This window comes from Pelodiscus sinensis, chromosome 17 (assembly GCF_052426305.1).
Source record: "Pelodiscus sinensis isolate ZL-2025 chromosome 17, ASM5242630v1, whole genome shotgun sequence".
Taxonomy (NCBI): Eukaryota; Metazoa; Chordata; order Testudines; family Trionychidae; genus Pelodiscus; species Pelodiscus sinensis.
The window spans coordinates 14,967,758-15,111,936 of NC_143068.1; the positions used below are offsets into that span (position 1 = coordinate 14,967,758).

At 44.5% G+C, this 144,179-nt stretch overlaps 3 protein-coding genes across 5 annotated transcripts in view; 1 reads left to right on the forward strand and 2 right to left on the reverse strand.

Annotated features, from left to right (window-relative positions):
* The first annotated feature begins 5,418 nt into the window (after window positions 1-5,418).
* On the forward strand, window positions 5,419-91,378 carry LOC102443503 (piezo-type mechanosensitive ion channel component 2-like). Its single transcript, XM_089769811.1, has 51 exons — window positions 5,419-5,644; window positions 6,847-6,889; window positions 8,726-8,918; window positions 10,107-10,308; window positions 11,106-11,319; window positions 12,380-12,542; window positions 13,992-14,084; window positions 17,006-17,170; window positions 19,004-19,267; window positions 20,297-20,402; window positions 20,895-21,076; window positions 23,046-23,194; window positions 26,531-26,704; window positions 31,018-31,037; window positions 32,470-32,502; window positions 34,521-34,684; window positions 36,356-36,538; window positions 37,901-38,038; window positions 39,232-39,432; window positions 40,581-40,785; window positions 44,080-44,181; window positions 44,332-44,497; window positions 45,931-46,174; window positions 47,604-47,704; window positions 48,311-48,320; window positions 48,370-48,515; window positions 51,680-51,769; window positions 57,244-57,364; window positions 57,886-57,949; window positions 58,772-58,884; window positions 59,906-60,017; window positions 60,443-60,514; window positions 61,412-61,578; window positions 62,563-62,740; window positions 69,436-69,679; window positions 71,316-71,574; window positions 71,978-72,166; window positions 72,745-72,943; window positions 73,627-73,771; window positions 73,954-74,101; window positions 75,696-75,910; window positions 76,652-76,810; window positions 78,491-78,638; window positions 81,188-81,376; window positions 81,684-81,776; window positions 82,838-83,007; window positions 83,738-84,014; window positions 84,422-84,471; window positions 85,793-85,872; window positions 87,780-88,008; window positions 91,126-91,378. Exons 1-51 carry the CDS (start codon window positions 5,419-5,421, stop codon window positions 91,376-91,378), a joined length of 7,851 nt encoding a protein of 2,616 aa, XP_089625937.1.
* Window positions 91,379-93,998: 2,620 nt separating this feature from the next.
* NPEPL1 (aminopeptidase like 1) lies at window positions 93,999-120,844 on the reverse strand. The gene is made up of 12 exons (XM_075901134.2): window positions 120,625-120,844; window positions 115,523-115,708; window positions 113,659-113,829; window positions 108,473-108,562; window positions 107,558-107,639; window positions 107,185-107,327; window positions 105,818-105,895; window positions 101,353-101,453; window positions 100,603-100,726; window positions 97,163-97,339; window positions 95,920-96,030; window positions 93,999-94,802 (listed from the first exon to the last, which is right to left on the reverse strand). The coding sequence occupies exons 1-12, from the start codon at window positions 120,772-120,774 to the stop codon at window positions 94,644-94,646; spliced, it is 1,572 nt and encodes a 523-aa protein (XP_075757249.2). The 5' UTR covers window positions 120,775-120,844; the 3' UTR covers window positions 93,999-94,643.
* A 10,556-nt stretch (window positions 120,845-131,400) lies between these two features.
* Window positions 131,401-144,179, reverse strand: part of STX16 (syntaxin 16) — a 26,723-nt gene continuing 13,944 nt past the window's right edge. For all 3 annotated transcript variants that reach the window (XM_006125330.5, XM_006125331.5, XM_089769661.1), the window contains exons 4-8: window positions 143,889-144,051; window positions 140,754-140,845; window positions 138,926-139,069; window positions 138,233-138,313; window positions 131,401-134,391 (exon numbers count right to left, since the gene is read on the reverse strand). In XM_006125330.5, the coding sequence (XP_006125392.2) occupies window positions 134,287-134,391; window positions 138,233-138,313; window positions 138,926-139,069; window positions 140,754-140,845; window positions 143,889-144,051 (585 nt within the window). In that variant the 3' untranslated portion in view covers window positions 131,401-134,286. The remainder of the gene's footprint in view (window positions 134,392-138,232; window positions 138,314-138,925; window positions 139,070-140,753; window positions 140,846-143,888; window positions 144,052-144,179) is intronic.

The following is a 144,179-nucleotide window of genomic DNA, read 5'->3' on the forward strand; positions in this document are numbered from 1 at the left end:
CCGCTGGGGCCCCCAAACATGAGGTGGTGGGACTTCACAGGCAGCCAAAGCCTCCTGAGCTACCCAAGGCAGGTGCCAGTCCCAACCCCATTCCTGAGCTCCCTTCTCCCTGCCTCCTCTCTCCCCCTTTCCAGATTCTTTCCCCAATCCCTTCCCTGTTATATATCCCCCAAATAAAAAACAACAACCCAGAGTAGTATTTTCTAAACTCTGCACAGGAGGGGAGAGGGGGAAGAGGGGCCAGGGGAAGGGAGGGCTGAGGGAGGAAAGGCACACAAGGGCAATGCAGGAACCCCTTCTGGAGATGCTTGGGGAAGAGTCTCACAGGTGCCTTGGCTGAAACTCTCCCTCACGACCTCCCGGATGAACACAGTGACAAATAAATTCTGCATGTGAAACTGCAGTGGATTTTAAGCCTCCTGAACAATGGTTTGTGAGATAATTAACCCTTTATTTACTGCACATATGCCCATGACCGAAGTTAGGATCCAGGGACCAAATACAGGTTGGACCTCGCTGGTCCGGCACCCTCTGGACCTGACTGGTCCCTAACAAGGGGATTTGCTGGCCCTGGGGAGGTCCCCCCTGTCCTGGCCTGTGCTACCATTGGGTTAGGGCTTCAGCCTGCCCCCGCTGCTGCCTCAGCCCCCCAGGGGGCTCTCTAGATGTCGCCAGCCCCACAGCTGGAGCTCTGCAAACAAGGCAGAGCTCAGTAGGTGCCTGGCTCCACGGTCGGGTCTGGAGCTGGGGCTCTACAGCTGGGGACAGAGCTTCACGGCCGCTCCTGGGGACAGAGCTCCCCGCTGTGCCGCCTGTCCCCTCCCTCCACTGGATTGCTGGTGGCCCCTACTGCTCACCTGCTCTGCTGCCAGACCTCCCTGTTCCTGGACTCTGTGGTCCAGGAACAGCCGTGGTCCATTGCTGGACCACAAATGTTGCCCGACCAGAGGGCCCCAGTTAAGGGAGGTACAACCTGTACTATCTTGCTGAAAGCACTAGGGCTTAATTTCTGCCCAAAGATCTGATCCAATGGTCATTGAAATCAGTGGCAAGACTCGCACTGATTTTAATGGGCATTGGATCAGGTTCCAAGTGAGTTGCTTATGTTCCCAATGTCTAGAAATGTCCAGGCTCAAAGAAAAGTGTTACAGTGTTGCAACAACTAATATTGCCATTTACACGTCTTTTTAAACAAACTGGTGATTGCTTTACGGAAAAAGCTATGTGCTGGACTTTAAGACATTTGGGATGTGTCTCTACACAACACCCTTACCTCGAAATATTCAATACATAATTGGTTGTAGTTGGCTTGTAATCCAGGGTGAAACTTTCAATGGCTACTGGGAACTCATCAGGAAAAAGAAATAAACACATAAACCTTCTACTCTATTTGGGGGGGGAGGGGTTGGGAAAAAAATAATGCTTACAGTTTAGAGGATAGTTCTATTCTGACAACTTATTAGGACCAGAACACAACAAGCAAGGAGACTTTGGAAAGAAAGATCAATGTAGATCTGACATCCAAGTGTAAAATTACTTGTTCAGCACTAAAGAGAAAAAGGCTGGATTAAAGTGGGAAAGAAAGAAAGAAGGAATCAATAGTTCCCATCTCAAAGAAAATGAGGATTACTGGACAAGTACCTGATGTTAGTCTTCTGGTTGCTGTAACAATTTCTTACTCGGAAATCGATTGCCTTGCTGATCACATTTTTAATGCTTTTTGTAATGTTTGGGGTTTACATTTAAAAAGGACCAACAGAAAAGGGATGGAAATCAGTAAAGGCTCACTGTAAGGTCATCCTCTTTCTCAGGCAACATAAGCCACCAGAGCTGAACCAGGGTTATGAATGCCTCCCAGTTCCCTACAACACCCTGAAGAGAAAAGATCATGGTGAATAATTTAGCCTGTGGGCTGCTTTTCAGATTAGTTTTGCCATTTTCCTTGATAGCAGGTAAGAACATTTCTATTTCCATTTAAAAAGTAAAGTATCAAGATTGTACAAAATGTAGTAAAATTTACCTTTGATGTAAGACCGGGGAGGAAACTGGTAAATTAATTTAAAATTCAACCAAAAAATAGGACTAAAAGAAAGCAGTTTTAACAAGTTGGTTTTAGAAAACAGTATTTGGCTCCAATTTGAACAAGAGATATTTTATAAAATACAATTGTAATGCATTAGATTAGAATACTAGTCAGACATTTATGTATAATGTTGGATTATTAATTTATAGGAGATGGAAAACACAATATTTTCCTGTACCTTCTATTCAAGTGCTATGATGCTAAGTAATACACAAGTATATGTGTTAGGAGGACGTGTTGTAAGATGGTCTCTCCTCCAAAACAACTTCCTGATGGATAATACTTTTAGAGAAATTTCTTTTGCAATGTGAAATAACTATCAAAAATATTATAGTCCCTATTTCAGGGGCAACTGTTTTGCTCAATTGATAGGTCTGCTTATTTAGTGAAGCTCTGCTTAGTGTATTCTTCTAATGAAGGCCCTGATTATAAAATGTGAATTGATAAAATTGGGTATATTATTATAATTTAATGTATCCCATTTATAATGTAATTTATCCTGCTGAGACCTTATTGTTTTTGTACAGCTTCTCTAGCTCTTAAATTTTAATCTTATAACATGGAGAAATATTTTCTTTCATTGTTCTACTCTATTACCTGTAGTCAGTTTCATATAAAGGTTCTCAATTTGGGTAGCTTTCACTTTATGGCATGAGGCAAATCTGCTATCCTAAGTTCATATTTTTTTCTTGTGGTTTGATTTATTACAGCTGTACATTTTTATTTTGAAGAACACTTTGTATTTCATATACTCAGTAAAACTTTACAGTTACAAAGAGAGAGACTACATTTAGGAAATTTAGCCTACAGCAGTGCAAGTTTATATTAGGGTTAACTGATTATAAAAATACATTAGCTAAAGATTATTTGCAGCTTTGTCCTATATCCTCTCTAAGCAAACAATCCTTGAAACTACAGGTCTGCAACTACATTACAGTTTTTACATTTACTGCATATAACATTTGGCTTGATTGAGTGTTTCTTTGTATAGTTTATAATCTAAGTTCCTTTTCCAAATACAATGCTTTTTTGCATTGCAAAGCTGGCCAATTTTTTGTTGTCTTTTAAATTGGTAATATTAGTTTTATAGCTGATTAAATGAGGTGTATATTTTTAATGGTTTGCATGTGTAATTGAAAGTTTACTTGAAATAAAGGGTTGGGGTCAATATAGATTTTGAAGTGTAGTGGTCCATTCCCAAACACTTTAATAAAACAAGGGTCCTTTGGATTTCAGTGCAAGCTCTTATAAGTAGTAAATGATTTTACCTGTCAGAGGGGGTATGTGGGAATAGTTTAAGCAAATATCGAAGTCAAGCATGTTTCAAGTGCATTTCTCCTCAATGCAATAATGAAAAATCTTAGAAATTGCTAGCCAAAGAAAAAATTTCATCCAAACTACACCCAACTCTATATTCACAACCACTTACTCATCCATATTCCCTTCCTACATGCCACTACAGCATATTCCCTGCCCATACAAACCTATTCCCACCCACACTTTATACATCCAATTACCTTATGATTAATTCTTTATCCTAATAAATATATATATTTATCCTAATAATATATATATGATCCTACAGACAGGTTGAACCTCTATGGCAGGAGTGGGGAACCTAAGGCTTGCAGGCTGGATGCAGCCCCTGGCATGTCTGGATCTGGCCCCTGAGGCTCGGGGTTCCCCCCCACCTACAGCATTAGGGAACCTATGCTGATGCTCCAGCCCCACACTGTCTCCCCATGGGCCTGGAGCAAAATCTACTAGGCTGGGCCCCCCTGGTGTATGCCAGGGGAATGTGGGGAGTGTCTTTCTCCTCAGTTGGGGGCTGCTTCCACGAGGGTTTTATTTTTGGTGAGGGTTTTTTCTCTTTTTGGTTCTCACTTGTGTGCGGCCCCCCACTGATTTTTCTGTGGGTCAGTGGCTCCCAACCCAAAAAATGTTCCCCACCCCTACTCTGTGGTGTAGGACTAGACCACGGATATTGCAGGACAGAGGGCCCCAGCCACAGAGGCTGTTCATGGCTGGCAGCCTGTGGGGCCAGTGGCGAGGAAGCAGTGAGCCCCACGAGCCAGGGCATGGAGCCATGCCGCAGACAGAGTGAGACTGGCCCAAGAAAAGCCATGCCAGGTGGGGGCAGGGAGCCCTGCTGGACAGGGGCATGGAGCTCTGCTGTGGCTGGAGTGAGGCAGGCTGAGGCACAGAGCCTCACCAGCCAGAGCTGGGTGGTGGCCCAGAGGGGAGCCTGTCTGGGGGCAGGGAGCCCCGCTGGCCAAAGTGGGGGCGACAGCTCATAGAGGAGCTCCACCAGAGGGCCGCAGTTAGGAGGAGAGCACTCTGGGTATGTCTACACTACCACCCTAGTTCGAACTAGCGGGGTAATGTAGGCATACCGCACTTGCAAATGAAGCCCGGGATTTGAATTTCCCGGGCTTCATTTGCATACGCCGGCCGGCGCCATTTTTAAATGCCGGCTTGTTCGAACCCTGTGCCGCGCGGCTACACGCGGCACGGGCTAGATAGTTCGAACTAGCAAGCCATTCCACACTATCTGTACGCCTCATTTATTTTAGAAAAAAAATAAAAAAAAATCGGCAGTCTAGATGCAGATCTGTTGAAAATAAACCCTTTTTTGACAAACCCTGTATTTCTCAAAAAATGAGGTTTACAGGATCTGTCAAAAAAGAGTTTATTTTCGATAAATCTGCGTCTAGAATGCCATTTTTTTCGGAAAAAGCTCCGTTTTGAAAAAAAGCGGCGGTCATGTTTATGCTAATGAAGTGTGCGATATTTAAATCCCTGCTTCATTAGCAATTTTGATGTGCCTAATCTACATCTCTGTTGACAGAGAGGTGTAGTCTAGACACACCCTGAGTCTTTAATGTATTCATCTTCATATTACTCCTGCTAGGTAAGGCAATGTTATTATCCCCATTGTACAAATGAGGAATTAAAGTAGATACTAAGTGACTTGCTCAGGGTCACACAGGAAGTCTGTGGCAGAGAAGGGAGCTACTGACTCCAAGGCTAGTATGCTAGCCACTTGAACAGCTTCTCCAAGGCTAGTATGCTAGCCACTTGAACAGTGTTTGTCTCTTTACGCTGTAAGCATGTTAGGAATGGGAGCATAGCTTGCTATATGGGCAGAGCACCTAGGATACTGTGGAACCATTACAATAGTAATAAAGAAGAAAAATGAATCTGAAAATGATTAACTGAAGAAATAACAAGGGGTAAACAATAAAATCAAAGCAGCAAGAGCCAGAGCAAAGTAGCAGAAAACCAAGTCCTGGCCCCTACACCAAAGAGTGGAGTTATTTTAAAAGTTAGAGCGAATGAGTGAGATCTTTGAAATAAAATATCCAAATTCCTCTACTGATCCAGTGTTAATGACATCAACGTATATCATCTGGAACAAAAAGGAAGCCTATGTCTCAGCTAAAGTCACATTTGATTATTTCACAGCAATATCATTCAGATACAATGGGTTGTCTGTGGCTTATCTCATCTTTCTACTGCTTATTCCACTATTTCCCAAGCCTACAGCTGACACAATGAAAGGTAGGTGGCCGCCTTCAAGTTCTAGACTATCAACATTGTGTTAAACCAAATTAAGTTAACTGAATAAATAGACTCTACCTTGTTGAATTCCATAGAGGACTTCTACAATTTATATTGTGCTACGCTCTTATTTACTTCCTTTATCTGATGTTTAAAGAATGTAGCTACTGTTACACATCTTTGCTATTTGTTAGTCTGGGGGCTGGCCCTGCTCACTTGTCCTGGGCTGGCAGATGTTTGGACTTTCTGTGGGTGGAATTTCTTTTGTCCACAGTGCAATTGGGAAGAGTAGGGAGCTGTTGCTCCATGCAATATACCCCTCTGATTTTGTCTGTTGGCTCTCAGGGGAGGGACCTTGGCTTGTCACCTGTTTTGTAGGACACTTGGTGCGCTATCATAACAAAGCCAACACTTTATTTTTCAGGAGGCACACAGCAGTTGTTTAGAGTGATCAATTACACCAGCTTCACTTTTCTTGCGACCCAAGTGGCATTTCAGATTGTTTTCTACTATCTGCCATCTAATGGTAAATTCGATTTTCATCGCAATAATTTATCCTGTGGTAGGAATTCATCTTTGGGAGCAGAATGCCATCATTAGAGATGGTTCTGTGTCCAATTACCCCTGAGCTATAAACATTTTGATTGAACCCAACTTCTCATTTAATTGCATTTCTACTCTAGGCAGAAACAAACCCTGGGTCCAAACATTGTAGCCCATTGCTCCTGAAGCTGCCCCTCTATAAAGCCTTTATTCAGAATGCATTTATACATGTATGTTCAGTACTGAAATCCCACCATTGCTAGTCCCCTTAGGAATCTTAGCCCGTATGCTTTGCATGTGCAAATGAAACATTTTGCTTATGCAGATAATGCAGGCATACTCTATGGAAGTCTTTTGAAACTCTTTAAACCCAAAATAGATTATATCCTGTCACCCCACTTCTGTTGCAGTATAGTGACCCACGTCAATGAATCTTGTTTTGGGGCATTATGTTGCCCTCAGTTAAAACAATAGCAAGAGCGCTCCCTATATTATTGGTCTGCATGTTATATAGTACTTCCACAGTTGTTTAAAGTTTACCTTCCAGAAGGATGCAGGCAGGAAAATGAGAAAAGCCTATAGATGAAAATGAAGGTTTGAGTTTGAGAACATTAGGGAATCTCAGTTTATAAACAGGCCTCTTTGTTCTTTTCAACCAGACTACAGATGGGAGGACTTGCTTGGTCATTTTGGAATTCTCAGGTAGGATACTAGTTGCATGTCTTGTCTTTAAATATAGACACTGAAAATTTAATGCTGAATAAAAACATCAGAGATTTGTTTAGCTCTGTAAGAAAGTGCCACATACATGATCACACCAGATATTTCAGGGAGTTACATTAATTTCATAAGCTACCTGAGCACATCTTGAAGGGAAGACAAATCTTTCGGTCACAGACAATCTCTATCACGTTTGTGGAGTACCTAGCACTCAGAGGACCTGACTGGAGCCTCTAGGCCCTATTGTATTGTAATTGAAAATAAGAGCAATACAAGTTGCACTTCTATACACTGGGACTCTGGTGTGGAAACATCATGGTCCAGCAGGACCATGGATGTTCCAGGATCAGAGAGCTCTGGCATCTTGCTAGGAGTGTGGGGGTCCGGGAGTCTGGTGTGATGCAGGGGACAGGGGGCTGAGAGCCCAGCACAATACCGGGGGGGAAAGGGAGCCTGACACATGACCCAGCTGGGCTGTCCAGGGGAGCCTGGGAGCCTAGCACCCAGCATGGGGGAGGGGTACTAGGAAGGCCAGCATGTGGCCTGGCTGGGCTGCTGGAGGAACTAGGAAGCCCAGTGGGGTGGCAGGGCAGGGGTGGGGCCAGCAGTGTGGGGGGGGAGGGGCGAGAGGGGCAAGAAATGACCTCCCTCGTCCGGCAAAATCCCTCATCCAAGACCAGTGAGGTCCTGAGGATACCGGACCAAGGAGATCCAATATGTATCTATTTTCATGGTTGATTTAGTAAGTATGGACAATTAAATATATATTTTGCTGTTACAGATGGGATTGTCTGTTAGCACACAGCAACACTATTTCGAAAAAATTTAGTCCGCATCTACACAGCAGGCAGTTATTTCGAAATAGTGTCAAAATACTGTCAAGCTGGAGGACTTCTTACTCCGACTCCTGTAACCCTCTTGGTACAAGGAATAAGGGAAGTTGGAGAGGAAGAGTACTCTGTTTTGAAAAAAGTGCTCTGTAGATGCTCCCTGTTTCGAAATAAGTTATTCAACGGATGTAGCTCAATTCACCTAGGTTATTTTGAGTTAAGCCCTGCAGTGTAGACACACCCTTAATATTGGAGCTCTCTCTCCCCTCTTTTTTTTCTTATGTGAAAGATCTGTAAAAAACTTATCCTGTTGGGATAAAGGAAAAAAATCCATTTAAATTTTTTGTACTGACGTCTCCACTCTACCAGGCTTGCCAGTTCTTTCAGTTTGCTCTGAAAAAAAATAAGACTACAAATTCATAGCCATTTGAACCAGAGATGCTGACTAAATGCACTTGAAACACATCACTAGAGCTGGTAATTCTGACAAAGTGTACAAAAGCTGATTGTTCAGTGACCTGTTGCCTTTGTATTTAAAAGTAACCATTTATTGATTTTTGTTGAGTATCATCAATTATTAATGTTGCAACTGTTATAAACTATGTTAGTTTGCTCATAAAGGGTTTTATTATATTCTGCTAATAAAGGATTAAGAGATTTAAAGATTATATTTCTTCATTTCAGCAGATGTTCAAAGTCACTTGTGGAGAAAAAAAAAAAAGACAGCTTAAAAATTTTGCTCAGTATCTGAGTGCAATGTTGCCTGCTATTTAATACTGTGTTCTCTGCCGCTAAATACCAAAACTATAAATAAGCAAATTGCAATAGGAAAACCAAGCGCACTGCATTCTTATGTCCTTTTACTAATGCATAGATACATTTCTGGGATTCGTTTTCTGGTTAATTATTAAAACAAAACTGGGAAAAGTCAGGCTGCCATCTTTAAGCACTAGCTTTATGCTTCACGTGTCCGCTTTTCACTCTGCAGGCTCAGCAAAATTGATGCTGGAAATATCATCCGCCTACTGGCTCCTGATATTGGAATGTTTTTCACTGGATTCATGGTTAGAAGGCTTTGTAAAAAACAGTTGAAACCTCCCATTTCCAAAATGCAGCTTCCTTCTGAAGATCAGGAGCAGGCGGAGGAAGAGGATGGTGAGGAGGACGAGGAGGAGGAGGTGGTATGTTCAGCATCCTCTTATGTGAATTAAGACTTTAATAGGCCAACTCATTGGACATTTTCAGATGGGGCAAAAAAGAATTGGGCTGTGTATGGGGAAGCCACGTGGGCACTGGGTTACATTCACACTAGATGTGCTCATGCTCACAGAAACAACGTGAGATGACTGCCTTGTAATGGGACCGCTATGCAGAGAACTAAAGAAACAATTCCACTCTCTCAGCCAGCGGAGTGAGCCCTGTCTTATGTACACAGACATGAGATTTGTTTTCTCCCTATTCATAACTGTCTGCTTAGCTTGATACGATCACAGGAACAAGGGTTCACACCTCGGACGGTAGGTTTTCAGTGAAGTATTTGAGGACTCAAATGTGCCATAGCTATTATTTTTCCAGTAGGATTTTGTGACTAATTCTGCACTACAGCATATCCATGCTGTTGACCCATATCATCTACAACTGAGATGATATAGGTCAACAGTGCGCCCTTGTAGCCAAGAAGGCTAATGGCATATTGGGGTGCATTAGGAGGAGCATTGCCAGCAGATCTAGAGAGGTGATTATTCCCCTTTATTCAGCACTGGTGAAGCCACATCTGGAGTACTGCATCCAGTTCTGGGCCTCCCATTACAGAAAGGATGTGGACGCGTTGGAGAGAGTCTAGCAGAATGCAACAAAAATTATTAGGGGTCTGGGACTTCCGAGGAGAAGCTGAGGGATTTGGGTTTATTTAGTCTACAGAAGAGAAAGTGAGGGAGGATTTGACAGCAGCCTTTAACTATCTGAAGGGAGGGTCCAAAGAAGATGGAGAAAAGCTGTTCTCAATGGTGACAGATGACAGACTGAGGAACAATGGTCTCAAGTTGCAGTGGGGACAGTCCAGGTTGGATATTAGGAAAATGTATTTCACTAGGAGGGTGGTGAAGCACTGGGATGGGTTACGTAGGGAGGTGGTGGAATCTCCATCCCTAGGGGTTTTTAAGTCCTGGCTTGACAAAGCCTTGGCTGGGATGATTTATTTGGGATTGGTCCTGCTTTTAGCAGGGGGCTAGACTTGATGACCTCCTGGGATCTCTTCCAACCCTAACCTTATGATTCTATGATGGCGCGTTCAAGGAGTTTCGGCTCTGTCTGGTAGCAACTTGGTTTTCATGCTCCCTTCCTGCTTAGAGTCTTTCTTGTTTCTACAGGACAATGAAACAGAAGCAGGAGACAGTGAGGAAGAAGAGACCGACTATTTTTCTGAAGAGGATTTGGGAAAAGAGGCAGGTGACCAAAACCCAGGGTTCATTCAGAAAATCACTGCATTCCTAGCAGGCTTGAAAATCATATTTGAAGCCATCCTGACCAGCGCTGGAAAGGTGGTAGCCACTCTTCTATTAGGCTTAGCAGGTAAGAATGTTAAAGCAGGAGGTTAAAAGGAGCAGGAGGGCTAACAGACTAACAGGGCAAGGTTGGGGGGAGAGGGCAGCTCTGCACTCCCTGAAGGGGTGAGATCCTCAGGAAAAAGGGGCAGGAATGGGGGTGGTTAGCCCTCAGTGCCACTCGGACTGCACTCCCTACCCCTGCCCTCAGTGCTGCCTGAGTCACAGGGGCCTAGCGCAGTTGCTCTCTTTCAGGCCTGCTGGGTGTGTGTGTGTGTGTATGGAGGGTAGGTGTGTGAAGAAGGAAGAGTCTACATCCCATACACAATGAATGAAAAACTTGGCATCCAGATAGATGCAATTTTCTTCATTGCCCAACTGTTCTTGTTTGTTATTTGCTGTTGCCCAATGACTTTTTTCTTTGTCTTGTGCACTGTTGTGTTGTTGTCAGCCTTTATCCTCACAGGTTATTGCTGCAAAATTGCAATCACATATGGGGCAGCATTTCCCTTTCAGAGTTGCAAGGAGACCTTTTCACACCTACTCTGATCTCCTACCATGAGAGATTAGAGAAGGGAATTTCTCTGCAATGGGCTCACTAAAACCTGGGAAGGCCTCTCTTTCTTTTCTAGCTCATTAAAATGATTGAAGGGGTTACTGGAGACTCTGTTCTTCTTGCTTCATTTTTCATCAATGATGCTTCCACAGTGGCTTCTCGTACTCATTGTGGTCACTGTCCTTCAATTGAGGAGCCACTTTGGTCTCACCTGTGTATCCTGCTTGCTGTGAAATAAAAGCCCTTTCATGGACTATTTTCCCCCCTAGGTATAATTTTGCCTTCTGTGACTTCTGCTGTCTACTTTTTCACCTTCCTGGGCTTGTGCTCCTGGTGGGCTTGTCATCGTCCCATTACCTTGGCCACCTTCAGCAGCTTGTGCGTGATGATGGCTATATTCAGTGCAGGTCACCTTGTGGCCCTATACCTGTACCAGCTGCCGTACTTTCAGGACTTGGTTCCTCCTGATGACATTTATGCCAGGTAAAGACGTCAAGTTTCGTACAGGAAAGGATAGGGTTAATACTTAAATACACCAGTCTAAAGGCAGGATTGAAATATATACAAATGATCCTAAGTAGACTCATCTGCTCCATCATTAAGTGATTTTTAAGACCAGGTTAGAAAAACATCTGTCAGGGATGATCTAGATGATGCTTGGTCCTGCTGTGAGGGCAGGGGACTGGACTTGATGACCTCTCAAGGTCCTTTCCAGTTCCAGTATTGTATGATTCTATGACCCATTGAAGCAGTATGAAAACAATTAACATATCAGAGAGGTAGCCGTGTTAGTCTGGATCTGCAAAAGCAACAAGGAGTCCTGTGGCACCTTAGGATCCCTGTGGCAAAAGCGACAAGGAGTCCTGTAGCACATGCGTCTGATGAAGTGGGTCTTTGCCCACGAAAGCTTATGCTCCAATACATCTGTTAGTCTATAAGGCACCACAGGACTCGAAATAACATATCAGTATTTCCTAAGAAGAAAGTTCTAGAGGGAACATTTTTGCTTTTAAGCTTTTAGGACTGCCATTACTTTGCTGTTGCCTTGTATCTTTTATATGAGAAGTTCATGGAAATTCATGGAAACATTATTTAAGCCACAAGTCTTCTATGTTTTATCATAATCTCCATTTCATAAATGGAGACAATGAGGCTAAATAATTCCCTCACAATCACACAGGAAAATCGAGGCAGGAGAATAGAATGAAATCCAGAGATATTCTGGCCCACATAAAATCAATAGGATTTTTGCTATTGTTTTCAATGGGCCAGGAGTTTACCCGAGGAATCATGCCCACTCGCCTTCTCTAAGTACCAGGCCACATTCAGGAATTTGTCCTGGTTTCTTTATTAAGTACTCTGAGTTGCAAATAAATAACATTTGCCAGAACAAGAAAAATGAGGTTGATCATTGAGCTCTGATTTTTAGGAGTAGTTAGTGGTATTTGACACTATTCTTAAAATGCTCAATATAAAAAGAGAAATAGTAAAAATTATAGAAGACAAGCAGTGCTAACACGGTCTCTAATTTTTCTTTCTCCAGGCTCCTGGGGATGGTGGCACTCATCAAGCCAAACGCCACAGAAATCTGGAAGCTACAGATTCATTCTGGATTAAGCTGGCCTGTGTTTTTAAATCCTCTTTTGCTGCTTGTATTATATTATTCACTGGTCATGTTGCTACAAGAGTGGGCTCTAATTCATAAGGTAATGCCTGGGTCAAAATGCAGAGTGGACAAGCCTGATCACAAACGTTGCCATAGTTAAATATAGCCACTTTCAGGAGAGAAATGAAGAAACCAAAAATCTGTATCCCTACACATGGTTTCTCCATTTTCCTCTTGGAATTTATGAGGGAGGCCTGGAAGAAAGTTATTTAAATATTCATCCCTCTTGTCCTGTGCACTACACAAATGTGAAAATGGGCTGTGTCTGTTGTTCCTGTTCCACCCTGGATCATGTACAGTAGACTTCCGATAATCTGGCACTCTTGGGACCCAGGTGGTGCCGGATTATCAGAAATGCCGGACTATCAGGAGGTACTCTGGCAGGGGCGGGTCTCGAAGGAGAAGCGGAGGAGGGGGTGGGGGTGTGCCAAACCCTCCCTCCTGCTGCAGGGAGGCAGAGCCTGTGAGCCGAAGAGGAGAGGCGGTGACAGGCAGGCAGCCGCATTTAGGACGTTCTGGTCAGTTACAGTCACTCCGGCTGGATCCACAGCCGACACGCAGTTAATGTAATTTTCCTCTCTACTGCCGGGAGGAGGGGGGGCAGGGGAAGGTAGGGGTCGGTGGGAGAGGGGGAGAGAGAGGAGGAGGGGGCGAGGGTGTGCCAAAGCAGCCGCATTCAGGACGTTCTGGTCAGTTACAGTCACTCCGGCTGGATCCACAGCCGACACGCAGTTAATGTAATTTTCCTCTCTACTGCCGGGAGGAGGGGGGGCAGGGGAAGGTAGGGGTCGGTGGGAGAGGGGGAGAGAGAGGAGGAGGGGGCGAGGGTGTGCCAAAGCAGCCGCATTCAGGACGTTCTGGTCAGTTACAGTCACTCCGGCTGGATCCACAGCCGACACGCAGTTAATGTAATTTTCCTCTTTACTGCCGGGAGGAGGGGGGCAGGGGAAGGTAGGGGTTGGTGGGAGAGGGGGAGGGAGAGGGAGAGGACTCTCCCACCGACCCCTACCTTCCCCTGCCTCCCCCCCTCCCGGCAGTGGAGAGGAAAATTACATTAACTGTGTGTCGGCTGTGGATCCAGCCGGAGTGACTGTAACTGACCAGAACGTCCTGAATGCGGCTGCTTTGGCACACCCTCACCCCCTCCTGCTGCCCCTCTCCCTCTCCCACCGACCCCTACCTTCCCCTGGTCCCCCCCCCCCGGCAGTAGAGAGGAAAGTTACATTAACTGCGTGTTGGCTGTGGATCCAGCCGCAGTTAATCAATTACTCTAACAACTTGAAGCAGCTGCTGGAGCACTTCTGGGTTGCAGTTGGTGCTGGACCATCAGGCGTACCGGACCACTGGATGCCGGACCACCGGAGTTTTACTGTACATGGAATAATTATACGGGTGATGGCCAGTAAAAGTGCAGTAACTATTGCACTGGATGGTATATAGTTGGGTCCAGTTGTGCAACATCTGTGTATTGCAATTCTTTAATTCCCAGGAATGCAAAGAGGACATCCACTCACCACCAGAAGAGCAGAGTGAATTGGAGATGGACTCCGTGCTCTGGATGGCAAAGAATGAGAAGAAAATGGTAATGGCTCTCTTAAGAAGGTTCCTGCAACTCTTACAGGGGATAGTAGCGGTTCAGAATAGGACCATCATTTGGGTTTTGTGTGAAAGGCCAACATTTTCAGAAGTGAATGTCTTAAGGTAGGCCCTTAAATCTAGAATTAGGCACCTAAAAATGTGGCTGGATTTATAAAGACTACCGAGTACCTAAGAGCTCCCAAAGATTCCACATTCCTTGGAATCACTCCACTTTGTTGTTTTCTTGGTGCATTCTGGAAACCAGCAGTGACACTGACAAGGCTAGCTGCATCTCTGTCCCCTTTCTGGTCTCTGAGTATGCTCCCTCAGGTAACAGGCTTCGTGCCTTTACCCACCTCTGCATCATCATCAACCACCATGGGCTCAATGCCGATTGGTGTCTGATGCCTCCCTCCCTCACTATTTCCTTCCATCTTCCCTGTCCAGTGCGGAGTGGCTTCATTTCTGTAGACGAGCTCCGCACCAATCTACTATATCATCTACCCATTCTCTGTGGAGTCTGACTCTCTTATTCAGACCATCCATTATGCTGAATACCAGAGTCTTAACTTTTTGCTCATCATTCGTTCTGCAGATATGCCCGAGTAGCTGTAACTTCCATTGCATAACCTTCTGCAGTAGGCTCTTTTTTGGCTGTATCTTCCTATATAATTCCTCGTTGGTGACCTTCTGCATCCATCCTATTCTCAGGATCTTTCTATAGCAACTCCTCTCAAACGCCAATATCCTTCTCTTCGAATCTTTCATTATCACCCATGTCTCACATCCTTACAACATGCTGCTAAATGCACACGTTTTCAAGACGTTCAGCTTCGTTCCTAAGCTAATCGCTTTACTTTTCCAGATCTTATCCATCACCTTCAAACTCACTCTTGCTTTCACCATTCTAGTCACTATTTCCTTCTTACAGTCTAGATCATACGTCATGTTGCTCCTCAAATGTGAGCTTCTCTATGTGCTCTAGTTCAATCCCATCTACACTGATCTTCCTTCCTATTTCCTTACCAGTCTTTGTTTTATCAATATTCATAATCAGTCCATTCCACTTCCCCTCCTCATTTAGCACCTGCACTGTTCTCGCTAGCTTCTCTTCATCTTCCTCGATAATAAGTATATCATCCACGAACCTCAAGTTTTTAATTCTAATCCCGTGTGCCAATATCCCTTCTACCTCTTCCTTGATCTTGTCTATCACTCTCTCTAGGTGCATGATGAAGATACTCAGAGATATTGGATCTCCTTGTCTCATACTTCTACTTGTTCTAAACCAACTTCCCAACTCTCCGCACATTCTCACCGCTGCCTCCGCATGATAATTCTTCCACTCTTAGACTGGACCCTGGAATACAGAACCCTATGTATCAACTGAGCATAAACCATTATATGAATTCTGACTGAGTTTGGGTCCCTAGAGTTCTTCCCTTTGGGAGTCTAGATGGTGGTGAGCACTGCTAAGACAGTTTTCAGAAAACCCTGTATTATTTAACAGTAGGAACAAAGGATGCTATCCAGTCCGCATGTATCACTTACCTAAAAGCTTACCATCCCCCGATGTAATCTATGCAGGTGTTTTTTCTTCATATACCCCCCCATGCCTTCATCTTAGTTTGTTTCTTCCAAACGGCCTCCCACTTTCAACCTCCTATGTTTGCAGGTTTTCCCCATCCTCAGATGTTTGCTATGAAGTGGCTTATCTTGAGCTTTGCTTTCCCTTCCTGCATGCTCTCCTCCTGCCAGTCCCCAGTTAGTACCAAAACAATACAATAAAAATCCCAATAGGTAGGCCAATGTACAGTAATCATCAGTTACTGCGCAGCTCCGGATCTGTTACACCAGTATCCTAGACTAAGGCACGGCACAATGTCTGTCAAAAAGTGAGGCAGGGGACAAGATTCTATTTCCCTTTCTAGGTGACTTATTTTCCAAATGGAACCTGTCAGGACATGCCCCTTTTACAGTGTGAACATAGCACTAGCTGTGAAGCGTCTGCAGATACCAGTGAAGGACACCATGCTCCTGCATCAGGTACTGTGTATTTGAGAGGGATGTTTGCATGACTAAGCATGACACTCAAACCACAATGTGTAGTAGGCATCTAACATCTTGGAAAGCAGGCAACAGAAACAAAAAATTGGTTTTGCATTTGTCATACACATGCAGGTCTGCCAACCAGGTGGGGGCGGGATATAGAGGACAACTATTCTGGGACCCAGTGATTCAAAAGGGCCCAAGGCTCCTGGCTTCTTGCTACTGTGGTAGTGGCTAGAGACCCAGGCCCTTTAAATTTATGTTGGAGTCCCGAGTCATAATGGATGCAGTTTGGGTGGTACTTGATGCAGTTTGGGTGGTATTGAGGGCTGGCTGCTCTGGCCCCACCCCTTCTGCCTGGGGCCCCGCCCTTCTGGGAGCTCAGAGCCAGGGCTCCCCAGATATTGCCCAGGGGCCCGGGATTCTGTTGTACACATGGGTCCCTCTGTACATTTTTCCGATAGACATTACACAGGCTCTTTCTATGGCTGGTTCTGTCGGTGACATCTTGGAAAACAAGCTAATTTTTGAATGTGGAATGCTGCATTCTTGGCAGGTGAGGCCAAGACGTCTTGTGCATTATATGGTACCTGCAGCAAGGCAAAAGCTGCAGGTAAATGAGCCTGAATTACAGGGAGTTATATTTGCACATGTAAAGCAAGAATTTCTCTCCAGCTATTTAACATTGATTATTTAGGGGATATATTTTCTATATGGGATCTATGAGGTATGGTCAACTCCTTCCAAAGCTCAAGGGGGTATGCACACAATTCCCTTAAGTGCAGTCACAAAACAACCTCCCCCTCCAAGACAAGACTTCTGAAGGATACAGAATTCCATCAATTCTCAATGTAAGGGTTTAGCTGTGTACTACAGACTCTTCAATCATCTTCACCTGTATTTGTACACTTTACATTTCTTCCAGAAGAGAACACCTCCCCTGAAAACACAGACGGTGATGAGACTGGGACCAGCAGTATGGCAGTACTGGGGCAGTTCATTATGAATCAAAGTTATGTCAGTGCACTGATTGCCATGATGGTAAGATATGGAGTTAATGGGAGTCTGTATATTTGTGTCATTTTCTGGTTTCCATGAGCCTTCCTAAAGAGTTTGTTGTTACATGGAATATGTTAATTGGTGTGGGGAGGAAAACATCGTATGGTGACATAGTGTGCCCTTGTAGCCAAGAAGGCTAATGGCATATTAGGCTGCATAAGTTCTGGGCCCCCCACTACAAAAAGGATGTGGACGCATTGGAGAGGGTCCAGTGGAGGGCAACCAAAATGATTAGGGGGCTGGAGCATATGACTTATGAGGAGAGGCTGAGGGAGTTGGGTCTGTTTAGTCTGTAGAAGCGAAGAGTGGGGGGGATTTGATAGCAGCCTTCAACTTCCTGAAGGGAGGTTCCAAAGAGAATGGAGAGAGGCTGTTCACAGTAGTGACAGATGGCAGAACAAGGAGCAATGGTCTCAAGTTGTGGTGGGAGAGGTCCAGGTTGGATATTAGGAAAAACTATTTCACTAGGAGGGTAGTGAAGTACTGGAATGGGTTACCTAGGGAAGTAGTGGAGTCTCCATCCCTAGAGGTGTTTAAGTCTTGGCTTGACAAAGCCCTGGCCAGGTTGATTTAGTTGGGATTGGTCCTGCCTAGAGCAGGGGGCTGGACTTGATGACCTTCTGAGGTCTCTTCCAGCTCTATGGTTCTATGATTCTATGACTCAAAGCCTTGTAAGAATCAGGTATTCACTGCTTTCTTCTAGGGCAAGAACAATGAGGAGTCTTGTGGTTTGTTAAAATCTAACACATTTATTTGGGCATAAGCTTTCATGGGCAGGAGCCCACTTTGTCAGATGCTCCAGTCGCAAACGCTTATGCCCAAATATATGTTAGTCTTTAAGGTGATACAGGACTCCTCGTTTTTGCCGAAACAGACTAACACAGCTACCCCTCTGAAACTTCTACGGCCATGCTTCATATTCTGCACAACAGCCATGAAGTCAAACTAAATTCTGCACATATTGTATATAGGGAATGTGTCGTAGAATCAGGACTGGTGAATAGATCAGCAGTGCCCATTGCAGAGTAAAATGTTAGTAAGGACTAATACAGCAATGACTGGATTTTGATCTCTTTCATCAATGTAAAGCAGGAGCGAGTTCACTTTTAGAGCAACCTTTGAGAATATTCTCCCCTTGACATTGCAATGAAGAACACTAACAGAAAAAGCATATCTAGTGATAAGAAATCCTATCCAGATTTTGCAATGGGTAGTGCACTTGGTTCTAAATTATCAGCTAATCTCACACTGGCCTATAGTTTTGTGACCACTTTTGCACAGATGGGAGCATGTACCTGTGTTATGCACAGAGAGCCTAGATGGTGTAAATCAGGCTGTTGGTTGGTCAGCTGCTTGATAGATGGAAATGAAACAAAAATCTATTCACTTGGCCATAGTCAGGTACCTGTGCTGAAGTGGAGTGTAAAGGTAAAAACTGAGGCCAGGTCTGCACTAGGGGAGAAAGTTGACCTAAGATACACATCTCTAGCTATGTGAATAGTGTAGCTGTAGTTGATGTATTTTAGATTGAATTTCCACGGTGTCCCCGCTGCGAGAGGTCATTAGAAAAAACTTTCCCATTAATTCCTCACAACTTGACGTAATACTGAAGTTGATGGGTGTGTGATCAGCAGTTAATTTAGCGGGTCCTTACTAGGCCTGCTAAATCAAACCTGGGGAGATTGATTTCCATGGCATCACTCTCCTGGTAATTAGAGCTCTGAAGCTGATAATATGACTCTTTCTTTTCAGCTGATTTTGGCTTCATTAAGATTTAAACAGCAGCATTTTTCACTTAGACGTATCTGTTTTCAGGTTTGGAGCATCACCCATAACAGCTGGCTGACTTTTGTTCTGCTGATTTGGTCTTGTATCATTTGGATGGTTCGTGACCGGCGTCGTTATGCCATGTGTAGCTCTCCATTCCTTGCCATCTATGGGACTATCCTGGTGATCCTCAATTTCTTCGTAGGGTTCAATATTTCACAAGAAGAGCTGTTTCCTGAAATTCCAACATCCGTGCTCACTGACTTTGATTTAGCACCATACTCTTTGCCTTGCGTGCATCTTGGTGCTAAGGTACAGATTTAGTGTTTTCTCATTTAATTGCAAAAATAAAGGAAAGAATCAAGAAAATATAGATTTGTAAATTATACCTCCTATTTTGGGAAAAAAATTAGAGGGCATGATCAGAGACCAAATGAGAGAGACTCTCAGCCTGGGTAGAAAGAGACACAACAGATTTATGTAGTTTGGTCATCATGTACTTATCACACCCAATTCATTTCTTTGAAAGAATGGCAACAAGAGCAGAGAGGCATGATGAAGGAGGCTTAATTTGCTTAGACTTCCAGGAACCTTTTGATTCAGCTCAGGTTACCAAGAGATGGGCCTGAGTCACAAAATTTAGAACCAGATGTATATCTGAAGTTGCTGAAAGGTTCAGGATGTTCAGATTCAGGGTTTGGGCTCAGTGCACTATATGGATTGAGGCCAGCTGCAAAATTCAGATCCGGGTCTAGAATCTCCCAGGCTACATCTTCACAAAATGGAAGATTGATGTTTCTGTGATTGATCTTCTGGAGTTTGATTTAGCAAGTCTTAACTAGACTCGCTAAATTGAACTGAGAGGGCACCTCCGCTAGTGGCCGGTATTCCTGCTTGCGCTAGGAATAAGGGAATCCAAAGGGACTATTTGCAGTCACACTAGACACATTTTGCCTTCTGCCTAAGCCAAAATTATTAAGTTGACAATAAATAAACCAGCACTTTCACTAAAATGGTTTGTTTGCAAATGATTATTCTCAGTTTGTACTGAAGTAGTGCCTGGGGTCAGCCCCTCTGTGCTAGGTGCTATACAAACATCTAATAAAAGTTGTGGTTCCTAAAACCTTGCAACCTAAACTCTGCACCTTATGTATAATTTAAATTTTAAACATATATAAAATCTAAGCCCTTGACCAGTTTTTTTTATATAATATGCTATTATTTTTCCACCTCATTTGGACAGAGAATTACAAATCTATATTCCCAGGGAGAGGAGTTATTTGCCTTTTTATGTGGGTTCTTTCCATAAAAAAGTAAACCACATTTGTGGCTTAATTGCAGATCTTTTATGCATTCACATTCTGGCTATTGCTAAGGCAGCATATGATCAAAAGACATATGGAGGAGAAGCAAGAAACTCTCACTGAAGTGACAGTGGATGAGAATGGTAAGAAAAAGTAACACTGATACATCAGACTACCTAATACTCCATCTATCTCTTGTGATTCCAATTCTCCATCACCATGGCACCTATAAATTGCCATTATACAGGATACCCAATCCCACAATGTATTAGGCCATTTAACAGGAAAGCTTACGGCCAGTAAGCTATTGCTATCTCATTACTATATTAGCAATTTATTCCTATATTATTTATTTGTCTTACTTTTGCATTTAAGAGTCCGTGTCATGGGCCAGGATCCCATTGTACAGCCCCTAGCGCAAACACAGAACAAAAAGACTGTCCCTGCCCCTAAAATCTAAGTATATGACATAGTTGCAATCTATGTCTGTGACATAGTTTAACATGGGACATTAAACACATTAGGATAGATTTTTGAAAGCCTAGGAATTTTGAATAATAATAAAATTAGAGTGTTACAATTACCGTGCACATCCTAGTATCACACCTGACCAATCTGCATTGTTTTTATTACAGAAAAGGAAGTTGCACACAGTCCTCTGGTGGAAATCTTTGGCTCTCTGATAAAAGGAATGCTGGTGAAATATTGGATCTATTTCTGCGCTGCCATGTTTTTCATTGTCAGTTTCAATGGCAAAGTAGTGGTCTACAAAATTCTGTACATTGTGCTTTTTCTGTTCTGTGTCACTTTATATCAGGTAAGCAATTTAGACTGTTCACACTCTTCATGTTGTTTCCTACTGGGCAGATTCACAGCTGGGGCAAATTGCCAAAACGTCACTGATTTCACTGCAGCAATGACAATTTGCACCAGCTACAGATTTTTTTTTAAGGGAACATTTTTCGAACAACATGATCCGTATCTGCAATAACACGATTTCCCCTACCAGCTAGGGGTCACTGGCAGCTGTGTGGGGCTTCCCCTGCCTCCCTGCAAAGTGGCAGAGGTTCGCCGCTCACCGTGCCGTTCCCCAGTGACCCCTTCTGGCTGGATGCCTCACGTCCAGCAAGGAGGGGTCGCTGGGGAATGGCACTGCAAATGGCGAACTTCTGCTCTTTGCAGGGGGCAGGGGAAGCCCCGCGCAGCTGCAGGCGACTGGCCAGCTGGGGAAACCCAGCCGTCGGCTGTAAACAGGGGGCGGAGGAGAGGGAATGAAGCATCCCCAGAGGGGGTTGCCGGGGAATGGCGCGGTGAGCAACGAACCTCCAGAGGGGGAAGCCCCACGCAGCTGCCGGCTACCAGCCAGCTGGGGAAACCCAGTCGGGGAAACCCAGCCGCTGGCTGCAAGTGGGGGGCGGAGGCGAGGGAGCGAGGCATCCAGCCAGAGGGGGTCACCGGGGAATGGCGCAGCGAGTGGCAAACCTCTGCTGCTTTGCAAGGAGGCAGGGGAAGTCCCACGCAGCTGCCAGTGACTGGCCACCTGGAGAAACCCAGCCGTTGCCTGCAAGCCCCCTCCCCTGTCTTCCCTTCCCTTCTCCAAAGCCACACACCTTCCCTCCCTGCTATAACCCAGTTCCCTTTCTCCCCCAACCTTATGTCCCGGTCCCAGCTGCTAACAAGTGCAGGGTGGAGCTACGAGCGCACGTGCACTTGAAACACAACCCCCACCTTTTCCATTCTTTTCAATGGGAAAATTGACCTCGCATAACACGTTTTCACTTAGCACGATCATTTTCTGAAATGTACCTACCGTGTTAAATGAGGAATTACTGTATTGTGTCCAGTTCTGGGCACCACATTTGAAGAAAGATGTGGAGAAATTGGAGAGGGTCCAGAGAAGAGCAACAAAAGTGATTAAAGGTCTAGAAAACATGAGCTATGGGACAAGGCTGAAGGAATTGGGCTTGTTTAGTTTGGAAAAGAGAAGACAGAGAGGACATGATAGTGGTTTTCAAGTATCTAAAAGGGTGTCACAGGAAAGACGGGGGAAAATTGTTCTATTTGGCTCCTGATGATAGGACAAGAAACAATGGGCTTGAGCTGCAGCAAGGGAGGTTTAAGTTGGACATTAGGAAAAACTTCCTAATTGTCAGGGTGGTTAAACACTGGAATAAATTGCTTAGGGAGGTTGTGGACTCTCCATCTCTGGGGCTATTTCAGAGCAAGTTAGACATATATCTATCAGGGATGAGCTAGCTCATGTGGTGGGATAGATAGAGGCCATTTAAGGCAAAAATTTGTCAGGGATGGTACTTAGTCTTGCTGTGAAGGCAGGGAACTGGTCTCAATGACCTTCAAGGTTCCTTCCAGTTCTAGAAGATAGGCAATCTCCATTAATTTAATTTAGATGCTTCATCCTGCCACAAGGGGAGGGGACTGGACTTGACTTATCAAGGTTCCTTCCAGTTCTAATATTGTATACTTTATGCTTAGTCTAGGAAACTTCTCATGTGATATAGCTACCATTCAATTTGAATGGAAGTGGCTGTCTCAAGTAGAATGAAGTATCTAAGGTGCTCATTTTGTTGGGAAACCATTCAGGTGAGAACAGCAATTAGAATGAATTTAGAGAAAGAAAGATTTGTGCTCTCTCTCTCTCTTTCTCTCACACACACACACACAAGTTCCAAACTCATCAATAGCGCTGTGTTTGGCATTGTGTACAGTAGGGGGTATTTGACGTACATGCTGTCAGTGGATCTAACCTGAGATGCATTTGGTTTCAGGTTCACTATGAATGGTGGAGACTAATTCTGAAGTATTTTTGGCACACTGTTGTCTCCTATTCAATGGTGGTCCTCATTGCTGTGTATGCCTACCAGTTTAAAACCATTTCTGGGTTCTTGATCCGGAACTTGGGACTCTCAGAGGAAGGGTAAGGTCTCTAATTATATATTTTTTTAAATGAAAAAAAAAATCCTCCTGGAAATACTATTTCATTTGTTTTATCTAAGAATTGATTATTTATGTGCATTATGGCAGCACTTTGAGGCATCAAACCTAGGTTAGGATTTACTGTGCTAGGTAGTGTACACACATAGCAAGCACAGTCCCTGTCTCAGGCTATGTCTACACTGCCCCTCCCTTGCGGAAAAACATACGCAAATGAGGCTAAGCGTGGAATATTGCCATGCCTCATTTGCATATTTAATGAGGCTCTGTTTTTGTGCAAGAGGCTTTTGCCTACACAGCTCCTTTTTGCGTGAAAGCCCCCTCTTGCTTAAAAGCCGTTCTTCCTAATTTTTTTCCAGAAGAACGACTCTTGCACAAGAGGGGGGTTTTGTGCAAAAAGGAGCTGTGTAGCTGGCTCCTTTTTGCGCAAAAGCCTTTTGTGCAAAAATGGAGCCTCATTAATTATGCAAATGAGGCGCGGCAATATTGCACACTTCACCTCACTTGCATATGTTTTTCCACAAGGGAGAGGCAGTGTAGACATAACCTCAATGACCTTACAATTTAATAGACAGGACAAAGATTACAGACCAGCCTGTGAGATGCTCACTCACCCTGAATAGTGCAGTATCCTAACTAATGCTTTGACATCCATGGAACTTTGCCATTGAGAATCTGGCACTGAGGATCTGAAAAAGGTGTGGACATTTTAGCCCTTTAGCCAAACTTAAAAGGCCAATCCTTGCAGGATATCCAATGTCCCAAGAAAACAATTGGTCAGCCGGGCTGCAAGAGTTCATTATATATACTGCCTCCTCATTGGGTTCCTCCACCCAGGCACTTCCTTTCTAGAGGCTGATGTACAAGGGAAGAGGGTTCAAAATACATAGCCCCCGAGTGAATCCCTCATTGCTTGATCACAGGCTCCCTCAGCTGAAATGAGGAATGGGGGGGATTCCTTCTTTTCCTTTCTCCCTTCCTCCCCTACAGTAGGAAGACACAACCCTGGTCACTTCACCCAGGAAAAGGAAACTCTAAATAAAGACCCAGATAATCTTGGGCAAAGGAGATTTTTTTCTTTACCCAGCCCCTATCCCTGTTTCTCAGATACCTTTGCTCATTTCCTAGGCCTGTCCTGAAGAAATCCACCAGGAGCTACCACTCTTCTCAAAACCTCTCTGGGATGAGGGACAAAAAGGTTTATAAACCAGGTTCTCTTTCCCATCATGCTCTGCTGCCCAGCAGGCCTGTTTTTAAAGGGCTCATTCGCACTGTTATAATAATCACCCATTTAATCATAATTCTCACCCCATCACTCCTTTATAGCATAATTCAATTACAACCTCCCTCTCTCACATCCCATTCCATCCCCCCTCCCAACAGCCTGATTCCAAAGCCTTTGGTAAGACACTCTGAGTTCAGCAGGCTTTGGATCAGGGCCTAAATTACGGGTGGGCAAGAGGTGGCTAGCGGGCTGAATCCAGCCCACCACACCGCTGGATCCAGCGTTCGGCCACTTCACTAGGTTCCTTACTACACAGCAGCTGCAGCCGCTTTAGACAGCTGGCTGCTAATTGCTCTGGACACTGGTGAGGGAAGGAGAGACTTCGCACACTGTCCCTGCCCCTTAACAAAATCCCTCACCTTCCATTGGCCAGTTTCCGGCTAGTAGGAGCTGAGCAATTTTGCTGAAGGCTGGGGCAGTGAAGGAAGCTTCCTCCTTCCCCTCTTCCATGTGCTGGAGCAGAGCCACATGGAGCAGTCATGCTCCCTGCCTGTATGTAGGCCTATCTCAGGTTCCTGCAGGACTGCTGGCTGGGAGCCACCTACTTAAGCGCCTCCCAGCCACAGAATGCCTCTGGCACCCCACTAGCTCTCTCTTTGTAACTTCCTACCCCAGGCTACCACCCTCTCCTGCCCCAGGTCACCACCCAAACCCTCTGTACTTCCTCTCCCCACCTCCTCCAAGTCACAACTCCCTTCCAGACCCTGTTCTCCCTCCTACATCCCTCCCCCAGACCAGACTCTTCTCCTGAACCCATACCCTGTACCCCAAGCCCCTATCCCAGATCATAATTCCCTCCTTCACCCAAACTCCCTCTTAGACCCCACACCCTCTCCTGCACCCTAGTCCTCTATCCCAAGCTTCCTTCTACACCCCACCTGGTGTCCCAGACCCCACTTGCCTTCCATAGAAGCGTGGCCCTTGACCACCTACCCAAATCTTGGAGTGGCCCCCTATTAAAAGTTATTGCCCACCCCTGGCCTAAATGCTTGTGAAGGTTACTAAGCATGTACCTGGAAGGTTAGTAAGTCTGGGCTCGGGACTATTACTTAAGGATTGTGGGCACACTGAGGGGCTTGGATAAAAGGCCTAGTATGAGTGCAGTCCTACAAGGTGCTGAGTGCCTTCCCTGACGTCAGTGTGAACTATGATACCTCAGCATTTCTTTTGATAAAGCCCAATCATTTCACAGCATTATTATGAGATTAATAGTGCAGCGAGGATGCACTATCCTATTCACCTTGTGGGCATGTACACAAGCTCTCAGTGGTTTCTGTATTTTCAATGCTGTGGCTAAGGCAACAGGGATGTAGTATATAACCCAAACAAACTACAACAGGTGAATTGCTGTAACACAAACCCAAGGATTGCTTGCATGTCTTTTGGGAACTGTCACTGATGTTCGATTGAAAATATTGTAGCCAGCCTTTCTGGAAAGACTCTGTACTTTGTTGAGTTAGACAGTTTGAGGGTTTTTATAGTAATTGTAGCCATGTAGTGGTGGCTTTTCAAAGGATCGGTGAAGTTTATTCCCCCCATAAAAGTAGGTCTTGGATCATTCCTGAATCCAGAGGTTAGAGAGACAGAGAGAGTAGGAAGGAAATTTAGGGAATTACATTCTGTGCTTGAAAAAGACAACAGGGTTCTTTATGTGAACTTAAGGTAACACTGAAAATAAAGGGGTGAATCTCTGGAGATGAAGTGTAGACAGTAGCCCTTGCGATGTCTTCAGAGTCCAGGACACAACTTAGGGAGACCATGACTGATAGCACAAGGCTCCATGAGTCATCTTGAATCTTGAGATCTAGAGAGAACGATACGGTCTCTCTGCATGCAAAAAGCCTCAATGAAGAATCCCCGTGATGCTCATTAAAACTGAACTCATCTATTCTCTACAGTAAAGAACACCACATTAGCTCCATATGACTACCTACCTCACTATATTCTAAAGTAACCCTTTTCAGTGTCCCTTATTAGAAATGCGTCCCTTAGTTTATAAGACCTGTGAAAGACTCTTTCCTTTTTACCTGACAGGTTAAACGATCTGGGTCTTGAACAGTATGAAACAGTAGACCTGTTTGCTAAGATTTTGCTTCCTTCCACATTTCTCCTGGCCTGCATCCTTCAGCTTCATTACTTTAGTGAGGATTTTCTGAAGATCACTGACTTGAGTAATATTCCCATCAAGCCTGAATGTCATTCTGGCAGGTATGTGAACAGACCTGAAGACTGGTAAACCACACAGCATGTGAGCATGTCCCTACCAAAGAGTTATCATCTGGAAAATTAGAGTTGAAAGTGCTTTACATACATTTTATATATTTACAAGAATTTCTATTGCCTTTTAAGGAACATGGAGGAACAAAGGCAATTTTGCAGATAACTTGGGCCTGTATTTACAACTTGTCTTATTGGTGCAGGCTTTTATTGTAGATGCCCAAACAAAATGGTACCCACAAAAACAAATACTTAATTGTGATAATTTGTCCGGCACTTATTCACCTGGGGCAATTTCACATACACACTAGTCACATATATATATTCCTATGCCTAACTTATTTGAAAACTGATCTTTTACACATAAGAGGCCAAATTTTCAAAGCCAAACAATGGTTGTGCCTGTAAAGAGATGTGCACATATTGCACCAAGAATCCCATTTTTGCATTAAAAAAATCCTCTTTACATGCAAAATTGAGAGACTTTATGGGTGCTTTGGTATGGAAATGTCTTGGTATAAGCATTTACCTCAAAATAAGAGTTCAACAAGAGCAGAATAGCATATCCTTTCCTTAATTTCCTAAACATTAGCAGCAAATGCTTTTAATTATTTAACTGTTACAAGAAATTTTCATGGAAATCTTATTACTTGTGGAAATCCATGAATGTGTTACTTTCCTTTAATGAATTCTAATGAGCCCCTTACCTAAAATATTCCATTTTGATTTTCCTGATGTTTTGGGGGACTTCAGACAATATATATTGTATTTTTTCCTGATGGGAGATTATAGAAATAGGTCAATATATATAATACATATAAATATCTTGATTGTGTTCCCACCAAAATTCCTGGTAGTTTTATCGATTTCAATGGGAGCAATGCTGAGCACATAAACTCATCTTCAGTAAAGTACACACTGAACCAATGCCATGTAGCATGCAACATAGTAACATGTTCTTAATAGGAAAAAGGCCCAATTTTCAAATTTGGGCGCATAAAACCCTAATCCTGCATTAGGATATGCTAGCATGGGCCTCCATGACCATGAAGATTCCTAATCATGGAAAAAAAATCCTTAAAACATAAGTGTTAGGTGCCAAAGTGTTAGCTTGAGCACCCAGAAGCACAAACACATTCCCTGAGTTAGTCCAGTTTTCAAAGCTGGATTACTTTGTATAATGCCGGAAATATTGGCCTCCTCTTATTTTTGGAGGGGTTTTTGGAAAGGAAGGTACTAGCACCAAATCTCATGGCAATGCAGAAGATAACGTGGGAGGATCAGTCTCATCCTACGAGCCACATGCTAAAGAGAACACTAGAACTGGAAAGGACCTCAAGAATTCATCGAGTCTAGTTCCCTGCCCTCACAGCAGGACCAAACACTGTTCTAGATCATCCCTGACAGGTGTCTGTCTAACCTGCTCTTAAATATTTCCAGTGATAGGGATTCCACAACCCCCTAGGCAATTTATTCCAGTGTTTAGCCACCCTGACAGGCAGGAAGTTTTTCCTGATGTCCAACTTAAACCACCCTACATGCCTACTTAAACATGCTGAGTTTGCTATATTTTCTCCCTAGTAAAAAGAAAACTGAAACCCAGGTGTATCTTCTGGCTGACATGTGAGTTCATTTGATCTCTATCTTTTTCCAAACTTTTTTTTTAAACTGTATCCAACACTGTTATTTTGACTATACTTTGATTTTCCACAGGGCAACACTTAATGGAGCTCAGCAAGCATAGCAAAGTATGTCACTGAGGGCAATGGGAAGAAGAAATAGGGATTAGGCCACCAATAACCTCCCCGTTCACGTTCTGGCCAATTGTAGGGCAGTATTTTGTATGAAAATTAGTAGCCTTCCTCACTTCAGGTGGATGCACTACAGTTGGTGCAACATAGTTGCAAAACGTTTGGTTAATGTGTTGCAATCTCTTGCTCTAATTGCTTGCTCTAATGGGCTTTCGTGGGCACAGCCCACTTCTTCAGATGACTGGAGTTATGAGTTTAGGATGGGCAGACCCAAAATAAGTAAGATAGGAGAGGGGGAGGGGAGAGGGAAAAAAGGAAAGGTGGCTGGGAGCTAGAGGGAATCAGTAGGTATCTGAATAGTGATAGAAATGTAGCCGTGTTAGTCTGGTGTAGCTGAAACAAAATACAGGACTATGTAGCACTTTAAAGACTAACAAGATGGTTTATTAGATTATGAGCTTTCGTGGGCCAGACCCACTTCCTCAGATCAAATAGATCAGATCAACTATTTGATCTGAGGAAGTGGGTCTGGCCCACGAAAGCTCATCATCTAATAAACCATCTTGTTAGTCTTTAAAGTGCTACGTAGTCCTGTTTTTTGTTTTAGGTATCTGAAGACTGGGTAGTTAAAATGAAGCAGATAAGAATCAAAGTCAATTGATAGTATCCTTCCTGACTTAGGAGTCTACATAAAGAGCTTTTTGCACCTTCAACAGCTGTTAAGTTGGTAGTGTCCCCAACCAACTTACATCAGGATTGAGTCCATTAGCATCTGAATTGAATTTGCGGATGAACTCTAATTCCAATGCTTCTCTATGGATCTGCCTAGTACAACTGGTTTGTGACAAGACAGCTACTTGAAGATCTTTTAAACAGTGATTCGGAAGATTGAAGAGTTCCCCAATAGATTTCTGTATGTTTCCTTTATGTATATCTGATTTGTGTCCATTGATTCTCTCTCGCAGAGACTGTCCAGTTTGTCCAATATATCAATTGACTTTGATTCTTATCTGCTTCATTTTAACTACACAATCTTCAGATACTTACTGATTCCCTCTAGCTCCCTGTCTCCCACCCTCCTTCCCTTTTCCCACCTCCCCCTCCCTTTCCCCTCTCCTATTAATTTTGGGTCTGCACATCCTAAATTCATAACTCTGGTCATCTGAAGAAGTGGACTGTGCCCACAAAAGCTCATGATACCATCTACATGTTTTGTTAGTCTATAAACTGCTACCAGACTATTTTTTTTTTTTTTCTGTAACAGACTAACTCAGCTACCCCCTGAAGCTTCTGATCATAACAGTTATACTGGGACAGACCAAAGGCCCACCTAGCCCAGTATCTTGTCTTCTGACAGTGGCCAGTGCCAGGTGTCTCAAAGGGAATGAACAGAACAAGTAATCATCATTCATTACAAGCTTCTGGCAAACAGAGGCTAGGGACACTGTCCCTGCCCATCCTGGGTACTTCATGAATGTAGCTAGTTCTTTTTTTAACCCTGTCATAGTCTTGGTCTTCACAACATCCTCTGACAAGGAGTTCCACAGGTTGACTGTGCATTTTGTGAAGGAATACTTCCTTTTATTTATTTTAAACCTGCTGCCTATTAATTTAATTTGATGTAGTTTTGTAATAGAAAAATCTGTGAGTTCATCTGAATCAGAAAGCCTGCTAAAATACCAGTGGGCCCACTGGACAATCAAGAGCACTCAAACCATTGCAGAGAAACTAAATGAATTCTTTGCATCAGTCTCCACCCTAGTTCTTATGTTATGAGAAGGAATAAATAGCACTTTATTATCTACTTTCTCCACACCAGTCATGATTTTATAAGCCCACTTTAGTGTTTTATTTTCCTAGAAGAAAAGTCCTAGTCTTTATTAAGCTCTCCTCATACAGAAGCCATTCCATATCCCTAATAATTTTTGTTGCCCTTTTCTGAACCTTTTCCAATGCCAAGAAATCTTTTTTGAAATGGGGCAACCCCATCTGCATGCACGTCACAGAACAGGACTCACCGCTGTGATGCCTTCTGCTGATAGCTCCAGGGAATTCATTTTTTCATCAGTGGGCACTGCCTTCTGGCTGGTGTCTCTTCCATTCTCACTCCACACTCCTACTCCAGACCCATGGCACTCCCTGACCACAGAGTCCTCTTCAGGACACTGCTCTCTGGCAGTGCCCACTCCAATGTTCTCTCACCTCCCTTCTGGGGGTTTGTTTGCAGTCCTGTGTTTCTTCTGCCACTGTGGCCTCCAAGCCTAGCTCAGGGGCATGCCAGTCTATATGGGCCATGCCCACAGCTCAGGAGAATATCAACAGTTCTCCATTTCACCTGCCACTGTGGTCAACCTGTCCCTTACCTCAGGGGCAAACCACACCCTGTACTGGCCACACCTTGGTGGCAAAGTGTTGTGCAAGGGAAGAAGGAGGGCCCCAGGCCCACCCACTACTTTGGGTCCCAACCTAGGAAGCCTTTTCCTGCCCTTCTTCATTCTCTCTTCACTGTCTCCTGTTTCACATGACCCTTTAGCACCTTCTTGGCCCTTGCAGCAAGGCCAGCAGCCTGGAAGGTATCCGGCTGGAGCCTCCCTCTCTAACCTCTCCCACCCGAGACTGCCCAGCACTGCTCTCCTAAAGGTGTTTCTCTGGGAACCAGGTCCTGCACCTTCCCTGGTCAGGGCCTAACTACCTCTCTCTGCTGGGCAGCTCTTTATATACAGGACTGCCCTAGCAAACTAACCCCTGATTGGCTCCTCTAAGCCCTTTCCTGAGTAGCTGAGGCTGTGCACAGGCTCCCTCCAGCCTGCTTTAACTCTTCCCTACCCATGTGAGACAGTTGCCTCACCACAATACAGTTTTCAAGATGTGGGCATATCATGGACTTAAATAGAGGCAATATGATATTTTCTGTCTTCTTATCTATCCCTTTCTTAATGATTCCTAACATTCTGTTTGTTGTGTTTTTTGTTTTTGATTGCCACTGCACGTTGGGTGGATATTTCTCTGAAATTATCCGCCCAACGTGCAGTGGCAATCAAAAACAAAAAATGACAGGCTATTCAGAGAAATATCCACAAAGACTCCAAAATCTCTTTTTTTGAGTAGTAGCAGCTAAATTAGACCTACCATTTTATATGTATTGTTGTGTTTATGTTGTCTAATGTGCATTACTTTGCATTTAACAACATTACATTTCATCTCCTATTTTGTTCTAGTCACCTAGTTTTGAGAGATTATTTTGCACTCTGCTTGGGACTTAACTGTTTTGAGTAGTCTTGTATGATACGCAAACGTTGCCACCTCGCTTCTTATCCATTTTTCCAGATCATCTATGAATATGTTGAATACGACTGGTCCCAGACCAGACCATTAGGTGACACCACCATTTACCTCTCTCCGTTCTGAAAGCTGACCATTTATACCCACCCTTTATTTTTTATCTTTTAACCAGTTACCAATCCATAAGAGGACCTTCTGTCTCATCACATGGCAACTTACTTTGGTGAAGGACCCTGTCATTTGCTACAGAAGCTGAATTAAATGATAGTTTACAGACAATAAGTCAGTAATTCTGCAATTTCACATATAATTTCCTTCTGAACTCTTGGGTGAATACCATCTAGTCCTGGTGATTTATTACTGTTTAATTTCCTAATTTGTTCCAAAACGCCCTCTAATGACACCTAAGTCTGGGACAATTCTTCACATTTGTCACTTAAATAGAATGACTCAGATTTGGGAATCTCCCTCACATCCTCAGCTGGGAAGACCAGTGCAAAGAATTCATTTAGTTTCTCCATGATGGCTTGAGTGTTCTCAATTGTCCAATGGCTCCTTTGGTTGTTTAGCAGGCTTCCTGTTTCTGATGTACCTACACATTTTGCCATTACAAAATTACATGTTGGATGAAAGGCTTCATAAGTGTTTAAGGGATTCATATTAAAGGCTGCAGAAAATTAGATAAATATTTGATGTTATATTTTTCCTGCTCTTAATTTTCAGGCTTAAAGAAAGCATTTGGAAAGTACAAAACAGGTAAGAATGAAATAACATAGAGGAATCAATTTTGCTGTATTCTTCACTGGGTTTATTCTGCTATTGCTGCCTGGATGACACGTAGGTGTAACTCAGATTGGAAGTAAATGGATTTGCTCCCGGAATCTATAGTACAATTAACTGGTATATTTTGTACTTAGTAATTTGACACTGGGAACACTGGTTCTAGATATGCAGCACTGTCATAGCATGTCTAAGAAAACATTGGAGGCAGATTTTTTTTAAATGGTTTAACATGAAATTTGTTTGCTTTAGTTTAGTCCCCATTCTTACAACATGTCAGTATTATTTATAAATATGAGGGGAGATGGGGTTCAAACTCCCTTGGCTTTGATCCAATTCTGCTCCTATTAAAGTTAGTGGGAATTCTACCATTGACTTTAATTGGACCAGAGCTAGGCAAACCATGAACTCATTTGAAAATCCCACACGTAAATTATACATAAATCACAGGTATTTATTTCCACTTTGTATTCTGTTCCCTTTGGGTTTAGTTGTAGGCAATTACAAAGGGATCACAAATTGCATAATATTGGAATCTCAGAATATGTCTAATTCTCTTTATCACTGAAGGGTAAAGGGATCAATATGTAAGTTGTCTGGCATTAGCAACTTTCTAGTGTTCTCAACAGGCTGGCAACCAATGAACAGCATGGTGAAAATCAAACCACCTTGGACGCAACAGAGATTACAATGGTGGATGAAACCATGGGGCAGGCTCAGCAGGAGAAATCAGGTGATGACATGTAGCTCCTTGCAGCTTTACGACATAGTTTATCAGCAAGTGCTTGAGTATTTTTGTTCTAGGGGTTGATTTCAGGTCTTAGGTGTATAGCAGTGGGACTCCTGTCCAAGGGACGACCATACTTGCAGACCTTGTCCTCCCTAAAACACAAAGGCTGTAGTGAGCAAGAACAATTTGGCCAACTCTACACTCGACCCAGCAGTTCGGCTTAAGTTACACAACTCCAGCTACGTAAAATATGTAGCTGGAGTTTGCTTACCTTAAGCTGAACTTGGTGGCATCCCCACAGTGGAAGGCTGATGGAAGCATATGCTCCCATTGGCTTCCCTTACTCCTGGCAAGAGGAGGAGCATCAGATGACAGCAGGGACACCCTCTGAATTTGATTTAGTAAGTCTTAACTAGACTCATTAAATCAAACTCTGGAAGATTGATCACAGCAGTGATGATCTTCCACAGAGTGATATATATCATATTTAGTTTTTCCACGTCTAGAATTCTGTGTTGTTCTTTAGTCCCAACCTGACTTTGCTCTAGCAGGAACTATGAGATCAAGGAATTCACAGCTGTTTTCTTAAAGCTGAACACAAAAGAGTCACCAAAGCCAGAGGAAGGAACAGCTCTCAATGTGGGTATGTCTACACTGCAGAGTTTTTTTGGAAAAACACCAGTTTTTCAGAAAAAACTTCACCTACGTCCACACTGCAATCGCGTTCTTTCGAAAAAAAATCGAAAGAACAGAGGGGTTTTTGCGACACTAGTAAACCTCTTTCTATGAGGAATAAGCCTTTTTCCGAAAGAGCTCTTTCGGAAAAAGGTGTGTGTGGATGGGGAAGAGGGAGTTCTTTCAAAAGAAGAGGAAAGAGAAAAAAGCACAGGTGCCCTGGTGGCCATTCCATCCATAGCAATCACAGCTTAAATGCGAGATAGCGTCCATTCAGTGTGGATGCTATCTTTCAGAAGAATTTTTTTTAGAAGATCTCTTCCAGAAAAGCTTCTTCCTCAAGAAGCTTGCAGTCTAGACATAGCCTGCGTGAGCTACTGTTGACCTCTTCAATCCCATAGTTCCCCACCACAATACTAATGCCTCTGTACTCTTCCTTCCTTCTTCTTATGTGAAGGATGAAGATATAGCCAATAAGTCATCTGGCAAGGCAGTAATAATAATAAGAAAACCCCCTCTATTTCTCTGTGTCCAAAGTCATCTCCAAAGGTTATTTTAAACCACTAACCAAGCACTTTTCTTTTCTTAGTGGAAAAGCCTAATAAATGGAGGCTGGTGATCGACAAGTTGGCTTCTCTTCTCCTGCAGCTTTTGGAAATGGTTCATAAAACTCAGGTCTTAACATGGAGAGTCCTAGAGCTGCACATCCTTAAAATCGTCTCCACTTGGGTCATCTGGATCACACTCCAGGAGGTCGGTGAATAGGATGAAGAACATTAAAATATCAATTGTTTTCTGCAAACTCCATTCCTGGTGATACAAGAGACTCAGATCTCCAAATCAACAGCCCTGGCCAGGAATGTTATTTGTATTGTCCGCCAGTAGCTGTACTCCTCTAAGCACACAGACATGTATAAAACTTAGTAGGGGTTTGTTCCCACTTCAAATGAGGTCTCCATACTGCATGGCATTCAAACTGAGCAGCGTCGTGGCATTTGGCTTTATTGTTAACTCAAGCAATCCAACACAAACCTCAATCTAAACAATCTCTGCAAGGCGGCTGTTTTTAGAATTTTCTATCCAACATTCTTCTCCCACTCCCTAGTTTCCTCTGCTTTTTGAAAGGCCCTCAATTCTTTTATATATTTTGGATGGATCTGACTGAATCCACCTGCTGACACTTCTCTGCTATGATTCCAGTGCACCTTCAGAAAGGGTTTGTTTATAGGTAGAGCCCTAGAGTCTGCCAACCTGTTACAAGGCTTCACTATACCTTTAATTTAGCAGCCTGCACACTGTCTCCCAGATTTCCTGGGGCCTGCTGGCTGCATGCCCCCCCTTCAAGAAGATGCAGCATCAATTCAAATCTGAAGATGAACAGCTCCGCTAATGGCTATGGTGGAAGATGCCAAACCAGAGCTTCACTTCTTCCTTGCTCCTTTAGTGAAGTTGTGTAGTCCTTGAATTCAGAAGAGCACAGTGACTGCTATTGTGCCTGATGTGAGACACCATCTGATTGTTTTGGAAAGTTTAGGATTGATGTGACCTAAATGTCACTAAACCCTGGTCTACACTATACCTTTTGAAAACTCCCCTTATTTCGAAACAAGCGGAGCGTCCACACTACCAACCCCATTATTTCAAAATAATAACTCCTGCTCTCCACGAGGAATAACATTTGTTTCAAAATAGTTGTTTTGAAATAGCCATAGTGTGGATTCTCCACTGCTACTTCGATATAACGACTACCCATAGTCATTCAAAGAAATTACTCCTTAGTGCTTCCTGGGGCTCTAAGTCGAAGGAGCACGTCCACATTAAGGACTAATTAAGACTAATTACATTAGTTAAACCTCCTTGCAGGAGGAATAATGGTAGTTCAAATTAGGAGCTTTAATTTGAACTACCTAGTCCATGCCGCGTGTAGTCGCAGGCAGGGAGTTCGAATTACGGGGCATTTAAAAATGGCGGCGACCGGGAACATGCAAATAAAGCCTGGGATATTTAAATCCCGGGCTTCATTTGCAAGTTTGAATGCCTACATTAGCCACCCTAGTTCGAACTAGGATGGTGGTGTAGACATACCCTAAGTTATTCAGAAATAATTTCCTAATGTAGACATGCCCGCCCCTAGTTCCTTGCAAAGTAAAAGCTCACTTTAAATATTAGTAAGAGAGAAATGTAAATAAAATCGCAGTTACTAGAAAAGCTCATCCTTTCTGCCCAGCAGCATTAGCTGCCCTCACAAACCATCAGGGCATATTTTTCCCCTTCAAATAGTGTTTTGCTTTATCTAATAGTTCAGCTATTAGTCTGTATTATGTTGTTGCAAATTCCACAAGCTGAATTCCTGAACACAGATACACACCAGCAAAGAGGTAAGTTACAGTGAAATGACTCCGATTTTTTTTTCAATTCCTTTAGGTATCGTTGATGAATTACCTTTTCTTTGTCCTTTGGGTGTTTGCACTGCCCTATCCCAAGCTCCGGCCTTATGCATCAAAGATCTGCACAGTGTGGTCTTGTGTGATGGTTATCTGTAAAATGATGTACCAGCTGAAATTTGTCAGGCCACGTGACTACTCCTCGGACTGTAAGCAGGTGAGCATTCTAGAGCACTGAGGTCCTGATTTTGTAAACACCTGGGATAGATCTAGTACAGCATTCTGGAGTGAACAGAAGAAAACCTCCCAGCCTGGGTGGATAGACACAGGCCAGAGAGGTCTACTCTGGCACTCTAAAGATAGTTGCATAGATGGTGCTTTGATATTGTCTCAGACGGGGTTCAGGCTCTAAAACCCAACGTGGGGATTGGGATATTTTGTGTATCACACTAAGCAAGTATCTATGAAGAGCCAGCAAATAGTGTTCCTCTTCAAGTTCAAGAATATTTTTGAATAATATGCACCTTTTATGCCTCATCGAGACAAGATTTAACATAGTCCTGGGAATGAAATTCTCTCAGCCAAAGCTTTCCTGAGGCGCTTTTGTAGGTTGCAGTTGATACACACCAGTGCAATGTGAAAGGAAGTGGAACACTTTGAAACGATAATTTTCATGTCGGCAAAATTTGTGGTTAATTTTTTGTGCTGGTAAAAGAATTAGGGCCTCACATATTACAACAGGATGAATAGCTACTATATTTGTACTTGAGCTTCAAATTGTTGGAAAATTGAGGCAAAAAGAAGCTAATTGGCAAAAGGCAAAAAGCAGCTAACACAGCATGACCCAAGATTCATGAGTCCTGACTGAGGGAATGTCTACATGTAGGGCTGCCAATGGAGGTGAGTGGGTGAAGGGCCCAGTTGCCCCAGGGTCTGGCATTTTAAAAGGGCCGGTGCTCTGGGCTGCCACTACTGTTGTGGCATTTACCTCTAGCCCCGCCCCTTCCAGAGGTCTGGAACTGAGCCCCCCCTTTCCCTCCCTACACTGCCGAGGGCTCTGCAAAGTCTTTTGCCAGCCCTGTCTACATGAATACTTCAAGCGTGTCAAGCTGGATGTAAATCTACTGTACTCCAAAATGCTTTGCCCAGACAGTGCATATGGAACCTGCACAATAAATAAAACTTTTTTCCGCAGTAATTCAACGTGCACTAGGGAACTTAATTTCCTTTACTCAGTCACTTATCTCTCATGTTACTCCTTGGGCACAAAGAAATGAATGTCAGTAGGCTTATAAAATTAAAAAACTTTGTATGTAGTAGCTATGCCTACAGGAATGATGCCAAGCAAGCAATAAGTCAAGGACTCTTAGGTGAAATTTCTGTCTTAGAAAATTATCAGTGCTTGCCACAAAAGCTAAATTAGAAGGCCACATTTCCATGTATGTGTGTATTGCATTCTGGACATATATTGGTAGAAATAAAAAAAAAAACTTTAATAGGGCCCAGTGCTTCCCTCTAGTATTCAAGGAATTAGTTTCTGAGTGTGTATTTCAGACAAATATATTTCTTTCCATAGGGGCTGTACCAGAACAGAACCTACTATCATGACAACAGCCTGGACGAGCTGTTGAAGAAATCAGTGTTGTATGTTGCTCCCGTTGATCCTGCTGATTGGTGTGGAGGGTTACAGAAGTGCCATGACAATGTTTTACCCTGCCTGAAGGTAGGACTCCTATGGTGTTGTCTTCTGACTACTACTACTAAATGGAGTAACTGGGGTAGTTAGCAGCTTCACTCCGGAGAAACGCTCTGTGTATGTGTCAGACTTTGATATGCGCAAGCAGAAAGAGAAGTTTGAAATAGGAAGTGGGCTCAACATGGGGATTTGAATTTTTTTAAAATAAATCCTGTTTAGAGTTTATTGAGAAGATGTAATATAGAAAGGGTGCATCTACACGGCACCATTATTTCAAAATAACAATGCAAGCGTCTACACAGCAATTTCAAAATCTGTAAAGTCATTCTATGGCTTGATCCAAAATCTGTAAACCTCATTCTACGAGGAATAACGCCTATTCTGAAATAGCTATTTTGAAATAAGGCGTGTGTAGATGCTCCACTGCTGCTATTTTGAAATAGCCCCTCACCAGAGCCATTCTAAGTTATACTTTCCCAGTGTTTCCTAGGGCTCTAAATCAAGATAGCACATCTACATTAGTGAAGCCTACCTCGGACTAATTTTGAGGCTTCCCTGCAATGTAGATGTGCTATTTTGAAATAAGCTATTCTGGAATAGCTTATTTCGAAATAAGCGTGCAGTGTAGACATACATACTCAAAGTGACAAGGTAAAGGGAAGAGAGAGATCTACCCAAGAAAATTAGGTTTTCTCAGCTATTCTGTACTTAGTTTTCTTCTCATTCTGCTTCAGCAACTGACAACACCAGTAAACGTTCTCCACACCTTCCCAAGTTATTATTGTTTGTCTCAAGGAACATCTTATCCCTTAAAATTGCCAATTGCCCGAATCCAGTAAACTATTCCAGTAATCATAGAGTCCTAGAACTGGGAGAGACTTCAAGGGGTCAATAAGTCCATTCCGCTGCACTCCCGGGAGAGAAGTCTATAGGGAGACTCTTCCCCAGTCACCATGTTGTAATGTTCCAGGAGAGAAAAGCAGAATTTTTTGTTAATTTTCCATGCTACTCATTATTCCCACGAGACATTTTTATAGTGCTGTAAAGGTACCTTGTACTTTATAGATCGTAGCAAAAGTAAAGCCCCTGGCATCCAGTGTCAGAGTCTAGTTGTGGTAAGTTTCATTTGTCTTGCTGTTCGTCTTTCTCAGTGCAGGTCGCTCAGAGACTGCATTTGGGATGCCAATAACATCTGGTGACATTTCATTCTGTCCTTGCAGAACCATCTCACCATCTTGGCCTTAATGGTGATAGAAGTGACTGTGCATCACCACCAGCTCTTCTACCGTACTCAAAACCAGCTGACGCCACCAGTTACAGGGACCATTTTTGATACCATCACCCGAGAGCACCTGGATGATGGGTTACTCAGCTGCATCAAGTACTTTGTGAACTACAGTTTCTACAAGTTTGGCTTAGAGGTGAGCAAACCTCAGTGGAGAACAATCCTCTTGGGACTTGGTCCCAGCAACAGCTCAGTAAGGCCATAAGAAGCCCATAGGAGAACACATAAGCAGAGAATTTAAATTCCTTTCTGGTATAAACAAGCACAACTCCATTGACTCCCCTTATACAACGTTTTCCTATGCAGATATGGGCAGCAATTGTCAGTGAGATCAAATTTGCACAGAGGCAGAGCTCTTAAGGATTGATTCAACTCCCTGATTGGAGATGGCTGCAGTTTGAAGCATCCCCTGCCCAGCTCACCAGACTAGCCAGCAGATTACAGTATCAGGGATTCATTCTGGAGTGGGCAGCTTTAAAATCCAGGCTGCCTGAAACTACTCTAGCTTGGTCTTCTTGGGCTTGCCATGCTCCCTTTCGAGGTGACAGCTGCTGGCTCCTGTGCCCTGATGGAGTGCAGTACTGCCTCTCCCAATGGATAAGGAGGGGGAAGTTCAGCAGAAAACTTTTACTTATGCTACAAACAATTGTACATGTCAACAGACCCCCCCCCCTTTTTTGGTCTTCTGGTGATGGTTTTCACTGTATCATGAGGTGAATGCCTTGTTTTTTGGGTACGTCCCATTCCCCAGCCTTTTGAAAATCTGTAGTCAGAGTCATTCTCTTCACTACATGAGCTTCTCCCAATATTTCCCTTCATGACATTGCTTTAGGGGAAGTTCCACTCTTGTGGAAGAAAAGGCAGAATTTGCCTCTTTGTATCTTATTCCCTAGTGATCAACATTCCTTTGTTTTATCTGTCAACTTTGACTTTGGCCTTGCCTACACGGGAAAGTTTTACCAATACAGTTAAACCCTAAGGTATAACTCTCATGTGGACACTCTTGTTCTGGCATGAGTATTTTTTATTCAGATTAGGTTAAACTCCATCTCAAGCACTGTGAGGTAAACTGAACAAAAAAAAGCACCTGTTATCCCAGAGTAAGAGTGCCCACATGGAAAAATGATAGGTTTATATTCACATCTTAGCTGATACCAGTCCGACTTTTCCACACTGTGCAGTGGTGACCTTTGAAAAACGAAACAGTCAAGAGGGCTTTCTGAGTGACTGTAGAAGTTAACTGCCGAAGCCGCCGCCTGACTCATTCCATTTCCATTCTTTCAGATGTGTCTCATCGCGGCCGTGAATGTCATTAAGCAGCGTATGGACTTCTACGCCCTTCTCCATGGCTGCTGGCTGATCTACCTGCTGCACCGCCACCGAAGGAAAACAGTGGCTGAGGTCTGGCCAAGATACTGCTGTTTTCTTGCCAGTATTATGACCTTTCAGTATTTGCTGTGCATTGGCCTCCCTCCTGCTTTATGCAAAGGTAAATGCAGCACAGTGCAATGTGGGAGTAGGGTGTGAGTGAACACATAGAAGAGCCTCCAGCAATAAGGGTATGTCTACACTACCCCCCTAGTTCGACCTAGGGGGGGTAATGTAGTCATACGGAGTTGCAAATGAAGCCCGGGATTTGAATTTCCCGGGCTTCATTTGCATGCGGCGCCATTTTTAAATGCCGGCTAGTTCGTTTCACAAGGCGTACAGCTAGTTCAGATAGGAAGCCTAATCCGAACTAGCTAGTCCATGCCGCGTGTAGCTGCGCGGCACGGAGTCCGAACTAGCTGGCATTTAAAAATGGCGCCGGCCGGCTTCATGCAAATGAAGCCCGGGAAATTCAAATCCCGGGCTTCATTTGCAACTCCATATGACTACATTACCACCCCCTAGTTCGAACTAGGGGGGTAGTGTAGACATACCCATACTGATAACCTGAACAAGGACTAGACAAAACATGACTTGTGAGGGCTGCTGGACCACATCCCATCCAGCTCTGCAAGGAGAAGGGGACACATAGGGACACCAACTGGGGAAAATTCCTGGTGATGGTGTACAAGCTAATGGAGGGAGAGGGGGGATGGTTTTACCAAACAGGGAATGAAAACACGTCATACCTCAGTTCTTTAAAGTTCTTTTGTTGGGCTTGTTTATTATCTGCCCCCCCCCCCAAAAAAAACCAACAACAGGAAATCAATAATCCCTGGAGGCTGCTGCCCACTTGAAGGGGAGACCCATCCATTCTGTTAGCTCACTTTTGATCCATCTTACCTTTCTTTTCAGACTCAAACGCAAGCATCCAGGCACTAGACTTATTAAACCTGAGTAAGCTGAAGCATCATCACATAGGTCGTGTGTCCCCAAAACTTACCCAAACATAGTATCAGTATCAGGATGATTATTAATACACTACAAAGATTTCAGGGCCTGGTCCAGCTCCCATTAAAATCAGTTGATTCTCCCCTGGGGTGTAATACTCACTGCCATGCTGATGCCTCCTCTGGTCACTCTGGAGATTAGCTTGAGGCTGAAGCATCCTGTCCATGGCTCACATTAGGGATGTTAGCGAGTAGTCGTCTACTCGACTGCTTGCTTCCCCCCCTTGCTGCCTGTGTATGAGAGGCAGAAAGGTGTGTGTGTGTGGGGGGGGGGACAGGAGCCAGTGCTGGGAGCAGCCGGCTTAAAAGCCGGTTTCTGCCAGCACCGTTTCCGCAGTGCAGCCTTCCCCCCCTCCCAGTGCTTCTATCACAGGCAGCAGGGATGGATTAGGGGAGGCTGCTCTGGCAGCAGCTCCTCTCCACTGGGGTCCCCAGTGGGGAGCCCCTGCCACAGACAGGGCTCCGGCCACCAAGCGGCTCTTACTACATTTAAGCCGCAGAGCCGTAGCACGAGTGGCTCTTGGAGCCGATGTGAGCCAAGACTGCTCAGTCCCGGCTCCAGCTGGCTCTGGGACCTACCCTCACTGCGGCTCTGCTGGGCAGCCCCTTATCGACTAATCGTGTAGTTGGTACAAATTGTATTGACTACACAATAAGCCAGATAAGTGCAATTTAACATCCTGAGCTTGCACATCATCTCTCCATCCCAGCTTCCACCTACAGCCCTTCCCTCACCTGCTGTGTTCTCTTCACGGCTCGGCTCTTTGGGCACGTCACTATCCACGTTCCCCCTTCTGGGACTCAGTGTCTCAGTCCAATAACCATGCCCTTTTCGTAGTGGTGATGAGAGGTGTGTGTGTCCCGGGCACACCCACTACTCTTGATCCCAGCTGAGGGACCCAGTGTATAGCAGCCTCCTTCTGTGTCGTTAGTTCGTCTCTTTGCTGCTGGACCAATTCTCCATGGCCGCAGCTCCTTCTTTGCCCTTACTGCCGGGCACTCAACTGTTCAGTCCCTACAGCTAGCTAGGAGGCTGCTCTTCCACCCTCAGTCCCCACCTGGCAACTCTTTCAGCCTGCTAGGGACATATCTGTTGGGTTCTCGGCATCAATGGACCTTTATTCTGCAGCTCTTTTTATGTGAGCCTGCTGTGTCCTGATTGGCTGTTCCTTGCAGCCTCGCTCCCACTGACAGCGTCCCATACTTCCTCTCTAGCCTTCTTTTAACTCTTTACATGTCAGAGTGGGAAGGATGCCCTCACACAGACCCCTGTTGAATTCTTCAAAGGCTTGATCCAACTCTCACTGGAGAACTCATAGTATCAATACTTTTGGTTTCAGCATTGATGAGAATGGTAGTGATAGCGGTAGTAAGGATGTTAAAGACTAGTCGACTAGTTGACTGTCCGATAAGCATTTGCTTATGGGATAGTAATGTCAACTAGTCGACTAGTCAATTCCCTGTGCCTTGCTGCCTCTATGAAATAGAGGCAGCAAAGGAGGGGGCGGGAGGAGTACTTCAAAGTGGCAGTGATGCACAGCGGCGCTGCCACTTTGAAACCCCAAGGCTGCATCTGCCTCCGCATGGTTCAAAGGGGCAGCTGGCACTGAGCCCAGGCTCAGCTGGGGACTCCTCAGCTGACCCCGGGCTCCCCACGGCAGTTCCCCAGGACCCGAGATCAGCTGGGGAATCCTCAGCTGATCCTGAGTCCAGGGAAGTGCTGCGTGGAACCCGGGGTCAGCGGGGGACTCCCCAGCTGAGCCCAGGTTCCCCTGCCTCCCCTCTGAATTGCATGGAGGCGGCAGTCTCAAAGGGGCAGCCACCACATAGCTAATTAGCTGTGTGGTGGCTGCCCCTTTGCGACTGCTGTCTCCGCGCAATTCAAAGGGGCAGGGGAGCCCATAGCATGGAGCTTGGTGTCAGCGGGGGTCTGTGAGTCCTTCACTGACCCCAGCCTCCAAGGCTTTGAAATGCACAAGAGCCCCCGCTGGGGACTCTCGTACATTTCAAAGCAGGTACCTGCCTGCAGCCCAGAGTCAGCAGGACTTCCCGCTGGCCCCAAACTGTATGTGGAGTTCATCATTCCTCCTTTGAAGTGTACAAGAGCCCCTGCTGGGGAGCCCCCCCAGCAGGGGCTCTTGTACATTTCAAAGGAGGAATGCGGAAGTGCCTGTCGACTAGTTGATGGAAATTCCATCGACTACTCAACTAGTCAATTAACCACATTTTAACATCCTTAAGTGGTAGTGCCAAATCTGTACTATCCAGAGGCCGTGCTCTTCTCCAAGCATGTGCCATTTTCCTTGAGAAATGCCGACACGCCTGAACATAAACAATTCTAGGCTGTAAGCTCAGAAATTATTTTAAATTGTTTTGTGTGACAAAAAGAACCCCTTTGCCAACAGATTATCCATGGAGAACCTCTCGCTGGACACTCCATTCCAATCTGATTAAGTGGCTCTATCTGCCTGATTTTGCCAAGAGACCTGATGCCAGTTTCCTCCTGTGTAAGTATCAATCATCTAATGCAGCATTCTACTGCCTGAAATTCCTACAGCTAACTACTAATCATTGTCACCATCCTATCACACAACATCAGAATAGGTTTGTCTGAAGCTGCTAAGAAGCTGTTTTTGCTGTGGCTTCTCTTCTTCCAGATGACTTCCTGCTTCTGCTTTTTGCCTCCCTGCAATGGCAGGTTTTCGAAGATGAGAACAAGGCTTGTGTGCGCAGAGAGGCAGGAGATAATGTGGAGATCAGCAGCGAATTAGACCCAGCAGATCTCAGCCAGTACTGCCCTGTGCCAAACTTTATCCACTGCAGGTAGGACCCAGCAAGATTTGCGTTGCCCAAGTAGAACAGGTGGAAACATGGAATCTGAGTTTTGAAGGTGTTTGGGTGTAAACTTTTATTCAGACCTTTAAGAGAAGTAGAGGGTGCAGTTTGAGTGCAAACTTGGCTTCAGATCCAGAGTCCCCATCAAATCCAAAGTTTGTGGGTGTTTGTAGGCAGGGCTCATCTTTAGTTACAAACCTTTTAATAAGTAATCAGTTTCAAAGCCCAGGACCAGTAGATCAATCAGTGTGACTTGCCGTGCCACACAGGAGAGGGAATTTCATCCACTTACCCTTCTTAAGACCAGTAACTTGTGTTTGACTAAATCATAGCTTCAAGATGGGCATCCATTCTTTCTCTGAAGACATCAAGGGTGCATCTACACAGCAGGGCTTAACTCGAAATAAGCTATGCAAATTGAGCTATGTCAATTGCGTAGCTTGTTTCAAAACTGGGAGCGTCTACACGGCCCTTTTTTCCCGAAATAGAGCTCTCTTCCTCCGACTATGCTTACTCCTCGTACAATGAGGGTTACAGGAGTCGGAGTAAGAAGTCCTCCAGCTTGACAGAATTTTGACATTATTTTGAAATAATGGTCTGCTGTGTAGACATGGACTGTTATTTCGAAATAACACTAGTTATTTCGAAATAATGCTACTGTGTAGACATGTCCCGAGAGATGGGGAATCCACCACTTCTTTAGGTAGTCTGTTCCAGCAGTTCCTCACCCTTAAAAATCATAACCTGACTTAATATATTCAAATAAAAAAGTAATTTGATTATAAAGAGGCATAATATCAGAGAATGCACTGCTAAATAAAGATCAAAATAGGTTTATGGTTAACTTCATCATCTTATCAGCAAAAGTGCTATAATAGGTCTATGCCAGGGATGGGGAACCCTGGATCCAGCCCCTGAGGCTCAGGGTTCTCCTCCACAGCCCCCCATCATCTTCCCACGGGGCAGGAGCACAGAAAATCTACTAGGCTGAGGCAAGGGGAATGTGGGGAATGTCTTTCTCCTTCTCAGTTGGGGGCCACCTCAGTGATGAAGTCAGGGTTTTGTTTTTGGTGGGGTTTTTTTTTTTTTTTTTGCTTTTCACGTGTGGTCAGTGGCTCCCCAAAAATGGTTCCCCACCCCTGGTCTATGCAAAGTTCATACCGTATGGAAAATTTTTGCAAGTAGCATTTTTTCTCTTCTTTGTTTGAGCCAGCAACATATTTATGAATCACCTGGTGGAACTTCTACCTAGGAAACACAAAGTTCGCTAATCTAGTCTGGACTGAGCTGGTGTGTAATGTTTAGACACAATGTTGTGCTGCCATAAATCAAGGGGCACTGTTGAGTTCAATATTTAAGTGCATGGCCACCAGCTGGCTGACATAAAGAGTCACCCTGATACTTCATTTTTCCTCCCACAGGTCCTATCTGGATATGGCTAAAGTGGTTGTATTCAGCTATCACTTCTGGTTTGTGCTCTGCCTGATTTTTATCACTGGGACAACTCGAATCAACATCTTCTGTCTGGGCTATCTGATGGCCTGTTTCTACTTTATGCTCTTTGGAAGCAGCCTCCTTCTAAAGCCGGTCAAGAATATTCTCAGATTGTGGGACTATTTGATCGCGTACACTGCCTTAGTTATAGTGATGAAGAATCTTCTGGCTGTACGTATTGTCTTGCACAAAATTAGGGAAATGTCCATCCTCTGATTATTTGTATATTACAGTAGGACTTAGAGTCACCCACTGAGATCTGGGACCCTGTAGGCTAGGGATTTTACATATGCATGGTGAAAAATGTCCCTGCTCCAAGAGCTTAGAGTCTAAGGCCTTGATCATACGGTCATACGGTGACTTCCTCATGGGCAGAGCCTTGAAGTCAATGAAGTTCTTGACAGACAGAAGGTGGGAGAAAGGGAAGTATTCGTATCTCCACTTTTTAGATGAGGGGACAGAGGGACACAAAGTTCATGTGACATTCCCAAGGTCATATAGATAGCATGTGGCAGAGGGGGAACATCACCCAGAACTCATGAATCCTGGTTCAGTGCTTGAACCTCAAGACCACTGATCCTCTCCACTTCTGCAGCCAAGTAATAGTCAGCTGGCAGTGGCATTGGAAGGTTTCTGCTGTGTGGGAGAAAGCAGGATTTGGAGAGCATGGGAAAGGGGGCCCACACTTTCTGTATCTGCAGATCTGTGTGTGGGGTTGGTTTCAGGAGCTGTTGTGTGCAGAGGATGGTGAGTTTCAGAGTGTGACAGAGGCATGACCAGAACCTCTGCAATGACGTGGCTTCATTGGCTAAAGCCTTTCTCTGCATGCAAGAAGGGGTCACTTTGCCACTGCAAAGGCTAATGAATCCTGAAGTCACATAGTGGCTTTGGTTACTGCCCTATGACCTCTGGGGCAGGATTTTGTCATTCTTTTGTGGAACTCCCTTGTCACAACCCACTTACTTTTCTCTGGGACAGCGACTGGAGAATTTATTTATTTATTTTTCCAGTTCAGTCAATGTAGTGGTAAGTGTTACACAAAAAAACTATGCACATTTCAAAAAAAAAAAAAATCTGACCCTGTATCTGGGTAACTCTTTCCCCCCGAGGGTGGTGGAGCATTCACAGCTGTGATCTGTGCTAGATCTCTTCTGTGGAAGAAAGGAAAATGTCTTTCCCCAGGGTATTCATGCAGCACCATTAATGAGAACTAAGTTCACTGAAAAAGGTAAAACAAGAGCTTTCCACAATCACTTCCAGCTCATGAAGGTCATATCAGTCCATCCATTAGAGATATATGGTGCATGGCGCGGTGCCAGCCCTCCTAGCACCAAACAGAGAGCAAAGCATTTCTCTGCAGTCATAGGCCATTCCTCCACGCTGCCTGTCCTCTTTGTTCCATTGGCAGGAAAAGGTTGGGATACACGAGAAGCCTCTTTCCTAGCTGACTCAGGAACAGCGGCTAGAAAGGTTCATCAGAGTGATCCATCATACTGATTTGGATAAAACCAGCAAGTGCAATTAAACTAGAGCTTAGATGAATTAATACAAAGGAACAGAATGCAGCTGATCCTTTTAACTGTCTCCTTTTTGATTGTAGATTGGAGCATGTGCTTATCTTGATAAGTTACTGAGAAACCATTGTTGGCTAATACAGACCTTTGGCATGTTCTGTACTATCCCGGGCTATGACTTGGGTAAGTAGCAAATAATGAACAGGTACCATGTGACAGAGGTTTCAGGAAAACATTTTCTTACTGAGGGATAAGCAAAAGTCTAGTCCACTTTTTCTACAAAGCCAATAAAACGCTGTATCTCTAGCAGTGCTTTACTGAAGCAGAGGTTGCAAATGTGTCTGGTACGATATGCAACAATTCTGCCTGGAAACATACCAATAACCCAGCTAGTCTGGGAAGCAGGGCTAAATGCTCCAGAGACATGTAGAAAGCCACCATAATGCACCCATGTCATTCCCATGTGTTATTCCATGTATGTGAGAGAGACGGTGACCACAAAAAGAGCCCAGGAGCCTCTGATCCATAGCCCATTGAAGCCTATGAGTTTTTTCATTGACTTCACTGCGGCTTGGATCAGACCCATAAAGAATTAAAACAGAAGCTGAACTTGCAGTCCTGGCTTGCTGCCTTCCTAGTCATGGTCGCACTGGGTCATGTTGTCCATAGCAGAACCTGAGGGTTCTTTATGGGCTGCAAATTGCTGGTTGTTAAGCGTGTGGGTCTGTCAGTTTTCCTGTTCTGTTGCAGCATGAGGGCTGGACAAGGCCTGTCTTGGCGGAACAGCCCGCAGTGAAACATTTGTACCATGGGTGTGATGCTTTCTCCTGTCTAGCTCTTCCTGAAGATGAGAAATGCGAGCTGCCTGAAAACGAAGCAGGGATTGTTTGGGATGCAATAAGCTTCATTTTCTTGCTAGTCCAGCGAAGAGTCTTTACGAGCTATTACTTCCTCTACGTTGTTGCAGATCTGAAGGCTGCCAAAACTTTAGCTTCCAGGTACAGGCACAGAATATAACAAATTTAAACCAATAGTCCTAGTGGTGCAGAGAGAAGTTGGAGGGCCCCCTCCAGGGCTTAGGAAAAATGGCACCTTTGGCAAACTTGTATTTTGGCGCCCCTGACTCCTGTGGGCATATCATCATCCATTTCCCCTGGCACCCATGGGCTCCCCAACCTCTGCACCCCCATCCTGTGCTCTTTACCACTGGCCACCTTTGCATTATGACCCCTTTGTCCCCAACCTCTGCACAATGCCCCATTCATCCCAACGCCTGCACTTTCCTCCTACCTGTGCCCTGAACTCCAGCCCTGTGCTTCCAGCATGTCTTGTCACACTGCCCCCAGCCCAGTACTCTCCACCCACTTTGCAAAGCAACACCCATGCCCAATTGCCCCTCGCCCTCTGGCTATGGTGCCCTGGGCATGGGCCCAGTTTGCCCAGCCCTACGGCTGGCTCTGCCCCCCTCTTCTGCATAAAGAAATCTGGTCTCTGAGATTTGCATTTCTGGGGAGAGTGGCAGGGAGCCTCCCAAGAGCTGTGTTCAAAACAAGGGATCCATGTTTTGATCATGGATTGTTCATGGAAGCATAGACGAAGGGTTGGAAGAGACCTCAGGAGGACCAACGTCAACTAAATCATTCCAGCCCAGGCTTTGTCAAACCTCACCTTAAAAACCTCAAAGGATGGAGAGTCCACTACCTCTCTAGGCCAGCGGTTCCCAACCGCTGCTTTGCGGACCGGCGGTGGGCTGTGAACCACTGGCTGCCAGGCTGTTGTGGCGCTGGGGGCCAAGGCTCAGGTACACCGCCCAGCGCCTCTCCTCCTGCCGCAGCTGTTGGGAGAGGCGGGGTCGCCTCCCAGCTGCGGAAGAGTGGTTCGCTGCGCAACAGGAGGGCGGAACGGAGCCCAGCCAGGCAACCTTAGAGCTGCTGTGATCCTGGCAGTAGCACTGAGATGGCGGCTGGGAGGCAGTGCAGGGCTAGGTGAGGAGGGGTGGGACAGGTGCTGGGCGCTTGGCTAGTACTGGGGGGGCTCTAAGACATGGGGGGTTGGCATTGAAGGATTCTGGGGGGGAAGCTAATACTGGGGGCTCTGGGGAGCTCTAAGTCGTGAGGCCGCTAAGAGATGGGGGCTGACACTGGGAGCGCTGGGGGCAACTGGGGAGGGGAGCTGGCACTGGGGGGATTTGGGGGCGGGGCTAGTAGTGATGGGCATATGGGGCAGGGCTAGCACTGTGGGGCACTGTGGATGGTGCTAATATTAGGGTCTGGGGGCTGGCACAGGGAGGTGCTGGGTGCAGTGGGGCTCTGAAAACAGGAAGCTGGTACTGGTGGGTCTGGTGGTGGTAGTCTCTAAGGGTGAGGGACTGGCACTGAGGAATTTGGGATAGGGGGCTGGCTCTGGGGACTGGGACTTTTTATACCACAGACTGGCTAACCCATTCACAAACTTGGCAGACTGGTAACATTTTATTTGTTCATTTGAATATTCATTATTTGCATAATGAATATGCAAATGTGCAAATAAAGTGGTACCAGTCTGCCAAGTTTTTGAAAGGGTTTGCTGGTCTGTGGTATAAAAAAAATTGGGAATCACTACTCTAGGCAACCCATTCCAGTGCTTCGCCACCTTCCTAGTAAAATAGTTTTTTCCTAATAGCCAACCTAGACCTCAGCCACTGTAACTTGAGACCACTGCTCCTTGTTCTGTCATCAGTCACTACTGAGAATAGCCTGGCTCCAACCTCTTTGGAGCTCCCCTTCACAGAATTGAAGGCTGCTATTAAATCTTCCCGTCATTCTTCTCTTCTGAAGACTAAAGAAACCCAATTCACTCAGTGTCCCCCCATAATCCATGTGCCTCATCCCACTCATCATTTTTGTTGCCCTTCAGACTCAATGCAATACGGCCACACCCTTTCTATAGTGGGAGGCCCAAAACTGGATGCAGTACTCCAGATGTGGCCTCACCAGTGCCAAATAAAGGGGAATAATCACTTCCTTCGATCTGCTGGCAGCGCTCCTACTAATGCAGCTCAATATGCCATTAGTCTTCTTGGTAACAAGGGCACACAGCTGACTCATTACCTATTGACTGGTAATGTGCCCAGTGCTGTAAAAATAATGACACCTGCCCCTAGAAGTTTACAACCTGCCTCAGACTTGTGTGGTATCGTGGGTAATGATGCAAGATGGGGCAGAAATCTTGCAAAGGTCATTGGTGGATGGTTTCATGGAAGGAATGTGTCTTAAGGATAGGTGCTAGAGGCTCCATTGCCACGACCATGCCTTAGCAAACTGATCAGTGAGGCCAGAAATGAGGCGGCTGGGCCTATGGTGAGCCTGGCTTTAGATCCTAACTGTCATGACCACTTAATTCACACAATGGCCCAGGTGGGGAACTGAGACCCTTTTGTTTTGGAAGTCAGAACATTCTGCTATTGCTCTGAGGATTTCTGTGGAAATCCTGAAGGGCTTGACAAGCAGATTCCCTTGCATTCAGGAGCTGTGTTTGTGCAGTGTGGCAGAGAGAGAAAATATGGCATGTGCCATAAAAAAGTCACCTAGAATAACTAATGTGCAACTCTGAATGGTGGGGTTATAATTCCATTGGACAGACCCTGGGACACTGGACAATGAAAGAGAAACTTTGTGGCACAGAGAAGATTCCCTTTATCTACATTCCTTCCCACTCCAAGCTTCTCTCGCTCATGTTCCCTTACCCATTATCTATATCTGCTTGTATGTTTCTGCATTTATAATGCATCCTTACTATCATATTTTTTCTCTATCAAGCCCTCTCTCTAGCCAAACTGCTGTGGAGTAATTTTCCCTGAATCACCCATGTCACTGCCTGAGTGACTCTTCCTTGAAATTTTCTGAAACTGATATTTTTATTGGTGGAATCAGAGAGGTCTGATGTCAGTCTCCTTTTTGACCAGGATCCACCAGTCAGAGCCTGGAGAATGGTGTAATTGCTGTCAATCACTTTAAATCACCAATGAGAACTGAGTCAGAAGTGTCACTCTAGTGATTGCCCAGAGATGGAGAATAATCTAGCTAGCTCTACATACGTAATGTGTTCTGCCCTTTGTGGTATGAAGTTGCATGCTGCACAGTGAAGTGTCTAACAAATGATCTGGTTTGTTTCACACATGCAGAGGAGCTGAACTGTTTGAAGCAAAGCTGAAAAAAGCTGTGGCGCTCAGATTGGAGGAAGAGAAAAAATCATTACAAGCCATGAGAAGACAGTATGTTTACAGTTCATTTAAAATCACTTGCTACTAATACACCATGCATCTAACTCAGGGTTGGGCAATAATTTTTGACAGGGGGGGGCCACTCCAAGATTTTGGAACTGGTCGAGGACCGCACTCTTCCATGATATTAATGGAGATGCAGGCTCTGGAATGGATGTTGGGTTCAGAAGGGAGCTTGAGATAAGGGACTGGGGTGCAGGAGGGAGACTGGAGTTTGGGAGGGAGTTGGGATGAAGCAGGCGGTTGTGACCTAGGGCAGGGGACTGGAGTGCAGGGGTTTGGGATGTGACATAGGGTAGGAGGGGATTGTGATCTGGGGCAGGAGTTTGGTGTGCCAGATCTGGAAGGGGGTATGAGCGTAAGAGGGGGACAGAAGGTTTGGGTATGTTGAGTGTGTGTGGGGGGGGGGCAGAGAGTTGGGGCAGGAAAGGGCTGGGGTGCCAGAAGCAGTCTGTGACCACGAGACTTACTTGTCAGCTACCAAACTAGCCTGCCTGCCTGTAGAGCTTAAACTGTTTCCCAGCCAGCCTGCTTGCTTGCCTAGCCATGTGCTTCATGAATAAAGGTACGTCTAGACTACATGCCTCTGTCGCCAGAGGCATGTAGATTAGGCTACCAGGCATAGGAAAATGAAGCGGCAATTTAAATAATCGCCACTTCATTTAAATTTACATGGCTGCCGCGCTGAGCCGACAAACAGCTGATCAGCTGTTTGTCTGCTCAGCACGGTAGTCTGGATGCGCGGGGGTTGACATCAAAAGCATTTGTCGACCATCCAGGTATGCCTCCTGGGATGAGGTTTACCTGGGTGGTCGACAAATGCTTTTGATGTCGACCCCCGCGTGTCCAGACTTCCGCGCTGAGCCGACAAACAGCTGATCAGCTGTTTGTCGGCTCAGCGTGGCAGCCATGTAAATTTAAATGAAGCGGAGATTATTTAAATCGCCGCTTCATTTTCCTATGCCTGGTAGCCTAATCTACATGCCTCTGGCGACAGAGGCATGTAGTCTAGACGTACCCTAACTGAGCCCAGGAGAAGGGAGTGTGGTTCTTCTAACTAACAAGCCGCTTGCATTGGCTGGTTTCTGCCAGAACCTGGCCAATGGGAGTGTGCTGGGATGAGGTGGCTCCTAAAACTCCCCCCCCCCCCGTTTCAAAACAGAAACGGAGCCCTGCAGCTGCTTTTCTGCATGGGGAGGAGGGGTGGGGGCAAGCAGAGGAGCTTGCCTGGGGCTCCCCATTGCCTCTGTAGGCTGGATCCAGGGGCTTGGCAGGCTGGATCTGGCCCGTGGGCTGTATTTTGCCCAGGCCTGATCTAACTAGTGAATTTACAGATGTGTAATCTTTTTACTTCTCTCTCTTGTTCTCACCCTTTCTCCTAATTGTCTTAGTGACTCATAACTCAGATCCTTTCCTGCCATGACAAGGAAAAGTTAGAGAAAATGACACAAACAACAACAGTGGCAATCTAATGAAAAGCCATACTAGAGATTCATATGGAGGGTCTCAAATTATGGATTCATTGCCCAACCTACAGAATTAAGTCCATGCCCTTATTCCTCTGTAGAACTTTAGGTTCCTGAGATAGTCCTAGGAGAGTTTTGGTCTCTAGACTGCAAGACCTGAAAACTGTTGACTGCTCCATGGTTGATACTATGGAAGAATTGTACACAGGACAGCTACTACAAGACCCTTGCACTGGACGATAATCAGCTGTTCTATCCCATGGAATTTTAGCCTTTTAATTGTTTGAGAACGAATTGCTAATAGAATCAATAATGGCATCCAATCAGAATGATTGTCTACGTTTGGGCATTATCTGGTAGTGTAACTATTCTAGTACAAATACTACTATGTTGCATTGGGATAATCTGGGGTTGCCACTGGTACAATTTATCCCCATTTGAAACCAGGGTATGTGGCATTGGGGCAAGTCTCCATTAACACATCACATCTACAAAAGGGATTGGCACCGGTACAACTACATCAATGCAGCTATACCAGTGGCTATAGCCTTACTGTACACACACCTTTATTAAAAACAATGAGGAGTCCTATGGCACCTTAAAGACTAACAGAATTATGTGGACATAAGTTTTGTGGGCAAAACCCCATTCTTGTCTGACAAAGTGGCGTTTTGCCCATGAAAGCTTATGCCCAAATAAATGTGTTAGTCTTTTAAGTACCTCCTAGTTGTTTTTGTAGATATAGACTAACATGGCTACCCCTCTGATACTTGACACCTTTATTAAAGAGTCCCTCACTAGAGATACTCTCATAAACTCATAGACTAATAGACTTTAAGGTCAGAAGGGACCATTTTGATCATCTAGTCTGACCCCCCTGCACAATGCAGGCCACAGAATCTCACCTACCCACTGCTAGAATAATCCTCTCACCTATATCTCAGATACTGAAGTCCTTGAAACGATGGTTCAAAGACCCCAAGATGCAGAGAATCCTCTCGCTAGTGACCCATGCCCCATGCTACAGAGGAAGGCGAAAAACCTCCAGGGCCTCTGCCAATCTACCCTGGAGGAAAATTCCTTCCCGACCACAAATATGGTGATCAGCTGAACCCTGAGCATGTGGGCAAGACTCACCAACCAGACACCCAGAAAAAAGTTCTCTATAGCAACTCCTCTCTTCCTACCATTGGCCTATTTACCACTGATAGTGAAAGGTCAACTAATTGCCAAGATCATGTTACCTCATCAAACCAACCCCTTCATAAACCCATCTAGCTTTATCTTGAAGCCAGATAAGTCTTTTGCCCCCACTACTTCCCTTGGAAGGCTGTTCCAGAACTTCACTCCTCTAATGGTTAGAAATCTTCATCTAATTTCGAGTCTAAACTTCCTGGCAGCCAGCTTATATCCATTTGTTCTTGTGTCCACATTGGTATTGAGCTTAAATAATTCCTCTCCATCCCTGGCATTTATCCCTCTAATATGTTTAAAGAGAGCAATCATATCTCCCCTCAGCCTTCTTTTGGTTAAGGTAAACAAGCCAAGTTCCTTGAGTCTCCTTTCATAAAACAGGTTTTCCATTCCTTGGATCATCCTAGTGGCCCTTCTTTGTACCTGTTCCAGTTTGAATTCATCCTTCTTAAACATGGGAGACCAGAACTGCACACAGTATTCCAAATGGGGTCTCACCAATGCCTTGTATAACGACACTAACACCTCCTTATCCCTACTGGAAATACCTCGCCTGATGCATCCCAAGACTATATTAGCCTTTTTCACAGCCATGTCACAATGGCGGCTCACAGTCATCCTGTGATCAACCAGGACTCCTCTAGGTCAGACAAATTAAAATCAACATAGAGACGTATTAAAGCTTCCCTTGAAGACTGTAAGGATTCATAATAATGGCAACCCACATCATGATGACCCCACAAGAGCAATAAATCTGATTGTACTGGGCTGTGTCAAGTCTGGGTTCTATAAAATTTCTGACGTAGTGTAGGTGACAGCTTTCTAAGAAACAATATTATTTGCCGGGTACTGTCAGAACTGGAATAATGAGACCCACTCCTCATCTTACAGTGGGGCCTGAAGGAAACCTCAGGCACTTGCTAGATAAGCAAAGCTTGATCAAACACTTCATGTTGTCTGCTGCAAAATTTCACAGATGAACTCTCAAGCAAAATGCCAAACATTTCCTTACCACACGCAGAGTTGGCTAAAAGCCAAACACTGGCTGAGTTTATTTTGGGTTTGCCTATAGTATTGCAAGAGTATGTGAAACTGCTTCCTGTTTTGAATATCAGATCTTGGAATGGATAGCTTCCAAATCTTAGCCAGCTCCAAAATAAGCTGTTCTCAGTTAAAAAAAAGAAGAAGTAATAATTCCAACAACAGTACACATAGTCAGATGAATAATTATGCTTTTATTATTTCCTGGCTGGCTAGCTTGCATGTGTTCTTATGGAGGTGGCCAGCCGTCTCAGAGACATATGTTGAGCCCTAGTGACCCGGGTAGGGAAGTTTATGTTATTATCACAATGCTCATATCTTAGCTGTCGAAGGATTGCTCCTCAACATCTGTCTTCAGACCTGAAGCCAATTCCCACTGAAGTCCATGCAAAGATTCCCTTTGATGTCAGTGGGCTTTGGATTAACCCTGCAGAATGTTAATATTCTTGAGTTAATTTATGACCAATGAAGACATATAGGCATCCTGTTTTAGTATCAGTTATAATATTTTAGTTAGATATGCGGTGGGGCTAGTATTTGTGGTTGTAATAAAAGCTTCAGAGTGGAGTGTGCTGGTGATACTTCAGGTGTTAGGTGGAGGAGGAGATTGAGAGACAGACTGAGGCTGTGTCCAGACTCAGGGGTTTTTTCGGGAAAAGTAGCCTTTTTCCGAAAAAACACCTGCGTCTAGACTGCAGCCGCGTTCTTTCGAAATTAAATCGAAAGAACGTGGCTTTTCTTTCGACGGCGGTAAACCTCATTTCACGAGGAAGAACGCCTTCTTTCGAAAGAAGGCGTTCTTGAATGTAAATAGGGCTTCTTCGAAAGAGAGCATCCAGACTGGGTGCTTTCTTTCGAAAAAGCGGCTTGCTCTTTCGAAAGTTCCGCGTGCAGTCTAGACGCTCTCTTTCGAAAGAGGCTCTTTCGAAAGTATCTTTCGAAAGAGCTTCTTTCGAAAGAGGCTTGCAGTCTAGACATAGCCTGAGAGACAGAAAAGAAGTGTCAAGTAGTTTATGTACAGGATAGGTTGCCAAAAACTCCTGAGATTCAGTCCCAGCTGTGACAAGATCTCCGCTTCATCTATATCTTTGTTTCTACACTTATCAGCTGTTGCTTGTAACTAGGGCTGTTCCCAGTTTTTCTATCTAAACTTTATTTTTTAATGAAAAATGGGGTTTTCAACAGAACACAGCATATAGAATGCATGTATTTCCTGGGAAATGTTTATCTTTCTTCAAACATACCAAACCCCAAACATTTTTAGCTGGAAACAATATTTTTGGATTTGGGCAGTTTTTGGCCAACAATGTTCGTTTGGGGTTTTGTCAAAATTTTACAGAAGGGAAAAAACCTAATTTTCTGATCACCTCTACTATGGGGATAACAATGATGAAGTTGGGGCTCATTTGTCATGGGGATGTTTTTGAGGATAACTATGTAATGTTTAAAAGCGTCAGAGGGGTAGCCGTGTTAGTCTGTACGGGATAAACTTAAAAAAACCCAAATAGTCTGGTATCACTTTAAAGACTAACAAAACATGATATCATGAGCTATGACCAGTCATCTGAAGAAGTGGGCTGTGCCCACAAAAGCTCATGATACCATCTACATGTTTTGTTAGTCTTTAAAGTGATACTAGACTATTTGTTGTTTTTTATGTAATGTTTATAAGACACTTTGAAGTGAAGACAGAAAGCATTTATTTACTTATTTAAAGGTGAATGATTTTTATTCTCCTGTCTGTAATCTATCATACATCTATAGAATGGAACTAATCAAATCAAAGCAGAAAAAGTTTGACAGTTTGAAGCAGAAGACACCAAGCCCAGAAGAAACCACTGTGGAACAATCCGCCAAAGAGCAGCAGTCTCTAGATCCAGGTGAAGTGATCTGGTCACAATAAATTCCTTGTAGTCACAACATGGAGAGCGATCACTGTGCCTTCCCATCCTCTGCTTTCTAGTTTTGCACTGTTGTGTTTCACAGAAAATTGCCGTTTTACAAAAGCCACTGAGGGTGAAATTCACACTCATCCTTCACATCCAAAGCCAAAGACATTTGGCTCTGACCAGAGCTTGTGGGATGAATTTAATCCCTGAAACCCAGTTAGGCCACTGAACTCCCTCTGCTGCTCCTCATGATGGGGTTTCTAAGCAATGGGATTCTGGCTAACAGATCCAGGGAATGGATCCTACCTGAAGTTCAGAGCTGGTGGTAGAGAATCCCTCCAGGGCTCAAAAAGAATGAAGAAATCTATCCATATAATCAATCCATGGGCTCTAATGCAGTCCCATAGTGAGTCCTGCACAAACTTGTGCATTAAGAAATGTAATTATTTTAAGTTATGGAGAGGGAAAAAATCTGTCTGTTTCACTAAGTACATTTACAACCAACTTTGCAGAGGAGGCTGGCAAGAAAGAAAATGAAGACAAGAAGATATGGTGGCAACCCTGGGTGACCCACACCTCCAGTAAGTTTTCTGTGTGTTCAAGGTCCAAGAGCCACAACTCACTATAAGTTAGGGCAATGTAGCCTGCTAGAAACATTATCTATGCACACAGTTGCTGATAGTACACAACAAGAACCTATACACGGTTTATACACAACAAGATGGGAATTTTGCCATTAACTCCAGTGGGAGCAGGTTTGTGATTCTGCTGTAAGCCTCTGACCAGATTTTGTTCTCGGCACCAGCAACTCCCCTGCTGCCCACACGGCAAACAGGCTGACAGAAAAAAGGAAACATGGGGGGAGGGGAGATAGTGAACAATTGTCATTATTTAATGAAAGGATAGCTCATAATTACATGATTTAAAACACACAGTTATAATGCAACCAAACTGTCCTTCAATAGCTATCCTAAGCAATCATCCCTATTTAGGAAGCATGGTGTATGTAACTGATCACAAAAAAAAAAAAAAAAAGTACAATTTGCTGTCTCCCTCCCAATCCCTCTCCAAGCCCTACATGCTGTTGAACGGAGATTTCCTCTCCAAATGTCCCTATTTATAGACTAAGGTATATTCGTTTAAGGTATAATAAGCATAAAGATATTAATAAATAGAATAAAATCTAGTAATAGTAAAAAAACTCTGTGTTTCACTATGCTACTTAATATTTACTAAAACATGTGTCCTGTTAAAACGGCTAGGCTAGGATTTTCAAAGCCACATAGCTATGCAGCTGCTATTTAGATGTGCAACTCCTATTGTTTTCAATGGGAATTGTGCATCTAAAACCCCTAGATAGCTCTGAAAAATCTCACCACATCTCGTTCTGGAACTGGTTTTAGTGATCCGGGCTGGGAGCTACTATCTCTTTGAGACAGACAGTGAAGAAGAGGAGGAACAAGGGCATACAGAAAAGAGGGAGGAAGAACCACCAAAGAAGAAAACAGCATTCCAGGTGCAGGACTTATTCTTGATAATATCCAGCAGTGTTGCCCAGTAGATAGAGCACTGGACTGAGATTCAGGAGATTTAGGTGCTATTTCTAAGGCCTAGTCTATACTATCCCCTCCCCATAGATCTAACCCACTGTTTCTTAAACTTTTTAAGACAGAGGAACACCAAGGATTTTTTAAGCAAAAAAAAAAAAAAAAAAAAAGGCCAGGGGGAAAACGGGTCGGGGGAGATGGACACAGTTACATAGTTTAAGAAACACTGATCTAACCTATGCAACTTCAGCTATGCAAATAGTGTAGCTGAAGTCAACGTATTTACTGCAGTGTCTTCCACATGGTCAGGTCATGGGGGCTGCTCTCCTGTTGACTCTGGCTACTTTTCTTGTCCTGGTGGTATACCAGAGTCGACAGGAGAGCACTTGGAGGTCAATTTATCATTGCGGTGTCAATCCGCCCTTTAGTGTTGGTTGACCAGCTCTTACTCTGACACTAGTTTGCTGTGTGACCTTGAGCAAGTCATCTGATTTCCCTGTGTCTCAGTTGCACCTTCTGTAAAATGGGAATGATGATGATTATGCCTTTTGCAACGTGCTTTGAGCGTTGTGTAAAAAAGTGTGAAGCATTAATAGTTATTCTTAATTACAATTATTATTATTGTATACAGTTATCCTTTTTCAAAATAATCCCAAGAGATTTACTGCAAACTGTGAACATATTTTCCTAATGTTGCTGTCCCATGGAAGCAATTGCTGTAGGAAGGGGTAGTTAAGTGACAGTAAAGGGAAGCGGAGGGTATCTGTGAAGTGCCAGTGTAAGGGAAAGAGAGCTGAATGGCAGGAGAGTAGGGGGGATCATGTGAATGGACGTGGGAGTGAGGGATTCACCACATATTTAATCCACTCTGTTAAAAAGCTGGGAATCCCTGGGATACCAGAGTAAATCAAACAAAACACAGGTTAGGCTTGATCAGCAGGATGGAAGTTCAGGCTTCTCAGCAAAGATTAACAATGTGTCTTCATGCAGCTTGCCTATGAAGCCTGGATGTCCAGCTCTAAAGCAGCTCTAAGAACAAGAAAAGAAGATGAAACCAGAGAGCAGAGGAAGAAAGAGGAGGAGGGGCAACTGCGACTGGCAGGTAATGGGCAGAGTCTACAAACATACGAACACAAGGGCTGCTAGGCCCAGTTAGACCAAAAAAAGACTCGTTTGAATGAGAGAGGCTGTAATTCCTACAGCAAGAATCAGATAACACAATGTTAAAGGAAGTCATTTACATGAGGCCAGGTCAGGGAATAATGATAACACCTATCTCTAGCACATCCTACATGCTAGTTAAGGACTTCCCTTTTCCATAGCCACAATATCCTTAATTCTGCCCCGCATACATGTGCATTCAAATACAGTGCATTGTTATGTGATTACGTAGCCCTCAGCTGGAGTAATAATCTCATTGTTTCACCGGGCATTTGGACTGGGCTCATAACCTCTGAATAGCAGGAAAGGATGTGCAGATATCTTATCTCTTCTATGTCTTTATGCTTATGTCCCTGTATGTTACAGGAGAGGTGAAGTTGGAATTCCATGAAGAGAAAGAGGAGATATCAGTCACTGAAGAGAAACTAGATAAGCCAGGTGGGTAGACAGATATTATACCCAGAGCCCTGGCTCACAGGACTTCATAGACTTTAAAGCCATAAGGAACCATCATGATCTAGTTTGACCTCCTGCACATTCCAGGCCACAGAAGCTCACCGACACACTTCTGTGATAGGCCCAAAGCTTCTGGCCAAGTTACTGAAGTCTTCAAATATTGAGACTTCAAGTTACAGAGAATCCACCACTTACTTTAGTTCAAACCAGTAAGTGACTTGGACCTGCACTGTAGAGGAAGGCAACCAACCAGCCAGCTAGCAATCCCACCAACCAACACATCCCAAGGTCTCTGTTAGTCTTGCCTGTGGGAAAAATCCTTTCTCACTTCCTAAAATGGTGATCTGCTGGATCCTGACCATGTGGGTGAGCCCCACCAGCCTGATACCTATGAAGAAATTGTCTGTAGTGATTCAGATCCCTCCCTTCTTAGGGTATGTCTACACAGCAGTGTTATTTCGGAATAACATATTGCGTGTCACTACACTACAAGCCTTTATTTCAAAATAATGTCAAGCTGGAGGACTTCTTACTCTGACACATGGCAACACTCATTTCATGAGGAGTAAGGGAAGTCAAAGGAAGAGTGTTCTCCCTTTGACTTCCTGTAGCGCTGGGTCGGCAGAGGGGTGCTTGACTTACCTATTCATGCCTCAAGCCTTGTGGAGTGAAGACGAAGCCATTTCAGGACAAGGGTTCCCCCTGGTGGTGGGGGGAGCGATGCAAGTAGAGTAGTCGAGTACATCCCTAGAATAAAGATGACCTTTCAAATCCTTTATCATTGTGTCTCAGTCAATACTGACGATCAGGTTGAAACAGAATAGTACATAGAACCATTTTCTGTTTATAACCATACATGATTTTCTTTTCTTTTAACAGAAAATATAGTTGAAAGAATAATCAATACAATCAAGTTTACTTGGGTCTTTTTTCAAGCATTGCTAGATGATACTACAGAGGCACTGAACTCACTCTGTAAAAATAACCTGGACGTAGCAAATGTATTGAGAATTGAAAGGTGTATGCTATGGCGAGAAATTAATAAGGTAAGATCACTGTCATTTTCCACAATGTCCTGGTTTTTTTATTTATATAACATCACATCTGACTAGATTAAACTGTAACAAGATGGAATTCTGTCCTGATATCCTTATATAAACACCACTGACACTGAGCAGCACCAGATTCTTCAGAACGAGATGTAAGAAATTGTGTAGTAGGGAGAGAGGGGTCTCCTCTTGGCTCCAAGAGAGATTAGCTTAAGTCACAAAACACGAGGTTTAATAGTCCTTCAAAAATTTTTGTTACTATTCATTATAATAAATCTGGATATTCTAGAGATCCATATGAGAACTTAAGTACATCTATAATGTGTCATCTAGCATCTAGCCCAGTATCATGTCTACTGACAGCAGCCAATCCCAGGAGCCCCAGAGAAAATGAACAGAACAGGTAATCCCTTCCTGGCCATTTCCAGATGGTTCTACTAACTACGTTTAGTGATGACTAAGGCCAGATCTATAATAGATCTGGGAGGTTGGCTAAAGGAATGCAACTCCAGCTACATAAACAATGTAGCTGGAGTCGACATACCTTAAGCTGAGCTTTACACCGTCTTCACATTGGGAGGTCAATAGGAGCAAATGCTCCCATTGGCTTCTCTTACTCCTCACGAATTGAGGAGTAACGGTATCAACTGGGGTGCCTTCAGCATTTGATTTAGCAGGTCCTTACGAGACCCGCTAAATCGAACACCAGAAGATCAAACTCCATTGCAGTAAGCATAGACTTGGTTTGAGAGATGTCATGCTTATATTCTGAAGGGTATTAACAGCAAGGAAAATAAAAGTCTTGTTTAGTGTGTCACACACTAATGATATAAAATGGGCACTAGCCATCTTTTTTAAAGGTGGGAATTCCCCATGGGACTGTAGGGATCTTAAAGAGTTGGATGGGATTATAATCATTTCCATTTTCTGAAACAATGACAGCATTTTTCCAGTTGACTGATTTTGTATTAACCTTTTAAGGGAAAAGAAGCCTCACCAGCCACGATTCTCCAATATTACAACCTGAAGAAGAGTCAGCAAGTACAAGAAAGTCCTTCTGGAGGAAATAAAATGAAAGGCATACAGGAAGGTCAGAGTGAAGACACATCAGAGTGCCAGCAGATATCCCAGTGGGAAATTCTACTGCCTCACGAGAGCAGTGAGTGCAGGTGAATAGACACATTATCATTATCAGTTTCTCATAAGGGTGTGCAAACCTATAGTAGGGTAATGAGCAGATAGGCAGTATTTGCAGTTTTATTACAAGTTTAAGGTGTTTATATGGCCTCCACTGCCATAGAATCTGAGCAGCTAACAATTTTTTAATGTATACATCCTCACAACTCCCTGAAAGGTGCTGTTTTCCCCATTCTAAAGCTAGGGAACTGAGGCATAGGGAAGCTAAATGACTTGTCCAAGGTCACACAGAAAATCTGTGGTAAAGTAGGGACTTGAACCCAGCTTTCCTAAACTGTAGGCTAAGTGCTCTAACCATTGAACAATCCTTGCTCTCAAGTGGCCACCGCTAGGTTGTGGAGTGAACCTGGTCCCAGTTCAGCATGATGGATAGTTTAAATGGAAACTGGGTGAAGCATGGCATCTTTCTTTCAATTCACATTCCGATTTTAAAATTCATTTGAGCTCAAAGCAAAAATTGCAGCATGCAGGTGTAATCCCAAGAGAGGGATATCAGTGTCATCAATTAGCAACAGCAGCACCTAGAGTCAACCAATGAATGGTTGCAGTGAAATGCGGTGCAGCACAACTCAGAACTGGTAGGTAAAGTTCCAGGACGAGCAGCTAAGGGAAAAAATGAAGTCAGGAGAGCTGGCAGTTTCCCAAGGAAACAATATGAAAGGCACTTCTGCAAGCCATCCTGATGTAAAGGAGAGACAGGAAAAATAGTAAGAGACCAATATAGCTCCATCTCCATCAAGAGCTCTTTAACTACTTGAAAAATCAAGAAGGAACCCTAAAAAAGTGGAATCATGTGCAAATTTCTAAAGAGGAGTATAAAAGAATAGCAATGTAGGGGCAAAATCAGAAAGGATGAGTCACAAAATGAGCTACCCCTAGAAAGGGGCATAATAGGCAGTAAGAAGAAATTCTTTAAATGTATTAAGAGCAAGAGAAAGATGAAGGAAAGTCTATTTAGCAAGGAAGGGGGACTAATAATTGATAACATCAAGAAAGCTGAGGTGTTTAATACCTATTTTGTTTCATTCGTCTCTAAAAAGATTAATAAGGGACCAAATACAGGCTGTCCCCGGGTTACGTACAAGATAGGACTATAGGTTTGTTCTTAAGTTGAATTTGTACGTAACTCGGAACTGGCTCCAGATTCAGCTGCTGCTGCTGAAACTGACCAGGGGCTGACTACAGGAAGCCCGAGGCAGAGTTGCTCTGCCCCCAGCTTCCTGGAATCAGCCACTGATCAGTTTCAACAGAGGCTGAATCTGGAGCCTGGGACAGAACAGCTGGGGCGCTGCTGGGTAGGTCCCCCCAGGACCAACCCGGCAGTACCCCAGCTGCTCTACCCCAGGCGTCCACAACAAAAGCCTGGTCTGCTGGGGGGGGGGGCGCACTAGCTGCGCCCCCCCCCCCCCAGCAGACCAGGGAGACCCGGAGCAAAGCCTCTGCGGCTTTGCTCGTGGTGTCTCTGGTCTGCTGGGGACCCCTCCCAGCAGACCAGGGATACCCCGAGCAAAGCCTTGGAGGCGCGGGACCCTGCCGCCTCTGCGGTTTTGCTCGGGGTGTCCCTGGTCTGCTGGGGACCTCCCCAGCAGACCAGGGACACCCGGAGCAGCTTTTCTCGCCCCGGAGGACGCGGTGGCGGGACCACTGCGCGTCTGGGTGGTCCCGCCGCCCGCGACTTCCGGGGCGAGAAAAGCCCCGTTCATAAGTGCGGATCCGACATAAGTCGGGTCCGCGTAACTCGGGGACTGCCTGTACTCAACATATTTCATGTTAACCGGAAAGGGGAAGGAATACAAGACAAACTAACAAGTTACAGAATATTTAGGTAAGATAGATGTATTCAAGTCAGCAGGGCCTTGTGATTTCATAATAATGTACTTAAGGAACTAACTGAAGCAACTTCAGAACTGCTAGCAATTATTTCTGAGAACTCTTAGAGGACGGCTGAAGTCCCAGAAGATCAGAGAAGGACACGGTACCTATCTTTTACAAATGGGAACAAAGAGGACTTCTGGAATTAGACTAGAAAGCCTAACTTCCTTCCTTTCGTTATCTATCCAGCCTACCTGGATAGAAAATGAAACACATTTTTAAACAATCTGTTAAGCACCTAGAGCAGGGGTGGGCAAACTCAGGACCAGGGGCTGCATCTGGCCTGCCGAGCATTTCGCTCTGGCCCGTCCATCCTTCGGCAGCTGCCCCTCTCCCCCACTTTGCTCCATCCTGCAGCCCAGCTGCTTCCAGGAGTCTCCTGCTAGCTGTGGGGAGAAGGGAGGGCTGAAGTCAGGGTGTTCCCCTGCCCCGTACCCCATCTCTGCAAAGCAGGGGTCACAGACTGAGATACACAGTCAGCAGAACGGCTCCAATCTGAAGCATATGACTCAGAGAAGTGCAGAAGGGGAGTGGGAGACAACAGAGCAAGACACATTTCCTTTAAAGAAATAGAGCTTGGCTTCTCCCAGAAACTTAGTTGGCAGCTGCCAGCACCACACACTCTTTCTGTGTCACTGTCATACACACCCAGTCTGTGCCACATACACAATCACTGCCACAAACACACTCAGTGTCACAAAGTCTGTCTCTCACACACGTGTCTCTCTTTCACAAATACACGTGCGCGCACACGCACACACACACACTCTCTCTCTCTCTCTCTCTCTCTCTCTCTTTGTAGCCTCTGCCCCACCCTTTCTGCCTGTGGCCCTGCCCCTTTCCAGGGGCCTAACACCGGCCCACAACCATGTATCAAAATTTGTGAAGTGGCCCCCTGCAAAAATTATTGCCCACCCCTGACCTAGAGGAAAAGTTTATAAGGAATAACCAGTATAAATTTGTCAAGAACAAATCATGCCAGACCAACCTAATTTGCTTCTTTGACAAGGTTACTGGCCTAGTGGATGGAAAGAAGCAGTAGATGTGTAGAGCCCTAAGGGGATACAAAATTTTGTATCTGCATCCGCAAAAATGAGATGTGGATATCCACATCCACATCCTCAGATGCAGATATAAAGCAGATATCAACAAATTTGCAGGTTTCTAGATACAAAATTTGTATCTGCATCCGTATCTGAAAAAATGAGCCACAGATATCCGTAGCTTTGCAGGGCTCTATAGACGTGAATTTAATAAAGCTTTTGAAAAAGGCCCACATGACATTCTCTTAAGCAAACAAGGGAAATGTGGTCTGGATGAAATCAATATAAAGTAAATGTACCAACTGGTTGAAAGACCATACTAAAAGTAGTTATTAATGGATCACTGTCAAATTGGGAGTGCATATCTAGTGGGATCCTACAAGGGTCAGTCTCAGGTCTGGCACTATTCAATATAATGGGATAATGGAGTGAAGAGTATGCTAATTAATTTTGCAGATGACATGAAGTAGGGAAGGGTACTTTGACAGACAGGATTAGAATGCAAATGACTTTGACAAATTGGAGAGTTGGTCTGAATTCATCAAGCTGAAATTCAATAAAGGACTTCAGTGGGAAGGAAAAAATCAAATGCTGAAAAGGATCTGGAGTCATAGTAGACCAAAATTGAATGCTTTAAAAGGGTAGCCGAGTTAGTCTGTAACTGGAAAAACTTTTTTAAAAATGAATAGTCTAGCAGCACCTTAAAGAATAACAAAACATGACAGCATCTACATGCTGTTAGCATCTACATGGTGTTAGTCTTTAAGGTGCTACTAGACTATTTGTTGTTTTTAAAGTTTTTTACAAATTGAATATGAGTTAACAACATTGTGCAGCTGCAAAAAAGGCTAATGTCATTGAGTCTAGGAATGTTTTCTCAACAGTGTCATAGGTAAGACATGGGAGGTATTTGTCTTGCTCTACTTGGCACTGGTGAGGCCACAGCTGAGTGCCACACTTTAGGAAAGATGGGACAAACTGGAGAGAATACAGGGGAGAGCAACAAAAAAGATAAAAGATTTAGAAAACCTACCCTATGATTAATGGTTAAAAATACTCTCATGTTTAATCTTGAGAAAAGAAGACCAAGGCAGGCTCTGATAACAGTCTTCAAATGTGTAATGGGACGTTATAATGACTAAGGTGATCAATTGTTCTCTGGGACCACTGATGATGGATCAATAAGTACTGGGCTCAATCTGCAACAAGGGGGATTTAGGTAGGATATTAGGAAAAAATTCGAACTCTGAAGTCGTTAAGCTCTGGAACAGGCTTCCGAGGGAGGCTATGGAACTCCTATCCCTGGAGGGCTTTCAGAACAGGTTGGTCTGAACCAAACAGGTTGGGCTTTCAGAACAGGTTGGCTCTCAGGGATGGTCTAGATTACTTAGTCCTTCCACAGAGCCACGGGCTGGAATTGGTGACTTCCCAAAATCCTTCCCGCCTAATATTTGTGGTTCTATGATTTTATAAAATTAGCTCCCTGAGGGTACGTCTACACTACAGCGCTAGTTCGAACTAACTTAGTTCGAATTAGTTAATTCGAACTAAGCTAGTTCGAACTAACGCATCTAGAACTAAAAACTAGTTCGAACTAGCATTTTGCTAGTTCGAACTAGTAAGTCCACATTGAGTGGACTCTGAACAGGGCTTAAGGATGGCCGGAAGCAGTGCCGGCAGGGCATAAAAGGAGGACTTAGAGCGTGGAGATGCTGTCTCAGGCTAGCCGAGGGCTGCGCTTAAAGGGTCCCAACCCCCACCCCGGACACACAGTTCTAAGGGGTGCCCCGCTTGCAAAGAAGTTCTGGCTTGGAGTGCCCGGAGTACCCACACTGGGCACATCACACCACTCGGCCATCAGCCCGGCTGCACTTGCCGCAGGCTGCCATCTGGGGAGAGGGAGTAATTGGGGGGCTGCAGGAGAGCTTCCACCCCCAGAAGCCCGCAGAGCCAGCCCAGTCCTCCCCATCGGGGGCTCGTACCCCATTCCTCCCTCACCTCCTTCCACTTACCCTTCCCTAGCACCCCTTCTTATTGATGTACAAAATAAAGATAACGTTTCTTCCAACATTGACTCTGTCTTTATTGAAAAAAACTGGGGGAGACTGGGAAAAGGAGGTGGGAGAGGGGAAGAGAAAGGCTGGGAGAGGGGAGGGCAACTAACATGATCAGGGGTTGGGAACAGGTCCCAGATGAAGAAAGGCTACAGAGACTGGGACTGTTCAGCTTAGAAAAGAGGAGACGGAGGGGGGGCAGGATAGAGGTCTCTAAAAGCAGGAGTTGGGTGGAGAGGGTGCATTCAGAAAAGTTCTTCCTGAGTTCCCATAAAGAAGGACTAGAGGACACCAAAGGAAAGGAATGGGTAGCAGGCTTGAAACTAGTAAGAGAAAGTTGTTGTTCTTGACAAAGCAAATAGTTAACTTGCGGAACTCCTTGCTGCAGGAGGCTGTGAAGGCTACAACTAGAATAGAGTTTAAAGGGAAGTGAGATCAAGTCATGGAGGTTGGGTCCATGGAGTGGTCTTAGCCAGGGGGTAGGAGTGGTGTCCCTGCCCAAAGTTTGTGGAAGGCTGGAGAGGGATGGCACGAGACAAATGGCTTGGTCATTGTCTTCGGTCCATCCCCTCCAGGGTCCCTAGGGTTGGCCGCTGTTGGCAGACAGGCTACTGGGCTAGATGGACCTTTGGTCTGACCCAAGACGGCCATTGTAAGCTCAGGGCTCAGTGTCGGGGGTCTCAGTGGACCCCCTTGATTTTCATGCACACCTGGTCCTGGGTGGCCAGGCTGGCAGCTCTCCTGCCCTAGACAGCCACTTTCCTGTGCCTAGTGCGGAGATCGTGGACGAGGTCCACGATGTCCGCACTAGCCCAGGAAGGTGCCCGCCTCTTGCGGTCCAGGGCAAGCTCCCGGGAGCCGCCAGCCTGGTCCCGGCAAGAGGGGGTGGGCTGGGGGGCATCGGGTGGGTGGCTCTGTGCCGTGCCAGGTGCAGGGTCTGCAAGCTGGGTGCTGGCAGGCTTGCACCTGGCACGGGCACCGTAGCCAGCCCGTGCCCCTTTAAGGGGTCCGGGGCCGGGAGGGGGGCATAGAGTTTCCCTGGTGTTGGCCAGAGTGGCCACCAGGGAAACCTGGGGAGGGCTAGCCTCCCACTAGTTCGAACTAAAGGGCTACACAGCCCTTAGTTCGAACTAGCTAGTTCGAACTAGGCGTTAGTCCTCGTAAAATGAGGTTTACCTAGTTCGAACTAAGCGCTCCGCTAGTTCGATTCAAATTCGAACTAGCGAAGCGCTAGTGTAGCGCATAGGAAAGTTAGTTCGAACTAACGTCCGTTAGTTCGAACTAACTTTCTAGTGTAGACATACCCAGAGAGTGGCTACAATGAGGTCAATTAGAAGGAGTGAGAGTGAACTCAAGAGACTTGTTAGAGTGGAATTTGCTGGCATGCAGTTGGAGTTACCCATGTGTAGGACTCCAGAGTGCACAATTAGCATACAGTCCATGCAATGGCTGCTGTGAGGCAAGTTAGCCCGCATCTAGTAAGGATCCAACGTGAAATATGTTCAGTCCTTTAAAAAATTAAAAGAACAAGTTGTATGGAAGTACCATCACATTCTGAGTGACTCTTTTTTAATCACTGTCACTGCAACCTTAGATGTTGGAATTCTTAGCTGGATTCTGAATATGGGGTGAGTGAGCCCTTGCTATTAAGACACTTGTGGTTTCTGGGATTTTCTTTTTTAAAAAAGAAACTTACTCTGGATCTAGGACACCTGATGAAGTTGCTGTGGAAAGTGATAGAGATAAGGCAGGAGAGAAGGTGGAAGATCAAGATGGCATCAAAGGAGCTGCCTCGGAAATAACCACTCCATTCCCAACCTGTGAAACCAAGGGTAATGCTGTTTCTCCATCAGCTGAGAGGAGCAAGGAAACAGACAGGCCATTAAATGAAGTTCCTGTTATCATGACTGCCAGCGAGCTGCTTCTGAACAGGCAAGAAAGACCAATAGCCAAACCAGCAATTCCCATAATCAATACTCCCGCTAATCTTCTCCATCCATGTGCATTTTTTCCCATCAATATGCAGAATAATTTTAATGTGCCCCCCCAGCAGAAACAAAAAACCTCGCTGTGGGCGCTCTGCTAATCATCTGGGTGGCATTTGAATCTCTCCTAAGAGGCCATACAAGCGCACAGCTTACAGGAAACACTGCCCACGTGCTCATGGAATGATGAGGTGTCTCAAACAACATGGCATCACTTAACTGTTTCTGGTTTTTTCACTTGCATGTGCTGACACTGCTCGTTGTGGTTAATGTCTGACTAAAACGAGACTTTTGGTGGCAGATGCTCAGCTGGTGTAAGGCAGTGTAGCTCCACTCATACTAAAGCTATGCCAGTTTTCAACAGCTGGGGGATATGGAACTATGGGTTATTTTCTCCATCCATGAGATTAATGCTACTATTACAAGGTCAAACTGGTAAAAAATGTTCACACTAAAAGTTTCCCCACAACGGCTTTCTTTTTCTTTTCAAAAATGACACCTTTCACAAAAAGTTATTGAAAGTCTCATTTTTTCCACAATTTTTTCCATATGATTTTAACTGATTTTTTTTTTTACCAAAATAGCTTTCAAATAGTTTTGCTTACCACAAACTGTTATTAGTTGAAATTAGTGGTTGTCATAAATGAAAAATATGTTTAAAACTTATAAATGAAAATTTCAAGGACACCCCCACCATCTGAATCCAATAGAACATTTCAGGTCCAGTTTGAACCCTGTGAAATGGAAACAAGTCAGAAGTTTAAAAAATGTGAGTAAGGTGATTTTATGTTGTTGTTTTGTCATTCCCCTTTCTCCACCGACAACACATACCCCCTGGTCTCCCAGACCAGCTCTACTATTAAGGCTAGATTTAAAGAACTGTGCCCAAGCACTTGCATTTGTGTTTATCCGAGCACTGTCATCAGCATTAGTTCATGACACTGTCTAGTGAAGTAAGGGTGGAAGTCAACAACAGTGGAAGGTGCTCAGCACCTCCTGGGGTTGCTTTGTACCTGGAGGTATAAATGTGCAAAGACACCTACATTTTGGGGGGCTATTGAGCAGGTTCTGTTCAGAATGAGGGGTGGGGTCAGTGCTGGATTTATGCACAAAGTAAATAAGATACAGTTTAGGGCCTCAAATTATGAGGGTCCTCTAAATTCAAATAAATTACTAGTGTTTAGTTGCATCCACGCCTATATACCAGTAAATATGCAAATATAAAACTTTATTATTTCTATTTTCATTGTTCTTTCTGTTTGAACAATAGACATTTTTGGTAATGCTATAGAACCTCTTAAATGTGACATATCTTTGGACCTCAGCATACAGTAATCTGACTTTGTGGGGGTGGGTGGGATGATGATTGGATGCAATTTAGATGAGCGATCACTTTCACAGATGACTTGGTTGACAAACTATCAGAATTTTAGGCACGTAGTTCTGAAGAGATTATTTTATGCCATACATCTGGTCTATTTATATAATCTTCTGTATTAAATATATTTGCTGATAGCCTTGCACCAATTTTGTGAAGAAATATAACTCATCTATTTTTATATATTTTTTTCCTGTTGGTTCAGGATGTTTCATGACAATGAACTGGAGCAGTCCGACAAGTTTTACCAGAATCTACCTCGATCCCTGAAGTTGGGCTTTGCTTTGTACAATGCAATGGTGTCCAAGTCAGAAATGCTTTGTTATTTTGTCATAATTCTCAACCACATGGTCTCTGCTTCAATCCTCACTTTGGTTCTGCCTATCCTTATATTTCTATGGGCCATGTTATCCATTCCAAGGCCTACTAAATTCTTCTGGATGCTGGCCATTGTTTATACAGAGGTATGAAACAGCCAGAAAATTGCCTTACTGCAGACATAAGTGTCTCTCTTCAAACAAGTATTATTCCATTTGTTTACATGAAAGTGCAATACATTTCTGTTAGAATTGATGTTAATTGGATAGACTAGATGGAGGATGTGACTAAAGGACATTGGTAGGTCTGAGGGTAGTTGATGAATTGCAGATAATTTATTGAACATAAAACCAGAAATAAACAATAAAATTAGAGAGCATCTATAAATGATAAAATACCATTGGATCCCAAACCAGAACCTGAAGTCAGCAAGAATGCTGGTAGGAGTCTTTTGCTATATTTGGAAAATCTATAAACTCTTCTGAAAATGTTTAAGGCTAGCCGTTGTCCTATCATGTCTTCCAACTAATGTATTTTTTTCCTCTCTAGATAACAGTAGTTGTCAAATACTTTGCTCAGTTTGGTTTCTTTCCCTGGACCACTAAGTTATATTGTGGCATCAATGCAGAAGAGCCATTTGTTCTGCCAAACATTGTTGGGATTGAGAAGAAGAATGGCTATGTTCATTTTGATCTTGTGCAGCTGCTGGCTTTGTTCTTTCATCGGTCTATCCTCAAGGTATGTTGTTCTCAATGAGAAGGAGAAGAAATGGCTAGTTTCTTAGAGCTCTTCTGAATGTTTCCAGAGAAAAACTGAAACTCTGCTAAATTTGCCGTGACTTCATTTCTGCTGTAAATTCAAATCTCATTCAATCAATTGGGGGCAAGGACTCAGATGCTAAACCCAGGTTTGGATTTAAATGTAACATTTGCCCCCATACCTAAAGGCTGAACAAAATCCCAGATTTGAACACTTATGGGCCTAATTCTTCTGCCATAGAATATAAATAAATGCCATTTGCTTTGAGATATTCATATGGTAAAGAGGTGCCTCAGAGTACTTGGGGGGAAATCCTAGCCCTGTTGAAGTGAATAATATTTTAGAGTGTTTGAAGTGAATCCAAATTTGGGGACTTGTGCCCATTCCCTACCCATCCTTTCCTCTCACGTGTAAACTCATCCTCTTTCCCTCTCCCCCATTCTGTCTTCCTCTGTCTCCATCTGCATAATGTGTCATGGTTCCTGTGAATTAAAAATGCCATGTCAAGGACTCAGTGTATCAAACGATATTCATCATTCTTTCAATGTTCCCATTAGTGCCATGGACTATGGGATTCCAAAGATGTCAATGGGTCTGATTCTAAGAGCAGGAAATTTTCTAGGAGGCAAAAGAAAAAGGAGTTTGGAGGTAGCCTGCAGGAAGATGAGCCTGGATCAGGGGCATGGCACCTTTTCAGACATCACAATCCCTCAGCAAGTGTCTTCAGAAGAAAGAAGACAGCTCCCATTAACAGAGGTAGTGGGGGCCACACTGAGAGGCTTTTGGACACAAAGGGGTCTTTGATTTGAAAACTAAGATGAAGAAAATATTATAAGGGCCCAATTTTCAGTTGTTCAGCTTCCTTTTTCTGAAAATGGAAAGTTGGGCCTTAGATGGTTGTAGTCTCTATGCCTACCTGTGCTAGAGTATTACTGATTTTCCCCAGTGTGACCATTAGCAAGGTATATAGATGCAAATTATTTGTATGAGTAACTTCGTGTATTTGCTGCCTAAGAAACTATATACAATGATTTCTTGTAAGCAGGACTACTGATGGGAAGTGGGTTGGTGATGGTGGCAGTGGCCAGAGTCTCAGGCCCTTTAAAATCACCGCTGGAGCACCAGGTGTTGCGCTCCAGAATCTCACACCATGAGTTCTGGCTGGCTCTGAGGGTTGGCAGAGGCGGCTGCGCATTCTCGGCAGTGCTGAGGACTGGCTGCCTCAGCCCTGCCCCTTCCACCAGGGCATCTCCCATTCTGGGAGCTCGGAGCTGCCCTCTCTCCACATTGTTCAGACAATCGGCCTGCTTGTAGGATAACCCTTTTGGCTGAATTAGTGCCTTATTGGAACACCTAAAGTTAAACAGAATTGTAAGCCCTTGTGACATCATTAGGACATGGCTGTTGAGAAAAGAATGGCTCTAAAGAACTGTGATTTGTCTTCTCTTTGGTAGGCAAAATGCAGAAGAAGGAAGCCAGGAAGAAATGGCCACTTTTCAGAAAGAGTCCCATCAGCAAGAGGAAACTTCTTCAGCGGAAGATGAAACAACAGATATTGAAAGCAAAGAAGCTGGTGATTAAAATGTAATTGGGGTATTATCTGTACATATCTTAAGAAAATGAGACATTGTTGCACATCAGTGCAGTGGAGTTATGATATTTCCAGTTTTTATGGATCTTCTATGGAAGCTGTGCACTGGACATCATTCTGAGGTTGCATTGTTACAGTTTCTCTTGAACTAGTTTATATTTGTTTTTACCCCTAGTGCCCTTCAAATCTATCGACCTATCAGGCAGTTCTTCTACGACATAATTCATCCGGAGTACAGCCCCGTCTGCGATGTCTATGCGCTGATGTTCCTGGTAGATGTGATCAATTTTATAATTGTCATCTTTGGATACTGGGCTTTTGGTGTAAGCACAAATATACTTTCTTGATACAGACAGCAAAGCAAATAGCTTGATTATTAACGTGGGGACTGTGGAATGTCGTCAGCAGTTGTTCCATGGCTGCACACTCCAGATTTAGGGAGATGCGAGGAGGCAGAAACTATGTTAATGGCTAGGAGCCAGGAAGAACCGTAGGGTCCTGTGTGTGTGAATAAAGAACACACTTTGGATTTGCTACAGTTGATTCCTCTCTCTTCTCTACCACCAGGGATATGATGGAAATTTCCCCTGAATTGGAGACTCGCTTTTTGTTTGTTTTTGAGTCAACCTTAAATTCTCTTGAGCATGCTGTCCCAAAGACTAGAGAAGAGGCTATCTACAAAATACAGGCTAACAAATACAGATAACATAGTAACTAATGATAACAGTGGAGAAGGGAGAGGGCCAACTACAGACAGTAGGGAGCCCTATTGTTTCCAAAAGAAAGCAAATATGTCACTTTTTTTTTCATTAACTCTGTATTTGTTCCATCCCTGGCTCCCTTTCTCTAGACAGTAGGGCTGTGTCTAGACTGGCAAGTTTTTCCACAAAAGCAGCTGCTTTTGTGGAAAAACTTGCCAGCTGTCTACACTGGCTCCTTGAATTTCCGCAAGAACACTGACGATCTCATGAAAGAAATCGGTGCTTCTTGTGGAAATATTATTCTGCTCCCGTTCGGGCAAAAGTCCCTTTGTGCAAAGCTTTTGCGCAAAAGGGCCAGCGTAGACAGCTCAGATTTGTTTTGTGCAAAAAAGCCCCGATCGCGAAAATGGCGATCAGGGCTTTTTTGCGGAAAAGCTCATCTAGATTGGCACGGACACTTTTCCGCAAAAAGTGCTTTTGAGGAAAAGCGTCCGTGCCAATCTAGACGCTCTTTTCCGCAAATGCTTTTAACGGAAAAACTTTTCCATTAAAAGCATTTGCGGAAAATCATGCCAGTCTAGACGTAGCCCAGGGATGTTAAATAATGGTTAACTGAATAGTTGATTATCTTCATGAATTCCTATTGGTTAGTCGACTATTCTATAGTCCCTGGGGGTGGGGCCAGCAGCCAGTGCGCTCTGGCCCCTCTCCCAAGAAGCCCCCTGCCACTCCGTGCTCCTGACTCTGTATCAGAGGCAGCAGCTTGGGGTGCCAGGCGGGAGCTGCTCCGCGAGGGGAGACAGTTTTTAAACTGTCTCCCCTCACAGACCAGCTGCCTGTCATCTCACGCAGCTGCCTCTGATACAGAGGCAGCAGCATGGGGTGGCAGCAGCCTCTGTCTGGGGAGGGAGGAGGGCCTGAGCTCCTGGACCCAGCACGAGCTGGCACTGAGATAGGCTGGCTGCCCGCCAGGCTCCTAATACACTTTAAATGCAGTCAAAATGCGGGTAGATCTCGGTCCCAGCACAAGCCAGGACTGAGCCAGCCTGCTAAAAAATGTACTGGGGGGGGTGGGGGGGGGGGGGGGGAGAGAGACTGCGTGTAATTTATAGCATTAACCTATAAGCTTTTGCTTATCAGTTAATCGTTTAATCGACTACACTATTACATACCTTTGCAACTAGATTTTCCCCTTGTTTGCTATGATTGATTTCAGAAACACTCAGCAGTTGCTGACATAACTGAGTCCCTGTCAGAAGACCAGGTCCCGGAAGCGTTCCTGGTGATGCTCCTGATTCAATTTGGCACCATGATAGTAGACCGAGCCATTTACCTGAGGAAGACCATGTTTGGGAAGTGTGTATTCCAGGTTGTCCTTGTCTTTGGCATTCACTTCTGGATGTTCTTCATATTACCAGGCGTTACCGAAAGGTACAATTATTGATAGTGTCATACGAAAATCTTTCTCTTTCGTGAACAGGGTTTGCTTTCAATGGGAAAACAGACAGATGAAATGGTGGCTTTGAAGCCTGACATTTCTGCAGGCTTTCAGCAGTGATTTAATTTGTGCTCTTGGCACATGTACTGGGATAGATGGGTCTGGAAATGGATAAACAGAGAACTTAATTTCCTACCGCAGTCTCCACATGGAAAGCGTGTGGCATGCTTTGGGCAAAGAGAACAGTTATGTGTGCAAAATGCATACTGCATTGCACACCTAGTTTATTTGAGCAAATAACCAGGTATGTGGTTCATATGCAAACTCAGTTATGGAAACTCTGTGCCTGACTCTCTGAAAATGAGATCTCAGGGAAAGGAGACATCTACAGGCTTATGAAGTATGGCAAGAGGAAAAAAACCTGGCAGAAATATTTCCCCAACTTTAGACTTACTCCCTACTTTGAAGCTGCTCATTATTGGTCAATGCCCTCCATTCATGGATGAACATTTATTATTCAAGTTGCAAGGAAAAGAAGCTCCATTTAACAGGACCCCTGGTGACATATGGCCACTCTCTTTGCATCTCTTTTTCATTAGGTTCCAATCCAGTCTGAGGAGGTGATATTAACATGAAGGTCAAACTAGTGATTGAGGAACTGTTGCATTAAAAAAAATTAAAAGACTTTGGTGATAAAAAAGGTGTAATGAAATCTTTGTTTTGTTCCCTTACAGGAGATTTAACAGAAACCATGTGGCTCAGCTTTGGTACTTGGTCAAATGTGTTTACTTTGGCTTGTCAGCCTATCAGATCAAATGTGGTTATCCAAATCGGGTCCTAGGCAACTTTCTGACAAAGAGTTACAATTTCGTAAATCTATTTCTATTCCAAGGGTAAGCAGAGAGTTGTTCAGCTTTTATAATAGAGGCTAAAAAAATGTGGGCCAAGTCCTAGTCTCATTAAAGCCAATAGTACAATCCTCACTCAATTCAGTGGGACCAGTATTTAGCTATATAAATGTTGACTGTTCTTTTTTGGGGGGGCGAGGGTAGGTTGTGTGATTTCTGGCAAGTATACCAGAGATTAGGTTCAAGCCCTAAATTTGCACTTTAGAGGAAAGGAGAGCAGGGTTTAAATGCCATAATTTTACTCTTGAAGATAACCCACATTTCTTGTTGTTGTAGGGTACTTTCCCCCTAACCAGACTGCTACTTTTCCACATAACTGCTCAATAAGCTTTTCAGACAAATCATCTCACTTCCTGGCAGTCTCCCCATAGCTAGATCCTCTCTGATTGCTACTTATTCCTTCAGCACAGGTCTCTGGAATGTATATACTGTAATCCAGTATCAAGAGGCAAGGAAATATTAGCAGAATTCAATGTAAATATTGTATAAATCATCCTGAAATAGCATGGTTGTGAGATGAGCCAAAGACACTAACTGAAAGCTAAGTAGACTAAGTAAATATAGACTAAATATATTCCATGCCTGGAATTGCCATTGGAATGGATCCAGACAGGAAATACACAGTCTTGTGGCAGAGATATTAAAAAGCCATTGGCCAGTTTGGTGGTATTTTGGATGAATTTTATGTACTCGATGCATTTTTAAATAGATGCTGAGTTTCATATTATTAACCTAAAACACTATGGAAAAAATATCCTTTTCCCATATGGGCTTCCATTACACAGAGCAATCTGTGGGTTTGTATAAAGGAAGAGGCTCTGAAAGGAACTTTAAAGGAGAAATCTCTTGGGGCCTAGTTTTCTGGCACTGGCCTGTAGTGGGCCATGCACAAACACGTCATTGCAGTTTTGAGTGCTATTACCCATCAAATCAGGGAATAAAAACATAATTTATGCACAAGAGGATAGCTTTGTAGACACCTCCCCCATCAGGACCGGTGGATGTTCCATGAACAAACTCCATCTCTTACATCTGCAGGTGAGAGAATCTATCAATTTGGGGCAAAGACTTATGCTGGATAGCATCTAGCACAAGGAGACCCCACTCTTGAATGGTCTTTTGTACACAGGTGCTGATACCCAAAAAGGGTGCACACAGGTGTCTGTGCAGGGATAATAGGAGGCCAAGTCCAGGCCCCTTTGTAAATGTGGCCCTTAAAAAAGATCTTCCAAATTTCAATCATTCTCTAGTGGGTGAATAGGGCCTGCTGGATGGTGAATGATCCATCCAGTCCAGTACCCTCTTCTGACAGTGGCTAATACCAGATGCTCAGACTTCCCATAATGGACAACTGTGGGATAATTTGCCCATAGAAGAAGTTTCTTTGTACCCCCCAGTAGTTAGCATTTGGCTTCTGAAGCACGAAGGTTTCTGTGATTTCTGAAATCCCTTGGCACCGTCTCAGTTCTCTACAACTACACACTGGAAACTGTTTCTCAGAGGAGCTGATAAAGGAAAAATCTCCCCTAATCTAGGAGAATTATGCCAGGAAAAAAGATTCAGGGAATGCCTGAAAATTATCTATCTGCTAGGACTCCAGGGTGGTATTTAACAAAGAGGGCCAATCTAAAAGGTTAATCACATTCTTTCTTCTTCAACTGGTAGGTTTCGCATGGTGCCTTTCCTTACAGAGATGAGAGCTGTCATGGACTGGATTTGGACAGACACCACACTGAGTCTCTCCAGCTGGATTTGTGTGGAGGATTTATATGCAAATGTTTTCATTATGAAATGCCTGAGAGAGTCTGAGAAGGTGAGTGATTCCAGGTATACAATCCCTTTTGGTGAAATTCTCTAACACAAACGTTTCTGAGGCCAGATTAGGCAGGGGGAGGGGGGGGAAATAATGCACCCTTCAGAAAAAATTGGACTTGGGAAGATGGAGTGATTCACATTTGAGCAGAACCTTCCCTTGTTCACTGTGCACTACAATGCTGCAGATTAAAGATGTCTGTAGTGTTCTGACTGTATAATTTAAAAATGAAGCAGTAATTATGCACCCAGCAATGTGTTGGGCCTAGACCTATTTTACTGAGTGAGGATTCTGCTGGGGACTTCAAGATTATCTGACTAAAGGGAAATGAACCCATAGACCAGCGGTGGGGAACCTAAGGTCTGGAGGATGGATGTGGCCCCTGGGTTGCCTGGGTCTGGCCCCTGAGGCTTAGGGTCTCCCTCAGCATTGCGGAGCCAACGCTGGCACTCCAGCTCCTCCCCCAGCTGCCTCCCCACAAACCCCGGCCCCTGACTGATTTTTCTGTGGGTCAGTAGCCCCTGACCCAAAAAAGGTTTCTCACCCGTCATAGACACTATATAGGGGAGTCTGATTTCACTTAGCATTACATCACCATTCAGTACTGCCTCAGTGTCAACTTTGGTCTCACACAACAGTGACTATGGGTGGCATCCTGGCCCCACTGACATCAGTATCAAAAAATCCTGTGGAGATCAATGGAGCCAGGATTTCACCCTCTCTTTGTTACGTATGGGGAAGAAATCCTGGCCCACAGCTAAAAAAGACTCTCCCTTAAAGGGGTTTCCAGCTACAAACTGTTCTTCCTTATTTATATGTTCAGCTCATGTCTCCTGCTGGGGGTGAGAGTACATTAAAGTCAGACAAGTTAGGTTGGAAAAGATCTATTAGGTGGTCTGGTCCATCCCTCTGGCTCATGCAGGACTGTTTCCTACAGTATGTTCTGTAGAGTTTTTTTTTCCAGGCTAATTTTAGTTCCTGCGAGCAATGAGGCTTCCACTAATTCACTAATTATTTTGCAAACAAAGCTCCTATCCAACTCCTCAACATCTGAATGCTGTGCAGGTTGCACCTCCCTGGTCCAGCCCCCTTGGGACCTGACTGGTCCGGGATGAGGGATTTTGCCAGACCAGGGGAGGTCATTTCTGGCCCTCTTGCTGCGTCCCCCCACCCTGGCTTCCTGGATCCCCCTGCAGCCCAGCTGAGCTGCCCCCCAGCAGAGTCCAGCTGGGCTGTGTGATGGCTCCCACTTCCCTACCCCACCAGCCCAGCTGTGCCACATGCCAGCTCCTGGGCCCCCCACCCACAGCCCAGCTGAACCATGTGCTGGGTTTCCCTGCTCCTGCCCCGCCAGCACAGCTGGGCACACATCACCTCCTCCCTCCCCCACATCACCCCGGGCTCCCGGCCTTCCACCCCACACAGGGCGCTGGGACTCTGATCCTGGAACATCCTTGGTCCTTCCAAACCACAGATGTTGCCAGGCCAGAGAGTTCCAGTTTAAAGAGATGCAACTTGTACTCTGCCTCTAGCTGCTGCTGCTTTCTGTGGAGAGCAGCACTCATTCGATGGAAGGAGCTGGGGAACATCTAGTTTCTATCAAGACTTTAGGCTCCTGGTCCTTCCCCCTTTAGGTCAGGGATGGGAAACCTTTTTTGGGCTGGGGCCTACTGACCTACAGAAAATCAGTCGGGGGCTGCATACAAGTGAGAAGCAAAAAAAAAAAAAACCCAAATCCAAGGAACCTCCCCCCTCAAACGCTCACTGACATGGCCCCCACCTGAGGAGGAAGACACTCCCCACATTCCCCTATAGATTGGGAACTCCCCACAGCCTAGTAGATTTTGTGTGCTCCAGTCCTGCAGTAGGGCAGCAAGAGGGCTGCACAGCCAATGTGGGCTCCCCAATGCTGGGGGGAACCCTGAGCCTTGGGGGCTGGATCCAGGCAAGCCAGGGGGCAGGGTGCCTGATTCCCCACCCCTGCTTTAGGTGCTTTTCCCTAACCCTGTCAGCCTTTATACAGCCTTGCCCCAGTCTGTTTCACTGCTGCTGTTTCATATCCACAGAGCTGTTCCATTGCACTCTTGAGAAGCAACAGTGGGCTACTCGAAGAACATCATGCTGATTACGCATTACATTACATGCATTACTTTATGCTGATAATTTCTACTGATTTGTATGTGTATACAGTGCATTACAACCTCAGGCCTCACAAACAAAATAATAGGCACTTACAACTAACTCATGTCTTAAAAACTGGATAATGTTTCATATAGTCCATTAAAAGTGAATAGATAAGATATAAGCGGAATAATTCACTTGAGGTGGTGAGGTTGCCAGTCAGTCTACGCATGCCCTTTGCTTTGTATATGCTTAGTGCATTGATTGAGCAATCTGTCACTCAATGTGCATGCAAAACAGCAAGGTTATTTTCCAAATGTACTGACTACCTCAGCCTCTAAATGCTCACCAAGTTACTTCCAGCCCTACCTGATTTCCCCTGCCATGATGCTACGATTGCATCATACTCCGTTTTTTTTTCTTTGCAGAAATATCCTCAACCCTCTGGCCAAAAGAAGAAATTGATTGTGAAATATGGAGTAGGGGGCTGCATTGTCTTTATTTTAGTCTGCATTGTGTGGTTCCCACTGCTCCTTATGTCACTGGTTAAATCTGTGGCAGGAGTCACCAATCAGCCCCTGGATGTCTCAGTCAGAATTACCATTAGCGGTTATGAGGTAAGGGTATTTTTCTTACATGAATGTCACACACACACACACACACACACACACATATGCACATGCACACAGACTGTGGATTTACACCAGAGTAGGAATCTTTTCACCTTATTGTTCACTGTGTGGAAATGGCAGGGGAAGTAAAAGAAAAGGGAAGAGTAATAAGAAAGAAAAGGGAAGGTGACAAATTCATGCTTCATACCAATGGTATAATTTTCTCTGCCTGGAGACAGTCTGCCCTGGAGACAGGGGCCCCAGACTGCACTGACAATCCCGGATCTGTGATTTGCCCTCTCTTTCTCACTAGCCATTATTCACCATGAGTGCTCAGCACCGGAATCTGATTCCTTTCTCTTCGGCAGCCTATGATGACCTGGCTAGTCAATATGCCCTTCACCCGGTAAGTGTCACCTCATTCAATACAGAGCCAAGATTCCCTCCTATTATCCTTCCGTGTTAGTGCTGCTCAGTCAGAGCTCTCTGGCCAGGTACATGGGGGTTGTTTCTTCCCTTTCCTGGGATGAACCCTTCATAAAACTGCAGTGAATTTTTTTCAGCCCAGGTCTTGTCTACAGGGGGATTTCAGCAGTGCTTAGAAGTCATGGCACATGCTGGTGGGGTGACTCAGCAGAAAAAAAATCGTTGGTACAGTCATCAAGGGTCAATGTTTGCAATTTAAAGTCAAAGCACAAAATAAAATGATCAAATATTTACCCTGTCTAGAATCCAGTCCCCAAGCTAACTTTTCTCCTAATCACTGCCTTAAGCAGACCATTTATAGCCCTTCCCCTGAGCACCTGTGCAAAGGGGGAGAAAATACTGAGCTGGTATTAACCACCTTTGTTCACTCCTTATTGCTACTGCACCCTGTCACACCTGGTTTAAATCTGGCTGTGGGTTAAACTGGTTTCTAAGACTACTCTAGTGTGTACATCCGTGTTTCTATTAAGGTTAACAAGCCAGGTCCTCAGCCTAGTGATGGCCCAGTGTGCAACTCAGGAAGAGCAAAAGAGCCATAATTCAGTGACAAATGCCCAGCAGAGAATTCCCCTGTTGGAGGAGAGCTCCCTATCAGCATGTCTGAGCTGCTGCCAAGTCCTGGCCTCCCATGCAAGGGCAGAAAGGGGACATGAAGGTGGGGTTGAGGTGAGGAGAGATGGCCAAGCTCTTTTCCACTGGGCCAATCTTTCCTGGCAGCAGCTGTTCCCTGGTGACCCCTGTTCCTGTCCCCCCTGGAGCTCTGGGACCTGGCTGTGAGGCAGGATTGGGCCCAGCACTAGGTATTTCAGCCACATCTCATGCAGCCTGACCCTGCTCTCAGAGCTGAGTTAAACTCCCCTGTTGAGTTCAAGCCATTTCAAATGCCTTGGTCCCCTGTTGTGAAGCCTGTGTCGAGGAGGCCCTACTGAGATGCCAACAGGTTCCTGTCTTGATGTTTTACCCCTTCCATCCCTTCCCAAGTCTGCCATGCAGTTCATAGTGAACTACAGCCCAGAGGACATCGTCGTTGCTAAAATAAAGAGCAATGCCAGTTTGCTGTGGAGCATCAGTCCTGCCAGCCGGGAGGCCATGATAGAGGAGCTCTCTGGCTCAACTGCAGTCTCAGTCACCTTTCACTGGACAGTTCTCAGGTACGTGGAGCCTCCAAGGTAACACCACCATTGATTTACAAGAACTTTGCAGAGGAGCTCCAAGCCAGCTTTAACTACGGCAATTAATTAATTACATAGCTCTTATACTCATTAATTCAAACTTCACTATGGTTAGCCTGCTGCAGGGGTGCTGGAGGTCATGGCCGGTCATGCTGACCACAGCCACCATATTTATTTCCTGTGCTTCCCCTGCCTGTTTGATAAAGTGTGAGCTCTCTGGGGCAGGGACTGTCTGGGTCTTGTGTGTTTGTACAGCACCTAGCACAAAGGGATGCTGGTCCATGACTGACTCCTAGGAGCTCCCAAAATACAAATATATAATAATAATAATTGGTTAACTAATGTCTTCCATTCAGGGGTCGCAAACATTCATTACAAGCACCCAAGACTTGCAACACCTACCTCCATTGAGACACTGGTGTAATAAGCCTCTGCAGTGGCTACAGATCTGTGTTGCAACTTCATCTCCAACATGTCCCCCTCCATAGGCCTTGCAAGGGGCCTCATAAAAAAGCCCACAGCTGTCTTAGGCAGTGCCTGAACCAAGGGAATTATTTTCCCACCAGTGACGTGACTTCTACAGTCCCTATACACCTCCACAGCAGCGTACATGGCCCACAGCAGGAAGAAGAATGTCTCCCAGTAACTCTTATCTTGCACGGTATTTGTACCACACTTGAATATACCCCACTTGATTTCCTTCGGGCAGGAATGCTTCTCTGGTGAAGAATGTAGAAGCATCTGGCAAGCACACCATGCGGTACGAAGAGAAGGAGATAAGAGAGCAAATTGTGCAAATGCTAACTGGGACCAGAAAAGAGCCAATGTCAGTATTTTTCTTCTGTGACCAGCATTTTCAAAATGCACCCTGGCAAAGAATTGCGGTTGGTGAACACAATACATGGGATTGTTTGCATGTTAAATGGCAAGGTTGTTCCTTTTACCAACCATATGACCACACTATGTTAAGACTTCTGACGGGCAGGGTGTTACAGTCACTCCTAGAAGTTCCTATGTACAGTCATCTTTTTCTAAAATCTGTTGCATATGAACAGGGTGTCTGTATAGCCCTAGAGCAGTGATTCCCAACCTTTTTCCCATGGAGGAGCCCCTAAAATAATTTTTCATATCCCGAGGAACCCCTACCTATGAAAATGTTTGCTTGGCCAGAAAAAGTTGACAGCTGGGAGTGCAATTCAATTACTGCTAAATTATTGTTAAGAAAATTTATTTGTAAAGAGCTGTTACATATATATATGTCAGTTTACATTGTAAGAATTTTTTTTTATTTATTTATTCCACGATTTCTCGCGGAACCCCTGACGATTGTTTCCTGAGGCTGCCAAAAATGGGCAACTAACAAGGAAGCCTGGAAGAATGATGTGGTTGTTAGGGTTCTGGCCATGAACCAGACTTTGCCACAGACTTCCTACTGGACCTTGGGTGGGCCTCTCAGATGTAGATCTACCAAGTTATGTAGACACCTGACTCCTATTGATGTGACTGGGGGTTAGGTATCTGGATACTTTTGAGTATTATTTTCCCATATGGATAATCATAGAATCATAGAATACTAGAGGTAGAAGGGATCTTGAGAGGTCATCAAGTCCTGTCCCTGCCCTAACAGCAGGATCAAGCACCATCTAGATCCAGGGCTGGCCCAAGCCATTTTGGCGCCCCCGGCCCAGGCACGCGGCGCTGACCCCAGGGCGCACAGCTCGTGCGGGCTGGCCACGGCCACTGGCGCGCAGCCCAGGACCTGTCCCCGGAGTGCACGGTGCATGCGTTGCCCAGCCCGGCCTGGCCATCGCTGCTGGCACTCGCACTGGGCTGTGCAGGGCCCCGCGGCCATCAGGGGAAGGGCTCTGCTGGCCGGTGCCACGGGGCCGGTGCTGCGGGAGGCGGGTGCGCGGTGCCTGATGGCAGCTATAAGAGATGTCGCATGCCTCTTACAGCTGCCATCAGGCGCCCCCCATCGGTTGGTGCCCCGGGCAGCTGCCTAGCTCGTCCACCCCTCAGTCCGGCCCTGTCTAGATCATCCCTGCTCAAAGGCTATCTAGCCTGCTCTTAAATATCTCCAGTGATGGAGATTCCACAACCTCCCTAGGCAATTTATTCCAGTGTTTAAATATCCTGATTGTTAGAATGTTTTTCCAATGTCCAACCTAAACCTCCCATAATAGCATTGTACTACCTCACAGGGGGCTTGTGAGGTAGAATATGTTAATAATTTGAGGTACTTCCATACCATAGCAAGGGGGCGGGGAGGTGGATGCATGTACCTTAGCTAGTTTCACTATGATTTATGGCTAGGTCTAGACTACAAGGTTTTGTTGGAAAAAGGCTGCGCAGCGCAGCTTGCGTAGCTTTTTCTGTTTCTTTTGTCGGAAGAGGTTTTTCTGACATTTGGCCTGTCTAGACTGGGCTAAATGTTGGAAAAAACCCCTCTTTGGAAGCCTCCTTCTTCCTCGTGGAAGGAGGAACACAGGGGCTTCCAAAAGAGCGCGTTTGCACTTCCGCAAAAAAAAGCAGAAGTGCAAACGTATTCCCTGGATATGGTGGAGTTTTTTCGGGATACCTAGTCTAGACGTAGCCTGTGAGAGCTAGACAGAGGCATTCTGTTAACAGATATGGGTCAAAGTTGTAAAGTTCAGATTCACTCTAGGGGTTGGTTCAAGCACATTTCTAATGATTCGGAAGATTAATGTATAGCACTGAAATATTTGATAACACCATGGCACTTTTGGCTTCCACTTGTGTCTAGAATGCTTCCCGGTGTGTTACCAAGATACCTCAGGGCTAATGCTGGAGCAGAAGCTAAAACAGCACATCGCTTGCAAGTTGGTAAGCAGTTGCAATAAATTAGTTAGTGTTTAGTCTCAGGGCTCTGTGGTGGAAAATGAAGTGGCACCCACTGTGGGCTAAGAGGGAAAATATTAAAAACAACAGATGGTCTGGTAGCACTTTATAAACTAACAAAACACATAGATGGTATCATGAGCTTTCATGGGCACAGCCCACTTCTTCAGATGACAAGAGTTTGTGAGCCTTACACCCTCACACACGTTTCCAAGTATCACACAGATTCTGCAACAAACAACTGGCCAAATGGAATCATTTAGTGACTCCTAGTTCTTGTATTAGAGGAAGTAGTAAATAACTCTTCCTTATTCACTTTTTCCACATCAATCATGATTTTATAGATAAGAACCTAAGAATGGCCATACTGAGTCAGACCAAAGGTCCATCTAGCCCAGTATCCTATCTTCTGACAGTGGCCAGCGCCAGGTGCTCCAGAGGGAATGAACAGAACATGTAATCATCAAGTGATCTATCCCCTGTCGCCCATTCCCAGCTTCTGACAAACAGAGGGTAGGGACACTATTCCTACACATCCTGGCTAATAGCTATTGATAGACCTATCCTCCATGAATTCATATAGCTCTTTTTTGAATCCTGTTATAGTCTTGGACTTCACAACATCCTCTGGCCAGGAGTTCCACAGGTTGACTTTTCATTGTTTGAAGAAGCATTTCCTTGTGTTTGTTTTAAACCTGCTACCTATTAATTTCATTTGGGGATCCCTAGTTCTTGTGCTATAGGAAGCAGTAAATAATTCTTCTTTATTCACTTTTTCCATAACAATCATGATTGTATAGATCTGTATCCTAATCATCTCTTTTCCAAGTTGAAAAGTCCCAGTTTTATTTATCTGTCCTCAAATGGTAGCCATTTCATATCCCTAATCATTTTTATGCCCTTTTTGGAACTTTTTTCAATGCCAATTTTTTTTTTTAAGTTGAGGAGACCCCATCTGTATGCAGTATTCATGATGTGGGTGTACCATGGATTTATATAGAGGCAATCAAATATTTTATCTTATTCTCTATCTCTTTCTTAATGATTCTGAAACAGTCTGGTTGCTTTTTTGACTGCTGCTGCACATTGAGTGGGTTTTTTCTAAGAATTACCCATAATGACTCCCAAGATCTCAATCATGAGTGGTAACAGCTAATTTAGTCCCAATCATTCTACATAGATAGTTGGGATTATGTTTTCCAGTATAAATTACTTTACATTTATCAACATTAAAATGTATCTGCCATTTTGTTGCCCAGTTACCTAGTTTTGTGACATCCTCTTGAAGCTCTTCACAATCTGCTTTGAACTTAATTATCTTAAACAGTTTTGTATCATCTGACAGTTTTGCCACCTTGCTGTTTACCCCTTTCTTCAGATCATTTATGAATAAGATGGGTCCCAGTTAGGGATATGAACAGGTATTCGTGTACACAATTACATGTAGCCCCCTGCTGCCTCTGTATCAAAAAGCTGGCCCTCCAAAAGCATCATCCCTTGCAGTGTTACTTGCTCCCCTCCCCAGGCTACTGCCTCTAATACAAAAATAGCCACATTTTAACATCCCTAGTTCCAGTACACACTCCTGGAGGACGCCACTCTCTCCATTTTGAAAACTGACCCTTTTATTCCTTCCCTTTGTTTCCTGTCTTTTAACCAGTTATCAGTCCATGAGAGGACCTGCCCTCTTCTCCCATGACACATTTGTGAGCACATCTGTCTTTACATTTGCAAGAAAGTAAATCCACTGCACTACTTTAGAGCAGATTCTCACCTCTGAAGAGAAGTACTGGGAGAAGGAAATAGCATACAGGGAATGGAAGCATAATACTGAAAGCTAACAGGCATATAGGGGAAAAGCTCCTAATTTTATCTTTGCATTTGGGAAACAGCTTATCCTCATAAACCACACGATGTAGACAAAATGGCTTTCTTCCGAAACATCACCATAAAACTACAGCAGCTGGCCACCAACTCCTCTTCCAGCCAAGTCACTGAGTGGTGGGTTATTCAAGAGTGGATGCCCGTCTGCTCTGGTAATGCTTGCAGCAAGAATATGGAGCTTATCATCTACAATGACAAAGTCAGCCCTTCCAGCCTGGGATTCCTGGCAGGCTACGGGTAAGGACGATATGTGACACGGGGGAAAGGGGGGGGGGGGGAAGCAGCCCCATTGCTTTTTGTAAGTGGTAGAATACTTTTTTGGGGTTTCTTGGGTAGTTATTTAGTTCTGGCATCTTCCCACACAGCCAGGCAGAATATCTGTATTTTAGGGATTTGTACATCTATCTGTCTGTGAGTCTGTTCAAGAACTCCTCCTAAATGGAGATAGAAGGCCCCTAGCAGCTGGGGCAGGACTTTGGGGAGACGGAAGGCCCGTGTTGGTTGCGGTGAGGGAGGGAGAAAAGGCCACGCAGGCTGGGGAGGGAGAGAAAGCCCCACCAGATGGAGCCCCCATTCTGACCCTCTCGTCACCCTCCCCTCAGTCTGACCTCCATTCCCCATGCTTCCAGCTCAATGCCAGGTAATTCTTCTAGTTTGTGCACTCTCTGTCTCGCTCTCTCTGACAGGTTGGTTTTTTATAATTTTTCAATTATTTTGTAATTGGTTTCTCTCCTTCCTTGGTCAGATATCTCAAAAGCAGAAGCTGTCAAACCTGAGTCAGGTACTGCCCTGAAAGATACGTCCCCAGCTGGGTTATTAGCAACTGAAGTGGAGGAATAGGGTTATTGCAGACCAGATTCGGTCTCCGATTACTATAAGGCAGTGTTTCTCAAACTGTGGGTCGTGACCCACAGGGGGGTCGCAAGCAACTTAGGGGGGGTGGTCACAGCTGGATTCAGTTTTTCACTTGTGACCCCTCTCCCCCGGGCCGGGAAGAGCAGCAGGGGGGGTGGAAGGCAGCCGCCAGCAAGCCGCACAGTGTGGCCGGGGCCGCGGGACTCCAGGAACGCGGCTCAGTTGCAGGAGGAGGCAAGGCGGCGGGAGAGTGAGGCCAGCGCCAGTGCAGGAGCAGACATATAAGGGGCTGGCAGGGGCATGGTTGCTGGGCGACCGAATGCTTCCCCAGATGGGAAAGGGAAGGGTCTCTCAGGCAGCAGGCTGGGGGATTGGGTCGAGGCAGAGGACCTGGAGGTAAATAAGGACATGTGGGGGTCAGAGGAGAGGAGAGGAGAGAGGGGGAAAAAACTCATGAAAGGGACACGGAGCAGAAAAGAGGCACAGAGGAGAAAAAGATAGGGGGAGGGAGCCTGCAGGGGGGAAGGGCGTTGAGAACCGCAAATGCCTTGAAGGAACCCCACAAGGGCAAGGAGTCTGGTGAGAAGGGGGGAGGAAGTGACCCAGGGCAGGGAGGATGGGGGGGGGTCACATTCATTTAGCATTTTAGGGGGTCGTGGTCTCACAAAATTTGAGAACCCCTGCTATAAGGTTGAAGAGGAGTAGTCAAGGAAGTTGCACAAGTGTAACAGAGCAGAATTTAGCCCCCTATGTGCAAAACTGCATGCAAGGTAACATTTGATAAGTCAGTCTAATGGTTGCAAAGTGCTACAGCTTACAAGCTTACCAGTGATTCGGTGGGAAAATAGTCACATAAAGCAATTCCATTTGTGTGTGCCCCATGGTTGGTTTTATGACCACCTCGCACTTTAGCAAGCTCCTAGGTCTTTATTCCAAATGGGTTTCAAGATGCAGGCACTTTATTCTCCTTCAAAAGCATGAACAAATTCATTGGGTTTTGCCAGGGAGTAGCCCTTCTATCTCTTTTTAGTTGTATCTAAAAGTCACACACTGCCGCTCACTAAAAGCAAATGTGAAAACAAAGTGGGGTGGGGTGAAATCCTTCCCAGAGCACTAGGACTGTTTCCAATCCTTGGGGTAGGAGATTTCAGACTAGAAATGAAGCACGTATTGAGTAGTGAAGGTAATTAGCCATTGGCACACCTTAGCTAACGAGGTGGGGATTATAGGAATTCAAGTGATGGAAAATCTAAGATTGGATTTCCCTCTAAAAAGATGCTGTAGCTCAACCATAATGCTAGGTTTAATGCAGGAAGCACAGGGGGAGGTATTTCTATGGCTTGTGTTATGCTGGATGTCAGAATCGATCAGGGTTTGGGCACAATGCAGCCCGTGGGCCCAATCTGGTCTGTCAAGCCACCAGATCTGGTCCATGGCCCACCTGGAGCCTCACCCAGACTCCCTGCCTGCCCCACCTCTGCCTGGCCCTCAGAGCAGATGGCTGCACATGCCATGTGTGCTGATCTGCATGGTGTGAGATCAGGGAGCGGACATGTTTTTCATGCTGCCTCTGTCCACAGCACTATCTCGTAGCTCCCATTGGCTGGTTTCATCTTCTATTGGCTCAGTGTTCAGAGCAGCACACGTGGCCCCTGCAACCAGCTGCTCTAAGTATGTGCGGGGGCAGGACAGGTAGGGAGCCTGGCTAATGAATCTGCAGGGCTGTTAGGTGGAAGCTGCCCAGCCATAGCCTGACACACCAGCCCCCCCCCCCCTTACACCCATACTTCCTCCCAGACTCTGCACACCCTCATACACCTCCTCCAGGTCACAACCCCCTCTCAGACTTTGCATCCCAATTCCCTACCCCATCACAACTCAAATCCCCGCACTCCCCCTCCCCCCTGCACTCCTTCCCCAGGTCACAACATCCTCCCGGGCCCTACACCTCCTTCTCCACATCAGAATCCTCTCCTGTACCATACCTCCCTCCCAGATCCTGCACCCCCTCCTGCACTCATCCCCTGCCCCAGGCTGCAATCCCCTCTTCCAGATCCCCTTCCGTACCCCAGTCTCTTACCTCAAGCTCATTTCTGTGCCCAACCTCCATCCCCGACCTCACACCACCACCTTTAATATCACAGAAGAATGTAGCCCTTGACCACTTACCAAATTCTTGGAGTGTCCCCCACCCATCAAAAATTATTGCGTACCCCGGGATAGAGGATCATACTGATCTCTCCTGCTGGCCTATTAACCTACCTTCATTTGGACTGGTAGTCTCATTGAAATCAGTGGAACTCTGTGTTCAAGGTAAGAAGGTAAAGTTGGGCCCTTTAGGGAAAGCTAAATTTCACATTAGCAAAAGGATACGTGAATAGCTTGCTTATGACAGATGTTATGCACAACTCCCATAGTGCAGGTGCACAGAATGACAACAGGATACAGTCCCTTATTTCACCCCCTCCTGACCAACTTGTGCTCCGCTCCTCTCCTCAGCATCGTTGGCCTCTATATGTCTGTTGTCCTCGTCATTGGGAAGTTCATTCGAGAGTTCTTCAATGGCATCTCCCGTTCAATAATGTTTGAAGAGCTGCCCAACGTGGACCGCATCCTGAAACTCTGCACGGACATCTTCCTGGTGAGGGAGACGGGGGAGCTGGAACTGGAGGAACAACTCTTTGCTAAACTCATCTTTTTGTACAGATCTCCTGAAACGATGATCAAGTGGACCAGAGAGTCAAAGGAATGATGACAGCACAAAAGCTTTGTTTAGGAAGATCAGGTTTAGGAAGCAAGCTGCTTTAGAAAGAAGTCTAACATTCAGGAATGGGAGTTGCTAGGACTGTTTCCTCTCCATAGGCATATTTTCACCTTAAGCTTCTCCACAAGTTTCTCACCAAAATATACTGTGCTTAGGCAGTAAATGTACTTTTCAGGCCAGCGACTACTCTTTGCTCAACCAGAGAAGCTGGTCCCCTCCAGACTTCATCCCACAATAATGGGTGCAGAAAGCTTGATTTTATTTGCAAAGAAGCCAGAAACTTCCTCACAGCAGGAGAGATTCTAATCAGCCTCTGAGCAACTGCAGTTGGGCCAACCAAGTTGAGTGGCACCAATGGCTGAAGATAAATGACAAAGAGAGAATTTGAACGCAGCTAATTTACAAGAGCCCTAAGATTTTAAAGAAACACTTATAGGGGTGTTTGGACAGGGAGTCAGGAGGCTGCCAGTACTCATTGGACAAAAGACAGAAAACAGACAAATTCCATTTTATTACCTAAAAACCAACAGTTCAAAGACAAAATAAAAGAACAGAATGGGGGCACTTGCATAATCAGAGTATGATTTCTTAATGAGACTTAAGGTCCTTTCATGTCTTAAGAGGTCTATCACAGCCTTACCAAACTAATATTTTACTTTGTTGCATGGAGAGGTTTCCCATAGAATTATAGGGTTGGAAGAGACCTCTGAAGATTGAGTCCAGCCCCTTGCTAAAAACAGGACCAATCCCAATGAAATCATCCCAGCCATCCCATCTTGCTCTGCTTTTACATAGGCACTCAGTGAAAAGTTCATCCACTTTTTCCTGACTGTAGGCTTGTCTACACTATGTGGAAGATTGACATTGCTGCAGTCCATCTTCCAGGGTTTAAACTAACACGTCTGGTGAAGACCCACTAATTCGAACTGAGAGGATGCTTTTGTTGGTGCTGATAGTCCTGGCTCTGCTCGAGGAGTAGGGGAAGTCGATGGGAGCAAATGACTTTCTGATGTGTGCATGGTGTGAAATCACGATTTAAGAAAAGTTGACGTATCTTGAGTCAACTTTCCCCTTTAGTGTAGACCAGGCCTGTCAGAATAGTTAAAAAATGGGTTTGAAGAAGAGAACAGGAGCCTTGGGCAGTGTTTTGTTAGGTTTCAGAAAGAGTGGGTACCTGAATGGCATTCAGGATGGTACCCTAACATGGGGATGAGAGGATGGAGTAGGGCAGTTTTTACCAATAGAAATGTCTGAGGAGGCAGCAGGTACCCAGGCAACAGGGCACTGGATGGAGCTCCAGGGTTTCTATAGCCCTTTCTATAGTAACTTTGAAAAAGTTACTTCCGCCCTCAGTCTCTGGTTCCCCTCTCCTCCTCTGTCCGTCCTGTCTAGACTAGTAGTGCCTCAGGGCAGGGTCCATCTTTGTGTGTGTGCACAGTACCTAGCCCAATGGGCCCCAATCTCTGTTCAGTGAATTTGGTATTCTCACTCTAGTGGAAGCTCCCTCTGCGCTTTCATTCAGCGCAAGTGACATCCTCTCTTTGGAGGAAAAGGGTGCTGTGGGTCTGAAGTGCAGCAGCAGAGCTGGGTGTGAGAACTTGCACAGTGTAGCCGTCAGTCTCTCATTTTATGAACACCCAGTATTTTCAGAAATGCGAATAATGCCATGAAATATACATGGATATACAGACAGCTTTAATAAACTTATACCATACGTGTGTAAATCATAGAATCCTAGACCTGAAAGGGTCCTCAAGAGGTCATCGAGTCCAGTCCCCTGCTCTCATGGCAGGACCAAGCACCGAAAGGTGTCTGGGCACATTTAGACTACCCACAGCTTTAGAAAGAAGATATGCAAATTTGGCATGAATTTGCATATCTTCTTCTGATCCCCATTTTCAGAAGTTTTTCAGAAAAAAATTAGTCTAGATGCGGTTCTTTCGAAACCCTCCCCCCCCTTTTTGAAAAGAACCCTGTACACCTCTTTTTTTTTTAGGAAGAAGGGTTCTTTCGAAAAAGGGTTTTTTGTCTGAAAGAACCACGTATAGGCTTTTTTTTTTTTTTAAACTCTTCTGAAAATGGGATCGGAACAAGATATGCAAATACTCGCTGAATTTGCATATCTTCTTTCTAAAGCCACGGGCAGTCTAGACGTGCCCTGAGTAACCTGCTCTTAAATATCTCCAGTAATGGAGATTCCACAACCTCCCTAACCAATTTATTCCAGTGTTAACCACCCTGACAGGAAGTTTTTTCTAAAGTCCAACCTAAACATCCCTTGCTGCAATTTAAGTCCATTGCTTCTTGTCCTATCCTCAGAGACAAAGGGGAACAATTTTTCTCCCTCCTCTTTGTAACATCCTTTTAGAGACTTGAAAACTGCTAGCATGTCCCCTCTTAGTCTTCTCTTTTCTAAACTGAACAAGCCCAATTCTTTCAGTCTTCCCTCATAGATCACATCTTCTAGACTTTTCATCATTTTTGTTGCTCTTCTCTGGACCTTCTCCAATTTCTCCACATCTTTCTTGATATGTGGTGCCCAGAACTGGACACAATACTCCAATTGAGGCCTAATCAGTGCAGTAAGTAGAAAAAAGAAAGCAGCCACTTTGCTGTGTAAACCAAGTTTATTCATAGTTCCAACAATTATTTTTTTCCCCCTTCAAGTTAACATATTGTATTATTTGAGAGAGGAAGGGTGACACAGAACTGTGTTTTGGCCCACTCTTTTGTTGATTTTAATGCTCAGCAAAAGATTAACATGCAGGTACAGCACTTAACTAAAATAAAAAGCCTTTTCCCATCAAACCTTCTTTGCTGCTAAGGTGAACTGCCATTGAAAAACCCAAGCCAACAGTGGTTTCTTCTTCCTCACATAACTCTGTTGTGAGAAGTAGTGGGCGTTGTAAGCATCAATACAACTTCACCTAAAGTAACAGCCTGGTAAGCAAGAGCTGCGGTTGCTTATTCATGCATTAATGCACTCATCAAGTTTTGGGAGGTGCTTTAAGGAGGACATTTCCCTCTCGCCAATAAAGCTAGTGGAGCTCAGAGATTGCAGGGGCAATATTGTAACTGTGTGCACCAATAATTTTAAAAACCTTAAAAGAATAGGCCATTACATCAGAAATAAGTAATCTCATCACGACAATAAAAAAAGGCAATTTCCCACATGTGGTATTTTCTTTGCTTCAGAACGGATCAGTGCAAAGTGAGGTAATCCAGGCGCACTATCAGAAAGGACAGGGGAACATTAAACAAGGCGCCGCCTTTTAGAATCTCTCTCCATCTCATCATCTGGAGAGTCTCCAGTGCATCCTAGGGGGGACACCATGTTTAGCAGAGGATCTTCCGATGCACGGCCGAACAGGGACAGCAACAAAGCCACTCCATAGCCAGTAGCTCGTTCGCCCTAGAAACAAAACGCTTTTAATATCGCTCTTTTGCTAGTAGAATGTAAGAGACACTTTCAGGTAGAGCGCCAAACCAGGACTCTGCGTGAGTTCTTGGGGTGGCATTTTCCAAAGTACTTGTGGGAGTGAGAAGTCCAACACCCTGGGCTGCTTTGGAAAAATCCACCTTTCGTGCTGCTAAAATCTTAACTGATAGCACTTGGTGGAAGAACTCTGAAGAAGTTGGCAGCTGCTTAATAAGAACAGTGGGCACCACACAGACAAAGGAAACTAATGCAGAAGTCCCAGTCTAGTGTGTAATGTCCAAATGAACATGCTATAGCATCCTTTACATTGATCTTAACATCAAAGCAAGAACCTATTCTATGAAACTGATCTACAAAGGAATCGGAAGTAATACATGTTTCCTTTATAAGAGCAGCCTCCTCTCTCTCTCTCTCTCTTTGGAACTGTACTCTCTCTTGTTACGGCTGATATGGGTAAGTGGGTGACATTTGCACTCTGCTGTAGTTTAGCACAAGGCAGTGTATAGTTGATTTGCACCAGAGAGAGACAATGACTCCTTGTATTTAGTCTAACCTCTCTCAGGGCAGAGGATCCACAATTCAATACCAGAAAAGAAAATCCAGCTGCACGATTTGTTCTTTTTAAAGCCAACTGGTTAGCAAGAGAAGAGTAAAGGTGAAAATATCTGCTGAGGCATTAGAGGGAGCAGATAGAGTACCACAAAAACTTGATAGGCAGCCCAACTGGGAAGAGACTAAGAAAATTCTGTCCAACCACAATGAAAGATACTGGCCTAGGTCACTTAACCACAATATATTTTATATACTCATTTCTTAAACATGTAGAAGGAGCATAAATTGGGTTAAAAATGCCCATATTGCTGCAAATTAGAAATTAGACTAGGTAACAGTCCAAGATTAATTTTTAAATAAAAACTGAAATTAAGCTGCCAGAATAAAGCAGGTATCTTTCTGAAATTGGATTTCTTTGTATAGTCCTTACTTCTTACAAAAAGTGTTCTTGTCTGTCTAAATCACCCTCATCTCTGTCAGAGAGCCCTGCAAAAAGAGCAAGCAGATGAAATTTCACATGACAAATGAACTCACTCACCGCATGGACAGGTGCTGCAATGTCTATATGGACCCAGACACCAGACCAATCAAAACCAATGTGAGAAGCAATAAAAAGCCCAGCACAGGAGCTCGGACTATTCTCTCTATCCTGGAAAAACAGTAAAAACAAATCAGTTTTTGCTATATAATTGGTCTCTAAAATATTGCTTTTCTAAAAGTAACTTCTAACAATGTCCTAACATTACCCGCCATTGTACGAGACAATGTACAAAACCATCTTTTGTAAAACATTCTTAAAAGCAACATAGCATAACGTTCAGAGGGGTAGTCGTGATTGTCTCTTTCAGCAAAAATGAGGGATCCTGTGGCACCTTAAAGACTAACATATTTATTAGGGCATCAGCTTTCATGGATTCGAAGTGGGCACCACCCCACAAAAACTTATGCCCTAATAAATGTGTCAGTCTTTAAGGTACTCGTTGTTTTTAGTAGCTTAAGAATGGCCTTAGTATGTGCTAGGGATGTTAAAATGCGTTTATTCAAATAAACGTGTAACCTCTGAAAATTTCAGCAGTTACATGAGGGGGGAGAGGGGAAGAAAGAGAGGGGGTGGCTCCCTGGGTGCAATACTTCCCCCCACACACACAAACACTCGCTCCTGCCTACCTCTGATACAAAGGCCATGGGGGTGTGGGGGGAGGCGGCATTTAACCATGCACATTAATTGATAAGCCTGGGCTCATCAGTTAATCGTGTACATGGTTACACTTTCACATCCCTAGTATATGCCAGCAAGTTTTCAGGTATGCAAGAGTGAGCTAATGCCCGCTGCGCCTTTTTGGAGTTGCCGTTTCTCCCCACTCAGCCATGTTTTCTCTTTTTCCTTTGTTAAAGGAACCACTTGTACTTTTACTCAGACAGAAGGAAGGGATTACACAGCCACAATGCATGTGGCAGTTAAGAAAGCAATACAGAATTCTCCATCAGACCAACTGCAACCTCCCTAACATGTTGGCACTTGTTTAACTTAGATTTATCAAGGTCACCAGCTGAGGTCACCACAGCCAGACCTGAGGCCAGGCCTTGCTCCCTTTGTCAAAAATAGAGTTGTTTGCAAGTGTCAATGATGGGCAGGTCTTTAAAACGACAAGGCACATTTGAAATGCAACGTCTTTGTATCTTAGCCCCTCCTACCATAGGTACATTATGCAGAATGTGCACCGGGAGTGTGGCATGAACAATTCTGGTTAAATAGGGGAATAAAAGATAAAAAAACCTACTGCCACAGAGTTCTTCATATCGGCTACAGCAGAGGTAAATTCACTAAAATGGAGTTCAGGACAATATATGAGAGGATGGACCAGGTCTCCGCAGTTCCTGCCAGCTATAACACAGGCCTTCTCCCAGTCTTCATTGTTGGTGAGGACAGCAGCATGATATTTCCCTGTGGCAATTCCCTAGTGAGGGATAAGGCACAACCAGGTAGGGTTAATATGGGTTTAGTCCCAATCTCTTTAGCAGACTTGCTGGCTAGAGCAATCTTCTGCTGCCTACTTATTGCTAGAAGTGGCCTGCCATGCAACATGGCTATCAATGACAAACCCACTGAGAAAACGTATCTGAAAACTAAAGAAAAAGACTGACATGTTATAAATAAACAGTGGGGTTCTGGGCATCATCAAAACATTCAACATTTCTGAAAAGAATTCCATTTCACAGTGAAAAAGTCTATCTGGTCTAGCACAATGGCAGACACACAAACATCTCCCTGGGTTTTATAGTAGGGACATAAGTGACTAGTTGACTACCCAATAAGCGCAGTCGAGTCACTACTTGACTACTCACTTCCCCTCACCTTGCTGCCTCTGTATCAGAGGCTTGGGGGAGCACTGTTTCTGCGGCGGGAGAGGGGAGGCAGAGGCGCAGTGGGGGACCTGGTGTGAGACGGGACTAAGCAGTCCCGGCTTGCACTGAGTCCCAGACCACTGTGGCTCTGCTTTTTAAATGCCAGGCTCTTAGTACATTTAAAAGGCAGAGCCGCAGCAGTCCCAGAGCCAGCACAAGCTGGAACTGCTCAGTCCCAGCTCATGCCTCCCCTAGCAGCTAACACCCTTATCAACTAATCCAGTAGTCAATGGAAATTCCTTATTAACCGCTGATTTGCTTATTAACTGCTACTTAACATCCCTAATTTAAAGCCAACAATCTACACAATTAGTTTATTAACCGCTACTTATCATCCCTATTTTATAGCCAACAAGCAACATGGCTGTATGGTTACATTTCCATGTTTGTTGGTCTAGCAATTAATTATAAATAAGATGGCTAACAAGCACATGCCACTCTCCTAGCATTTTGCGTCAAGTGCAGATAACATGGACATTGTACATGCAGCAACCTTTATTGGAAAGGTCATTTCACCTTACATCTGCAGTTGGGTCTTGATTTGTCCTGAAACCTGGAGCTACCTAGTGTTAGAGTCCTCCAGACTGATATCATAGGGCAGATAGGCAGATAAAAGGCAAGTTTTCAGAAGGCTGCTGTAACATTAGCATGCACCACCCTGATGGGTACAAGAAACATGCTGCCATAAATCTACCCAGTTTCAAAAATGAAGATTAATTCTACCCCCAATCATCCATGACAGATCTCTATAACTACCCATCCACGCTATCTTCTATACAAATTTTATAGTGGTGCAATGATTTTTCAATCAATTGCAGTCTAAAAGCAGTATTTCACTGTCACTTTTTACCTTTCTATTAATATTGTGTTTTGTGTATAATATACTCTATAAATCAAGACTTGGTCAAATAACTACCTGCAGATGTTGGGCCAGATACTTAGCTGGTGGAGATCAGCACAGCTACACTGACTTCAAAGAAACTAGGGTGATTTACATCAAAGGCCTGGCCCACTAATCTGAATCTCATATTGCACTTAGCTCTTCTAACTGCTAAAAAATATCCAGCTTCAGTTATAATGTCCCTGCAACATCAGAGAAACTTTGCTAGGCCAAACACAAAGTTCTCTTACCTGTCCTTACTATGATGATAAACCCTAAGGCTACATCTAGACTGCAGGTTTCTTTTGGAAGAAGCTTTTCCGGAAGATTTCTGAAAGAGTGTCCACACAGAAAAAGTGCATCAAAAAAGCAATCTGCTTTTTCGAAAGCACTCGTGCTTTTTCCTCTTTTCTCTTCTTTCGAAAGAAGTCCCTCTTCCCCATCCACACATGCCTTTTCCCGAAACCGAAAGAGCTCTTTCAGAAAAAGGCTTCTTCCGCGTAGAAAGAGATTTACCAATGTCGGAAAAACCTTTCTGTTCTTTTGATTTTTTGTCAAAAGAACGCAATTGCAGTGTGGACGGAAGTGAAGTTTTTTCAGAAAAACAGCCTTTTTTCCAAAAAAAAGGCCCCTCAGAAGTGTAGACATAACCTAACATTGCACGAAGGAGTGAAATGTGTCTCATGTCTAAGAAAAGGGGACGAGTCAAATTTGCTGGCCTGAATTTAGAAACACCCATCCATCCACCATTATTCACGATTATTACCTCCAGTTTAGCAAAGCCCCAGGGACTTCAGTTGGATCAGAATGAGACCACAGAAAACAGCATTTTAAACACTGTTTCAAGTTCTCACAAGGAGAAACCTACAAAACTGCCAGTAGCTAATTACATGAGTTTTAATTCTATCTGAATAAAAGTCCATTTTTTACTCAATCATGTATGAGATATAAAAGCCCACAAGGTACACAAACCACGTCAGACTTATGTAGTTATAACTGTAAGATGCTGGCAAAATGTGCCGTATTCCCTGTATTGGTGGCTGGCCCATGTAAAACAGTTGGGGAAACTGTACCTTGTGGGCTGGATCCAGCCTGCTGCTTCATTTCACCCAGCCCCTGCCAAGTCTCCACTCTGTGGGCCAGAAGCCCCAAGCCTGTCCTTGTGGCTCCTAGGCGCAGGGACGAGCAGGGAAACTTCAAGATCTGCCCCCACCCTGGAAACTGCGGCCAGCGGAACTGCGGGGGCAGCACCTGTGAGTGTGGGCAGCATGTAATGTGCATTGCTGGCTGCTTCCAGGACCAGTGTGGAGCCGGGTAAGCAGAGAGCCTGCCTTAGTCCCGCTTCAGGCCCAGGAAGTAAGCACATCTGGCTGGAGCCCACAGTCCGAACCTGAGCTCCCTCCTGGAACCTGAACCCCAAACCTCCTCCTTCACGCCAACATCCCTGCCCCAGTTCAGAGCCCCTTCCTGTACCCCTCACTTCTGCCCCCACACCAGAGTGTAGAGGAAGCTCTGACCCTTGATAAACCCCCTGCTTGGCTGGAGCCAAGCACCAGCTTGCCCCGCTACTGGGAGAACCCCTGAAAAGCTGAATTCCCCCATGGTACTGTGTGTGGCCCAAACTGATTGTTTGTGGGTCAAAAAGATTCCCCACTCCCGATGAAAAGGATAACAGCCTATTACTGCTGCTAGCCAAGAGTTATTTCTCCAGCTCAAGGTGTAGAGACCTATGGTTTGTAGCTGAAAATGGAAAACCTACAGGCAGTGCTTTTTTTGTGATGGTACTGCCCGGTATGCAGTACCGGCACCTCCAATCAGAGCTCAACAACTTTTTCCCTGGAGTACCGGCACTTTTTTTTTTTAAATAACAAAAAAAGCACCATTACAGTGCAAAGTTGTCCCCTCCAGCATCCTAGAGGCATTGCAAACAAGTACCTGAGCTCCAGTGAGAGTGGCCATGTCAAGAATGATATCTGCTCCAAGATCCTTGCATGCGTAGGCTACTCCATCAGCCAGCACCAGCCTGCCCTCTGCATCAGTATTGTTGATTTCTACAGTTCTAGGGGAAAAAAAACAGGTTATTTAATACAACGTTTCCACTCCTCACCAACCTGAAGCAAAGAGATTCTACTCAGCAGCTCTAAGATCCAACGCTGCGGTAAAGCAAAACATATAGAGAAAACACATTTACTTCTGATGTGAGGTAAGGGATTCTCTAAAATTCCAGAACAGAGCACATCTGAACAGATAGCATTGGCTTGATCACAGATCCTACTGTCTGTAGGGCAGGGGCCAGCTTTTCATTGGGTTTAGACAGTCTCTTGCACAATGGGGCCAGAATAAAAAGGAATATATACGAGGGATGTTAAAAAGCATTTAATACGGTAACCGCATAGCCGCTAAAAATCTACGTGGCGACACAAGTTACACACAATGCAGGCTCTGCAGTATGAAGCTCAGCTTTTTACGACGGAGCCCACAGCAAAGCCTCCCTGGGAGCTAGGCCACCAGCCCCTGCCTCCCCGGGACCGGAGCAGGCAGCACTTGCCTGTCCGGCTCCCAGGGAGGAGGCTTTGCTTTGCTGCCGCAGTGAAGCCATCTCTCCGGGAGCAGAGCCGGCAGCCCCTGGGGAGAGTGGCGAGACAAAGCACTACTACACAAGTCTATGAAAGGGGCAATGCTTACTTTCCTGAGTAAAGGACATGGATGTCATCAGGTCTTGTTGCATTAGGCCCGACAGAATTTTCAGCCAAGCAAAAAACAGCATGAAGATTGTCTTTAAAGCCCTGTAACAATAAGAGGAGAGCTGCATTTCAACATAGGGTACACAGTCATTTATTAGGACTGAAATCAGTGAGGGGCTAGGGATTTTAGCTAGAACTAGTACCATGAAATACATTTATCACATGCAACAATTGGCAACGAACGGCTTCTAGCCTGGAGCTGGTATGAAGATAGGGAAGCTCATCGGGGCAGAGCGTTTTGCTCTGTGTTTGTACAGCGCCTAGCACAATGGAGTCTTAATCCATGACTAGGGATCCCAGGTGCTTTGGTAATACAAACAATTAAAAAGACAGTATAATGATGGATAGATTGTAGCTTCTGAGTTTTCCGTGAAGAGATAATAAGGAACCTAACAGAAGGAAAACAGCACATACTGAGAAGAGAGAACGTGTGCGTGTGTGTGTGCGTGCGCGCTAGGTGGGGAACCAAAAAGCATTTGCCAGCTGCACCAATCACTCAGCTCAGCCTCTTTCCCTCTTGGGAACTTAAAGTCTAGTCTCCTGCGGGTTTCATTTATGCTGGTCTCATTTCTGAGGGGCTGGCTGCCATGCCCTGCTGGCAGTCTGTGACATCCAGGTCAGACTAGATCAGGGCTACTCAACTTTGGAAGCCCCGGGGCCCCAATGATACTCACAGCACATGCTGGGGGACCGCAACTTAATGCATTTACCTGCAAATATATATGCAATTATATATGCAAATAGCTTCTTTCACACTGATGGGCATGAATGCAAAGATTAAGGCAAGACTACACAACACAGGGGCCCCATTTAAGTAAGTTCTGCTAATATTAATAAAATGCAATATTTACCAAATTTCCATCCATGTGACAGCACTTTTAATGAGCAAAGACAGTCTGGGAATTTAACTACTAAAACATACATCAACTGATGATCATTAGACTGACTTGCCATTGTGGAGTGTGTTCCATGCTCAAAGGATCCCACCCGCAGGCCACACGTAGAGCCCTGCATAAACCTAAACCACATTGTGGGCTGCAAACAAATGGGCTGTGGGCCACATGTGGCCCACAGGCTGCGTGTTGAGTAGCCTTGCTCTACAGGATGTAGCAGTCTCATCTGACCTTCAGCTCTCTGACATCAGAATTCAAGTGTCTTCTCTTCAAGGTGTCTGCATCAACAGAGCTGGTTGAAACTTTGTGAAATTTGATTCTTTGATAAAAGTAAACGAGAAGTTTTTTGCAAATTATTTTTGCTCTTTTTGACTAGTTCTAATTAGGGTCAACCCAATCCAAAACCTATTCAAGTTGACAGGTGTCTTCTAACTGACTTCAGTGGGCTTTGAGTCAAGCCCCAATTAAGTACAAGATCCTTATACATAAAACCAGAGTACTACTATATGAATTAACAGTAGCACAGATTTTCAAAGACATGCTGCTGCTCATGTTCAATCTCAACACAGCCCTAAAGGCATGCTCAAATCCCTGAGATTAGGGACATCTGGGCCAATATTTCTAGCTACTTAAAATTCTGTAACCACATATAAAAGATTCATAAAATAAATCCTTTCAACATGACAATTATAAAGACTTGTTACAAAGTAGGCTTTTATTTTATAATGCTTGTGTTTTCCATTATTTTTGTGTCAAGTGATACTACACAGCATGCCCAGAGGAGCTGGCGAATTATATATATTTGAAGAGTAAGTATGTGGATTTGTTTGTGCAAAATAAAGTCATACTTATCTTACCGGGTGTTGCTTTCTGGGTACTGGTTAATCAGTGCTTGAAAGCAGCCCCCACCTGCAGTCCCTCCCCACAGATACCAACATTTGCATAAACAATCCCACCGCTTAAATTAGCTGAATGCACTACCGGAATATGCTGGGTGAAAGGTTTAAATAATCATTTTTGTTTTTCCATCAGAAAAAAGCCATGACTATTATGATTAGAGTTCATAAAAAATATTTGCTAACAAAATTAAAATCAAGTCGCTTATACAATTGTCATTTTAGTGCAAAGAAAATTTGTACTGTTACAAATCACAAAATAATTCAAATTAGTTATGGAAAGAGTAAAGGAAGCTTTATGAAATTCTGATTCAAATGTACTGTGTATGGTAATTATTCAACAACATGAATAATGTTTGATGTTGAAATCCTACAAATGCAAAACTGTTCTTAGACTTCCCTTTTGCAAGCACATTAATAAAAAAATTCTATTACATGTGTTTAATTTCTTGAACTTTCCTATCAGTGTAATCTACACAAAATGACTTTGCCTGGTCAACAACGGGCCTTGCCTGCTAGTAATTCATATTTTTCATTCCCCTTTTTTCGCTGATTAATTTCCATTTTGTTTTTTTTCTGATTTACAATCAGTTTGTATTTTTTTTTGGTTTGGTGACATTTTAAAATATCACTGTTTTCATGTATGCAACATGCTGAGTGCCCTGAGATGGAAGAAGGAGGTGCTATTTAGAGGAAGGAAAGGAGTAAAGAGAGGTGCCAGTGTCTTAATAAATCTGCTTTCATTCCCTTTCACAGTTTTCAACAGCAGCCCCTGCTTTTAAAAGGAACAACTGCCTGGTTGTATCAAAGGTCAGCTTCACAAGGAATCTTTTGATAAGCTTCACCTGCTAGAGATGCTGGGACTTGCTGAGCCAGCTCATGGTCTTAAGTCCAAAGGGCTAAACTATGTTCAACTGGCTCTTTGTACTTTGTAAACTGAAGCCCACAACTATTCCTACATATGGACAGCAGCAAGGAATCATCAAATAACCTCACGCTTTCCAGAGCTGAGGTACTTTGCAAATAAAGGGATACGTGAGACACTGCCAACGCGAACCCCTGGCTGTTCTGCACACACACACAAAGTACTTTTCTATTCATGTTACAGAAAAGGAATTCCCCTGGGGAGTTGCACATTTACTCCTCTGAAAATGAAATGCAGCTATGCGAGTGCTTAGAAAAGTGGACATTCCCAAACATGATCAAATGTCCCCTGACAGATGACTGAATCCTGTTGGTTTCTCTTGTAGATTCTATGTTGCGTTTGAAATACCTCAAATCAGTAACTAAAATGAATACTCCCCTACTGTCCAAATTACAACTTTGAAGAAAGCTTCTTTTTGGATTTATTTACCTGAACTTTATTCTATATTTTAAAACTAAGCAACAGAATCTCAGTGTTTACAATTATATAGGCCTGGATTTTCTGAGAAATACAAAGAAGTTTTCAGGCTTAATTTGCCTAGTCTAATTTTACTGCCGTATTGCACAGCTCCAGTAACTGCGGATGAAAATGACCAGGCATTTACATGCACATTTATGATGACTATGGGTACAACTATAGTAGGGGCTTATCTAGACTACATGGAAGATTCAAAAGAGGATATGCAAATTCCTGAATTTCCATATCTTCTTCCAATCTCACTTTCAAAAGTGAAAGTAATCAAGAAGCATTTTTTCCAGCAACTCCCCGTTTTTCAAAAAGCTGCGTAAACCTCATTTTTTGAGGAAAAGCAGCTTTTTGGAAAAGGGGGGGTGGGTTGCCAAAAAAAACGTGTCTTAATTACTTTCACTTCTGAAGCTCCACTTTCAAAAGTAAGATCAGAAGATGATCTTCCCTCAGAATTTGCATATCCTCTTGTGAATTTTCCACGTAGTCTAGATGAGCCATAGTTAAACATAAAAAGCTTAGGCCGAGGAATAAAACAAAATCCAGTTGTCAGGCTGACAGCATACATGGCTTTTGTCATCTCATCAAGCACTGTGAAAATTCTGCCTTGTCCTTTGGAATTGGGTGTGTAGGATTTAAATGAACGGGAGTTACAGAGCTAGCAGCTTTGCTTGAGCCAGTGGTTTCCAAACTCCGGGTCATGATCCAGTACAGGGTTGTGGAATATCCATTACTGGGTCTCTCTGTTTGCTGATAAGGAAAACACCTGATGCTGATTAACAGGGCATGGCAACGCTGCATAACACCGCAGGAAGAGAAGAGCAACATTCTTGCATTACTGGATGCTGCTAAATCAAAGATATTATTTTGCTACAGGAGATACCGACAGTTCTGAAGAATGGATAGGACCCAAAGACTAGAATCAATGAAATCTTCAGGCTGCAAGCATACTTAGCACTTACACATCGACTCCAATTTGGGAACGTGGTTTCCCGAATTGGGGCCCCAGTGCTTTACAAAATCCCAGGACCCCAATAATGTAAGTAAAACAGCAAGCTCCCCATTTTACAGGAGACAGGCACCGATGTGTAGCGAGTTGTCCAAGGCTAGTAACAGAGCTTTGGAGAGACAAGGAACATCGCACTAGACAAGACTGTCACTTCTTGGCAATACATGAAATTAGGCAAGAATTCCAATCTAAGTTATGTTGACTAAGATTTCACTTACTTGCTTTACCGTGGCTTTGAAGGCACCCAAAATAGCAGCTGCTCCACCACAGTCACGTTTCATGCCAGGCATAGTGGTCTATTTAACACAGAAATATGTATGTATGCGCATGTATATAAATTCAGAAACATAGGAGACAATCTCAGTTTTTATTCCTTGTTAAAACTAGAATCTCAGAGACAACCTTAACTTTGGTCTTGTGACTGCTTGTGCACAGCACACAGATCAGGAGGGTTTTTCACTCTGTGTGAAATAACTATCATTACAATTACTTTACAAGCTATTGGCTTTTGCTCTGCACCTTAAGCTCATTACCCAAAACCTATGTTATTGCTAACCCACTGAAAATGAACAGCTTGAGTTTTTTTTCCTAACAAGTGAAGCTTTCACAACATGATCTGCACACCAGACAAGCCATATTTTATGTTAAAGGTAGTCAATTCTCCAGCCACTATTTCTGTCGGGCTCACAGGATCCTGTTTACCCCCGAAAATACTAAACTTCTGTTGCTATTTCAGTATATACTCAAGAGGCTCCAATGTTCCCTGTGGGCCTGACAACTAGTGTCCCCTGGAAACTAAGCAGCTACCCAGGAGAGAGTCAAATGCCACCCAGCTGATTAGCAGAGCACCCACAGCTGGCAGCATATGTTTCTAATGCTGGTTCACATCTGCACGTGCCTTGGTGTACATAACAAATTTTATTCCACACATGGATGAAAAAAATTAGAAGGAACACTGCTGACAACATGAGTTAAAGTTGATGGGAACCTTTCCATTGACTTGGAGGGACTTAAGATCAGGCCTTGGGTTCAGGAACTGAGTCTTCAATTCTGGCTTTGTTCTGATGCTGTGAGCTACTGATGGAGCAAAAAATCAGCCATTTAACTGCTTTGCCACATGTCCCTACATTCAGAATCTTGCCACTTTCACCCTTTTAGCTTGTTTACAGACATGCAACCCCACAGATGAGAAGGACCTAAGTGTTCAACGCACAGAAAAACATCTCATTTTCCATGGATGTTTCTCACCTAAATTATCCACTTCAACTAGCAAAGGTGCAAATAGGACGCTGGGGACGTCTACACGGAAATGGGAGCTGTGACTGCAGCACATGTACACACACCTGAGCTAGCTCTGACCCAGCTAGCACAAACAGCAGCAGTTACGCCACGGCACCACAAGCGTTGCATTCAGATCCTGGCTATGTTATGGAGCAGTCCAGGCTGCGGAACATGCTGCTGCAGCTTAGCTGCTCTTGTCATCTGACACAGCCAGACGGGAGCTAATTCGGACACATCTACATGTGCTGAAGTGTAGACAGTCCCCCAGCCACATATTCTATCTACAGACATGGCATGTACATACCTTTCCCTTAATGCTGAGGCCTCCGGTGTCATACACAATACCTTTCCCAACCCACGCAATGGTTTGTGTTGCACCTTCCGGGGTGTGGCTGAGTACTGCTAGGGCAGGGGGATGTACAGCTGCTTTGCCGACTCCATAGATACCTGGAAAAGAAAGATTGAAAATCCCAAGCTGTTAGGGAGGCGTTTGGGGTGGAAGGAGAGGATGGGGAGGGTGTATAACACTGTGGTCTCTTTGAACCTGCCTGGGGTTACATGAGGCATTTCAGGGCTATACCATTGTGCTCAATCTGTATAAATAACAAAAAAGTCATAATAAGGTGCACGCTATCCTGAAATAAACTGAAAATGACAGAGCTTTCAGCAAGACATACCTCCAAACCCCTTCTCGTTCAGCTCCTCGCCACAAATAATGGTTGGAACAATCCCAAGATCCTTGCCAACTTTTTTGATTTCCTTTCAGGTCGTCATAGAAAAAGAATATATAAAACAAAAAAAGTTACCAAAGTCAATTAGAGTCGGCGTGTGCCTTCCCACAGCTAAAGTTACCCACCCACCCACCCTCCCGTTGCGTGCAAAGCCATGAAGCAGTCAAGATCTCGGGCCTGATGCTGATCCGATGATTGTGTAATTCTTCTGATTTCAGTGGAGATCCCATTGATTTATGCCAGCGGGAAGGCTGCATTTGGCCTTTAAGTTCTGACAGAAGGGTTTGTAAACAGGAAGGCCAACCAATCTCCACAGAAGACACTTTTCCCATAGCAGACCATGATGAAAGAGAGAAATCTATGATCTCAAATGCTCTGCATAGAATGGTGAAATAATTTGCTTATACGGCTCCTTTCACCCCATGGCCCCAGAAACATTTTACAGTGGTAAGCGAACAGCATTCCCTTTTCACAGAGGGGAAACAAATGCAAAGAAGCTAAGGGGCTCATTTCCAGTAGAGGGCAGCACCTTAGAAATAGGAGCTGCAAGCATTCCATATCCCTGAAATATCAGCCTGTCCAAAAATCACAGAGCAGGCCAATGGCACAGTCAGAAAGAGAAGAGAATCCAGCTCTCCTGACTTGTGATCTAACTGTTCGACTAGGTTTCCCTCAAACTCAACAGTAGCTCTTGAGTTGCACAAGGATCAAATGTTAATGACCAGCCTGTTGCAGCCTCTTGGGAATACCTGCCATCATTCCCATTGCAAAAGACTTCGCTGAGAGAGGCCAGCATTTAATCTCAACCATGACATTCGAAACAGACTTCCAATAAGCAAGGCTATTATAAGATGTACCAACCTCCAGGAAGCTGCTAGTGTTCATCTCATTGCACGGGGTGTCCACAATGCGTGCCGCCAGCCTCACGCCTTCTGTTGCACTTGTCAAACACTAGAAATACAAGAAGTGAAAGGCACAGACAAATGAGAGTCGGCTGACTAAATGCACAACTCTGCACAGAAACGGGGTTCGATGTAAAAGCACAAGATGTGCAGTTCCCCCATTCTCAACTGCAACAAATCCTTGCTCAAGTCCCACACTATGACACTGAAGCTACAATTAATTATGCTGTGCCGTAATTTCTAAGGAAAATGAATTTCTTTCCAGCATGAGCTGACAGCACATTGTAACAGTATTTTCACTGTCCTACTGAACAGTCACACCGTACAATGTCAAGTGATGAATACAACTGAGAGGGCATGAAACGGATTCATATAATAAACAGTGAGCTGCTTATACCGGAAGCCTGTGGAAATGATATAGCCCTTTGGAGAGGAGGCAGTGGAGTTGATAAACGCTGGAGGGTCCATCTCAAACTGGCCCACACAATGAAGCATCCTGCCTGGTGAATTGTGTATCCAAAAGGAAGTACATGACACCAGCACTCTGGGATGTGCACTGACCACCTCTTATTTTCTGGATTGAATTGACGGAGTGAAATCCCAGCCTCATTGAAGACAATGAGAGTTTTTTCACTGAATTCAGTAGGGAAAAGGGTGTCAGGATTTCACTCTAGGACAGTGGTTCTCAAATTTATTTGATCGTGCCTCTCTTTTTTGTGTCCATAGTAGTTTACAACCTTCCGTCACCACCCAGATACATATCCTACTAAAACCAAACATGCAGCTCACTAAATATTTAAAACGGTCATACAACAGTTCACACAGAGATATTTAAGTGTATAACAATACCATGCCATCCTGACTTCTGAACTGCTGCCGGCAGCAGCACTGCCATCAGTGCTGGGTGGCAGAAAGCAGCAGCTGCTGGCTGAACGGCTAACGCAGAAGGCAGTACTGCTGCCAGTAACGTCTTATGTCCCCACATATTCACACTAAGGATGTGAATGTTTAACCAGTTAATTGGTAAGCCTCATCCTTAATAGGCAAGGCATACCGATTAAAGTTAACTAGTGTGGGCTGAAGCAACCCCTCACATGCCGCAGACTGTGGACAGGGGCTACGTTAGCTGGCGGGAACAGCCTCTGTCCATGGAGGGCCCGGGCACCCCACAAGCAGGGGTTGCTCTGGTTAACTAATTAAATGGGATTTTACATCTCTAATTTGCACCCTCCCCAGGGGGCTCATCCCGCAGTTTGAGAAGCTCTGCTCAAGAGGTTGGTTTTGAGCCATTAAGCTCCAAGTACAGGCAGTCCCCGGGTTACGTACAAGATAGGGACTGTAGGTTTGTTCTTAAGTTGAATCTGTATGTAAGTCGGAACTGGCGTCCAGATTCAGCCGCTGCTGAAACTGATCAGTTTCAACAGCGGCTGAATCTGGACGCCAGTTCTGACTTACACACAGATTCAACTTAAGAACCCCAGGCATCCCCAAGTCAGCTGCTGCTGAAACTGATCAGCGGCTGATTCCAGGAAGCCCGGGGCAGGGGCTTCCTGTTGTCAGCCACTGGTCAGTTTCAACAGCGGCTGACTTGGGGACGCCTGGGGCAGAGCAGCTGGGGTGCTGCTGGGTTGGTCCAGTAGCACCGCCGCTCCTCGGCGCTACTGGACCAACCCAGCTGCTCTGCCCCAGGCGTCCTGATTCAGCCGCTGCTGAAACTGACCATCAGTGGCTGAATCAGGATGCCTGGGGCAGAGCAGCTGGGGTGCTGCCAGGTTGGTCCAGTAGCGCCCAGAGTGGCACTACGGGACCAACCGGCAGCGCCCCAGCTGCTGTACCACAGGCATCCGGAGCAAAGCCGCGGAGCACGGGGGCAGCGGGACAGCCCAGACGCGCCGTGGCTGTCCTGCTGCCCTCGGGCTCCGCGGCTTTGCTCTGCTTTGCTCCCCGTCTCCCTGGTCTGCTGGGCTGTCCACTGCCCGCGTGTTCCACCGCTTTGCTCCCCATCCCCCTGGTCTGCAGACCAGGGAGACGGGGAGCAAAGCAGAGCAAAGCCGCGGAGCATGCGGGCAGCAGACAGCCCAGACTGGGCTGTCCGCTGCCCGCGTGCTCCGCCGCTTTGCTCCCCGTCCCCCTGGTCTGCTGGAGACCAGGGAGACGGGCCCCGTTCGTAACTGCGGATCCGACATAAGTCGGATCCGCGTAACTCGGGGACTGCCTGTAGCTTGGATCCAGCCTGCCTGCCTGGGTTTGTTTTCATTACTCACTTACTTTCTCACTTGGGGGTGAGAGCAGGTGCTGTTACATGACTGCACCATATTTTCAATGAAGAAGGAAAAACAATGACAGAAAAATGTGGAAATAGCAGAGGTGATTAATGATTTCTTTGTTTCGCTTTTCACCAAGAAGAGTGAGGGTGACTGGACACCTAGCATTCCAGTGAAAATGGGACAGATTCAGAAGTTAAAATAGGGAAAGAACAAGTTAAAAATTACTTAGGTTAAATGTCTTCAAGTCATCAGGGCCTGATGAAATGCATCCTAGACTATTTAAGAAGCTGACTCAGGTATCCGAGTCATTAACTATTGTCTTTGAAAAGCCACGGAATGTGACAGATTCCAGAAGACTGGAAAAGGGGCAAATATCGTGTCAATCTATGAAGAGAGAAATAAAGACAATTTGGGGAGTTACAGACGAATCATCTTAACTTCTATACCAGAAAAAATAAAAATAATTAAGGAATCCATTGCAAACATTTGGAAGATAATAAGGTGTTTGATACAGTTTTGCAAGACTTGCTTATTCATAAATATAACCCAGATGGAGTTACTACTAGGTGGATGCATAACTGCTTGAATAACTATTCCCAGAGAGCTGTTGTCAATGGTTCACAATCATGCTGGAAGGGTATAACAAGTGGGGTTCCACAGGGATCAGTTCTGGGTCCAGTTCTGTTCAATACGTTCATCAATGATTTAGATATTGGCATAGAAGTTTGCAGATGATACCAAGATGGGAGGGGTTGCAAATGCTTTGGAGGATAGGATTAAAATTCAAAATGATCTGGACAAACTGGAAAAATGGTCTGGGGTAAATAGGTGAAATTCAATAAGGACAATAAGTACTGCATTTAGAAAGGAACAATCAGTTCCACACATACAAAATGGGAAGTGACTGTCTAGGAAGCAGTACTGCAGAAAGGGATCTAGGGGTCATAGTGGACCACAAGCTAAATAGGAGTCAACAGTCTGGCCCTGCTGCAATAAAAGCGAACATCATTCTGAGATGTATTAATAGGAGTATTGTAAGCAAGACATGAGAAGTAATTCTTCCACTCTACTCCAGTGGATGCCTAATCAGCATGGAGTATTGTGTCCAGTTCTGCATGCCACATTTCAGGAAAGATGTGGACAAATTGGAGAAAGTCCAGAGAAGAACAACAACAATTATTAAACTCTAGAAAACATTACTTATGAGGACTGAAAGAACTGGGTTTGCTTAGTATGGAAAAGAAAAGACTGAAAGGAAATAACAGCTTGTGAAATCCCATCAGAGATTTAAAGAGCAGGTTAGACAAACATCTGTCAAGGATGGTCTAGATCGGGGTGGGCCGTTAAGTGGTCCATGGAACAGATGTACTATAACAGGGTTAGAGGCCTTGGTGCCCTGCCAGATGCTTTATTTACCTGTGTATGTACAAGTATGGCTGCTCATAGCTCCGTTGGCCATGGTTCATTGTTCCTGGCCAATGGGAGCTGTGGGAAGCAGTGGCCTAGCCCACATCACTTCTTGCAGCTCCCACTGGCCAGAACGGCAAACCGCGGCCAATGTGAGCAGTCGTACCTGCAGATACGCAGGTAAATAAAGTGTCTGGTGGCCTACCAGGGCTAACCCTGGTGAATCACATTTGGCCCATGGGTCATTTATTGCCCATTCCTTGTTTACATGGTCCTTGGTTCTGCTATGAGTGTAGGGGACTGGACTTGATGACCTCTTGGGGTTCCTTCCAGTTCTATGATTAATCCATGATATCATAGCAATGACACTTAGAACTTTGGAAAGCCACTTTAAAAAAAAAAAAAAGACAATTATGCTCTACTCTCAGCAATCTATAAATACTTCTTTGCCCCTCTCACAAAACTTGATTGGCCAGAGAGTCATCGTTTTGTGACTCTCAGGCCAGGGCAGAAGGAAAACCATAATCTACACAATTTGTAACTGTTCTTCTGATGGGAACAATGTCTGCTCAGTGACACTACTCAATCTTGGCCTCCTTAGCTGCATCACAGCCAGAAACATGGATGTAGGTTAATCCAGCATAATGTTTAGCCGTTGCACTGGATTACCTGTGTTAAATTTCAATCTGTATTGAACTGTCAAATTCCAGACCACTGAACAGAGTACTAAGACAATGTCAAGGATAGAATGCAATGGGAATGCTACTCAGTGAGAGCTTTGATTAGTAGTGACCGATCTAATCAAGTGATATGCTAAATTTATACTGTGTAACACAAACTTGCAGCTCATCTCTATTTCCCCAGTGTCTCATTTCTGTCTACAAAGCTTCACTGGGAAAATAAAGTCAATAGATGATGTAACGTCACATGTAAATACTAGGCATAGTGCATATTCTGGCCCCTGAACATTCAGCTACCGGTGACTTCAATGAGAGATGCATATATAGGTAACCAATGATAGAATTCAGCCTCATAAAAACAGCATAAACTTACTGTAACCTCCTTCGCCTGGAAACATACACACATATCTAATTCAATGCAAGATTAGGCCAAAAGTTAAAACCTATTTCTGGCACGTAAGGTAAACAGAAGTGAAGTCTCTCTATGTGAGGTGTTTGCTCAGTTCCAAGGACATAGGAGTCTGACCCCTGATTGGGATCTTTTAGTACTGCTGCAAAATATCTACAGCATTACCAATTCTGAATGCTACAAAGTTACATTCACATGAGCGGTAAGAAAACGGAGTTGATCTGTGACCATTTCTTATCTTGGGTGCAGTAGCTATTCCACATTTACAAGATACGGAACAGTAATTGATAGCTGTGTAGCATTTCGGAAAGAAAACTGGGCTTTGTATGCATGGTGCAATGTGACACCATGCAATGTAACTGAGGGAAAATCCGTAGCTTACTTTAAGCGCTGACACTTCTATAGGCCCATTGTTCTGTCCAACCAGGAAAAACTCCACAGTTACAGTTTTCTTCTCTGTGCGCCGAGATGCACTGGACCGGTGTGTGAACAGAGGGAATGCCCTGGCTAAAGCACAAGCTGAGGCAAAGACTTCGGCGCGCTCACAGACCATCTGAAATACAAGCAGGAAGAAAAAGGGGTCATAACAGGTTGAAGAGGATAAAACTGGATTATGTGGTCTGTTAACTTTGATAGACATACCAGGGACAGAAAAGAGGAGCTTAAGCCTGGCTTATACAGACAATTTCCATTGGGGGTAACTTTTTTCCTGAAATAGTTATACAGTACTGATGCACGCCCTCATGCAGACAGGTATACTGGGATAAAAGGGCCTTAGATCAGTGCAGCTTCCTCCACTTCCCATACCAGGAAGAGCTCTCTCGCAGGACCATTTAGCACTTTTCTCTATATGCAAGTACGTCCATGCAGAAGAGGGGTGTTGTACTAATTTAATTCCACTGATATAGTCAAAGCATTTCAACTTTAGAGCATGGTCAAGGCTTGGAAACGGCCTGTCTATATTCCACACACACTGGCAGGAAATTACTACTACAGGAAAGGCTAACTATTAACTTCTAGCTCCTGAAACATGCAGTAGGTTCTTGTCGTTTACAAAAGGAAAGCAGTGGAAAACCATTTTAGAGAAATGTTAACTCAGAAGGAACAGATTTAGACCAACCGGCCTCCCAACTAATTTTTCATGTGACAAATGTAAATATCCTAATACTTATCCAGAGAAATGTTTTATTACTGACAGTAACCTGGAAGTCACCATTCAACTAGTCTGCAGGAAATTCTTGTCAAATTAAGAAGTCTCCCCTGTTGCACCAGTTTAACTAAATTCTTATCTAGACTAGGAAGTGTGACATTAGTGGGTTTTATCTAACACATTTGAAGAGTCTAGTGTAGACAAGGCATGGTGCCTCTAATTTGTCCTAAGATGGTTGTGTAACATGGATTAAAGGCAAGTGCCTGCTTTTACATTAAACATTTAAAACACGCTTGCTAGTATGTCTTAATGTCACACCTTAGCTCCTCGTCTAGACAAGATGTCCACGGCTGCAAATATTTCGTTTGGACTCTTCGTCCAGATGCAGAGTGCATTACGTTACAATTTAGCTTAAATCTGTTTTAAAACATCATAAAAACAATTCTTCAAGCGATTTAGTTAAACTGGTGCTCACAACATCTTGTGCAGACTAGCTCTTCCACTTAGTCCTTGGCCATGCCAGAAAGTTGTACCATATCATGGTATGTCTACACTGCAGCTGGGAGCATGCCAACAGCAGAGTAGCCAACAATCCAGGAGGTCCAAGCGGGTTTGTACTCAAATGGTTAACTTGAGACCCAGCCCATGCTACTCCCCCAGATATGCAGCTTTTTGGCACATAAACTTCAGCTGAGTACCAAGTGTATCTTCTTGCACCGAGAAATACCTTCCCAGCTGGTATTAGACAAATCCAGTAATTACACCAGTATAGTTCTGTGTGTCCAATCAAGCCCAGCATAGATGCAGCCATATTGCTATAAAGGTGCTATATGCCAGTATAGCTACCTCATAACCTCATATGGAAAAGATAATAAGCTATATCAATCTAAATCTTTATGACTGTGTCCACACTTGAGTTTTTATTGCTTTAACTGTTTTGGCATTAAAAAAATAACTCACCCTCCCTAACTGAAATAGTTACACTGATAAAACGGTGGGCAAAGATCAGACCTTATTCTACAGATCAGACTTCCTCAAATACAAGAAGATACTTAGCTTGGCTTTTCACCAAAGATACTTCCTGAGTGTCACTTACAACAATACATCTGTTGGTGCCTCCTGGAAGACAGTTTCGAACAAGGCGGGTGATGAAGTGAGCTGCAGATGGGCTATTGTGTCTGCTAACCCTGGAAGGTAAAGCAGCTACTGTGGCGTAGTTCAGGTACAGGGGACAGCTGTCGGTAGGATTTGGATTCAGAGTGCTTAATGCAGCCTGCCATATCTGAGAGAAGGAGAAAGGGGAAGCGATTAAAAGTAAAGAACTGCAATACACTTTTCTATCACCCTCACTCTTGATATATCTGATGAATCCCTATCTGTAGTATGAGAGTGGTAAGGTACAAACAATGCATCTGAGTTTAAATGCTGGGTCCGTTAGTATCCACATGCAGGCAATTTTTATTGTGTTTTTAACACACAAAAATTCGTTATAGGGAACTTATTTGTTAATCAGGAAGGTACATGCTACTTTCCACCACAAACATCTCTCTGCTCCCTTCTCCTTAGGCCAGTGATTCCCAACATGTTTGATACTGGAGTTAGTGGGGGGAGGGGGAGCTATAGGGCCTGGGCTCACATTGCCCATTCACAAACTTTTGGTGGACCAGAAATATTTTATTCACATATTTGCATATTCATTATGCAAATACTGGATATGCAAATAAAATGCTACTGGCCTGCCAAAAGCCCCGGCCTCCAGAGTCCCCCAGTGCCAGTCCTAACTCTTAGAGCCCTCACCCCTCCACTACCCTCCAACAATAGCCACTGACCCCAGAATCCACTGCACCCCCTTGCCGGCCTCCCACCACCAGATGCCCTGAGTGCCAGACTCTAAGTTTCCAGACCTTCACTGCCCCCCAACTCCCCCACAGTGTCAGCCCCTAGTCCCCAATATTAGTCTGGCCCCAGGTTCCACGTGGCACTGCTGCTTTGAAGCACCGCCTTCTCTTCCCCCCACTTGCTGCCTCTTTCTGATAGAGGCAGCAAGGGGGGGGAGGAAGAGGCTAGTTGACCCGCTAGCATTTGCTTATTGGATAGTCGACTAGTTGTTTACATCACTAATAAAAAGCTGGTTTGATTTATTAGTACAGAATATACATCTGTTTCATTGGCCATTTAATTTTAAAAAAGAGATAAAAGCACAGTCTAGGGCATGGGTTCCCAAACTAGGGGGCATGCCCCCTTGGGGGGGAGGTGAAGAAATTCCAGGGGAGCGCGAGGTGACCCCCACCCCCGGTCAATCTCTCTCCCATAAGTTTTGCTACTATTTTTGGCCCGGTCAGTTCCTTTTTTTTCCTCAACAAGTTTTGCTGCTATGGGGGGGGGGGGGGGGGGGAGGGGAAGGGGGGGGAGGGGAGGGTTTCTCAAAAATAAAAAAAGGGGGGGGTGATGCCAAAAAGTTTGGGAACCACTGGTCTAGAGACACAAGACAAACACATAGTCAAATAAAAAATTGCCATAAATCTACCAAGCTAAAAATGAGAATGCAAAAATATTTATGATTGTCCTGTAATTTTTCAAGTAATTAAGAGCATAAAAAAAATATAAACAGACCCACACATTCCATCCAAACAGCCAGGGGGTGGGAACAGGACACATCTCAACCATTTCTAAAAATGCAATTTAGGTCTCAAGCTTGCCATTTGGCAAGCAACAATGTGTATATCAATAGAAAATGTTTATTAAAGCTAATGTTTAAAATAAAGTTTGCATTACGCAAGTTACACGAGTCACGTTAAACGAGTTACACAAGTCACGTTACACAAGCACTGTCCATCTGGGGTTAAGCTTGGGTTATGGGACATTACAAGTTTTGGTTACAAAGTTCATAACCAATATTATCGCAGTATTATTGGGGTGTGTGAGTTTTCACAGTATCCTCCCTAAAATACCTGTGACCTCAAAGCAACACATAGCATTCAAGTTGCATCAGTTCCCTACAGGCACATGGCAAATCCCACAGATCTCCCAGCACTGCAACAAGTTCCTGCCAGAAACTGCTGTTTTAACTGGGGAAATGACCTGCCAAATGTCTCTCTGCTGGGGGGGCAGGGCGGGATTCCTTTGGGGAGGAGCCATTTTAAAGTTAATTTGAAGCATCATTCACCAGAGGTGTAGCAGGGTGTTATACACCTGGGGGCAAAGGAAAAATTTGCAGCCGCCCGCCCCTCCCCCCCAGCCTCCATGTGGCACGGCCCCAAACCTGGTGCACAGCTGAGGGGAACTTGTACCGCATCTTGCCATGAGCAAAATGAATTTTGTGCTGTGCACCAGTACTGAGTTCATGGGGCTTGTTTGGATGTGCCACTGTGGCACCCAAATTATTAATAAATATTTTATAAACCTTTATGTTTCCTCTCTGCTGCCATGTCTCCTCCCCTTGCTCCATCATCTCTCCTGGTGCCTGCTGCCCCCCAACCCCTCACCCTCCTCTGCTGTCCTGACTCCTGCCCTTCTCACTGCCCTCAGCCCTCCTACAACCTGCCTCCCTCCACCAGCCCTTCTCTCCCCCCCATGCCCATTCATCCAGTAGCGCCACTCTGATCATGTGAGCTACCCCTCCTCATCCCCTCTTCTAACACCTCCCTCTACACACCTGCTCTGCCTCTCTCCTCTGGTGCTGGTCTCTCCCCTACAGGTGTCTGCCCTTCTCCTTCACCCCTGCTTCATCCCCTGGCACCTGCACCTTCCCTTAGCCCTGCACCCTCCTGGTGCCTCCTGCTTCCCTCACTGCCCCTCCCCCTTTTTCCCTGATGCCCACCCCCTCACCACTCTCTGCCCCCATTCCCCTCATGCCCCTGTGCCCTCACACATGACTTGCTCCATCCCCACCTTTCTCATGCCCACCCCTTCTTTCAAGTCTTCTCCCAGCACCTCCCTCTCCCCCCTCTAGATCCCAATGCCCTTATCCTCTCCTCTCCCAGCATCACCCTCCCACTGACACCTCTCCTCCTGCCCTTTTCCTCATTGTCTCCACTTGGCCCCCTGGCATTTCTCTCTCCTCCAGGCTGTCCCTCGGTGCCTTCCTCTCCCACTCCCTCCCCCTCTGCACAAGCCCCTTCTTCTCCCACCCTTTTCCCCTACTTTTCCCCCTTCCGTACCTTCTTCCTTCTACTTTGCGGGCCCAGAGTCTGCGCTCAGGTCCCAGAGTCTGCGCTCAGGTCCCAGAAGTCCCTGGACTCTGAACTGGGAGCTAGGCCGCGCGGCACAAAGCAGCGCCGAGCAGTTTTAAAGTCCCGAGCCGTGATGTCATGTCACGTCACGTCATGCCATGCCTGGGCGTCTCCCCGATCACCTGGAAACGCCGAGCATGGCGGCAGCAACAGCCGGCAGTGTGCACCGGCAAGGGGGAGCCGACAATGCTGCATACTGCAGGAATGGTCTAGGGCCGGGGGAAGACGCGCGGGGTGGGGGGGGGGAGGGGAGACCCAGTTCCAAATACTGCTGGAGCACTAGCACCACGAGCCCATATAACTCGCCACCCATGAGCGTCAGGTGGGCCTGCGCAGCATGCGCTTGCTCTCACTCCAGCCCAGCACCCCCTTAGCGTGGTGCCCGGGGGCAATTGCCCCCCCTTCGCTACGCCTCTGTCATTCACTGAGAAGCAAAGGATTTTGCTTTGTGAGTTTCAAGGAGACATTGAAAATCTCAAGAGCCCTCCTTCCACACAATACCCTGTCCCCTGCCCCAGTCCCCAGAACAGGGGCAGCCCTCCACTAGGGATGTTAAATATTGGTTAATTGAATAGTTGAGTAACCTCATGAATTCTTATTCGTTACTCGACTATTCTATAGTCCTTGGGGGTGGGGCCAGCAGCCAGTGCAATCTGACCCCACTCCCGAGGAGCCCCCTGTCACTCTATGGCAGCAGCACAAGGTGCTAGGCAGGAGTAGGTCCCTAAGGGAAGCCAGTATAAAACCATCTCCCCACATGGACTGGCTGCTTGTTGTCCTGCACTGCTGCCTCTCACACAGGGGAGGCAGCAGCCCCTGTCCGGGGGAGGGTCTGAGCTGAGCCAAGGTGCCTGCCTGCCTACCTACCTCCTAATACACTTTAAATGCAGAGCTGCAGCGGGGGTAGGTCCCAGACCTGTTACAAGCCAGTGCTGAGTCAGGCTGCTGTTCAGCCTACTAAAAAAAGCTACTGGCGGGGCGTGGGGAGGAGAAAAGCATGTAGTCTATAGCATTAACCTATAAGCTTCTGGTTAATTGGCTACCCTATTACATCCCTATCTCCCACGGGGATGCAAAGAAGGAAGGCAACCTGACCACAATCTCAGGCAGGGCACTGAGGCTCCCTTCAGCAGAATCTGCTCTCAAGCCATCGGAGCTAGTCGCTTCCAAGTCACAGCAACCTACTTCTGCTCAGAAACCACATGAAAGCGTCCCGTCAAACACCTGTGATTTGCTGACTTCATGCAGCCTCCCCGCCCTGCAGTGGCAGCTGGCCCTGCTGCAGACCTAGGAGAGGAGTGCTCAGCAATCCTGACCCAGCCCAGCCTAGGAGATGCTCCGATACCCAGGATAGACTCCAGTGTTCCCTGTAAGCTTGTTCACTGCTCAGGAGAAATTCAACTGCTGCCCAGCTGATTAGCACCCACAGCTAGGTCTGTGCTTCTGCAGGTGGTGCACATTCACACATGCTTCAGTGCAGATAGAAAAATGTATTCTGCACATGGAAGGAAAAAATCTGCACACGGATGGAACAGATTAGAAGGAGAGACTACTCCTAGAAGGACCGTCATGCAAAGTATACCCCGAAACGGGGCCTATGCACCCTGCATCCCCAGGATACACAAGCCAAGCCCCAATCAGGAGGCACTTTCAGGCCTCCAGAGTCTCCCTCCCCACACACTCATCGCGCAGGCTGCCGGGGTGATTAATGCGGGGAAGGAGCGAAGGGGAACATTGCAGCCTTCGCTCCCCTGGGGGAAAGCCAGCTGGGGGGGCGCACAGGGCACCCTGCGGCCCTGGAGGAAAGGGGCCGCAGCGGAGCGGGAAGGTGCGTCCAGGCAGGCAGCCACCCCGGCTGGGGAAGGGCCGGCGGAGACCCACAGCGAGGGGGCGGACGGCCAGGGACCCGGAGCGAGCTGCTGGGGGGCAGGGAGGGCGAGGAGTCGCGGCCCCGGCCCGGCCTCACCTCCTCGGTGACGCGCGGCTGCAGCTTGCCCCGCAGCTGGGCCCAGGGCAGGCGGTGCAGGTTGCTCAGCTGGCCCAGCACGAGCAGCGGGCGGCTCTGCGGATCCGCCTCCCCGGCGCTGGCCTGGAACTCCAGCTGCACGTTCGCCATCTTCCTGCCCGCAGCCCCGGCACGGCCCCGGGGCGCCTCCCCGCGCCGCCTGCCTCGGGCGCCCCGTGCGGCCGCGCCGCGCTCAGCAGCGCCGGGCCCTCGGGCAGGGAGGCGGCTGGCTGCGGAGGGGGCTCAGACATGCTGGATTTCCACGTGTTTCCAGCTGTCCCGGGGCCAAGCGGCAGGCAGCCCCTCGCGCTCATGGGGGGGTTGGAAAGCGCCAGCATCTGTAGAGCCCTGCAATTCTGCCGGTATCTGCTCTACATTAGTGGGTATCCACCCCACCCCCGTCAATGCCCATAGCTGAGGCTCATTTGGGGGGGCGTACAAAATTTTGTATCCACGCAGGGTTCTGTGCATCAGCTGGGGAGTGGCTGAGCTTTTTGCACCTTTGCTCATGAGTTAAAGAAGGGCCTTCCTGTGGAGAGGGTTAGAACCATAAAATATTAGAACTGGAAGGGACCTCCGGACATCATTCTTATTTATTTTATAGATTTGCCCTTTTCTAGTCTTCTGGAATCTCTCCTGATTGCCCTGATTTTTCAAAGGTGATAATTTAAGGCTCATCTACCTCCTCTGTTAGCTCCTGGAGTATTCTAGGATGCATTTCATCAGGCCCTTGGGTGACTTGAAGACATCTAACTTTTCTAAGTGATTTTTAACTTGTTCTTTTTTATTTTAACTTCTAAACCTGCCCCATTTCCATTAGCAGTCACTATGTTAGGCAGCCCGTCACCATCAGAGTTCTTGGTGAAAACTGAAACAAGGATAACATTAAGCACCTCTGCCATTTCCAAGTATCCTGTTATTGTTTCTCCCTCTTCACTAAGCAATGGGCCTACCCTGTCTTTGGTCTTCTTCCTCTTGCTTCTAATATATTTTTAGAATGTCTTCCCTTTATTTCTCTAGCTAGATTTAGCTCGTTTTGTGCCTATGCCTTTCTGATCTTGTCCCTGCATACCTATGTTGTTTGCTTATATCCATCCTTTGTAATTTGACGTAGTTTCCACTGTTTATACCCTCCTTTTTGCTTTTTACATCATGTAAGATCTTCTGGTTGATCCCAGGTGATCTGCCATATTTTCTATCTTTCCTACCGCAGTGGAATAGTTTGCTTTTCGGACCTTAAAAATGGCTCTTTGAAAAACTGCCAAGTCTCTTCAGTTGTTTTTCTTTTTAGGGTACATCTACACTGCACCACTATTTCAGGACACCAGAAGTATCTGGAAATAGCTACTCTGTGTCTAATATTAAGTTCAGGGTGGCTTGTAGACGCACTCTTTGTCTTGCTTCTCATGAACCTTACTTACCAGTTTACTAAAATCTGCCTTCCTGAAATCCATTGTCTCTATTTTGTAGCTTTCCCTTATACCATTCCTTAGAATCATGAACTTTGACTTCACGATCACTTTCTCCCAAGCTGCCTTCCATTTTCAAATTTTCAACCAGTTCCTCCCTGTTACAGTCTCCCTCCTGGGGGGGAGGGTTTTTCACCCTGTGACTCTTACCTGTTGACTAGTTATTAGTCCTTTGTGTCCGCTTACAATGCTTGAGTTACTCACTCTGTGTAGTTCACGGCTACCCCTGTGCAGGGAGAGTAGGGAGACCTGGGCCTGCCCTCACTCCAGGTCTCAGCCCAGGACCCTAAGAACAGGGTCGACGACCTCCTGTTCAGTCGGTGGGGCTGTGCCCGCAACTCACTGACCCGCGGGCATTCCTTCCACACTGTGCTGGGCTTCTTCCTGTCCTCCTGCTGGTCTCTGGAGTGCCACTCGCCTCGGGTGACCCCGGTCATCTCCTGCCGGTGTGGTCCGTCAGTCAGCCCCCTCGCCAGTCCGGTCCAGACCTGAGTGTGGGGGTTGTCTCTCCACTCTCCCTCTTGCTGGAGTCGCTGCCCTCCTCCTCCCGGTTGTCATCCTCTCCCCGGAGGGGCTTCCTGTTTTTCAAAGCCGGTGCCCTCCCACTGGGACGCCGGTGCAGGCGCTGTCCCGCCGGCTGGCAAGACGGTGCAGGGTACTACTGCACAGGCGCCTGCAGCAGCCGCGGAGCAGTCCCGGCACGGCCACCCGAGCACCGCGCTGCTGGTGCAGAGCGCCATGTCAGTGCAGAGATTAGCCCTTCCCGGGCGTCCGCCACCCTGTCACACTCCCTATTTGTGAAAATCAAATCAGGAATAGCTTACCTCCTAGTAGCTTTCTCAACTTTCTGAAATAAAAAAATTGACTCCAATACAGTCCAAGAATTTGTTGGATAATCTGTATCCTGCTATGTTAGTTTCCCAACATATGTCTGGATAGTTGAAGTCCCCCATCACCAAGAAATCCTATACTGTTAGTTGTTTAAAAAAAGCCACATCCACCTCTTCTGCCTGGGTAGATGGTCTGTACTAGACCCCTAGCATAACATCGCCCTTGTTTTTTACCCCTTTTAACCTAACTCAGAGACTCTCAACAAGTCTGTCTCCTATGTCCATCTCAGTCCAAGTGTGTACATTTTTAATATATAAGACAAGACCTGCTTCCTTTTTTCCCTGTTTATCCTTCCTGAGCCAGCTGTACCCTTCTATACCAATATTCCAATTGTGTGTATTATCCCATCAAGTCTCTATGTCATAGTTGTATTTATTTATTAGCACTTCCAGTTCTTCCTGCTTATTTCCCATACTTCTTGCATTTGTATACAGGCATCTAAGATACTGATTTGATATTGCCCCCCAGTTCTGCCTTGTCCCTCCTTTAGGTCAAGAAGAGGGAAAATGCAGTGGATGATTTTACCCAAAGGACAAACATCCAAGACAGCCTGGGATCATAGACATTGTTCGTCTGCTGCACATTTGGGCTGTGTGGGGGCAACTGCTGGCTCCAAGAACATCCAGCCCAGATGGGAGGTTGGGGATGCATTGCCAAGGGTACCTCCATGGTGTATGTGAATGGCTAGGACTCTGCCCAGAGGTGGGGTGGTAGCTAGTTGATGAAATGGCAGGACGTAGGTTAGTGCAGTGAAAGAAGACAGAGTGATGGGAGAAGAGAAACACATCTAGGGTATGGCTAGACTACATCTTTTTTTTTTTTTTTTTGAAAAAGACACACAAAATGTGCTTCACATTTTGTGTAGCTTTTTCTGATTCTTGTGTTGGAAGAGGCTTTTCTGACATTTGGCACGTATAGACTGGGCCAAATGTCAGAAAAAAACCTCTTTTGGAAGCCCTCTTATTCCATATGGAACGAGGAATACAGGGGCTTCTGAAAAAGTGCGTTTGCACTTCCGCAAAAAAAAAAAAAAAAACCAGAAGAACAAATGCGTTCCCTGGACGCGGAACAGTTTTTCCAAAAAACTGTGTATTCTAGATGTACTCCTAGGCTGTGTCTAGACTGGCCAGTTTTTCTGGAAAATCAGCCGCTTTTCTGGGAAAACTTGCCAGCTGTCTACACTGGCCGCTTGAATTTCCGCAAAAGCTCTGACTTCCTACTGTAAGAAATCAGTGCTTTTTGCGGAAATACTATGCTGCTCCCGTTCAGGCAAAAATCCTTTTGCGTGAAACTTTTGCACAAAAGGGCCAGTGTAGACAGCTCAGATTTGTTTTCCGCAAAAAAGCCCCGATCGCAAAAATGGCGATCGGGGCGTTTTTGCGCAAATGCACGTCTAGATTGGCCATGGACGCTTTTCCACAAAAAGTGCTTTTGCAGAAAAGCGTCCGTGCCAATCTAGACGCGCTTTTCCGAAAATGCTTTTAACGGAAAACTTTTCCGTTAAAAGCATTTCCGGAAAATCATGCCAGTCTAGACGTAGCCCTATAGTGTGCCTTCAAAGAGGAGAGGAATCATGTAGAGAGGAGGAAGGATAACATGAGGTAATCTAATATAGAGGAACATTTTGTTTATATACAAATTACAACATTTCACAGTAAAAACAGATGGTGGACTAGTTTAATAAAGGAAGTGGGAAAGCTCCATTGCTTGGGATATTTGAATCCAGGCTTGATAAAGCAAGAGGAAAGATGGCCTACATAAGGGCACAGCAGCTTCAGTTTTTTTCCTAGTGAGTTGGGACACCCTTCTAACACTATATTAAGAGCTGAATCGTCTTGGCTATTGGCCTCAGATTGTGAAATCCCAAGCTGGATGATGTAATATAGCTTAGTATATTATTGAAAGTTATATTAAATGCAAAGTTTTTAATGGTTAGTTTATACAAACAGTTCACAGTGAAAGAAGAAAATATACTGTACATAGTTTAAAACATGAAATCCCTTGTGCTACAGATTAAGGTAATTTCTCTATATATTTTAGATTTGTGCATCTGTCTCTGTGTCTGTGAGTGCATTTGTTCAAGCATACCTCCTAAATGTTAAGAGGTAGGACCACCAAATTTGGTATGCAGCTCCCTCTAATCCTAACTTGAACCAAGGTCAGGGTTTGGTTGTGCCTGGAAAATGAGAAGTGCTGTGAATGGGACTGTTTTCCAGAACATGGAAAGGGAGGGGCTGTTAGAGGGGTCTGATACTGGGGGCAGCGAGCCCACAAGAGAAAGCTAAATGCGGAGTGGCCATTGGGAGCAGCTGTATAAACAAGGCAATAGCCAACAGAGCTGGGGCTCTGCTCTCTTGCCTGCCAGCAAACTGGGTAATTAGTCCCACTACCCCAAACCCTTTCCCCACTCCCTCCAAGCCTTTGGCTGCAGAGCTGGAGAGGGGGATGGGTGCAAGAGAAAAGGCCCCAGGAAGCCTGGGGCAGTGCTGAAGGAAGAGAAATGGCCCCTGGCATCAGGGGTGGGAGGTGGGGACACTGAGGTACAGAAAAGGTCCATTCTGGGTGGCTGGACCCTGCCCTGATTCCTGCACACACACCCTCTCACCAGCTCCCTGACCTGAAGGACTCAGACAATGCTGGGTAAGTTTTCTAGAAATTCAGATTTTGGGGAAATGAATAGAAGTTATTAGCAATTGTTCCAGCTACCATCCACCTACAATTAAAAGTACAGGCAGTCCCCGGGTTACGTACAAGATAGGGACTGTAGGTTTGTTCTTAAGTTGAATTTGTATGTAAGTCGGAACTGGCTCCAGATTCAGCCGCTGCTGAAACTGACCACCAGTTCTGACTTACATACAGAATCAGCTTAAGAACCCCAAGCGTCCCCAAGTCAGCTGCTGCTGAAACTGATCAGCAGCTGATTCCAGGAAGCCCGGGGCAAAGCATCTGCTCTGCCCCAGGCGTCCTGATTCAGCCACTGCTGAAACTGACCAGCAGCGGCTGAATCAGGACCAGAGCAGCTGGGGTGCTGCTGGGTTGGACCAGTAGCGCCCAGAGCGGCGCTGCGGGACCAACCGGCAGCACCCCAGCTGCTCTGCCACAGGCGTCCAGAGAAAAGCCTAGTCTACTGGGGGGGGGAGGGCGTACTAGCTGTGCCCCCCCACCCCAGCAGACCAGGAAGACACGGGTGGCGGACCGAGACGCACCGCGGTCCCGCCGCCTGGGTCCTCCGTGGCTTTGCTCCCAGTCTCCCTGGTCTGCTGGAGACCAGCAGACCAGGGAGACGGGGAGCAAAGCCTCTGAGGACGCCTGCAGCGGGACAGCCGCGGGGCATCTGGGCTGTCCCGCTGCCGGCTTCCCCCGCGGCTTTGCAAAGCCTCGGGGAAGCCGGCAGCGGAGCAGTCCAGGCGCGCCTGGGGTGCCCCGCTGCCCGAGCCCCCCCGCAGCTTTGCAAAGCTGCGGGGAAGCCAGCAGCGGAGCAGTCCAGGCGCGCCTGGGCTGCCTTGCTGCCCGAGCCCCCCCGCGGCTTTGCTCTGCGTCTTCCTGGTCTGCAGACCAGGGAGACGCAGAGAAAGCCCCAGAGTACACGGGTGGCAGGACCGTGAGATCCCGCAGTCCGTGTACTCTGTGGCAGCCCCGTTCGTATCTGCGGATCTGACATAAGTCGGATCCGCGTAAGTCGGGGACTGCCTGTATAGTCTTTATAAAAGTAAGAGCTCAAATCACTTATTCTTGATGAGGTTTTTGATATTTCTAAATGAAGGAACCTGTACACAGCCAAAACTTACTAATTTCAGAGGTGACTAAATATTAAACCTAAATGGAATGATGAATTTTCTTCTTTGCATTCACAAATCCATAACTAAATATCAGACCTAAATTATGTTTATAAAGGAGCACGCCAAAACCCAAAGGAAATGGCCAAACTGTGCCCTAATGTACAGTATGTGGATTAACAGTATACTATGTTTTCCAAACTCCACCTTCGGTAGTAAACTAAAATATGTTTAAACCAACATATTGGGGTATATTTTCATCTTTGGTCAGCCAGAGAAAGACACGCTAATCTACACATGGACAGAGGGAGTGGATTTATTTATGATGGCAAAGCAGAATGTAAGTGCAAGTAAAGAGAAAATATTTTAAAAGGAAAAATGTAGGCTGAAAACCAGGAAAAATTTCCTTATGGTCAAATCGTGGCACAGTCTCCCAAAAGGAAGCGGTGAAAGTCTCGCTGTTTGAATAATTTTGAAAAGTAACCTGAATACAGAAAGTATATTGTAGAGAACAATCCTGCTTTGCTAGGGAATTCAGAGGAAGACCTAATACAGATTTCATCTTTCGCAATATTACTAAGCCAGAGAACATACTCCACTAGGTATTCAATTCTATTCCAATGCACACGGGCCAACTGTGTTTGGAAACAGAAAACGCAAGAGCGCACAGCAGTATTTTGGATTTAGACATTAAAACAATCTGCCATTGGAAAACAACATCTAGTCCAAATCCAAGGATGTTAATGTGCTCAGAGGTAAGATTTGGAATGGGTAAAAATTAGGGCTGTCAAATGATTTTAAAAAATTGCAACTATTTGCATGATTAAATAATCCTGATTAATCCTGCTGTTACACAATAATAGAATACCATTAATTTAAATGTTTTTGAATGTATTCTACATTTTCAAATATATTTATTTCCATTACAAAATGGAATACAAAGTTTCAGTGTCCTCTTTATAGTTACTTGATTATAAATATTTGCATTGTAAAAGAGAAACAGTATTTTTCAGTTCACCTGATGCAAGTCCTGTAATGCAATCTCTTTATAATGAAAATTGAACTTGCAAATGTAGACTTATGTACAAAAATAAATATCTTTTAAAATAAAAAATGTAAAATGTTAGAGCCTAGGGATGTATCTACACTGTACCCTTATCTCTAAATAAGCTACGCAATTGGAGCTACGGAAATTGTGTAGCTTGTTTTGAGTTAATTTTTAAATAGAGAGCTATTCCAAAATGTCCCTTAAACCTTGTGGAATGAGGTTTACAGGGATGTTGGAATAGCGCACACGTTTTTTCAAAAGCTATTTCGAAGTAATAGGCATGCTGTCAAGATGTGGAAAATGCTATTTCGGGATACCAGAAGTATTTTACCAGTTTTAACCACTGGCTGAACAAGACACAGGACTGGATGGACTTATAGGCTCTAAAGTTTCACATTGTTTTGTGTTTGAGTGTAGTTATATAAAATAAAATCTACAGTTGTACATTACACTTTCACAACAAAGAGACTGCACTACTGAATGTGTAGGAGGTGAATTGAAAAATCCTATGTATCATTTTTTACAGTGCAAATATTTGTAACAAAAATAATATAAAGTGAACACTGTATGCTTTGTATTGTGTTAATAGAAATATTTGATAATGTAGAATACTCACTGAAATTTTTTCTATCAATGAGTATTCTGTTGTTTAACAGTGAAAAAAATTGTGATTAATCACAATCCCAATTAATTTTTTTGAGTGAATCACATGAGTCAACTGGAATTGACAGCCCTAGTAAAAACTATGATACTTAAGGCTTGACCTATATTCACTGAAATCAATGGCAAAGTTTGTCCTCACTTGAATGGTGCATTTCAGGCTTGTAATCAAGGCACTGGACCAGCTGAGAGTCTCATCTCTTTCTGAAGCCTTGTCCATCCTGTGCAAGTTTCCTAAGCACACTGCTAATAGCAGTGCATTTTCACTGGTGTTAATGGTGGTGGGAGCCTTAGCATAGACAATTAAATTCCCTGGCCTCAGCCATTTTTAACCTTGTGCTGGTTCAGTAGTGTTTATGGAATCAGGCAACTACTAAAGATTGAAATTACTCACAATTCAACCCAGAGAAATTGTAGTGCATTCCTTATTTTAAGTGTGTTTATTTCATAAATCAAAAGTTTTGATCAATTTCATCTGGGGACAAGCACTGTTTGGAGTTTTAAATCAAGAAAACATTTTGATGAATGTGGAAAACATTCTTGGAGTTCAAGAAAATTATTGTGCAAAGAAAGAAATAAGTTATATCCCTGTGTTTATCCATGTGTCTGGAAAAATGGAAAGCTGAGCAGAAAAAAAGCCTCTCTCATAGGCAAGCATTGTTAACTTTTCTCCATTTTTTACCAAAATTGTCTTACAATGAAACCATTAGGGATAAAGAGATCTAAAGTTTTCAAACTTCTTTGGACTGTAAATGTTTTACATGTAATCTAGCTCAAAAACTAGTTTGTTAAATGCAAATTATGCTCTTAAATCATTTGCTTACTCTTCCTGTCCCCCCCCCCATATAATTTGTTCCAGTTACAAGTGGATGAATCACAGTATAAACAAAATCCCAGAAGCTTTCCTCATTTACCTCATAAAGCTCTATTTTGACAAATAGTGTGTAACTTTTCATTCTGATGCTTTATGAACCAACAAAGATACACTCTAAGGACCAGACTGTATTACCATTCCTTGCAGGTTACACAGGACAGGAGGGCTTTTTTATTATAGATAAAATTATTTTACTATATTTTCTTCAGCAAATTCAAAATTCTAACCATTTGTCATTTCTTGTTTCCTAATGTATTGTGCATAGCTGTACTAAAAGCCAGAAGGTTGTAAAATATAAGCAAAACAGATAAAGTTTCATAACAAAGGGCATACAGCAAGTATCAAACATAGTGGCTACGTCTAGACTAGCATGATTTTCCGCAAATGCTTTTAATGGAAAAGTTTTCCATTAAAAAGCATTTTCAGAACAGAGCATCTAGATTGGCACAGACGCTTTTCCACAAAAGCACTTTTTGCAGAAAAGCGTCCGTGGCCAATCTAGATGCTCTTTTCCGCAAAAAAGCCCCAATCGCCATTTTCGCGATCGGGGCTTTTTTGCGGAAAACAAATGTCAGCTGTCTACACTGGCCCTTTTGCACAAAAGGGACTTTTGCCCGAACGGGAGCAGCATAGTATTTCTGCAAAAAGCACTGATTTCTTACAGTAGGAAGTCGCTGCTTTTGTGGAAATTCAAGCAGCCAGTGTAGACAGCTGGCAAGTTTTTCCGGAAAAACTGGCCAGTCTAGACACAGCCAGTATGTTATATCCTATATTACAAAGTCCCAGGGAACACTAAACCATTAGTCATCAATCCACTGGCAATTAGCTCTTAGCCTCCAAGAGCTGTTTTTAGGAGAACCATTATACATTTTCAGTTTTTAAAGAGGGGTCAAAGTGGCACCTAATATCCTGTTGACATTAGCTTACAAGACTTTGTAGTTTTCAAACTTTATTAAAGTTTGATTCTAAAATATTTGATTTGCATTGAAGGGTAGGTTTGATCATTTTTTATTTGTTTGTATTTTAGTGAAGAATTTTGATATAATAGGCTGGCCAGGGAGACCTGTAAGCCATGGATGTTTTTGGGACAGGTAAGGAGAGCCACACATTCTTGGAGAACACGTTCTTGCAATTTTTATTCTTCTAGCTCTTGCAGATGTCTACTCTCTCAACTAAATAGCTTTCTGCATCAACGACTGAATCCTAACTCCATTGCCCTTTGTGAGACAGAGAGATGTCTGGAGACCAGGAAGAGGTGCTCCGCCCTAATGCTATAGAATACATTGCATTGGCTTTCTCCACAGCATGCAAGAGAGGGGAGGAGAGGAAAGCAGGTCAGAGGCTTGGTCAATAGGCTGATGAGATTATGGTAACCCAATGGCCCAAATCCTCTATGTAGGTAGGGGATTCTGATACATCTCATAGGCTGCTATGACTGTACAAGTGGCTCCATAGCTTAGGTTAATAGGATACTACCATCCATCTTTAATCCCATGAGGATTTCCTTTGCAAACCAGATTACTCCATAATATAAATGATTATGCTTTGGCCCTGAATGAACATCTGGAATGAATTATAATAAAATTCAGACAATTTGAATGATATAATATTCTACCAAAGACTGTATATCAGATGAACACAGTATCACTATATATCAGCTTCAACAATTACCAGCTCATCATGAATTTTGCTAGATACTGCATTTCAGCTTAAACTTGTCATTTGCAGTGTGTATACAATGTTCACATTTGTTAAATATTTTGAATCATTTCAGCAATACCTGTAGGAGATGAATGCTGTTTCTTTCCTAATTCTGGCTATGTATGGTAAAGTGCTCATCCTTCATGAGATTTAACAGTTAAAATGAGCATTGATTTTGTTATATCATTACTGCTTCCATTACATTTAAATTTGACAGACTACAAACACAAAATTATTTTTGTTTAAAAAACATCAATGTATGTGCTTAATTGTTTTATTTTTGTATAAATCTGTAAAAAATGAGTAATAACTAACCAATTAATTTGAAGTGTTGTTTTATTATGCCTTTAAATTCATCAGCTAGGAGAAAATATCAAAAACACTGGTCAAGACAAATAAATAACATCTGAGAGTGAAAGTTGCAAATACAGTATATTAAATTAAAGCAATGTTCACTGCTACACACCATATGAGGCAGATAGCAGTAACACAATTAGGAGACAGTAGTTTTAAATCACAGTCATCAGAAAGTTCTATGCCAACATTGGGGAGCGCACACCAGCTACAAAACAAGAATTTTATCCTGCCTTTTACAAACCGTGTAGGTGAATTTTGTGTGCTGATAAAAAAAAAAAAATCTCATTTGTCAGTTTTTGGAGACCAAATCCTCTCTACCCAGAAAACAAATAAGGGGAGTAGAAACAGAGCCTGGATTCCCAGTGTCTCACATTTCATGGCCGGATGATAGTCCAGTCTCACTAGCCTATCATTTAAAATGTGCAGAATGTCCCAATTGATGCCAGTTTGTGAAACTGGCCTGAAATTATCTTATTCCACACAGGCCATGCATTATCCATCTGGTGAAAGTGACTAAAGGTTGCTACCAACTTGGAGCAGATTTCAACCAATAACCTATATGGTGAATGGCTCCCCATATTCCAGCACCAATCCAAACAACCATCCAGTCACCCAACAAATTTATTTTGCCCTGTTCCCCATATCGAATATGCATTTTCTAAATATGCGCTCAGCCCAAGGAATGAGGTATTCAGAAGTGACACTTTAATCAGCAAGATTTCCAAATGTCTGTAGAGTGTGTAACTCTGTGGGTAGTGGTGCTGCATGGAAGGCCAACTATGAGCTCAGAATTATTTTCCATTTCATACACTACTTTGTATTATGGATTTGGCCCTCACTAAGCCAGTTGTGAAACTTAAATGAGCCACATTCCCATTAGTCTCCTATCATCTGCCTGATTCATAAAGGACAACAAATGTTTCTCCCAACTGAGGGAGACTGAGAAAATGTGAAATTTAGTCCAGTTCCAAGAAAGTTCCCTGGCACATTCATCTTGCAAGACAGTAATTTAAGCACATGCTAGGGACTATCTCTTTAGCCTACAATATATTCTCCATTTTTAATATAGAAAACAACCATTATTGGGACTAATCATTATCAAGTCCCTCCATGCATCTCCTCTGCCTTGCAGCTACTAACTGCAATTCTTCAGAGGAGGGGAGGGGTTGGCGGAGCAGGAAGGAGGGAATAGCCTCTTCATTAGTAGATCTCTTTCCACGAGAGTCAATTTGTCCTGTTTGATTGACATATATGACAACTAGAGACTTGGAACTGAAACTGAAATATTCCAGTGAGTAAACAGATACCCTAATCCCCCTACTGACTGAAGATCTTGTCAAAGGAAGCTCTATATGGTAGCTAGCTAGAAATACTTTATAAAAGAGCCATATCTTAATATGCCAAGGAAGACCCATACATATCATCATTACTAGGTTAAGTAGGGGTTGGTGGATGGCATGAAAAGGTCTGTGCACTGATATGGACAGAAGATCCTAATCCCCCATGTACAACTTTAGACTCATTATATTGTGTATCTGAGCTTCAGTGGCTTTGGGCACAACATCAGTGCAAGCACATGCAGACCACTGGCCAAATCAGAACAGAAAGTGGCCATTAACACAAGCTACAGCCCCTTAGAAAAACCAAATCTTCAATACAGAAAAGCCTTGTTAAAGACAGTAAGGTAATGTCCCTAAAATTGAACACCGCTTTGGACCATATTAAACCATTAATATTCCACTGCTCAAGATTTTTCCTCTCTCTCCCCTACATGATCTATGGCAAATTGCACTGCTGCCAATTCACAGCAAATCAAAAATCCTAGTACAGAATTTGAGTCATGATCAATACTGCACCTTAAACTTGTCCCTGAAAAAGTCTGGCCAGGGGCAATGACTGCAATACATATTATACCAATACTGAAATACTCATGTAGATTGAGTGCATGGCTAGATGTACTGTAAATGTTTGGAGCTACTTGTGGGACACCTGATGGAGGGAAATAAATGAAAGATACAGGAGGCTAGAAGGAGAATTTCCTCTCTCTTCCAGGTTTAGTACTAACCATTAAAACCATTTTAATGTAGCCAAATGTACTTTAAATATAACCAATACATTTGCAATAGAAATATTGTGCATGATCTTTTGATAAGGAAAAAATATCCCTATGATTATTTAGGCTTAGGAAGTCACTTTAATTAATTATACATGTTAGATTATACCAGTGATTAAGTCTTGTTATGTACACTTTCAGATACTACCTTGATCATTACTAATGGTGCAAAATCTAAATTCAGATCACAGGGGTTGAATTATGCTCTGTTTTAAGAGGTTTCTTTTTCAATAGTCAATTCAAATATATTTTTTAAAAATTTGGAGAAAATATGTGAAATCAGTTAGAATTTTGTGCATCTTTTAAGGCATTTAACCTCTAAATCATAGTCCCATAAAAACCTTTCTAGTTTACAAAATTGCAATGTAAGACACAAAGAACAGCGCTTTTTTGCACATAGTAAAATACTAATTATTGTTCTTTCTTGTAAATTTCTACTCTTATTTTCCATATTTTTTAAAATACTGCACAGTATTCCAAGTGTTTGGATAAAGAACTGGATGACCAATTTGGTAGCCTTATAAATTGTCCTGACATTTTCTGTACAAGTTTTACAAACACCTCTCATATCACCGAAGCATGTATAGCGAAGAGTTCTACTGAAACACTGCATGGACTTTAAAACCAGTAGGGCTTATACATTCAAAGGCAACTTTCTGGAGTGCAGGTCCATCCTTTCAGAGTAGGAAAAAAATTACATACACACAAAAATAAGAAAATCATAGAACTGTTACCTAGTGTGACTTTACACCAACAAGGACAACAATAAGGACAATTACTATTACAAATAAAATTAAAATGACAAGCATCTTCCGATTCTTCTTCTGATATTGCTCAGCCTATAGAAACAAAAGAAAGGTCGTTAGTATGTTGATTTCCACACTGCTCAAAAGCAGACCAGGACATGATCCATGTTTAGGATCTAGACAATCGTTAGACTCTTACACTATATTTATGTCTGTAATTTTCACAATATCCTGCAACGTGGCCACTTTGGATACATTTATGCCACAATTAAACATCTGTGGCTGGCCTGTTCAGCTGAGTCAGGCTCGCGCTGTGGAACTGTATAATGGTGGTGTAGATGTTTGGGATTGGACTGGAACCTGGGATACAGCCTGAGCCCAAATGTCTACACAACTTCACAGCCAACTGCCAGAGCCCCACAAATTTGACTCAAACACTCAGTGGCTGGCCCATGTCAGCTAACTACAATATAGACATAGCCTTATGACTCAATAACTCATGTCAGCATCTTTAACTGGGCGTATATGTGCTGAAGACAAGTATATACTAATACCCCATTTAGCTACATTAGTTTTATTCATATCAAAGGGAAACTTCACATCATAGAATCTGACCTCTTGTCAATTAAAGTTTGGCTGTGCAATAGGAATGTTAAAATGTGGGTATTTAACTAATCGAGTAGTTGAAAGAATTTTTATTGACTACATGATTAATTGATAGGCAGCCCAGCTCAGTTCCAACTACACCAGGTGCAGGACCAAATCCCGCTGTGACTCTGCAATTTAGAAGTCAGTAGGAGTCGGGCAGCCTGCCCCCTGGCTCCTACTACATTTTAAATTGCAGAGTGGCAGTGGGGTTTTGTCTCACACCCAGCACCAGCCAGAACGAGCTGGGCTGCCTGCCCGGCTAGCAGTTGCCCCTGTGCACAGGGGACCCAGTGGGGATTTAGGCTCTCCTGCACACAGGGGCTGCTTAGTGAAAGCAGTCCTTGTGTGTGGAGGGGGAGGGTGTCACAACTTCCCATTGGGACCCCCATGCACAGAGACAGCTGCGACGAAGCAGCTCCTGCCCAAAGCTGGGTCGTTGCAGACAGGGGCTGCTTTGCGGCAGCAGCCCTTGTCCACCCCAGCCTCTGATAGAGTCAGCAGCGGGGAGTAGGGGATAGGCAGCATCACGGCAACAGTGCTGGGGAGAACTAGCTTTTAAGTCAGCTACCCCCAGCACCAGCTTCTGCTCTTCTTCCCCTTCCTCCCCGCCGGCTGCCTCTGATACAGAGGCAGCAAGTGGGGAGGGAATGAAAGTCTTCAACTATTCCTTTATCCATACTCTGCATATCTTTAGTTCTTGGAAGAGCTGTATATCCCACAGGGTGCTGTGTAAAATATTACTTCAGAGAACAGAGGCAACACAGCTAAAAGAGTAAATGATAACTAAACTCAGAATTTTAAGATTGTTTAGGTGCAGAAATTACCTAAGTTGTGGACACAAATCAGGCAATTGTGCCTACAAATGTCTCTAAGCTATAGAGCTGGTCAAAAATTCTTCAAAAAATGTTTAGTATTATTTTAACAAAAGTAGGTTTTGAAGGAAATGAAAATCTCACAAAAATGCTTCATTTCCTTTGACGTGTTTTTTGATGTAACAAAATGAAAAATGTCCTTTAGTTTCAATTGGAATTGGAAATTTTTTCTTTTGATTGGATTTTCAGTTTTCTGCCACATCCCACACCTTCTCTCCATTTTCCCGCTTTAGGTATTAGGTGGGGGAGAGACATGCACACCAAAAAAGTCAAAACTAACATTTTCAACTCAACACTAAACAATTCTTGTTTTGATTTCTTAAATAAAAAAAATTAAAGACCATAACAATGTTTTAAGAAAATGAAAAATGTTAAAAATGTTTATGAGAAATGTGTAATAGTGTTAGTCAAGAAATGTTAACCAGTCACTTTCATATGCAATTATTTGATGTGCTGTCCACATGCTTGCACACCTAATTAGCTTGGAAATCTGGTCCTCAGAGTATCCCAAAATAATGGCGTGGGTAATTTTCATTTTGTTACTAAGGAGAAACATTAGGAAACAAGAGAATTGATAACATATGCCTTAAAAAGAGATACCAAATGTACTGAAAATAGCAGGAACTTTTTATGTTTTACAATATCAGGATGATTTTCATATATATCTTTTATGACTTAGATTTCACTCAAGTGCTTAGCTACAGCCCACATGTACTGAAAACAGTCAGTATACAATGCGTATTGCACTAAGGATCCAAGTTCTAATCAGCGTGCCCCAAGGGACTTACGTGTGGGTTACTAACAATTACTACATCTCTCCAGTTCTGATCACGTATTTATTTCTAGCCTATTTTGTGCAAACTGATAGTCATTACTTTAGTAATTATAGCCAGAGGATGCATGCCATGTTTTCAGTGGTTACCAATTCATCTTTATAAACAAGCAGGAAAAGAACTAGAAAGCAAATGTATTATGCTCTTCTCTAATGGCGCTTTTTTTTTGTGGCTGGAAATGTATCAGAAATCTGCAATTATATGAAAAGACTGAGTTTGTTATAATTAGACTTCCAAGTTTCCAAAATATAATGGTCCACTGAAATTCTGAGTTTGAGCATAAACATCTCATTCCTTTTTTGTTACCAGCCATGAAACTAATAGAACAAAATCCTATATTAAAAAAAAGCCTTTTTGTATTATTTTGCTGGAGTCCAAGCTTTTTAGCTACTTCAAAGCTAAGGGTGTGGCTACACTACCAAGCTTTGTAGCCAAAAACTGCCTTCTGGCAACAAAACTGTGAGTATATACACTGCAATGCAGCTTGTCAGAAAAATAAACCCAGTTTCAGCAACAAAAAACTTCCACACCTATAAGAGACTTTTTTTCCTTTTTCCCTCCCTTTATTGTTGACAAAGAGCCAGTATAGACTCTGCTGTTTGTTGACAGATCTGGCTTCTGTCAGTACCCTAGAATGCCTGTCTTGATCACTCTGCTCAGTGTGATCGGTGCTGCCCTGCGGGCATGTAACTCTTCACTTTCAAAGCTTTGGGAAGTGTCTGACAGCTGAGTGAGCTGCTCCCTTTGAGGAACAACCAAAGAGCAAATCATTGGACTGCTCCTGTTCTATCCTGCACCAGGAACACAGCAGCAGACAGGCTGCTGCAATGGGAGGGGGACAGGCTGCTGTGCTGCTCTGACATTCCTCAGCAGGGAGAGCTCACCGAGCTACTCATGGTTCTGCTCTCAGCAGCTGATGAGGCTGTGGAAGAATTTCAAGGAAATCCCAAGATGCACAATCCCAAGATCTCTGCACTGTGGGATACATACCCAAAGGGCACTGCTCACTGTTGATGATGTTCCCCTCAGTGTGGGCATGATCTGTAGACAGCGGGAGCAAGAGCGAACACCCTCTGCCAATTTTTTTGGCAACTTTTGAGTGTCAACCTAAGTTTTGTTGACAAAACTTGCTAGTATAGAATTAGCCTAATGTTCAGAGCAGAAGCATGAGGTTTGACTTAAATCCTAGCAGATGCTGTGGAAAAAAAGGAAAGCACCTACTGTTAGCCCCACAAAAACATCACCTGTATATTAAATCCAAAGGCCAACTTTTGGCTCTCAAAGGCCAACATTTGCAAACCTGGACACCGAACGTGAGGGATTTTCTGTGGAAACGGCACAGGGCTCAACAACTCATCAGACAACCTATATTTAGGTGCTCAACTATGAATGTGGTGCCTAATTCTAGGAATCAAGGTTCACTTGCTGTTGCATCCACAATTGCCACAGTGGTATGCGACAGAAAAGGTACCAGTTGTTTTTGTTTTGTTTTTTAAATTTGGTCATGGTGTTTGAACAATCTTCTTAAAAGAATTAAAGAGTATCACATGACAAAGCATTTTAAACGTGCTCTCTGTTTACCTTATTTAATTGTTTCAATCCCTCCTCAGTTTTTATATACGACTGTTCAACATTGTAGTCAATTCTGTCCAGCACTGTACCCTGAATACAAATAGTTATAATGAGCATGAACCTTAACCTAAATAAATTTTACAGAACAATAAGTTACAATTAATAATAGGGTGATAAATAGGGTTTTTAATGTGGGCAAACATATTTTTCCCTAGCCAGAAACCATGGGAGGAAGGGAGAGTAATGCACACTAGCTTGATGAGGTATGCTTCAGGAGGTAGCCAAGTTAGTCTGCACAGGATAAACTTAAAAAACAACAAATGGTCTGGTAGCACTTTATAGACTAACAAAATATGTAGATGGTATCATGAGCTTTCGTGGGCACAGCCCACTTTTTCAGGTGACCAGAGTTTTGAGTTTAGGATGTGCAGACCTAAAATAAATAGGGGAGGGAGGGAAGAAAAAAAAGAAGGGGGCGGGAAACAAGTAGCAAAGGGTATGCAAATATCAAAGGGAAAAACTAGTAGGCTGAACTGGTAATCTATAACACCAAGCATGGAATATTACTGCCCAAAAGGTTAAAATTTGGCAAAATTGTGAGCTATTGAAAAGAGGGCCTTACAGTGAGCACTGCCAGGCAACCTTAATAATAAGCAGGGCTACCAGCTCTATCTGTAGTGCTAATACCATCGGTTCACACACCTGTTCCACTATCATTGTTCCAAGGTCCCTAAATATTTCATTAAGATCAGAGATTGATTGTACAATCTGGCGAATTTCTCGTTCCCGCTCTTCCACCATTAATGTGTTTTCTTCCACCAATGCTAACTGGTCATTTGTAAAACCCTGTAGAAATAGACAATTTAAATGAGGAGCTAGCCATAATTAACATGGAACTTTGGTAGTAGTAAACTATTGTCATCCTAATGTTGCCACCTCTTTGGAATTTCCATAGCAGCCACAGAAAAGAATCTTAGTGAGCAATTGTGCATTACATATGTTTCAGATTTAGGGCTGTCACAAAAATAATTTGGATTGTCATCAGCATTTCTGGTAGAGATGTTTAAAATAAGAAACTTGCATACCAAATATAGGCTAGCAGTTAAAATATCAATGGGGCATACAAATCTGTCTGAAAGCATTTGGCCACATGTATAAACCAGGAAGTGATATACGTGTCAATAGTAGTTTTGGCTATCTGCTCAATTCTTGGAGTTCAGAACATCTCATAAGATCAACTGCTGCTAAAGTGTGTATTACAGCAATGACTGTGTTAGCAGAATCTTTTTGTATTACACAGACATTACTATTTTTAATCGCCCATTATGTTTTTATCTCCCATGCACTACGAAGTCTGAAAATGAACCCAGGGCTTTCTTGTAGTGGTCAAGTGACACACTACTATTATGCTAGTTGAAATACAGTGCACCATATTTCCCAAAAATTCACCACTTAATCCTTTAGCATTGGAGGCTGTAGTGTTTTGCAGTGCCAACTAAGGAACAGAGGCATACTGAGAAACACTGACATAGCAGAAGTACGCAGTTTCTTGAAACATTAACGTGGGCACTTGTTAGGGACGCATTGACATATGTGGTAACCCTGGATAGGCCCGCCAACATGGAGGGACAAAGTGGGGCAGTTTCCCAAGGACCAAAAGGGCCCAGAGCTCCCAGCCACTGCCGCCTGGCAGAAGCCGGAGCCCCGTGTCCTTCAAACTGCTGCTGGAGTGCCGAATGCTGCGCTCCTGACAGCACTGAGGGCTGCCTGCCGGAGGTTTGGTGCTCTCCAAGTGGTGCTGCCCCACCCCTTCCAGCCGAGCCACCCACCTCTGGTGCAAAGAGCAGGCCCCCCTGGCCATATCCCGGGGCCCAGTCAGTCTGTCAGCCCTACTGACCCTGGAGACATATATTGTGCAATATATCAACTAGATGAGATAGAGTTAAAGCATTAAATTGGACCCATTCTTTGAAACTCTGCTCCATAAGGTCTGTGCAGAAAACGTTAACTTCTCTGTCAAGAGCAAACAGAGCCAAAGGTATCACAATTCATAACTGGACATTGCCACTATCCATTTGAAGCTGCCATCATGCTTGCCAATGACAATTCTCTGCAGCAAAGGAGCTGACGGAATTGCTGGGCCTGTGGACAAGGTGGAGGAGGGGCTCTATGCTCCCAGAAGGGGTAGGACCTTGGGCAGAAGGGGCAAGGTGGAGGCAGACAGCCCTCAGCATTCCACGGCCCACCGCGTCCTCTCCCTCTCCCGCCAGCCCTCAGTACCACCCGGAGCAGGCCATGTTGGGCTCCTGCAGCAATGTAAAGTGTCTGGGGCTCCGGCTGCTGCTGCTGGCAGCCAGGAGCCCTGATCCCTTTGGAACACTAAAATAAATTGCAAGCTAGAACTCCCATGTGGCATGATGTATATATCAGACAATCAAAAATGAGATTGCTTCTCATATTTAACACCACAGTAAAAACAAATATAAAAACCCACTCTCCAGTACAATTCACTTAACTCCTATTAACTTACCCGGTCATAAAGAGTATTGTCCTCTCCATCATCCATAAGTGGGACTGATGTGTCAAAGAAATGCTTGGATCTTTCTTCTCGATTCTTCATGCCTGTAAAAAGACAAGCATTGTGGTTGAATATAATATTCAGATTCACAAAGCAGTAAGACACCCAGATCCACTATTGCCATTTTAAAATACAACATTCTGAAATAATTCACAATAGGTGAAATAATATTTTCACAGATGCTTAAGGAGGACATAAGAAATGTGCAGGAGAGGAAAAGTCATTTATGCAGAGCAATATCATGTTATTCATAAGGATTTTAAGGAGCAGGTATTTGGCTAATCTTGTAGTCCAGGGGTGGGCAATAATTTTTTGGGGGAGGAGGGGTGGCTCTCCAAGATTTTGGAAAGTGGTCAAGCACCGCACTTTTCCATGGAGAAGATGCAGGGTCTAGGATGGAGGTTGGGTGCAGAAGAGAGCACAGGGTAAGGGACTGGGGTGCAGGAGACAGTGTGAGGTCTGAGAGGGAGTTTGGATGAAGGAGGATCTTGTAATCTGGATTAGGGGATTGAGGTGTAGGGTCAGGGAGGGAGTATGGATTCAGGAGAAGATTCTGGCCTAGGACAGGGGCTCTAGGATGGGATGCAAAGTCTGGGAGGGAACTGTGACCGGAGAGAAAGGGAAAAGGGGGTGCAGACTGCAGAGGGTTTGGGTGGCAACCTGGAGCAGAGTCTGGGAGGAAATGTGGATGCAGGAGAGGATTCTGGCCTGGGGGAGAGCTGCAGGAGGGGACTGGGATGGCATTCTGACCTGGGGCAGTAGGGTGCAGGGGGTTTGGCTGGTGACTTGGGGGAGGGAGTTGGGGTGCAGGAGGTAGGCTTTGGCTGGGAGGCGCTTACCTAAGCATTTCCCGGTCAGCAGCCCTGCAGCTCCCACAAGGCAAGCTGGGCTCCCTGCTTGCTGTAGCCCCAGATTGCTTAAAACTGCAGGCTGTTCCCTCCATGTGGCGCTCAGCTCCGGGATGGGGAAGAGGCTTGTGCTGCCCCTGTGCCCCAGGCCAATCTCTCGGCTCCTATTGGCTGATTGTTTCTGGTCAATAGGAGCTGATGATTGGGCTGGGACTGGGGGGCATCACATGAAGCTTTCCCCTCCCTCCAGAGCAGAAAGGCACATGGCTGCTGCATGCCTGAGGATCCTGGCAGGGGGCTCTGCGGGTCATATGTGATGCGCAAGAGGTATCTTGCCCACTCCTTGTGTAATCAATACAATTAACATTGACTATGTGATTAGTCAATAAAGAGAGGTGCTCTGCAGAGCTGCAGCGGGGGTAGCTCCTGGAGGCGGCGTGAACCAGAACTGAGCAGTTCCAGCTCACGCCGGCTCTGGGAGCATTGTGGCTTTTGCTACATTTAAAAGGCAGAGCTGCAATGAAGGTGGCCCCTACAGCCTGAGCAAGCTGGAACTGAGCGGTCCCAGCTCACACTGGCTCCAGGACTTTTGCGGGTCTGCCGGGAGGCTTCTACTACATTAAAAAGGGTCAGTCTGCCTGGCTCTTACTTATTTAAAAGGCAGAGCCACAGCAGTCACCAGGTCCAGCAGCTGTTCGTGGTGGCCCGGGCTGGCAACAAGCAGAGGCAGCTCCGGCAGCAACCCCTGTCCGTAGCCAGCCCGAGCTGCCATGGACAGGGGCTTCGTCGCAACAGCCTCCCCTACTCTCCTTTATGAGAGACAGCAGAGGGGGAAAGGGAGGTGGCCCTGGCTCCTGTTTTCCTCTCCCTTGCTGCCTCTGGTACATGCACTGAATTTTAATTAGCATTTACAGACTGCTATTTACAAAGCATGACAACTATGACTACCCAAAATTCTGCTTAGATCAGCAACTCTAAAATCATTATGTTCCGTGAACTTCCAAGTAATTTAACATGCTCTAACATTTAGCAGATCAAATTAAATGAGTTTTTTCGTTGTTGCCCCATCTTTTACGAAAGTATTTTATGTCTTTTCTTCAGAAAAGCATATTTTTGGGATTGAGCAAAGCTAGAGGTGATGAGTGAATACATATATGAAGGTGATGTGGTCCCTAACGTACCTAAGTAGGTACATTCTCTTTTTCTCTTTCTCTCTGTCAGGGGCTATTTTCTAGCAAAGAAATCCTTTCAGTGCATGTCTCCTCTTAGTCATGATCCCAAATGTTACTTGTGGCAGCTATAATGCTGGGGTACAGGATGAAGAGATATTATTAGACCAATATTAAGTAGACAAGACAAAAATAAATTGGTGCATTTGCCTACTTACAGAATTTTGGATACTGCACATTATATATGTGGTATATTACACATTCCATTTTACATCTGTGTTCTCTCTCCTCTATGGGTTATGGACATGAACATTTATTAGCAATCAGTCTCCATTTGTTGCCCACAGCTCCCTCTACTCTAATCTCTGTAGTCAGTTTGCAATTTGGTTTTTAAACATGTTTTTTAAATACTACTTTAATTTTATCAGCCTCAAATATAATCACTGTTTTATTTCTATCAAAAAGCTCAACAGAACTTAAACCAAAGAGAGGTACGAAGCAGCCATGTGGCATCCTGCTATATTTTTACTTTAGTTTGTCCACACACACCTTTGCAAGTCCTAAGGGTCTTGAATTAGGATTCAACTAACAGCAAGCACCACTGACTGAAGACTAACAGCTGCTTCACCAATGTAACAAAAGCAGTTCTGCAGATGACTTACAAGCAATTTGTACACCATAAGTGTTCCGCAAAACGTAATTCGAAAAAAAGTTGAGACTACCTAAGTCTGATTGCAGAGTAAATTAGTCTGTACATAAGACTTTACTCATATTTAGATCACATACTTGTAGCAAGAACATGCTAAGTATATTCACTTGTTTTATAAGTAAATAAGAATAAAAGGAGGCAGTTAAGTGGTTTGAACAGGACTTAGAGCCAGGAACTCTTGAATCTACTACTAGCTCTTTGTGATCTTGACCAAGTCACTTAACTTCTCTGTGCTTCTGTTTCCTCAACTTAGAAAATGGGGATACCATTTTCATAGCACAAAAGGAATAGGACAAGAGTATTTGTTTAATACTTTGCAGACAGAAGGCACTTAGTACTACATGTCTTTGCGGATGCTTACGTTTGAGATAGTCAGACTGTGCATGCCTAAAGTTGGTGGATAGTTCCTGAAGGGACTGTGCTAAGGAAGACACTACATTTCTGAGAACACGTTCTTCTTGTTCTGTACAATTACGTGACCTGCTTTGCAAGGCCTGCACTGCTCTCTGGCATCTGTGAAATAGCTGAAAAAATAATTCCCATTAGTCAAAGAATAGTAAACACATTTTAATTATCACATGTCTCAAATGCTGAATATGAAGGACTGTAATATTTCAACATAAGGATATTTTAAAGAGAAGTAAAGAACATT

Coding starts and splice junctions, on each gene's coding strand:
- LOC102443503 (XM_089769811.1), top strand. CDS start 5,419: ATGAGTGAGATCTTTGAAATAAAATATCCAAATTCCTCTACTGATCCA. Junction 20,403..20,894: donor AGTGACAGTGGATGAGAATG/GTAAGAAAAAGT, acceptor TTTTTATTACAG/AAAAGGAAGTTGCACACAGT. Junction 88,009..91,125: donor GGATTCCTGGCAGGCTACGG/GTAAGGACGATA, acceptor TCCTCTCCTCAG/CATCGTTGGCCTCTATATGT.
- NPEPL1 (XM_075901134.2), bottom strand. CDS start 120,774: ATGGCGAACGTGCAGCTGGAGTTCCAGGCCAGCGCCGGGGAGGCGGAT. Junction 107,640..108,472: donor ACACTAGCAGCTTCCTGGAG/GTTGGTACATCT, acceptor ACGACCTGAAAG/GAAATCAAAAAAGTTGGCAA. Junction 105,896..107,184: donor GCCTCAGCATTAAGGGAAAG/GTATGTACATGC, acceptor TGTGTTAAATAG/ACCACTATGCCTGGCATGAA.